A 144,179-nucleotide genomic window follows, 5' to 3' on the forward strand; every position below is an offset into this window, starting at 1 on the left:
CACCTAAGGGCGTGTTTTTTTGCGGATGTGCATATCACTAGGGAAAAAATGGTGTATAATGCGTGATCGACCATGCAAAGCATATCCGATGGTGACAATACTTTGCATGCTCCTCAAAATGGTTGAAACAAACTTTTGTGCAAAGTGGAGTCCCCATTCGATAAGTACTTATTTGAATAACACACCTACGGCCGTGTTTTTATATGGTTGTGCATGACACTAAGGCAAAAACGGTGTTTGATGCTTGATCGACAATGCAAAGCATATCCGATGGGCACAATACTTTGCACACACCTTCAACTAGCTGAAATTGACTTATATGCAAAGTGGCACACCCATCGCATAAGTGCTTGATCGGATAACACACCTAGCAGCGTGTTTTTTTACGGATGTGCATGACACTAGAGCAAAAATAGTATTTAATGCTCGATCGACCATGCAAAGCATACCCGATGGGCACAATCGTACACCTCAACCTAGGTTGTATTGAGATGTTATCAAAGAGGCACACCCATCCGATAAGTACTTGGTCAGATAACATACCTAAGGGCGTGTCTTTTTGCGCATGTGCATACCACCAGGGAAAAAACTGTGTGTAATGCATGATCGACCATGCAAATCATATCCGATGGTGACAATACTTTGCACACACCTCAATGTAGTTGAAAAGGACATGCGTGCAACATGTACTTGTTTGAATAACACACCTAGGACCGTGTTTTTTCATGGTTGTGCATGACACTGAGGCAAAAACGGTGTTTTATGCTTGATCGACAATGCAAAGAATATCCGATGGGCACATTACTTTGCACACACCTTTAACTAGGTGTAATTTAATTACATGCAAAGTGGCACGCCCATCCCATAAGTGCTTGATCGGATAACATACCTAGCAGCGTGTTTTTTTACGGATGTGCATGACACTAGAGCAAAAATAGTATTTAATGCTCGATCGACCATGCAAAGGATATCCGATGGGCACAACACTTTTCGTACACATCAACCTAGGTGGTATTGAAATGTTCTCAATGAGGCATGCCCATCGGATAAGTACTTGGTCAGATAACACACCTAATGGCGTGTTTTTTTGAAGATGTCCATATCACTAGGGAAAAAAATGGTGTATAATGCGTGATCGACCATGCAAAGCATATCCGATGGTGACAATACTTTGCATCCACCTCAGCCTAGTTTAAACGGACTCGCGTGCAAAGTGGAGCCCCCATCCGATAAGTACTTATTTGAATAACACACCTACGGCCGTGTTTTTATATGGTTGTGCATGACACAAAGGCAAAAACGGTGTTTTATGCTTGATCGACAATGCAAAGCATATCTGATGGGCACAATACTTTGCACAAACCTTCAACTAGGTGGAATTGACTTACATGTAAAGTGACATTCCCATCGCATAAGTAGTTGATTGGATAACACACCTAGCAGCGTGTTTTTTTACGGATGTGCATGACACTAAGGCAAAAATGGTATTTAATGCTCGATCGACCATGCAAAGCATATCCGATGGGCACAATACTTTTCATAAAACTCAATCTAGGTGGTATTGAAATGTTCTCAAAGAGGCACAGCCATCCGATAAGTACTTGGTCAGATAACATACCTAAGGGCGTGTTTTTTTGCGGATGTGCATACCACCGGGGAAAAAACGGTGTATAATGTGTGATCGACCATGCAAATCATATTCGATGGTGACAATACTTTTCACACACCTCAACATAGTTGAAACGGACATGCGTGCAAAGCGGAGCCCTTATACGATAAGTACTTGTTTGAATAACACACCTAGGACCGTGTTTTTCCATGGTTGTGCATGACACAAAGGCAAAAACAGTGTTTTATGCTGGATCGACAATGCAAAGCATATCCTATGGGAATAATACTTTGCACACACCTTTAACTAGGTGTAATTGACTTACATGCAAAGTGGCATACCCATCCCATAAGTGCTTGATCAGATAACATACCTAGCAGCGTGTTTTTTTACGGATGTGCATGACACTAGAGCAAAAATAGTATTTAATGCTCGATCGACCATGCAAAGGATATCCAATGGGCACAACACTTTTCGTACACATCAACCTAGGTGGTATTGAAATGTTCTCAATGAGGCACACCCATCCGATAAGTACTTGGTCAGATAACACACCTAATGGCATGTTTTTTTGCAGATGTCCATATCACTAGGGAAAAAATGGTGTATAATGCGTGATCGACCATGCAAAGCATATCCGATGGTGAAAATACTTTGCACCCACCTCAACGTAGTTGAAACGGACTTGCGTGAAAAGTGGAGCCCCCATCCGATAAGTACTTATTTGAATAACACACCTACGGCCGTGTTTTTATATGGTTGTGCATGACACAAAGGCAAAAACGGTGTTTTATGCTTGATCGACAATGCAAAGAATATCCGATGGGCACAATACTTTGCACACACCTTTACCTAGCTGGAATTGACTTACATGCAAAGTGGCACGCCCATCCCATAACTGCTTGATCGGATAATATACCTAGCAGTGTGTTTTTTTACGGATGTGCATGACACTAGAGTAAAAATAGGATTTAATGCTCGATCGACCATGCAAACGATATCCGATGGGTACAACACTTTTTGTACACCTCAACCTAGGTGGTATTGAAATGTTCTCAAATAGGCACACCCATCCGATAAGTACTTGGTCAGATAACACACCTAAGGGCGTGTTTTTTTGCGGATGTCCATATCACTAGGGAAAAAATGGTGTGCAATGCGTGATCAACTATGCAAAGCATATCCGATGGTAAAAATACTTTGTGCACACCTCAACGTAGTTGAAACGGACTTTTGTGCAAATTGGAGCCCCCATCCGATAAGTACTTGTTTAATGAACACACTTAGGACCGTGTTTTTTCACGGTTGTGCATGACACTAGAGTAAAAATAGTATTTAATGCTCGATCGACCATGCAATGGATATTCGATGGGCATAACACTTTTAGTATGCCTCAACCTAGGTGGTAGTGAAATGTTGTCAATGAGGCACACCCATCCGATAAGTACTTGGTCAGATAACACAGCTAATGGCCTGTTTTTTTGTGGATGTCCATATCACTAGGGAAAAAATGGTGTATAATGCATGATTGACCATCGAAAGCATATCCGATGGTGACAATACTTTGCATGCACCTCAACGTAGTTGCAACCATTTTTCCTGCAAAGAGGAGCCCCCATCTGATAAGTACTTATTTGAATACTTATTTGAATAACACACCTACGGCCATGTTTTTTGACGGTTGTACATGACACCAAGGCCAAAAACGGTGTATAATGTGTGATCGACCATGCAAATCATATTCGATGGTGACAATACTTTGCATGCACCTCAACCTAGTTGAAACGGACTTGTGTGCAAAGTGGAGCCCCCATCCGATAAGTACTTGTTTGAATAACACACTTAGGACCGTGTTTTCTCATGGTTGTGCATGACACTAAGCCAAAAACGGTGTTTTAGGCTTGATCGACAATGCAAAGCATATCCGATGGGCACAATACTTTGCACACGCCTTCAACTAGGTGGAATTGACTTACATGCAAAGTGGCACTCCCATCCCATAAGTGCTTGATCGGATAACATACCTAGCAGCGTGTTTTTTTACAGATGTGCATGACACTAGAGCAAAAATAGTATTTAATACTCGATCGATCATGCAAAGGATATCCGATGGGCACAAAACCTTTTGTACACCTCAACCTAAGTGGTATTGAAATGTTCTCAATGAGGCACACCCATCCGATAAGTACTTGGTGAGATAACACACCTAATGGCGTGTTTTTTTGCGGATGTGCATATCACTAGGGAAAAAATTATGTATAATGCGTGATCGACCATGCAAAGCATATCCGATGGTGACAATACTTTGCACGCATCTCAACCTAGTTGAAATGGACTTGCATGCAAACTAGATACCCCATCCAATAAGTACCTGTTTGAATAACACACCTAGCACCGTGTTTTTTCATGGTTGTGCATGACACTAAGGCAAAAACGGTGTTTCATGCTTGATCGAAAATGCAAAGCATATCCGATGGGCACAATACTTTGCACACACCTTCAAGTAGGTGGAATCAACTTACATGCAAAGTGGCATGCCCATCCCATATGTGCTTGATCGGATAACATACCTAGCAACGTGTTTTTTTCCAGATGTGCATGACACTAGAGCAAAAATAGTATTTAATGCTTGATCAACCATGCAAAGGATATCTGATGGGCACAACACTTTTTGTACACCTCAACCTAGGTGGAATTGAAATGTTCTCAAAGAGGCACACCCATCCGATAAGTACTTGGTCAGATAACACACCTAAGGGCATGTTTTCTTGCGGATGTGCATAGCACTGAAGAAAAAATGGTGTATAATGCGTGATCGACCATGCAAAGCATATCTAATGGTGACAATACTTTGCATGCACCTCAACGTAGTTTAAACGGACTTGCATGCAAAGTGGAGCCCCCATCCGATAAGTACTAGTTTGAATAACACACCTAGGGCCGTGTTTTTATATGGTTGTGCATGACACAAAGGCAAAAACGGTGTTTTATGCTTGATCGACAATGCAAAGCATATCTGATGGACACAATACTTTGCACACACCTTCAACTAGGTGGAATTGACTTACATGGAAAGTGGCATTCCCATCGCATAAGTACTTGATCGAATGACACACCTAGCAGCGTGCTTTTTTACGAATGTGCATGACACTAAGGCAGAAATGGTATTTAATGCTCGATCGACCATGCAAAGCATATCCGATGGGCACAATACTTTTCCTACACCTTAACCTAGGTTGTATTAAAATGTTCTCAAAGAGGCACACCCATCCGATAAGTACTTGGTCAGATAACATACCTAAGGGCGTGTTTGTTTGCGGATGAGCATACCACTAGGGAAAAAATGGTGTATAATGCGTGATCGACCATGCCTATCATATCCGATGGTGAAAATGCTATCCTATTGCCTTTATTCAAGGGCGTTTTTATCCTCATCAACAAGCTTATTTACTCAAGGTATGAAGTGCATAATTTGTGCACTAGGTGTTTACTTTGTTGTATCAAAATTGTTTGCCACACACACACACATATACACATACCGAGAATTTTCTAATATTATCGCATCTACATTTCTCCGATGGGAACAAAACTTTGTACACGCCTCAACCTAGGTCTTATTAACTTGCATACAAAGTGGTGCACCCATCCCATAAGTACTTGTTCGGATAACACACCTCCAAATGTATTTTATGACAATTGTGCATAACACTAGGAACAAAATGGTGTATCATGTGAGATCGACTATGCAAAGCATATCCAATGGACACAAGAATTTGCACGTTCCTCAACCTAGGCAGTATTGAGTTGTGTGCAAAGTGGCATCCCCATCCGATAAGTACTTGTTTGAAAAATACACCTACGATCGTGTTTTTTGACCGTTGTACATGACACCAAGGCAAAAAACGGTATTTAATACTCAATCTACCATGTAAAGCATATTCAATGGGCACAATACTTTGCACGTGCCTCAAAAGTGGTGGTATGGTATTCCATGCAAAGTAAAACGCCCATTCAATAAGTACTTTTTAGAATATCACACCTAGGACCCTGTTTTTTATTGGTTGTTGTCCATGACACTAAGGCAAAAACGCTGATTTATGCTTAATCGACAATGCAATGCATATGCGATCATCACACTACTTTGCACACATCTCAACCTAGTTATTATTGACTTACATGCAAAGTGGCATGCCCATCCCATAAGTACTTAGTCGAATAACACATCTAGGACCGCGTTTTTTGACAATTGTGCATGACACTAAGGCCAAAACAGTGTTTAATGCTTGTTCGACAATGCAAAGCATATCTGATGGGCACAATACTTTGCACACACCTTCAACTAGGTGGAATTGACTTGCATGCAAAGTGACGCCCATCCCATAAGTGCTTGATCGGATAACATACCTAGCAATGTGTTTTTTTACGAATGTGCATGACACTGGAGCAAAAATAGTATTTAATGCTCGATCGACCATGCAAAGGATATCCAATGGGTACAACACTTTTCGTACACCTCAACCTAGGTGGTATTGAAATGTTCTCAAAGAGGCACACCCATCCGATAAGTAGTTTGGTCACATAACACTTCTAAGGGCGTGTTTTTTTGCAGATGTCCATATCACTAGGGAAAAAATGGTGTGCAATGCATGATCGACCATGCAAAGCATATCCGATGGTGACAATACTTTGCACGCACCTCAACGTAGTTGAAACGGACTTGTGTGCAAAGTGGAGCCCCCATCCGATAAGTACTTGTTTAATGAACACACTTAGGACCGTGTTTTTTCATGGTTGTGCATGACACTAAGGCAAAAACGGTGTTTTATGCTTGATCGACAATGCAAAGCATATCCCATAGGCACAATAATTTTCACACACCTTCAACTAGGTGGAATTGACTTACATGCAAAGTGGCACTCCCATCCCATAAGTTCTTGATCGGATAACATACCTAGCAGCCTGTTTCTTTACGGATGTGCATGACACTAGAGAAAAAATAGTATTTATTGCTCGATCGATCATGCAAAGGATATCCGATGGGCACAACACTTTTCGTACACCTCAACCTAGGTGCTATTGGAATGTTCTCAAAGAGGCACACCCATCTGATAAGTACATGGTCAGATAACACACCTAAGGGCGTGTTTTTTAATGGATGTGCATATCACTCGGGAAAAAATGGTATATAATGCGTGATCGACCATGCAAAGCATATCCGATGGTGACAATACTTTGCACGCACCTCAATGTAGTTGAAATGGACTTGCGTGCAAAGTGGATCCCCCATCCAATAAGTACCAAGTGTTTGAATAACACACCTAGGACCGTGTTTTTTCATGGTTATGCATGACACTAAGGCAAAAATGGTGTTTTATGCTTGATCGACAATGCAAAGCATATCTGATGGGCACATTACTTTGCACACACCTTCAACTAGGTGGAATCAATTTACATGCAAAGTAACATGCCCATCCCATAAGTTCTTTATCGGATAACATACCTAGCAGCGTGTTTTTTTACGAATGTGCATGAGACTAGAGTAAAAATAGTATTTCATGCTCGATCGACCATGCAAAGGATATCCGATGGGCATAACACTTTTAGTACGCCTCAACCTAGGTGGTATTGAAATTTTTTCAATGAGGCACACCCATCCAATAAGTACTTGGTCAAATAACACAGCTAATGGCGTGTTTTTTTGTGGATGTCCATATCACTAGGGAAAAAATGGTGTATAATGCATGATCGACCATCCAAAGCATATCCGATGGTGACACTACTTTGCACGCACCTCAATGTAGTTGAAACCAATTTGCGTACAAAGTGGAGCCCCCATCTGATAAGTACTTATTTGAATAACACACCTATGGCCGTGTTTTTTGACGGTTGTACATGACACCAAGGCCAAAAACGGTATATAATGTGTGATCCACCATGCAAATCATATCCGATGGTGACAATACTTTGCACGCTCCTCAACCTAGTTGAAACGGACTTGCGTGCAAAGTGGAGCCCCTATCCAATAAGTACTTGTTTGAATAACACACTTAGGACCGTGTTTTCTCATGGTTGTGCATGACACTAAGGCAAAAACGGTGTTTTAGGCTTGATTGACAATGCAAAGCATATCCGATGGGAATAATACTTTGCACACACCTTCAACTAGGTGGAATTGACTTACATGCAAAGTGGCACTCCCATCCCATAAGTGCTTGATCGGATAACATACCTAACAGCGTGTTTTTTTATGGATGTGCATGACACTAGAGCAAAACTAGTATTTAATGCTCAATCGATCATGCAAAGGATATCCAATGGGCACAAGACTTTTTGTACACCTCAACCTAGGTGGTCTTGAAAGGTTCTCAATGAGGCACACCTATCCAATAAGTACTTGGTCAGATAACACACCTAATGGCGTGTTTTTTTGCGGATGTGCATATCACTAGGGGAAAAATGGTGTATAATGCGTGATCGACCATGCAAAGCATATCCGATGGTGACAATACTTTGCACGCATCTCAACCTAGTTGAAATGGACTTGCATGCAAACTGGAGCCCCCATCCGATAAGTGCCTGTTTGAATAACACACCTAGCACCGTGTTTTTTCATGGTTGTGCATGACACTAAGGCAAAAACGGTGTTTCATGCTTGATCGAAAATGCAAAGCATATCCGATGGGCACAATACTTTGCACACACATTCAACTAGGTGGAATCAACTTACATGCAAAGTGGCACGCCCATCCCATAGGTGCTTGATCGGATAACATACCTAGCAACGTGTTTTTTTCCGGATGTGCATGACACTAGAGCAAAAATAGTATTTAATGCTCGATCGACCCTGCAAAGGATATCTGATGGGCACAACACTTTTTGTACACCTCAACCTAGGTGGAATTGAAATGTTCTCAAAGAGGCACACCCATCCGATAAGTACTTGGTCATATAACACACCTAAGGTCATGTTTTTTTGCGGATGTGCATATCACTAGGGAAAAAATGGTGTATAATGCGTGATCGACCATGCAAAGCATATCCGATGGTGACAATACTTTGCATGCACCTCAACGTAGTTGAAACAGACTTGGGTGCAAAGTGGAGCCCCCATCCAATAAGTACTAGTTTGCATAACACACCTAGGGCCGTGTTTTTATATGGTTGTGCATGACACAAAGGCAAAAACGGTGTTTTATGGTTGATCGACAATGCAAAGCATATCCGATGGGCACAATACTTTGCACAAACCTTCAACTAGGTGGAATTGAATTACATGGAAAGTGGCATTCCCATCGCATAAGTACTTGATCGGATAACACCTAGCAGCATGCTTTTTTATGGATGTGCATGACACTAAGGCAGAAATGGTATTTAATGCTCGATCGACCATGCAAAGCATATCCGATGGGCACAACACTTTTCCTACACCTTAACCTAGGTGGTATTGAAATGTTCTCAAAGAGGCATACCCATCCGATAAGTACTTGGTCAGATAACATACCTAAGGGCATGTTTCTTTGCGAATGTGCATACCACTACGGGAAAAACGTTGTATAATGCGTAATCGACCATGCAGAGCATATCCTATGGTGACAATACTTTTCACACACCTCAACGTAGTTGAAACGGACATGCGTGAAAAGTGGAGCCCCCATCCGATAAGTACTTGTTTGAACAACACACCTAGGACCATGTTTTTTCATGGTTGTGCATGACAGTAAGGCAAAAACGGTGTTTTATGCTTGATCGACAATGCAAAGCATATCCGATGGGCACAATACTTTGCACACACCTGAAACTAGGTGGAATTGACTTACATGCAAAGTGGCACGCCCATCCCATAAGTGCTTGATCGGATAACATACCTAGCAGCGTGTTTTTTTACGGGTGTGCATGACACTAGAGCAAAAATAGTATTTAATGCTCGATCGACCATGCAAAGGATATCCGATGGGCACAACACTTTTTTTATGCCTCAACCTAGGTGGTATTGAAATGTTCTCAAAGAGGCACACCCATCTGATAAGTACTTGGTCAGATAACACACCTAAGGGCTTGTTTTTTTGCGGATGTGCATATCACTAGGGAAAAAATGGTGTATAATGCGTGATCGACCATGCAACGCATATCCAATGGTGACAATACTTTGTACGCTCCTCACCATGGTTGAAACAGACTTTCGTGCAAAGTGGAGTCCCCATCCGATAACTACTTATTTGAATAACACACCTACGGCCGTGTTTTTATATGGTTGTGCATGACACTAAGGCAAAAACGGTGTTTGATGCTTGATCGACAATGCAAAGCATATCCGATGGGCACAATACTTTGCACACACCTTAAACTAGCTGAAATTGACTTATATGCAAAGTGGCACGCCCATCGCATAAGTGCTTGATCGGATAACACACCTAGCAGTGTGTTTTTTTACGGATGTGCATGACACTAGAGCAAAAATAGTATTTGATGCTCGATCGACCATGCAAAGCATATCCGATGGGCACAATACTTTTCGTACACCTCAACCTAGGTTGTATTGAGATGTTATCAAAGAGGCACACCCATCCGATAAGTACTTGGTTAGATAACATACCTAAGGGCGTGTCTTTTTGCGCATGTGCATACCACCAGGGAAAAAACGGTGTGTAATGCGTGATCGACCATGCAAATCATATCCGATGGTGAAAATACTTTGCACACACCTCAATGTAGTTGAAACAGACATGCGTGCAAAGTGGAGCCCCCATCGGATAAGTACTTGTTTGAATAACACACCTAGGACCATGTTTTTTCATGGTTGTGCATGACACTGAGGCAAAAACGGTGTTTATGCTTGATCGACAATGCAAAGAATATCCGATGGGCACATAACCTTGCACACACCTTTGACTAGGTGGAATTGACTTACATGCAAAGTGGCACGCCCATCCCATAAGTGCTTGATCGAATAACATACCTAGCAGCATGTTTTTTTACTGATGTGCATGACACTAGAGCAAAAATAGTATTTAATGCTCGATCGACCATGCAAAGGATATCCGATGGGCACAACACTTTTCGTACACATCAACCTAGGTGGTATTGAAATTTTCTCAATGAGTCACACCCATCGGATAAGTACTTGGTCAGATAACACACCTAATGGCGTGTTTTTTTGCGGATGTCCATATCACTAGGGAAAAAAATGGTATATAATGCGTGATCGACCATGCAAAGCATATCCGATGGTGACAATACTTTGCATCCACCTCAGCCTAGTTGAAACGGACTTGCGTGCAAAGTGGAGCCCCCATCTGATAAGTACTTATTTGAATAACACACCTACGGCCGTGTTTTTATATGGTTGTGCATGACACAAAGGCAAAAACGGTGTTTTATGCTTGATCAACAATGCAAAGCATATCCGATAGGCACAATACTTTGCACACACCTTCAACTAGGTGTAATTGACTTACATGCAAAGTGGCACTCCCATCCCATAAGTGCTTGATCCGATAACATACCTAGCAGCGTCTTTTTTTACGGATGTGCATGACACTAGAGAAAAAATAGTATTTATTGCTCGATCGATCATGCAAAGGATATTCGATGGGCACAAAACTTTTCGTATACCTCAACCTAGGTGGTATTGGAATTTTCTCGAAGAGGCACACCCATCTGATAAGTACTTGGTCATATAACACACCTAAGGGCGTGTTTTTTTGTGGATGTGCATATCACTCGAGAAAAAATGATGTATAATGCGTGATCGACCATGCAAAGTATATCTGATGGTGACAATACTTTGCATGCACCTCAACGTAGTTGCAACGGACTTGCGTGCAAAGTGGAGCCCCCATCCAATAAGTACTTGTTTGAATAACACATCTAGGACCGTGTTTTTTCATGGTTATGCATGACACTTAGGCAAAAATGGAGTTTTATGCTTGATCAACAATGCAAGGCATATCTGATGGGCACAATACTTTTCACACACCTTCAACTAGGTGGAATCGATTTACATGCAAAGTAACACGCCCATCCCATAAGTGCTTGATCGGATAACATACCTAGCAGCGTGTTTTTTTACGGATGTGCATGACACTAGAGTAAAAATAGTATTTAATGCTCGATCGACCAAGCAATGGATATTCGATGGGCATAACACTTTTAGTATGCCTCAACCTAGGTGGTAGTGAAATGTTGTCAATGAGGCACACCCATCCGATAAGTACTTGGTCAGATAACACAGCTAATGGCCTGTTTTTTTGTGGATGTCCATATCACTAGGGAAAAAATGGTGTATAATGCATGATTGACCATCGAAAGCATATCCGATGGTGACAATACTTTGCATGCACCTCAACGTAGTTGAAACCATTTTTCCTGCAAAGAGGAGCCCCCATCTGATAAGTACTTATTTGAATAACACACCTACGGCCATGTTTTTTGACGGTTGTACATGACACCAAGGCCAAAAACGGTGTATAATGTGTGATCGACCATGCAAATCATATTCGATGGTGACAATACTTTGCATGCACCTCAACCTAGTTGAAATGGACTTGTGTGCAAAGTGGAGCCCCCATCCGATAAGTACTTGTTTGAATAACACACTTAGGACCGTGTTTTCTCATGGTTGTGCATGACACTAAGCCAAAAACGGTGTTTTAGGCTTGATCGACAATGCAAAGCATATCCGATGGGCACAATACTTTGCACACGCCTTCAACTAGGTGGAATTGACTTACATGCAAAGTGGCACTCCCATCCCATAAGTGCTTGATCGGATAACATACCTAGCAGCGTGTTTTTTTACAGATGTGCATGACACTAGAGCAAAAATAGTATTTAATACTCGATCGATCATGCAAAGGATATCCGATGGGCACAAAACTTTTTGTACACCTCAACCTAAGTGATATTGAAATGTTCTCAATGAGGCACACCCATCCGATAAGTACTTGGTGAGATAACACACCTAATGGCGTGTTTTTTTGCGGATGTGCATATCACTAGGGAAAAAATTGTGTATAATGCGTGATCGACCATGCAAAGCATATCTGATGGTGACAATACTTTGCACGCATCTCAACCTAGTTGAAATGGACTTGCATGCAAACTGGAGCCCCCATCCGATAAGTACCTGTTTGAATAACACACCTAGCACCGTGTTTTTTCATGGTTGTGCATGACACTAACGCAAAAACGGTGTTTCATGCTTGATCGAAAATGCAAAGCATATCCGATGGGCACAATACTTTGCACACACCTTCAAGTAGGTGGAATCAACTTACATGCAAAGTGGCATGCCCATCCCATATGTGCTTGATCGGATAACATACCTAGCAACGTGTTTTTTTCCAGATGTTCATAACACTAGAGCAAAAATAGTATTTAATGCTTGATCAACCATGCAAAGGATATCTGATGGGCACAACACTTTTTGTACACCTCAACCTAGGTGGAATTGAAATGTTCTCAAAGAGGCACACCCATCCGATAAGTACTTGGTCAGATAACACACCTAAGGGCATGTTTTCTTGCGGATGTGCATAGCACTGAAGAAAAAATGGTGTATAATGCGTGATTGACCATGCAAAGCATATCCGATGGTGACAATACTTTGCATGCACCTCAATGTAGTTTAAATGGACTTGCGTGCAAAGTGGAGCCCCCATCCGATAAGTACTAGTTTGAATAACACACCTAGGGCCGTGTTTTTATATGGTTGTGCATGACACAAAGGCAAAAACGGTGTTTTATGCTTGATCGACAATGCAAAGCATATCTGATGGACACAATACTTTGCACACACCTTCAACTAGGTGGAATTGACTTACATGGAAAGTGGCATTCCCATCGCATAAGTACTTGATCGGATGACACACCTAGCAGCGTGCTTTTTTACGAATGTGCATGACACTAAGGCAGAAATGGTATTTAATGCTCGATCGACCATGCAAAGCATATCCGATGGGCACAATACTTTTCCTACACCTTAACCTAGGTTGTATTAAAATGTTCTCAAAGAGGCACACCCATCCGATAAGTACTTGGTCAGATAACATACCTAAGGGCGTGTTTTTTTGCGGATGAGCATACCACTAGGGAAAGAATGGTGTATAATGCGTGATCGACCATGCCTATCATATCCGATGGTGAAAATGCTATCCTATTGCCTTTATTCAAGGGCGTTTTTATCCTCATCAACAAGCTTATTTACTCAAGGTATGAAGTGCATAATTTGTGCACTAGGTGTTTACTTTGTTGTATCAAAATTGTTTGCCACACACACACACATATACACATACCGAGAATTTTCTAATATTATCGCATCTACATTTCTCCGATGGGCACAAAACTTTGTACACGCCTCAACCTAGGTCTTATTGACTTGCATACAAAGTGGTGCACCCATCCCATAAGTACTTGTTCGGATAACACACCTCCAAATGTATTTTATGACAATTGTGCATAACACTAGGAACAAAATGGTGTATCATGTGAGATCGACTATGCAAAGCATATCCAATGGACACAAGAATTTGCACGTTCCTCAACCTAGGCAGTATTGACTTGTGTGCAAAGTGGCATCCCCATCCGATAAGTACTTGTTTGAAAAATACACCTACGATCGTGTTTTTTGACCGTTGTACATGACACCAAGGCAAAAAACGGTATTTAATACTCAATCTACCATGTAAAGCATATTCAATGGGCACAATACTTTGCACGTGCCTCAAAAGTGGTGGTATGGTATTCCATGCAAAGTGGAACGCCCATTCAATAAGTACTTTTTAGAATATCACACCTAGGACCCTGTTTTTTATTGGTTGTTGTCCATGACACTAAGGCAAAAACGCTGATTTATGCTTAATCGACAATGCAATGCATATGTGATCATCACACTACTTTGCACACATCTCAACCTAGTTATTATTGACTTACATGCAAAGTGGCATGCCCATCCCATAAGTACTTAGTCGAATAACACATCTAGGACCGCGTTTTTTGACAATTGTGCATGACACTAAGGCCAAAACAGTGTTTAATGCTTGTTCGACAATGCAAAGCATATCTGATGGGCACAATACTTTGCACACACCTTCAACTAGGTGGAATTGACTTGCATGCAAAGTGACGCCCATCCCATAAGTGCTTGATCGGATAACATACCTAGCAGTGTGTTTTTTTACGAATGTGCATGACACTAGAGCAAAAATAGTATTTAATGCTCGATCGACCATGCAAAGGATATCCGATGGGTACAACACTTTTCGTACACCTCAACCTAGGTGGTATTGAAATGTTCTCAAAGAGGCACACCCATCCGATAAGTAGTTGGTCACATAACACTTCTAAGGGCGTGTTTTTTTGCAGATGTCCATATCACTAGGGAAAAAATGGTGTGCAATGCATGATCGACCATGCAAAGCATATCCGATGGTGACAATACTTTGCACGCACCTCAACGTAGTTGAAACGGACTTGTGTGCAAAGTGGAGCCCCCATCCGATAAGTACTTGTTTAATGAACACACTTAGGACCGTGTTTTTTCATGGTTGTGCATGACACTAAGGCAAAAACGGTGTTTTATGCTTGATCGACAATGCAAAGCATATCCAATAGGCACAATAATTTTCACACACCTTCAACTAGGTGGAATTGACTTACATGCAAAGTGGCACTCCCATCCCATAAGTTCTTGATCGGATAACATACCTAGCAGCATGTTTCTTTACGGATGTGCATGACACTAGAGAAAAAATAGTATTTATTGCTCGATCGATCATGCAAAGGATATCCGATGGGCACAACACTTTTCGTACACCTCAACCTAGGTGGTATTGGAATGTTCTCAAAGAGGCACACCCATCTGATAAGTACATGGTCAGATAACACACCTAAGGGCGTGTTTTTTAATGGATGTGCATATCACTCGGGAAAAAATGGTATATAATGCGTGATCGACCATGCAAAGCATATCCGATGGTGACAATACTTTGCACGCACCTCAATGTAGTTGAAATGGACTTGCGTGCAAAGTGGATCCCCCATCCAATAAGTACCAAGTGTTTGAATAACACACCTAGGATCGTGTTTTTTCATGGTTATGCATGACACTAAGGCAAAAATGGTGTTTTATGCTTGATCGACAATGCAAAGCATATCTGATGGGCACATTACTTTGCACACACCTTCAACTAGGTGGAATCAATTTACATGCAAAGTAACATGCCCATCCCATAAGTTCTTTATCGGATAACATACCTAGCAGCGTGTTTTTTTACGAATGTGCATGAGACTAGAGTAAAAATAGTATTTCATGCTCGATCGACCATGCAAAGGATATCCGATGGGCATAACACTTTTAGTACGCCTCAACCTAGGTGGTATTGAAATTTTTTCAATGAGGCACACCCATCCAATAAGTACTTGGTCAAATAACACAGCTAATGGCGTGTTTTTTTGTGGATGTCCATATCACTAGGGAAAAAATGGTGTATAATGCATGATCGACCATCCAAAGCATATCCGATGGTGACACTACTTTGCACGCACCTCAATGTAGTTGAAACCAATTTGTGTACAAAGTGGAGCCCCCATCTGATAAGTACTTATTTGAATAACACACCTATGGCCATGTTTTTTGAGGGTTGTACATGACACCAAGGCCAAAAACGGTATATAATGTGTGATCCACCATGCAAATCATATCCGATGGTGACAATACTTTGCACGCTCCTCAACCTAGTTGAAACGGACTTGCGTGCAAAGTGGAGCCCCTATCCAATAAGTACTTGTTTGAATAACACACTTAGGACCGTGTTTTCTCATGGTTGTGCATGACACTAAGGCAAAAACGGTGTTTTAGGCTTGATTGACAATGCAAAGCATATCCGATGGGAATAATACTTTGCACACACCTTCAACTAGGTGGAATTGACTTACATGCAAAGTGGCACTCCCATCCCATAAGTGCTTGATCGGATAACATACCTAACAGCGTGTTTTTTTATGGATGTGCATGACACTAGAGCAAAACTAGTATTTAATGCTCGATCAATCATGCAAAGGATATCGAATGGGCACAAGACTTTTTGTACACCTCAACCTAGGTGGTCTTGAAACGTTCTCAATGAGGCACACCTATCCAATAAGTACTTGGTCAGATAACACACCTAATGGCGTGTTTTTTTGCGGATGTGCATATCACTAGGGGAAAAATGGTGTATAATGCGTGATCGACCATGCAAAGCATATCCGATGGTGACAATACTTTGCACGCATCTCAACCTAGTTGAAATGGACTTGCATGCAAACTGGAGCCCCCATCCGATAAGTACCTGTTTGAATAACACACCTAGCACCGTGTTTTTTCATGGTTGTGCATGACACTAAGGCAAAAACGGTGTTTCATGCTTGATCGAAAATGCAAAGCATATCCAATGGGCACAATACTTTGCACACACATTCAACTAGGTGGAATCAACTTACATGCAAAGTGGCACGCCCATCCCATAGGTGCTTGAGCGGATAACATACCTAGCAACGTGTTTTTTTCCGAATCTGCATGACACTAGAGCAAAAATAGTATTTAATGCTCGATCGACCCTGCAAAGGATATCTGATGGGCACAACACTTTTTGTACACCTCAACCTAGGTGGAATTGAAATGTTCTCAAAGAGGCACACCCATCCGATAAGTACTTGGTCAGATAACACACCTAAGGTCATGTTTTTTTGCGGATGTGCATATCACTAGGGAAAAAATGGTGTATAATGCGTGATCGACCACGCAAAGCATATCCGATGGTGACAATACTTTGCATGCACCTCAACGTAGTTGAAACAGACTTGGGTGCAAAGTGGAGCGCCCATCCAATAAGTACTAGTTTGCATAACACACCTAGGGCCGTGTTTTTATATGGTTGTGCATGACGCAAAGGCAAAAACGGTGTTTTATGGTTGATCGACAATGCAAAGCATATCCGATGGGCACAATACTTTGCACAAACCTTCAACTAGGTGGAATTGAATTGCATGGAAAGTGGCATTCCCATCGCATAAGTACTTGATCGGACAACACCTAGCAGCATGCTTTTTTATGGATGTGCATGACACTAAGGCAGAAATGGTATTTAATGCTCGATCGACCATGCAAAGCATATCCGATGGGCACAATACTTTTCCTACACCTTAACCTAGGTGGTATTGAAATGTTCTCAAAGAGGCATACCCATCCGATAAGTACTTGGTCAGATAACATACCTAAGGGCATGTTTCTTTGCGAATGTGCATACCACTACGGGAAAAACGTTGTATAATGCGTAATCGACCATGCAGAGCATATCCTATGGTGACAATACTTTTCACACACCTCAACGTAGTTGAAATGGACATGCGTGAAAAGTGGAGCCCCCATCCGATAAGTACTTGTTTGAACAACACACCTAGGACCATGTTTTTTCATGGTTGTGCATGACAGTAAGGCAAAAACGGTGTTTTATGCTTGATCGACAATGTAAAGCATATCCGATGGGCACAATACTTTGCACACACCTTAAACTAGGTGGAATTGACTTACATGCAAAGTGGCACGCCCATCCCATAAGTGCTTGATCGGATAACATACCTAGCAGCGTGTTTTTTTACGGGTGTGCATGACACTAGAGCAAAAATAGTATTTAATGCTCGATCGACCATGCAAAGGATATCCGATGGGCACAACACTTTTTTTATGCCTCAACCTAGGTGGTATTGAAATGTTCTCAAAGAGGCACACCCATCTGATAAGTACTTGGTCAGATAACACACCTAAGGGCTTGTTTTTTTGCGGATGTGCATATCACTAGGGAAAAAATGGTGTATAATGCGTGATCGACCATGCAACGCATATCCAATGGTGACAATACTTTGTACGCTCCTCACCATCGTTGAAACAGACTTTTGTGCAAAGTGGAGTCCCCATCCGATAACTACTTATTTGAATAACACACCTACGGCCGTGTTTTTATATGGTTGTGCATGACACTAAGGCAAAAACGGTGTTTGATGCTTGATCAACAATGCAAAGCATATCCGATGGGCACAATACTTTGCACACACCTTCAACTAGCTGAAATTGACTTATATGCAAAGTGGCACGCCCATCGCATAAGTGCTTGATCGGATAACACACCTAGCAGCGTGTTTTTTTACGGATGTGCATGACACTAGAGCAAAAATAGTATTTAATGCTCGATCGACCATGCAAAGCATATCCGATGGGCACAATACTTTTCGTACACCTCAACCTAGGTTTTATTGAGATGTTATCAAAGAGGCACACCCATCCGATAAGTACTTGGTTAGATAACATACCTAAGGGCGTGTCTTTTTGCGCATGTGCATACCACCAGGGAAAAAACGGTGTGTAATGCGTGATCAACCATGCAAATCATATCTGATGGTGACAATACTTTGCACACACCTCAATGTAGTTGAAACAGACATGCGTGCAAAGTGGAGCCCCCATCGGATAAGTACTTGTTTGAATAACACACCTAGGACCGTGTTTTTTCATGGTTGTGCATGACACTGAGGCAAAAACGGTGTTTATGCTTGATCGACAATGCAAAGAATATCCGATGGGCACATAACCTTGCACACACCTTTAACTAGGTGGAATTGAATTACATGCAAAGTGGCACGCCCATCCCATAAGTGCTTGATCGAAGAACATACCTAGCAGGATGTTTTTTTACTGATGTGCATGACACTAGAGCAAAAATAGTATTTAATGCTCGATCGACCATGCAAAGGATATCCGATGGGCGCAACACTTTTCGTACACATCAACCTAGGTGGTATTGAAATTTTCTCAATGAGTCACACCCATCGGATAAGTACTTGGTCAGATAACACACCTAATGGCGTGTTTTTTTGCGGATGTCCATATCACTAGGGAAAAAAATGGTATATAATGCGTGATCGACCATGTAAAGCATATCCGATGGTGACAATACTTTGCATCCACCTCAGCCTAGTTGAAACGGACTTGCGTGCAAAGTGGAGCCCCCATCTGATAAGTACTTATTTGAATAACACACCTACGGCCGTGTTTTTATATGGTTGTGCATGACACAAAGGCAAAAACGGTGTTTTATGCTTGGTCAACAATGCAAAGCATATCCGATAGGCACAATACTTTGCACACACCTTCAACTAGGTGTAATTGACTTACATGCAAAGTGGCACTCCCATCCCATAAGTGCTTGATCCGATAACATACCTAGCAGCGTGTTTTTTTACGAATGTGCATGACACTAGAGAAAAAATAGTATTTATTGCTCGATCGATCATGCAAAGGATATTCGATGGGCACAACACTTTTCCTATACCTCAACCTAGGTGGTATTGGAATGTTCTCGAAGAGGCACACCCATCTGATAAGTACTTGGTCATATAACACACCTAAGGGCGTGTTTTTTTGTGGATCTGCATATCACTGGGGAAAAAATGGTGTATAATGCGTGATCGACCATGCAAAGCATATCTGATGGTGACAATACCTTGCATGCACCTCAACGTAGTTGAAACGGACTTGCGTGCAAAGTGGAGCCCCCATCCAAGAAGTACTTGTTTGAATAACACATCTAAGACCGTGTTTTTTCATGGTTATGCATGACACTAAGGCAAAAATGGAGTTTTATGCTTGATCGACAATGCAAAGCATATCTGATGGGCACAATACTTTTCACAAACCTTCAACTAGGTGGAATCAATTTACATGCAAAGTAACATGCCCATCCCATAAGTGCTTGATTGGATAACATACCTAGCAGCGTGTTTTTTTACGGATGTGCATGACACTAGAGTAGGAATAGTATTTAATGCTCGATCGACCATGCAATGGATATTCGATGGGCATCACACTTTTAGTATGCCTCAACCTAGGTGGTAGTGAAATGTTGTCAATGAGGCACACCCATCCGATAAGTACTTGGTCAGATAACATAGCTAATGGCGTGTTTTTTTGTGGATGTCCATATCACTAGGGAAATAATGGTGTATAATGCATGATCGACCATCCAAAGCATATCCGATGGTGACAATACTTTGCACGCACCTCAATGTAGTTGAAACCGATTTGTGTGCAAAGTGGATCCCCCATCTGATAAGTACTTATTTAAATAACACACCTACGGCCGTGTTTTTTGACGGTTGTACATGACACCAAGGCCAAAAACGGTGTATAATGTGTGATCGACCATGCAAATCATATCCGATGGTGACAATACTTTGCATGCACCTCAACCTAGTTGAAACGGACTTGTGTGCAAAGTGGAGCCCCCATCCGATAAGTACTTGTTTGAATAACACACTTAGGACCGTGTTTTCTCATGGTTGTGCATGACACTAAGGCAAAAACGGTGTTTTAGGCTTGATCGACAATGCAAAGCATATCCGATGGGCACAATACTTTGCACACGCCTTCAACTAGGTGGAATTGACTTACATGCAAAGTGGCACTCCCATCCCATAAGTGCTTGATCGGATAACATACCTAGCAGCGTGTTTTTTTATGGATGTGCATGACACTAGAGCAAAAATAGTATTTAATACTCGATCAATCATGCAAAGGATATCCGATGGGCACAAAACTTTTTGTACACCTCAACCTAAGTGGTATTGAAACGTTCTCAATGAGGCACACCCATCCTTGGTGAGATAACACACCTAATGGCGTGTTTTTTTGCGGATGTGCATATCACTAGGGAAAAAATGGTGTATAATGCGTGATCGTCCATGCAAAGCATATCCGATGGTGACAATAATTTACATGCATCTCAACCTAGTTGAAATGGACTTGCATGCAAATTGGAGCCCCCATCCGATAAGTACTTGTTTGAATAACACACCTAGCACCGTGTTTTTTCATGGTTGTGCATGACACTAAGGAAAAAACAATGTTTTATGCTTGATCGAAAATGCAAAGCATATCCGATGGGCACAATACTTTGCACACACCTTCAAGTAGGTGGAATCAACTTACATGCAAAGTGGCATGCCCATCCCATATGTGCTTGATCAGATAACATACCTAGCAACGTGTTTTTTTCCGGATGTGCATGACACTAGAGCAAAAATAGTATTTAATGCTCGATCAACCATGCAAAGGATATCTGATGGGCGCAACACTTTTCGTACACCTCAACCTAGGTGGAATTGAAATGTTCTCAAAGAGGCACACCCATCCGATAAGTACTTGGTCACATAACACACCTAAGGGCATGTTTTCTTACGGATGTGCATAGCACTGAAGAAAAAATGGTGTATAATGCGTGATCGACCATGCAAATCATATCCGATGGTGACAATACTTTGCATGCACCTCAACGTAGTTTAAACGGACTTGCGTGCAAAGTGTAGCCCCCATCCGATAAGTACTAGTTTGAATAACACACCTAGGGCCGTGTTTTTATATGGTTGTGCATGACACAAAGGCAAAAATGATGTTTTATGCTTGATCGACAATGCAAAGCATATCTGATGGGCACAATACTTTGCACACACCTTCAACTAGATGGAATTGACTTACATGGAAAGTGGCATTCCCATCGCATAAGTACTTGATCGGATAACACACCTAGCAGCGTGCTTTTTTACGAATGTGCATGACACTAAGGCAGAAATGGTATTTAATGCTCGATCAACCATGCAAAGCATATCCGATGGGCACAATACTTTTCCTACACCTTAACCTAGGTTGTATTGAAATGTTCTCAAAGAGGCACACCCATCCGATAAGTACTTGGTCAGATAACACACCTAAGGGCGTGTTTTTTTGCGGATGTGCATACCACTAGGGAAAAAATGGTGTATAATGCGTGATCGACCATGCAGATCATATCCGATGGTGAAAATACTTTGCACACACCTCAAAATTGTTGAAACAGACTTGCGTGCAAACTGGAGCCCCCATCCAATCAGTACTTGTTTGAATAACACACCTAGGACCGTGTTTTTTCATGGTTGTGCATGACACTAAGGCAAAAACGGTGTTTTATGCTTGATCGACAATGCAAAGCATATCCGATGGGCACAATAATTTGCACACACCTTCAACTAGGTGGAATTGACTTACATGCAAAGTGGCACGCCCATCCCCTAAGTGCTTGATCGGATAACATACCTAGCAGCATGTTTTTTTATGGATGTGCATGACACGAGTAAAAATAGTATTTAATGCTCGATTGACCATGCAAAGGATATCCGATGGGCACAATACTTTTCGTATGCCTCAACCTAAGTGGTATTGAAATGTTCTCAAAGAGACACACCCATCCGTACTTGGTAGGGAAAAAATGCTACATAATGCGTGATCGACCATGCAAAGCATATCCGATGGTGACAATACTTTGCACGCTCCTCAATGTGGTTGAAATAGACTTGCGTGCAAAGTGGAGTCCCCATCCGATAAGTACTTATTTGAATAACACACCTACGGCCGTGTTTTTATATGGTTGTGCATGACACTAAGGCAAAAAGGGTGTTTTATGCTTGATCGACAATGCAAAGCATATCCGATGGGCACAATACTTAACACACACCTTCAACTAGATGAAATTGACTTACATGCGAAGTGGCATGCCCATCGCATAAGTGCTTGATCGCATAACACACCTAGCAGCGTGTTTTTTTACGAATGTGCATGACACTAGAGCAAAAATAGTATTTAATGCTCGATCGACCATGCAAAGCATATCCGATGGGCACAATACTTTTCATAAACCTCAACCTAGGAGGTATTGAAATGTTCTCAAAGAGGCACACCCATCCGATAAGTACTTGGTCAGATAACATACCTAAGGGCGTGTCTTTTTGCGCATGCACATCATATCCAATGGTGACAATACCTTGCACGCACTTCAACATAGTTGAAACGGACTTCTGTGCAAAGTGTATCCCCCATCCGATAAGTACTAGTTTGAATAACACACCTAGGACCGTGTTTTTATATGGTTGTGCATGACACTAAGGCAAAAACGGTGTTTTATGCTTGATCGACAATGTAAAGCATATCCGATGGGCACACTACTTTGCACACACCTTCAGCTAGGTGGAATTAACTTACATGCAAAGTGGCACCATCGCATAAGTGCTTGATCAGATAACACACCTAGCAGCATGTTTTTTTACGGATGTGCATGACACTAAGGCAAAAATGGTATTTAATGCTCGATCGACCATGCAAAGCATATTCGATGGGCACAATACTTTTCCTATACCTCAACCTAGGTGGTATTGAAATGTTCTCAAAGAGGCAAACCCATCCGATAAGTACTTGGTCAGATAACATACCTAAGGGCATGTTTTTTTCTAGATGTGCATATCACTATGGGAAAAATGTTGTATAATGCGTAATCCACCATGCAGAGCATATCCGATGGTGACAATACCTTGCACGCATCTCAAGCTAGTTGAAATGGACTTGCACGAAAGAAAGGATATCCGATGGGCACAAAACTTTTTGTACACCTCAACCTAAGTGGTATTGAAACGTTCTCAATGAGGCACACCCATCCGATAAGTACTTGGTGAGATAACACACCTAATGGCGTGTTTTTTTGCGGATGTGCATATCACTAGGGAAAAAATGGTGTATAATGCGTGATCGACCATGAAAAGCATATCCGATGGTGACAATACTTTGCACGCATCTCAACCTAGTTGAAATGGACTTGCATGCAAACTGGAGCCCCCATCCGATAAGTACTTGTTTGAATAACACACCTAGCACCGTGTTTTTTCATGGTTGTGCATGACACTAAGGCAAAAACGGTGTTTCATGCTTGATCGAAAATGCAAAGCATATCCGATGGGCACAATACTTTGCACACACCTTCAAGTAGGTGGAATCAACTTACATGCAAAGTGGCATGCCCATCCCATATGTGCTTGATCGGATAACATACCTAGCAACGTGTTTTTTTCCGGATGTGCATGACACTAGAGCAAAAATAGTATTTAATGCTTGATCAACCATGCAAAGGATATCTGATGGGCACAACACTTTTTGTACACCTCAACCTAGGTGGAATTGAAATGTTTTCAAAGAGGCACACCCATCCGATAAGTACTTGGTCAGATAACACACCTAAGGGCAAAGGATATCCGATGGGCGCAACAGTTTTCGTACACATCAACCTAGGTGGTATTGAAATTTTCTCAATGAGGCACACCCATCGGATAAGTACTTGGTCAGATAACACACCTAATGGCATGTTTTTTTGCGGATGTCCATATCACTAGGGAAAAAAATGGTATATAATGCGTGATCGACCATGCAAAGCATATCCGATGGTGACAATACTTTGCATCCACCTCAGCCTAATTGAAACGGACTTGCGTGCAAAGTGGAGCCCCCATCTGATAAGTACTTATTTGAATAACACACCTACGGCCGTGTTTTTATATGGTTGTGCATGACACAAAGGCAAAAACGGTGTTTTATGCTTGATCGACAATGCAAAGCATATCCGATAGGCACAATACTTTGCACACACCTTCAACTAGGTGTAATTGACTTACATGCAAAGTGGCACTCCCATCCCATAAGTGCTTGATCTGATAACATACCCAGCAGCATGTTTTTTTACGGATGTGCATGACACTAGAGAAAAAATAGTATTTGTTGCTCGATCGATCATGCAAAGGATATTCGATGGACACAACACTTTTCGTATACCTCAACCTAGGTGGTATTGGAATGTTCTCGAAGAGGCACACCCATCTGATAAGTACTTGGTCATATAACACACCTAAGGGCGTGTTTTTTTGTGGATGTGCATATCACTAGGGAAAAAATGGTGTATAATACGTGATCAACCATGCAAAGCATATCTGATGGTGACAATACCTTGCATGCACCTCAACGTAGAAGTACTTGTTTGAATAACACATCTAGGACCGTGTTTTTTCATGGTTATGCATGACACTAAGGCAAAAATGGAGTTTTATGCTTGATCGACAATGCAAAGCATATCTGATGGGCACAATACTTTTCACACACCTTCAACTAGGTGGAATCAATTTACATGCTAAGTAACATGCCCATCCCATAAGTGCTTGATCGGATAACATACCTAGCAGCGTGTTTTTTTACGAATGTGCATGACACTAGAGTAAAAATAGTATTTAATGCTCGATCGACCATGCAATGGATATTCGATGGGCATAACACTTTTAGTATGCCTCAACCTAGGTGGCAGTGAAAGGTTGTCAATGAGGCACACCCATCCGATAAGTACTTGGTCAGATAACATAGCTAATGGCGTGTTTTTTTGTGGATGTCCATATCACTAGGGAAATAATGGTGTATAATGCATGATCGACCATCCAAAGCATATCCGATGGTGACAATACTTTGCACGCACCTCAATGTAGTTAAAACCAATTTGTGTGCAAAGTGGATCCCCCATCTGATAAGTACTTATTTGAATAACACACCTACGGCCGTGTTTTTTGACGGTTGTACATGACACCAAGGCCAAAAACGGTGTATAATGTGTGATCGACCATGCAAATCATATCCGATGGTGACAATACTTTGCATGCACCTCAACCTAGTTGAAACGGACTTGTGTGCAAAGTGGAGCCCCCATCCGATAAGTACTTGTTTGAATAACACACTTAGGACCGTGTTTTCTCATGGTTGTGCATGACACTAAGGCAAAAACGGTGTTTTAGGCTTGATCGACAATGCAAAGCATATCCGATGGGCACAATACTTTGCACACGCCTTCAACTAGGTGGAATTGACTTACATGCAAAGTGGCACTCCCATCCCATAAGTGCTTGATCCGATAACATACCTAGCAGCATGTTTTTTTACGGATGTGCATGACACTAGAGCAAAAATAGTATTTAATACTCGATCAATCATGCAAAGGATATCCGATGGGCACAAAACTTTTTGTACACCTAACCCTAAGTGGTATTGAAACGTTCTCAATGAGGCACACCCATCCGATAAGTACTTGGTGAGATAACACACCTAATGGCGTGTTTTTTTGCGGATGTGCATATCACTAGGGAAAAAATGGTGTATAATGCGTGATCGACCATGCAAAGCATATCCGATGGTGACAATACTTTGCACGCATCTCAACCTAGTTGAAATGGACTTGCATGCAAACTGGAGCCCCCATCCGATAAGTACTTGTTTGAATAACACACCTAGCACCGTGTTTTCTCATGGTTGTGCATGACACTAAGGCAAAAATAGTGTTTTATGCTTGATCGAAAATGCAAAGCATATCCGATGGGCACAATACTTTGCACACACCTTCAAGTAGGTGGAATCAACTTACATGCAAAGTGGCATGCCCATCCCATATGTGCTTGATCGGATAACATACCTAGCAACGTGTTTTTTTCCGGATGTGCATGACACTAGAGCAAAAATAGTATTTAATGCTCGATCGACCCTGCAAAGGATATCTGATGGGCACAACACTTTTTGTACACCTCAACCTAGGTGGAATTAAAATGTTCTCAAAGAGGCACACCCATCCGATAAGTACTTGGTCATATAACACACCTAAGGTCATGTTTTTTTGCGGATGTGCATATCACTAGGGAAAAAATGGTGTATAATGCGTGATCGACCATGCAAAGCATATCCGATGGTGACAATACTTTGCATGCACCTCAACGTAGTTTAAGTGGACTTGCGTGCAAAGTGGAGCCCCCATCCGATAAGTACTAGTTTGAATAACACACCTAGGGCCGTGTTTTTATATGGTTGTGCATGACACAAAGGCAAAAACGGTGTTTTATGCTTGATCGACAATGCAAAGCATATCTGATGGGCACAATACTTTGCACACACCTTCAACTAGATGGAATTGACTTACATGGAAAGTGGCATTCCCATCGCATAAGTACTTGATTGGATAACACACCTAGCAGCGTGTTTTTTTACGAATGTGCATGACACTAAGGCAGAAATGGTATTTAATGCTCGATCAACCATGCAAAGCATATCCGATGGGCACAATACTTTTCCTACACCTTAACCTAGGTTGTATTTAAATTTTCTCAAAGAGGCACACCCATCCGATAAGTACTTGGTCAGATAACACACCTAAGGGCGTGTTTTTTTGCGGATGTGCATACCACTAGGGAAAAAATGGTGTATAATGCGTGATCGACCATGCAAATCATATCCGATGGTGAGAATACTTTGCAGACACCTCAAAATTGTTGAAACAGACTTGCGTGTAAATTGGAGCCCCCATCCAATCAGTACTTGTTTGAATAACACACCTAGGACCGTGTTTTTTCATGGTTGTACATGACACTAAGGCAAAAACGGTGTTTTATGCTTGATCGACAATGCAAAGCATATCCGATGGGCACAATAATTTGCACACACCTTCAACTAGGTGGAATTGACTTACATGCAAAGTGGCACGCCCATCCCCTAAGTGCTTGATCGGATAACATACCTAGCAGCATGTTTTTTTACGGATGTGCATGACACTAGAGTAAAAATAGTATTTAATGCTCGATTGACCATCCAAAGGATATCCGATGGGCACAACACTTTTCGTATGCCTCAACCTAAGTGGTATTGAAATGTTCTCAAAGAGGCACACCCATCCGATAAGTACTTGGTAGGGAAAAAATGGTACATAATGCGTGATGGGCATAACACTTTTAGTATGCCTCAACCTAGGTGGTAGTGAAATGTTGTCAATGAGGCACACCCATTTGATAAGTACTTGGTCAGATAACATAGCTAATGGCATGTTTTTTTGTGGATGTCCATATCACTAGGGAAATAATGGTGTATAATGCATGATCGACCATCCAAAGCATATCCGCCGATGGTGACAATACTTTGCACGCTCCTCAATGTGGTTGAAACAGACTTGCGTACAAAGTGGAGTCCCCATCCGATAAGTACTTATTTGAATAACACACCTACGGCCGTGTTTTTATATGGTTGTGCATGACACTAAGGCAAAAAGGGTGTTTTATGCTTGATCGACAATGCAAAGCATATCCGATGGGCACAATACTTAACACACACCTTGAACTAGATGAAATTGACTTCATGCAAAGTGGCATGCCCATCGCATAAGTGCTTGATCGCATAACACACCTAGCAGCGTCTTTTTTTACGAATGTGCATGACACTAGAGCAAAAATAGTATTTAATGCTCGATCGACCATGCAAAGCATATCCGATGGGCACAATACTTTTCGTAAACCTCAACCTAGGAGGTATTGAAATGTTCTCAAAGAGGCACACCCATCCGATAAGTACTTGGTCAGATAACATACCTAAGGGCATGTCTTTTTGCGCATGCACAGCATATCCAATGGTGACAATACCTTGCACGCACCTCAACATAGTTGAAACGGACTTCTGTGCAAAGTGTATCCCCCATCCGATAAGTACTAGTTTGAATAACACACCTAGGACCGTGTTTTTATATGGTTGTGCATGACACTAAGGCAAAAACGGTGTTTTATGCTTGATCGACAATGTAAAGCATATCCGATGGGCACACTACTTTGCACACACCTTCAGCTAGGTGGAATTAACTTACATGCAAAGTGGCACCATCGCATAAGTGCTTGATCGGATAACACACCTAGCAGCATGTTTTTTTACGGATGTGCATGACACTAAGGCAAAAATGGTATCTAATGCTCGATCGACCATGCAAAGCATATTCGATGGGCACAATACTTTTCCTATACCTCAACCTAGGTGGTATTGAAATGTTCTCAAAGAGGCAAACCCATCCGATAAGTACTTGGTCAGAGAACATACCTAAGGGCATGTTTTTTCCTGGATGTGCATATCACTATGGGAAAAATGTTGTATAATGCGTAATCCACCATGCAGAGCATATCTGATGGTGACAATACTTTGCACGCATCTCAAGCTAGTTGAAATGGACTTGCGTGAAAACTGGAGCCCCCATCCGATAAGTACTTGTTTGATTAACACACTTAGGACCGTGTTTTTTCATGATCGTGCATGACACTAAGGCAAAAACGGTGTTTTATGCTTGATCGACAATGCAAAGCATATCCGATGGGCACAATACTTTGCACACACCTTCAACTAGGTGGAATTGACTTACATGCAAAGTGGCACGCCCATTGCATAAGTGCTTGATCGGATAACACACCTAGCAGCGTGTTTTTTAATGGATGTGCTTGACACTAGAGCAAAAATAGTATTTAATGCTCGATCGACCATGCAAAGCATATCCGATGGGTACAATAATTTGTGTACACGTCACCCTAGGTGGTATTGAAATGTTTCAAAGAGGCACACCCATCCGATAAGTACTTGGTCAGATAACATACCTAAGGGCGTGTTTTTTTACGGATGTGCATACCACTACGGAAAAAATGGTATATAATGCGTGATCGACCATGCAAATCATATCCGATGGTGACAATACTTTGCACGCACCTCAACGTAGTTGAAACAAACTTGCGTGCAAATTGGAGTCCCCATCCAATAAGTACTTATTTGAAAAACACAGCTACCGCCGTATTTTTATATGGTTGTGCATGACACTAAGGCAAAAATGGTGTTTTATGCTTGATCGACAATGCAAAGCATATCCGAAGGGCACAATACTTTGCACACACCTTCAACTAGGTGAAATTGACTTACATGCAAAGTGGCACACCCATCGCATAAGTGGTTGATCGGATAACACACCTAGCAGCGTGTTTTTTTACGGATGTGCATGACACGAGCAAAAATAGTATTTAATGCTCGATCGACCATGCAAAGCATATACGATGGGCACAATACTTTTCATAAACCTTAAGCTAGGTGGTATTGAAATTTTCTCAAAGAGGCACACCCATCCGATAAGTACTTGGTCAGATAACATACCTAAGGGCGTGTCTTTTTGCGCATGTGCATACCACCAGGGAAAAAACGGTGTATAATGCGTGATCGACCATGCAAATCATATCCGATGGTGACAATACTTTGCACACACCTCAACGTAGTTGAAACGGACATGCGTGCAAAGTGGAGCCCCCAAAAAATCAACAATGCAAAGCATATCCGATGGGCACAATACTTTGCACACACCTTTAACTAGGTGAAATTGACTTACATGCAAAGTGGCACACCCGTCCCATAACTGCTTGATCGGATAACATACCTAGTAGCGTGTTTTTTTACGGATGTGCATGACACTAGAGCAAAAACAGTATTTAATGCTCGATCGACCATGCAAAGGATATCCGATGGGCACAACACTTTTCGTACACGTCAACCTAGGTGGTATTGAAATGTTCTCAATCAGGCACACCCATCCGATAAGTACTTGGTCAGATAACACACCTAATGGCGTGTTTTTTTGTAGATGTCCATATCACTAGGGAAAAAATGGTGTATAATGCGTGATCGACCATGCAAAGCATATCCGATGGTGACAATACTTTGCACCCACCTCAACATGGTTGAAACAGACTTGTGTGCAGAGTGGAGTCCCCATCTGATAATTACTTATTTGAATAACACACCTACGGCCGTGTTTTTATATGGTTGTGCATGACACAAAGGCAAAAACGGTGTTTTATGCTTGATCGACAATGCAAAGCATATCCGATGGGCATAATACTTTGCACACACCTTCAACTAGGTGGAATTGACTTACATGCAAAGTGGCATTCCCATCGCATAGGTACGGATCGGATAACACACCTAGCAGCGTGTTTTTTTATGGATGTGCATGACACTAAGGCAAAAATGGTATTTAATGCTCGATCGACCATGCAAAGCATATCCGATGGGCACAATACTTTTCCTACACCTTAACCTAGGTGGTATTGAAATGTTCTCAAAGAGGCACACCCATCCGATAAGTACTTGGTCATATAACATACCTAAGGGCATGTTTTTTTGGGGATGTGCATATCACTATGGGAAAAACGTTGTATAATGCATAATCGACCATGTAGAGCATATCCGATGGTAACAATACTTTGCACACATCTCAACCTAGTTGACACGGACTTGTGTGCAAATTGGAGCCCCCATCCGATAAGTACTTTTTTGATTAACACACTTAGGACCGTGTTTTTTCATGGTTGTGCATGACACTAAGGCAAAAACGGTGTTTTATGCTTGATCGACAATGCAAAGCATATCCGATGGGCACAATACTTTGCACGCACCTTCAACTAGGTGGAATTGACTTAAATGCAAAGTGGCATGCCCATCCCATAAGTGCTTGATTGGATAACATACCTAGCAGCGTGTTTTTTTACGAATGTGCATGACACTAGAGCAAAAATAGTATTTAATGCGCGATCAACCATGCAAAGGATATCCGATGCGCACAAAACTTTTTGTATGCCTCAACCTAGGTGGTATTGAAATGTTCTCAAAGAGGTACACCCATCCGATAAGTACTTGGTCAGATAACACACCTAAGGGCATGTTTTTTTGCGGATGTGCATATCACTAGGGAAAAAACGGTGTATAATGCGTGATCGACCATGCAAAGCATATCCGATGGTGAAAATACGTTGCATGCACCTCAATATAGTTGAGAAATACTTGCGTGCAATGTGGATCCCCCATCCAATAAGTACTTATTTGAATAACACAGATACGGCCGTGTTTTTATATGGTTGTGCATGACACTAAGGCAAAAATGGTATTTTATGCTTGATGGACAATGCAAAGCATATCCGATGGGCACAATATTTTGCAAACACCTTTAACTAGATGGAATTGACTTACATGCAAAGTGGCATGCCCATCCCATAAGTGCTTGATCGGATAACATACCTAGCAGCGTGTTTTTTTACGGATGTGCATGACACTAGAGCAAAAATAGTATTTAATGCTCGATCGACCATGCAAAGGATATCTGATGGGCACAACACTTTTTGTACACATCAACTTGACTTACACGCAAAGTGGCATTCCCATCGCATAAGTACAGATCGGATAACACACCTAGCAGCGTGTTTTCTTACGAATGGGCATGACACTAAGGCAAAAATGGTATTTAATGCTTGATCGACCATGCAAAGCATATCCGATGGGCACAATACTTTTCCTACACCTTAACCTAGGTGGTATTGAAATGTTCTCAAAGAGGCACACCCATCCGATAAGTACTTGGTCAGATAACATACCTAAGGGCATGTTTTTTTGCGGATGTGCATATCACTACGGGAAAAACGTTGTATAATGTGTAATCGACCATGTAGAGCATATCTGATGGTAACAATACTTTGAATGCATCTCAACCTAGTTGACACAGACTTGTGTGCAAACTGGAGCCCCCATCCAATAAGTACTTTTTTGATTAACACACTTAGGACCGTGTTTTTTCATGGTTGTGCATGACACTAAGGCAAAAACGGTGTTTTATGCTTGATCGACAATGCAAAGCATATCCGATGGGCACAATACTTTGCACGCACCTTCAACTAGGTGTAATTGACTTAAATGCATAGTGAAATGCCCATCCCATAAGTGCTTGATTGGATAACATACCTAGCAGCGTGTTTTTTTACGAATGTGCATGACACTAGAGCAGAAATAGTATTTAATGCTCGATCAACCATGCAAAGGTTATCCGATGCGCACAACACTTTTCATATGCCTCAACCTAGGTGGTATTGAAATGTTCTCAAAGAGGTACACCCATCCGATAAGTACTTGGTCAGATAACACACCTAAGGGCATGTTTTTTTGCGGATGTGCATATCACTAGGGAAAAAATGGTGTATAATGCGTGATCGACCATGCAAAGCATATCCGATGGTGACAATACTTTGCACGCACCTCAATATAGTTCAAGCATACTTGCGTGCAATGTGGAGCCCCCATCCGATAAGTACTTATTTGAATAACACAGCTACGGCCGTGTTTTTATAGGGTTGTGCATGACACTAAGGCAAAAACGGTGTTTTATGCTTGATTGACAATGAAAGCATATCCGATGGGCACAATACTTTGCACACACCTTCAACTAAGGGGAATTGACTTACATGCAAAGTGGCACGCCCATCCCATAAGTGCTTGATCAGATAACATACCTAGCAGCGTGTTTTTTTACGGATGTGCATGACACTAGAGCAAAAATAGTATTTAATGCTCGATCAACCATGCAAAGGATATCTGATGGGCACAACACTTTTTGTACGCCTCAAACTAGGTGGTGTTGAAATGTTCTCAAAGCGGCACACCCATCTGATAAGTACTTGGTCAGATAACACACCTAAGGGCGTGTTTTTTTGTGGATGTGCATATCACTAGGGAAAAAATGGTGTATAATGCGTGATCGACCATGCAAAGCATATCCGATGGTGACAATACTTTGCACGCACCTCAAGGTAGTTGAAACGGACTTGCTTGCAATGTGGAGCCCCCATCGGATAAGTACTTATTTGAATAACACACCTACGGCCGTGTTTTTATATGGTTGTGCATGACACAAAGGCAAAAACGGTGTTTTATGCTTGATCGACAATGCAAAGCATATCCGATGGGCACAATACTTTGCACACACCTTCAACTAGATGGAATTGACTTACATGCAAAGTGGCACGCCCATGCCATAAGTGCTTGATCGGATAACATACCTAGCAGCGTGTTTTTTTACGGATGTGCATGACACTAGAGCAAAAATAGTATTTAATGCTCGATCGACCATGCAAAGGATATCCAATGGGCACAACGCTTCTTGTACACGTCAACCTAGGTGGTATTGAAATGTTCTCAAAGAGGCACACCCATCCGATAAGTACTTGGTCAGATAACACACCTTAGGGCGTGTTTTTTTACAGATGTGCATATCACTAGGGAAAAAATGGTGTATAATGCATGATCGACCATGCACAGCATATCCGATGGTGACAATACCTTGCACGCACCTCAACATAGTTGAAACGGACTTGTGTGCAAAGTATATCCCCCATCCGGTAAGTGCTAGTTTGAATAACACACCTAGGACCGTGTTTTTATATTTTTGTGCATGACACTAAGGCAAAAACGGTGTTTTATGCTTGATCGACAATGTAAAGCATTTCCGATGGGCACAATACTTTGCACACACCTTCAGCTAGGTGGGATTGACTTACATGTAAAGTGGCACCATCGCATAAGTGCTTGATCAGATAACACACCTACCAGCGTGTTTTTTTACGGATGTGCATGACACTAAGGCAAAAATGGTATTTAATGCTCGATCGACCATGCAAAGCATATTCGATGGGCACACTACTTTTCCTATACCTCAACGTAGGTGGTATTGAAATGTTCTCAAAGAGGCACACCCATCCGATAAGTACTTGGTCAGATAACATACCTAAGGGCATGTTTTTTTGTGGATGTGCATATCACTATGGGAAAAATGTTGTATAATGCATAATCGACCATGCAGAGCATATCCGATGGTGACAATACTTTGCACGCATCTCAAGCTAGTTGAAATGGACTTGCGTGAAATATGGAGCCGCCATCCGATAAGTACTTGTTTGATTAACACACTTAGGACCGTGTTTTTTCATGGTTGTGCAAGACACTAAGGCAAAAACGGTGTTTTATGCTTCATCGACAATGCAAAGCATATCCGATGGGCACAATACTTTGCACACACCTTCAACTAGGTGGAATTGACTTACATGCAAAGTGGCAGGCCCATCGCATAAGTGCTTGATCGGATAACACACCCAGCAGTGTGTTTTTTTACGGATGTGCATGACACTAGAGCAAAAATAGTATTTAATGCTCGATCGACCATGCAAAGCATATCCGATGGTCACAATACTTTTCGTAAACCTCAACTTAGGTGGTATTGAAATGTTCTCAAAGAGGCACACCCATCCGATAAGTACTTGGTCAGATAACATACCTAAGGGCGTGTCTTTTTGCGCATGTGCATACCACAAGGGAAAAAATGGTGTATAATGCATGATCGACCATGCAAATCATATCCGATGGTTATAATTCTTTGCACACACCTCAACGTTGTTGAAACGGACATGCGTGCAAAGTGGAGCCCCCATCAGATAAGTACTTGTTTGAATAGCATACCTAGGACCGTGTTTTTTCATGCTTGTGCATGACATTGAGGCAAAAACGGTGTTTTATGCTTGATCGACAATTCAAAGCATATCCGATGGGCACAATACTTTGCACACACCTTTAAATACGTGGAATTGACTTACATGCAATGTGGCACGCCCATCCCATAAGTGCTTGATCGGATAACATACCTAGTAGCGTGTTTTTTTAGGATGTGCATGACACTAGAGCAAAAATAGTATTTAATGCTCGATCGACCATGCAAAGCATATCCGATGGGAACAACACTTTTCGTACACGTCAACCTAGGTGGTATTGAAATGTTCTCAATGAGGAACACCCATCCGATAAGTACTTGGTCAGATAACACACCTAATGGCATGTTTTTTTGCAGATGTCCATATCACTAGGGAAAAAATGCTGTATAATGCGTGATCGACCATGCAAAGCATATCCGATGGTGAAAATACTTTGCACCCAGCTCAACATAGTTGAAACAGACTTTCGTGCAAAGTGGAGTCCCCATCCGATAAGTACTTATTTGAATAACACACCTACGGCCGTGTTTTTATATGGTTGTGCATGACACAAAGGCAAAAACGGTGTTTTATGCTTGATCGACAATGCAAAGCATATCCGATGGGCACAATACTTTGCACACACCTTCAACTAGGTGGAATTGACATACATGCAAAGTGGCATTCCCATCGCATAGGTACGGATCGGATAACATACCTAGCAGCGTGTTTTTTTACGGATGTGCATGACACTAAGGCAAAAATGGTATTTAATGCTCGATCGACCATGCAAAGCATATCCGATGGTCACAATACTTTTCCTACACCTTAACCTAGGTGGTATTGAAATGTTCTCAAAGAGGCACACCCATCCGATAAGTACTTGGTCAGATAACATACCTAAGGGCATGTTTTTTTGTGGATGTGCATATCACTACGGGAAAAACGTTGTATAATGCGTAATCGACCATGTAGAGCATATCCGATGGTAAAAATACCTTGCACACATCTCAACCTAGTTGACACGGACTTTTGTGCAAACTGGAGCCCGCATCCGATAAGTACTTTTGCATGACACTAAGGCAAAAACGGTGTTTTATGCTTGATCGACAATGCAAAGCATATCCGATGGGCACAATAATTTGCACACACCTTCAACTAAGTGGAATTGACTTACATGCAAAGTGGCACACGCATTGCATAAGTGCTTGATCGGATAACATACCTAGCAGTGTGTTTTTTTACGGATGTGCATGACACTAGAGCAAAAATAGTATTTAATGCTCGATCAAACATGCAAAGGATATCTGATGGGCACAACACTTTTTGTACGCCTCAAAATAGGTGGTGTTGAAATGTTCTCAAAGAGGCACACCCATCTGATAAGTACCTGGTCATATAACACACCTAAGGGCGTGTTTTTTTGTGGATGTGCATATCACTAGGGAAAAAATGGTGTATAATGCGTGATCGACCATGCAAAGCATATCCGATGGTGACAATACTTTGCACGCACCTCAACGTAGTTGAAAAGGACTTGCGTGCAATGTGGAGCCCCCATCGGATAAGTACTTATTTGAATAACACACCTACGGCCGTGTTTTTATATGGTTGTGCATGACACAAAGGCAAAAACGGTGTTTTATGCTTGATCGACAATGCAAAGCATATCCGATGGGCACAATACTTTGCACACACCTTCAACTAGGTGGAATTGACTTACATGCAAAGTGGCACACCCATGCCATAAGTGCTTGATTTGATAACATACCTAGCAGCGTGTTTTTTTATGGATGTGCATGACACTAGAGCAAAAATAGTATTTAATGCTCGATCGACCATGCAAAGGATATCCAATGGGCACAACACTTCTTGTACACATCAACCTAGGTGGTATTGAAATGTTCTCAAAGAGGCACACCCATCCGATAAGTACTTGGTCAGATAACACACCTCAGGGCGTCTTTTTTTGCAGATGTGCATATCACTAGGGAAAAAATGGTGTATAATGCATGATCGACCATGCACAACATATCCGATGGTGACAATAGCTTGCACGCACCTCAACATAGCTGAAACGGACTTGTGTGCAAAGTGTACCCCCCATCCGGTAAGTACTAGTTTGAATAACACACCTAGGACCGTGTTTTTATATTTTTGTGCATGACACTAAGGCAAAAACGGTGTTTTATGCTTGATCGACAATGTAAGCATATCCTATGGGCACAATACTTTGCACACACCTTCATCTAGGTGGAATTGACTTACATGCAAAGTGGCACCATCACATAAGTGCTTGATCGGATAACACACCTAGCAGCGTGTTTTTTTACGGATGTGCATGACACTAAGGCAAAAATGGTATTTAATGCTCGATCGACCATGCAAAGCATATTCGATGGGCACACTACTTTTCCTATACCTCAACCTAGGTGGTATTGAAATGTTCTCAAAGAGGCACACCCATCCGATAAGTACTTGGTCAGATAACATACCTAAGGGCATGTTTTTTTGTGGATGTGCATATCACTATGGGAAAAATGTTGTATAATGCGTAATCGACCATGCAGAGCATATCCGATGGTGACAATACTTTGCACGCATGTCAAGCTAGTTGAAATGGACTTGCGTGAAATATGGAGTCGCCATCCGATAAGTACTTGTTTGATTAACACACTTAGGACCGTGTTTTTTCATGGTTGTGCATGACACTAAGGCAAAAACGGTGTTTTATGCTTGATCGACAATGCAAAGCATATCCGATGGGCACAATACTTTGAACACACCTTCAACTAGGTGGAATTGACTTACATGCAAAGTGGCACGCCCATCGCATAAGTGCTTGATCGGATAACACACCCAGCAGCGTGTTTTTTTACGGATGTGCATGACACGAGCAAAAATGGTATTTAATGCTCGATCGACCATGCAAAGCATATCCGATGGGCACAATACTTTTCGTAAACCTCAACCTAGGTGGTATTGAAATGTTCTCAAAGAGTCACACCCATCCGATAAGTACTTGGTCAGATAACATACCTAAGGGCGTGTCTTTTTGCGCATGTGCATACCACAAGGGAAAAAACGGTGTATAATGCATGATCGACCATGCAAATCATATCCGATGGTTACAATTCTTTGCACACACCTCAACGTTGTTGAAACGGACATGCGTGCAAAGTGGAGCCCCCATCAGATAAGTACTTGTTTGAATAACATACCTAGGACCGTGTTTTTTCATGGTTGTGCATGACACTGAGGCAAAAACGGTGTTTTATGCTTGATCGACAATGCAAAGCATATCCGATGGGCACAATACTTTGCACACACCTTTAACTAGGTGGAATTGACTTACATGCAAAGTGGCACGCCCATCCCATAAGTGCTTGATCGGATAACATACCTAGTAGTGTGTTTTTTTACGGATGTGCATGACACTAGAGCAAAAATAGTATTTAATGCTCGATCGACCATGCAAAGCATATCCGATGGGAACAACACTTTTTGTACACGTCAACCTAGGTGGTATTGAAATGTTCTCAATGAGGAACGCCCATCCGATAAGTACTTGGTCAGATAACACACCTAATGACATGTTTTTTTGCAGATGTCCATATCACTAGGGAAAAAATGGTGTATAATGCGTGATCAACCATGCAAAGCATATCCGATGGTGAAAATACTTTGCACCCACCTCAACATAGTTGAAACAGACTTTCGTACAAAGTGGAGTCCCCATCCGATAAGTACTTATTTGAACAACACACCTACGGCCGTGTTTTTATATGGTTGTGCATGACACAAAGGCAAAAACGGTGTTTTATGCTTGATCGACAATGCAAAGCATATCCGATGGGCACAATACTTTGCACACACCTTCAACTAGGTGGAATTGACTTACATGCAAAGTGGCATTCCCATCGCATAGGTACGGATCGGATAACACACCTAGCAGCGTGTTTTTTTACGGATGTGCATGACACTAAGGCAAAAGTGGTATTTAATGCTCGATCGACCATGCAAAGCATATCCGATGGGCACAATACTTTTCCTACACCTTAACCTAGGTGGTATTGAAATGTTCTCAAAGAGGCACACCCATCCGATAAGTACTTGGTCAGATAACATACCTAAGGGCATGTTTTTTTGCGGATGTGCATATCACTACGGGAAAAACATTGTATAATGCGTAATCGACCATGTAGAGCATATCCGATGTTAACAATACCTTGCACGCATCTCAACCTAGTTGACACGGACTTGTGTGCAAACTGGAGCCCCCATCCGATAAGTACTTTTGCATGACACTAAGGCAAAAAGGGTGTTTTATGCTTGATCGACAATGCAAAGCATATCCAATGGGCACAATACTTTGCACGCACCTTCAACTAGGTGGAATTGACTTAAACGCAAAGTGGCATGCCCATACCATAAGTGCTTGATTGGATAACATACCTAGCAGCGTGTTTTTTTACGAATGTGCTTGACACTAGAGCAAAAATAGTATTTAATGCTCGATCAACCATGCAAAGGATATCCGATGGGCACAACACTTTTCGTATGCCTCAACCTAGGTGGTATTGAAATGTTCTCAAAGAGGTACACCCATCCGATAAGTACTTGGTCAGATAACACACCTAAGGGCATGTTTTTTTGCGGATGTGCATATCACTAGGGAAAAAATGGTGTATAATGTGTGATCGACCATGCAAAGCATATCCGATGGTGACAATACTTTGCACGCAGCTCAACATAGTTGAAACAGACTTGTGTGCAATGTAGAGCCCCCATTTGATAAGTACTTATTGGAATAACACACCTACAGCCGTGTTTTTATATGGTTGTGCATGACACTAAGGCAAAAACTGTGTTTTATGCTTGATCGACAATGCAAAGCATATTCGATGGGCACAATACTTTGCACACACCTTCAACTCAGTGGAATTGACTTACATGCAAAGTGGCATGCCCATCCCATAAGTGCTTGATCAGATAACATACCTAGCATTGTGGTTTTTTATGGATGTGCATGACACGAGCAAAAATAGTCTTTAATGCTCGATCGACCATGCAAAGGATATCCGATGGGCAAAACACTTTTTGTACGCCTCAAATTAGGTGGTATTGAAATGTTCTCAAAGAGGCACACCCATCCGATAAGTACTTGGTCAGATAACACACCTAAGGGCGTGTTTTTTTGCGGATGTGCATATCACTAGGGAAAAAATGGTGTATAATGCGTGATGGACCATGCAACGCATATCCGATGGTGACAATACTTTGCAGCACCTCAACATAGTTGAAACGGACTTGCGTGCAATGTGGAGCCCCCATCCAATAAGTACTTATTGGAATAGTATTGAGTTACATGCAAAGTACTACACCCATCCAATAAGCATTTGGTCGGATAACACACCTAAAAGCGTGTTTTTTAATGGTTGTCAATGACACTGCAGCACAAACGACGTTTAACGCTTGATATACCATGCAAAGCATATCTGATGGGCACAATACTTTGCGTGCACCTCAACCTAGATGTTATTGAGTTGCATGCAAAGTGGCATGTCCGTCAGATAAGTATTTGATTGGACAACACACCTACGACTGTGTTTTTTTACGAATGTGCTTGACACTATGGCAAAAATAGAATTTAATGCTCAATCGACCATGAAATGCATATCTGATGGGCACAATACTTTACCTCCACCTCAACCTAGGTGGTATTAACTTGTTTGCAAAGAGGCACACCCATCCAATAAGTACTTGGTTGGATAACACACCTAAGGGTGTGTTTTTTTACGGATGTGCATATAACTAGGGGGAAAACGGTGTATACTGCGTGATCGACCATGCAAAGCATATCCGATGGTCACAATAATTTGCACACACTTCAACCTACTTGAACTTGCTTGGGTGCAAAGTGGAGCCTCATCTGATAAGTACTTGTTTGAATAACACACCTAGGACCGTGTTTTTTTATGATTGTGCATTACAGTAAGGAAAAAACGGTCTTTAATGCTTGATCAACAATGCAAAGCATATCCGATGGGCACAATACTTTGCACACACCTTAAACTATCTAGTATTGAGTTACATGTAAAGTGGCACAACCATCCCATAAGTACTTGATCGGATAACATACCTAGCATTGTTTTTTTTAATGGATGTCCATGACACTAAGGCAAAAATGGTATTTAATGCTCGATTGACCATGCAAAGCATATTGGATGTGCACAATACTTTTCCTACACCTCAACATAGGTGGTATTAACTTTTTTGCAAAGAGTCACACCCATCCAGTAAGTACTTGGTTGGATAACACACCTAAGGGTGCGTTTTTTTACGGATGTGATATCACTAGGGGAAAAATGGTGTATAATGCGTGATCAACCATGCAAAGCATATCCAATGGACACAATAATTTGCACGCACCTAACCTAGTTGAAATTTACTTGCATGCAAAGTGGAGCCCCCATCTGATAAGTACTTGTTTGGATAACACACCTAAAGACCGTATTAGATAATTCGGGAAAAACCCAATTCCCAGAATGGCAGTTTTGGAATAAATTGTAGCTCCCCTCAATGAAAAAACAGGAGAAATATGTGAAAATAAACTAGATAGCCATTCATGAAGTGTGAAATATCAACTACATTCTCAAATAATAAATAAATATCAGTGTCTAAACTACGTTATCATCAAAAAAATAATAAACTTTGAAACCCATTTGAGTTAGATTCATCTCGTGAGCCATAGTGATGTTCAAAAATGTAAGAAAATAGTATGCAGCGGAAGATAACAACAAAACGCAAGTACACGATGGAAAGCTGGAGAGAATACAAAAATTCTGATATACCAAACTGCTGATACAACTGATGGTTGGCTGTCCACCTGTGCGCTCTACAGACAGAGCTTCGATGGTGATCTAGACAGATGCTGGACGGAGGACTATGAGCGTGAAGAACTGGTGATCTGATGATAGGGGGTGGCCACTTATATAGTGTAAGTGGTTGACGGTCGGCCCTGTAATAGGCAGTCGGCCTAATAGACAGTCGGCCTGGAAGACCAACCGACCCTTCAGAAAACATGCCGTCGGGCAGATGAAGGATCGCGCATAGGTCATACTGTCGGGCCTGGGGCTACCGGCAGCCCCCGGACCCTGCCGCTGGGGGCTTTGCCCCCAGACCCCCACCGGGGGCCTGCGCCCCCCGGACCCCCTGCTATCGGGGGGGCTATCGCCCCCCCGAACCCCCCCTTTGTGCAGACGGGTATCTACTCTTGGCTCCTAAGCCGTCTCATAACCATCTGGTCTACTCTAAGACCCCTTCCAGTGTCTAAACTGGGGATCCCTCCCAATATCTGATACCCATCATGGCTTCTCCTCATATGGGGGCCTTACAACATTGGGTACACAGAATATTGGTGGGTTACATGAGAGGTGGACATTTGAGCTAACTCTAACAAAAAACACCTTCATAATAGCGAGTCTCTGGAATTTCCATTGATATTGAGACTCGCTTTTGTTGTGAGCATTCTCATTTGAAAATCTCCAAAACACCGTTTAAAAAATGTAGAGTGTAATAACCATGAGTATTGCAATGAAAACGCACAGGCTCTTTAACTTAGTAAGATATGTAGTTGATGGAAAATCAAGATATTATGTTGTTGAGGAGAATGTATGCAAGATATGTAGTTGATGGAAAATCAATGGGCAATGACAAGCATTTGATGTAATTTAGGTGCGAATGACAATCATTTATTGTGCACTTTCAATGTTTGGACTGACTAGCATTATTGTAAAACGATAACTTTACATGTCATGTTGATTACTCATTGCAAAGTAAAAAAGTACAATTTAGGATGAAAACATAACAACTTGTTGATACACCATTGAAATCCTTGAAATAAATCATGATTCCAAAGAAACTCTCAACCACTAGCGGAGAATGGCAGTAGGATAATGGCAAAAGTGCCAATGCACATGTGAGTTTAGGATTCCTTGTGCATGTTTTCAGGTCATGGTATGAGATTGGCACCACTACCATTCTCCACTGGTGGCATTCTCCACAGAGATTGGCACAATTCCATATGATCTCTGCACATGGGAGTTTAGGCTTCTCAATGACATTTCTTAGGGCCTAATAAGAGATTGGCACCATTGCCATTCTTCACTTGTACAAATGTTTACCCTACTGTTCTAGGAGGGGTATTCCAGTGATCATAGGAGAGTGGTGTCCACTTCCAATCCACATGTTTGATGATCTCAGAGATTGACACAATTCCATATGATCTCTACACAGCGGAGACAGTGATCACTACATAAAAGAATGCACATGTGAGTTTAGGATTCCTTGTGCACCACTGCCATTCTCCACTGGTGGCATTCTATAATGGCAAAACTGCCAATCCACATGTGAGTTTATGATTCCTTGTGCATGTTTTCAGGTCATGGTATGAGATTGGCACCACTACCATTCTCCACTGTTGGCATTCTCCACAGAGATTAACACAATTCCATATGATCTCTACATAGCGGAGACAGTGAGCACTACATAGAAGAATGCACATGTGAGTTTAGGCTTCTCAATGCCATTTCTTAGGGCCTAATAAGAGATTGGCACCACTACCATTCTCTTGTACAAATGTTTACCCTACTATTCTAGGAGGGGTATTCCAATGATCATAGGAGAGTGGTGTCCGATTCCAATCCACATGTGAGTCTGATGATCTCAGTATCATTATGTAGGTGCCACCATGAGTTTGCCATCACTGCCATTCTCCACTAGTGGTTGTCTAGACAAACTAGACCTATAGATTGACATTCCAAGGCCTAATAAGAGATTGACACAATTCCATATGATCTCTACACAGCGGAGACAGTGATCACTACATAGAAGAATGAGCATGTGAGTTTAGGCTTCTCAATGCCATTTCTTAGGGCCTAATAAGAGATTGGCACCACTGCCATTCTCCACTTGTACAAATGTTCACCCTACTATTCTAGGAGGGGTATTCCAATGATCATAGGAGAGTGGTGTCCGATTCCAATCCACATGTGAGTTTGATGAACTCAGAGATTGACACAATTCCATATGATCTCTACACAGCGGAGACAGTGATCTCTACATAGAAGAATGCACATGTGAGTTTAGGATTCCTTGTGCATGTTTGCAGGTCATGTTATGAGATTGGCACCACTACCATTCTCCACTGGTGGCATTCTCCACAGAGATTGACACAATTCCATATGATCTCTACAGAGCGGAGACAGTGATTACTAGATAGAAGAATGAGCATGTGAGTTTAGGCTTCTCAATGCCATTTCCAATTCCCAATTCGGGAAAAACCCAATTCCCAGAATGGCAGTTTTGGAAGAAATTGTAGCTCCCCTCAATGAAAAAACAGGAGAAATATGTGAAAGTAGACTAGATAGCCATTCATGAAGTGTGAAATATCAACTACATTCTCAAATAATAAATAGAATATCAGTGTCTAAACTACGTTATCATCAACAAAATAATAAATTTTGAAACCCATTTGAGTTAGATTCATCTCGTGAGCCATAGTGATGTTCAAAAACACCTTCATAATAGCGAGTCTCTAGAATTTCCATTGATATTGAGACTCGCTTTTGTTGTGAGCATTCTCATTTGAAAATCTCCAAAACACCGTTTAAAAAATGTAGAGTGTAATTAATAACCATGAGTATTGCAATGAAAATGCACAGGCTCTTTAACTTAGTAAGATATGTAGTTGATGGAAAATCAAGATATGTAGTTGAGGAGAATGTATGCAAGATATGTAGTTGATGGAAAATCAATGGGCAATGACAAGCATTTGATGTAATTTAGGTGGCAATGACAATCATTTATTGTGCACTTTCAATGTTTAGACTGACTAGCATTATTGTAAAACGATAACTTTACATGTCATGTTGATTACTCATTGCAAAGTAAAAAAGTACACTTTAGGATGAAAACATAACAACTTGTTGATACACCATTGAAATCCCTGAAATAAATCATGATTCCAAAGAAACTCTCAATTTCTAGCCCCAAAGAGAATGGCATCGGAAAGAATGGCATGAGAGACACTCCTTCAAAATACATTATGAATGTAGTTATGAACATGTTTGCATATTATTCACACAAAACAATTATGCACCAATTTACATAGTTGGCAAGAAAGTAGTAATTCCCATAAGTAATGATTGTATAAAGAAATACAATGTTGTTATTCAAAACTCATAGTCTGCAAATAGCTCCTCTCTTGCATGTATATCATCTATGGATTCAATACAAATGTGACCATATTCTGCAATATCTATGTTCATCATGGGGTCATACCAAGGTGGAACATCAGGGGAAAATACATAACAAACATTTGGCTTTACATTGGTATTTCTATTGCTGTTAATAAATCCTGCCACATTGCCATATTGAACATCACCAACAATATGCACCACCATATCCTTCATAGGGGCAGTAGGGTCCTCTTGGATAGAGTACTTCTTTAGCCTTGGATGAAATCTACATAATTCCTTCCAGTCTCTGTAGGAGTACTTGTCACCTCCATAATGGAGAATAGTAGTCCCTCTCTTGATGGAGCCATGCACAAACAAGCCCAAGTAATGGTTGACTCATGCACCTCGAAAGCCACATTTTTTATCCAGAACACTTCGTTGATAGGGACAGGTAACTTTGGTGGTCCAAATGGATCTCGTTCTGGTATGTACCTACTCAAGCTTGATTTGAACGTATATCTATCTACATCACAAAAGAAAAATTCAATTAGCTACAACAACAGTTATATATATTGAGATAAAATCAAAAAACACTTTGACATATGTACCTTCATGAAAAATACGCATTCTGTAGTCGGTTTATGTAGCCCTTAGCAATGTATTTCTTGATATAGCGACCTTTGTACCCTAGGTCTATAGCCAATTGAGAAACTTGCATAGCATTCATGCTAGAGAGTTGCGGAGCATTCCTTAAACTTCTTATTTGGGATGCATTGAGTTTAGGCACCTAGCCATCACCACCATGGGTTGCCCTACACCTATATCCCTCTCTCTTAGTTGATCTGCAAGAGGAAGATTTCTTGTTTTATATTCCATTCTTGACCATGCATGATTTTCCTCCCTCCATTCATCAATTACTTTCTGGACAAGGTTGAAATCCTTATGTCCCTCCATAACAGGTAATTGTCCATACCGATTTGTCTCAATCATGCTACGCACATCTTTAGTCTCATCGAGTTGTAGTAAGACGGCATCAACTCTTTCAGTAGAATATTATCATCCTTGTCTTGTACATCAAACGTTGAAGGAAATATGCAATTTGATGGAGGGCTAATGCAAGCCTTGTATGGGGAGTCATCAACAAGGATTGTCCTTCTAGCATCACATCCAAATGCCTTTGAGATTTTTGCTAAGGGTTTGAACATTGCCTCAACACCAACCTTGTCAGGCCTATTCATCCTCGTCTTACTGTAAGTGTAGCATCCTTGCTAAGACCATATAACAAAGAAAGGGAGGCTCTCATTTGCATAATTTTGCAGCTTTCCTACCATATCAAGTATGTTATACTCCATCGCAGTTGACCAGATACCTACATTAAATCTTTGTAGCAAGATTTTAAGAAATTCTATGCACCCAGGACGAACAACCATATAACTATTTTTGCCATGCATAATAGACGGATGTATTGGAGACTTGAATAGGCAGCAACTTAATAACAGGCCATTCAAGTCTAATATGATTGTTAATCGTGGCATATCCAAAGAAATTGTATGTGGATATAGATCATCCAAATTCTCCTTGAAGTTGCTGGCTTCTGACTCATCCAAATTGTCAGGTGCTATGATTTCATACATGTTTGCATCAACAATAAGATTATCTAGTTTTGTCCCCAATGTTGAGATAGTACGTTCATCCATGTTCTCTTCTAAAAGTATAGGATTCGTGATATTCCTTGCAATTTTCTCCATTTTTGGGGTATCCATCACATAATTGATAGTCCCCATTTTGGGTGGTATGTTGTCCTCTACATTTGATGTCTCCACATCCTTCCATGCATCATTGGTCCCTGTGGAAGTTGAGGAATATAGAAATATTTTGATTCTTTAGAGTGTATTCAACAATGTCGAAGCACAAAAGCATATGAAACTAATAAATAACAATAAAGTATGAACATTATCCATCATCGTTCACTGATTCCATTGTATTTTTGGGGAATGGCAAAAGTGCCAATCTCTCTAAAGGTAAATTGAGAATGCAAATAGTGCAACCTTTCTCTTTGAACTCATAGAGAGAATGGCAATAGTGCCATTCTTCTCTTGGGGTGGTGCTAGTGCCATTTTACATATAAGGTTATGGAGAATGCCACTAGTGCCTTTCTCTATACCCTCATTGGGAGGAGAGAATACTACTAGTGCCTCCCCCCATGTCCCAAAAGAAATGTACAATGCATGATCTAAAAGCATAGATATTGTATTACTTTGGTCCAATAGATTTGTAGAAAGCACCCAAATCAAAACTTTGGTAGCATAGTTAATACTATACAATTTTTAATCTCTGTAATGCTTTCAACTAACATAGATTCAAGAAAGGAACATAACAGTATTACCATTTCTACATAACCACAAAGAGAGAATGGCACAGTGCCATTCTCCATATGAGGTCACATAAAATGTTAATAGTACCTCTTACGTATAACCCGACATAGGGAGAATGACACTAGTATCATTCCCCATGTCATTATATCACACAATTTTATCATACCTAATGTTTAATATCTTTAATATAATGAGAGTATGTGCAATCGAGAAAATCCATAAAAGTCATATTATTTTGAAATTGAATACACAAGGCATAAATGAGTAGCTAAAGACCTTGCTCCAAATCTTCCAATGTAATCTTTGGGATAGCTTCAAGATTTGCTTCAGTTAAAGGTCGCAAGTCTCCAATGTGATGCTCACCCTCTTTAATTCCTTCATCGATAGGTGAATCAGCTCTATGTGTCTCAAGAGGCCTCTCAATGCTAGACCAAATCTTAATATGGGGATTATTTGATGCATGTGCCACACACATAGCCTCGACCTCTGTTGCCTATTGGGATGTCTTCGCCAGTGAGATCACTTTTCTTTTGCTTGACAATGCTTGTAATGCCACACATCCATTAGTAAAGACGTCAACAACAACTTCATGTTCCCTACTACAATAGCACCTGATGCACTCCTTGATGATGCCATGCTTCACAACCGCCTCTTTTTCATACTCATCACCCTCATCAGAATAAAGAATATTGTCCTCAATTATTGTGTATGGCCTTGTGTTTTCTAACATGTGCTCAAATCCATCAAACCCATCATGTGAGCTGACAAATGACAAAAAACAGAAGGTCTCAGACAAACCCTTTTGTGCACTATATCCGATTCATGGATAACACCCACAAACCTTCTATGCCAAAATCGAGCCTCTATCATTGCTTCCTTGAGATTTACCATCTCTATCATTGTCATAAATGATAGCAATACATACTGTGACGGAGTGGCAACGGTCTCCATCAAGCCACAGAGCAACTTCTTGAAAGCATCCTTATCCCAACACATGCCTTTGGCAGATCCCTCTGAGGTGTCAAGCACACACAAGCTGATTGGAAGTTGCCCCTTGGAGTGATGTGTTAGAAAGCTCTCCCCCTCCATCTCCATGTTCACTTGAATAATTGTCCAAGGAAAACAAGACTGCGATGTAGACTTGTTACCCTCTATTGAACTAATCACCCAATCAACATAGATTGACGCGGCTTTTGGGAAATCAGGTGTGGACTTGCAGCTTCTCTTTGACCCATGACTCACATGAACCCTTGAAGCTCTGATAAACAATTGAATCAATTTTGAAGTAAGTTGCAAGGGCATCCCATGTTTGATGTTGGGGCGAAGGGTGACGTGAGTTGAACTCCTTGATGAGCGCTTCTTTCAGGGCTCTATCATGCTTAATCTCCATTGCCCGTTGAGACATTTCAATGGAGTCCTTGTCTTTGCTTGACTTGACCAAGACTATTTCTTTAGACTCAATCTCTGCTTGAAGTGCACGTACATCTTCGTCTTCCAATCCTAGCAGACACCTCATATATGTTATTGTGGGATTTCGACCCTCAAGATCACCCTGCTTCACCAATGTCAAAATCCTAATCCATTGTTCGTAGATGTCATCATCGTATGTGACCATGTGTGTGTCCTTGGTAGCAAAGTTTGTGCCCATCAATACGCTTGCAACTCCTACAAAATTCTATATAAAAAAATCAAAATCATCTTAGACATTCTTCTCATCCAAATCATGTAATAGAGATAATAATGACACTAGTGTGATTCTCCCATTACCATGTCAAAAGCATGACTTGGTAACTAGAAGAATGGCACTAGTGCCATTCTCACATCAGGGAATTGACACTACTATCATTTCTTTTACAAAGCCATAAACATTCTTGAAATAAAAAATGCATACAAAACAAAGTTTATTACTCACATCCCAACTTTGTCGATCTTTATGCCCTTTGACAAGGCCTTGGGCTGGTTTCTTTGGTCGTCCGAATGCAATCCACTGTTCCCTTAGGTGTTGTAAGATATTGATATATGGTTGATTTTTCAAAACGGTCTGTGCCTCCATGTTGGCCATTGATGATATCTTACAACTTGCTTCAACTGGTGCATTGACAACAATTCTTGCCTTCCTCCATGTATAGAAACCTTTTCATTGATTGAAGGCTTCTCCATGTGCTTTAGTTATAAATATCCTTGCAGCATAAATCGAATGCTGCCCTGCGAGAATCCAATAATTATACTCCTTTAACTTTTCCACCTTTATCTCTTCCTTGCACATCGGAGTATTTGTGCCTATGTGGTAAGGCATAAGATATGCACATGTTGCAGGAGGTCGTGCATTCATTGCAAAACTCTTGACCAAGTCACTGACATAGCTGAGGGTCAATGTCCTGTACACATATTGGCTTGGTTCTCTAAAGCAATTCATCACTGGGATCAACACCTCAAACTCCAAACCAAATGGGAAGTACTCTACATACTCCATCAAGCCTGTCATACTTGTGTCCTTCCTTTCCAATTTCTTTTGTAGTGCCTTAAAGTCAACATCTGGTTGGATTTTCTTATACAGGATGATAGTTGCTTCAGATGATTTCTCACCATGTCCTGTTATATGTGTCTCACCACTCCTTGTTGCATCACCTCCACTTCCAGTTCCATCAGTGACTATTCCCGTACCTCCCTATTTTCCTCCTAAAGTTGTCTCTTTTTCTTTAGCCTCTAGTTTATCCCCAATGCTTGTTTTTCCATCTGACCTTATTTCCTTCTCACCTATTGTTTCCTCCTCACCGGTCTCTCTAGCCTTCTCTTTCAATGTGTTCTGAGACACTTGAGAGCTTGATCCCTCAACATCACTTTTCTTGGTTCTTTTCGAAACTTTTCTACTCTTTTTTATATCTTGCTTTATCCCTTTTGTTACCAAATCAAAGCTTTCTAATATCTGTTGATTGGTATAATTTTCTGGCTCATTAATCCAACCCCTAGATATCATCGTGTCCTCCCCAGTAGCATTCATCCTCGCATGATCAAAACAAGCAGGATCCAATTGATACACATTGCCTCCCAATGTATGAATTTTGAGACAAGGAACGTTGTCTTTCTCAGTATCCTCCATCTCTTTAACTTGTCCAACATCTTCAAAAGTTATTCCTTGGATGTTCACAAAACAATGCACTTTATGGAGTTTTTGGAGCTCGTTATTGTATATATCCAAAAACCATCCTCTTCCAGAACTAACTCCATCATAAACTGACACCTCTCAAACCTTTCTCTTTCCCTTGCTAGCCATTCTTGCAATGTTTTGTTAACAAAAGAACCAAGGACATAATGAAATGTATAATAGAAAATCATAACTATAGTAGGAAATATTACAACCACAATGCAGCTTCTATTAACAAAATAACCAAGGCGAAGCAACTTATATATGCATTATGAAAAACTACACCAACACAGTAAGAAAATATACACAATATCAAAGTTAAGATGGTTATAATAAAGAATGGTATTCGCGCCATTCTCCAACATAATAGGATGTTAGAAGAGTGTCACAAATGCCATTGAACACATGGATTGTGTGTTTGTTCAGAATGGCACAAGTGCCATCCTCCGTGAGAGTTTGAGCATAATGCCACTGGTGCCATCCTCCATGATGTTAAGGAGAATGGTAGAAGTTTGATTCATCACATGGCACCACTACCATTCTCCACTGGTGGCATTCTACACAGAGATTGACACAATTCCATATAATCTCTACACAGCGGAGATAGTGATCACTACATAGAAGAATGCACATTTGAGTTTAGGATTCCTTATGCATGTTTTCAGTTCACGGTATGAGATTGGCACCACTGCCATTCTCCTCCACAGAGATTGACACGAATCCATATGATCTCTGCACATGTGAGTTTAGGCTTCCAGGGCCTAATAAGAGATTGACACAATTCCATATGATCTCTACACAGCGGAGACAATGATCACTACATAGAAAAATGCACATGTGAGTTTAGGATTCCTTGTGCATGTTTTCAGGTCATCGTATGAGATTGGCACCACTGCCATTCTTCACTGGTGGCACTCTCCACAGAGATTGACACAAATCCATATGATCTCTACACAGCGGAGACAGTGATCACTACATAGAAGAATGCACATGTGAGTTAGGCTTCTCAATGCCATTTCTTAGGGCCTAATAGGAGATTGGCACCACTGCCATTCTCCACTTGTACAAATGTTTACCCTACTATTCTAGGGGGTATTCCAGTAATCATAGGAGAGTGGTGTCCTATTCCATTCCACAGGTGAGTTTGATGATCTCAGTGTCATTATGTAGTTGCAAGCATGAGATTGGCACCACTGCCATTCTCTGCTAAAGGTAATCTAGACAAAGTGAACCTATAGATTGACATTCCACTAATTTTATTGGATGCAGTAGGATAATGGCAAAAGTGCCAATGCACATGTGAGTTTAGGATTCTTTATGCATGTTTTCAGTTCATGGTATGATATTGGCACCACTGCCATTCTCCACAGAGATTAACACAATTCCATATGATCTACACAGCGGAGACAGTGATCACTACATAGAAGAATGCACAGGTGAGTTTATGATTCTCAATGCCATTTCTTAGGGCAAGCATGAGATTGGCATCACTGCCATTCTCCGCTAGTGGTAATCTAGACAAACTGAACCTATAGATTGACATTCCACTAATTTTATTGGCTGCAGTAGGATAATGGCAAAAGTGCCAATGCACATGTGAGTTTAGGATTCCTTGTGCATGTTTTCAGGTCATGGTATGAGATTGGCACCACTGCCATTCTCCACTAGTGGCATTCTCCGTATTATCTCTACACAGGGGCGACAGTGATCACTACATAGAAGAATGCACATTACCACTAGCGGAGAATGGTATTAGGATAATGGCAAAAGTGCCAATGCACATGTGAGTTTAGGATTCCTTGTGCATGTTTTCAGGTCATGGTATGAGATTGGCACCACTGCCATTCTCCATAGAGATTGACACAATTCCATATGATATCTACACAGCACAGACGGTGATCACTATATAGAAGAATGCACATGTAGTGGTAATATAGACAAACTAAACCTATAGATTGACATTCCACTAATTTTATTGGCTGCACATGTGAGTTTAGGTTTCACAGTGCTATTTTCTAAGCCTAATAAGAGATTGGCACCACTACATAGAAGAATGCACATGTGAGTTTAGGCTTCTCAATGCCATTTATTAGGGTCTAATAAGAGATTGGCACCACTGCCATTCTCCACTTGTACAAATGTTTACCCTACTATTCTAGGGGGGGTATTCCATTGATCATAGGAGAGTGTTGTCCGATTCCAATCCACATGTGAGTTTGATGATCTCAGAGATTGACACAGTTCCATATGATCTCTACACAGCAGAGACAGTGATCACTACATAGAAGAATGCACATGTGAGTTTAGGATTCCTTGTGCACCACTGCCATTGTCCACTGGCGGCATTCTATAATGGCAAAAGTGCCAATCCACATGGGATTTTAGGATTCCTTGTGCATGTTTTCAGGTCATGGTATGAGATTGGCACCACTGCCATTCTCCACTGGTGGCATTCCCCACAGAGATCTCACAGAGATTGACACAAATCCATATGATGTGAGTTTAGGCTTCTCAATGCCATTTATTAGGGCCTAATAAGAGATTGGCACCACTGCCATTCTCTACTTGTACAAATGTTTACCCTACTATTCTAGGATGGGTATTCCAGTGATCATAGGAGAGTGGTGTCTGATTCCAATTGTCTGATTCCAATCCAAATGTGAGTTTAGGATTCCATATGATCTCTACACAGTGGAGACAGTGATCACTGCATAGAAGAATGCACAGTAGGATAACGGCAAAAGTGCATGTTTTCACGTCATGGTATGAGATTAGCACCACTGCCATTCTCCACTAGTGGTATTCTCCATAGAGATTGACACAATTCCATATGATCTCTGCACATGTGAGTTTAGGCTTCTCAATGCCATTTCTTAGGGCCTAATAGGAGATTGGCACCACTGCCATTCTCCACTTGTACAAATGTTTACCCTACTATTCTAGGGGGTATTCCAGTGATCATAGGAGAGTGGTGTCCTATTCCATTCCACAGGTGAGTTTGATGATCTCAGTGTCATTATGTAGTTGCAAGCATGAGATTGGCACCACTGCCATTCTCCGCTAAAGGTAATCTAGACAAACTGAACCTATAGATTGACATTCCACTAATTTTATTGGATGCAGTAGGATAATGGCAAAAGTGCCAATGCACATGTGAGTTTAGGATTCCTTGTGCATGTTTTAAGTTCATGGTATGAGATTGACACCACTGCCATTCTCCATAGAGATTAACACAATTCCATATGATCTACACAGCGGAGACAGTGATCACTACATAGAAGAGTGCACATGTGAGTTTATGATTCTCAATGCCATTTCTTAGGGAAAGCATGAGATTGGCATCACTGCCATTCTCCGCTAGTGGTAATCTAGACAAACTGAACCTATAGATTAACATTCGACTAATTTTATTGGCTGCAGTAGGATAATGGCAAAAGTGCCAATGCACATGTGAGTTTAGGATTCCTTGTGCATGTTTTTAGGTCATGGTATGAGATTGGTACCACTGCCATTCTCCACTAGTGGCATTCTCCGTATTATCTCTACACAGGGAGATAGTGATCACTACATAGAAGAATGCACATTACCACTAGCGGAGAATGGTAGTAGGATAATGGCAAAAGTGCCAATGCACATGTGAGTTTAGGATTCCTTGTGCATGTTTTCAGGTCATGGTATGAGATTGGCACCACTGCCATTCTCCATAGAGATTGACTTCTCAATGCCATTTATTAGGGCCTAATAAGAGATTGGCACCACTGCCATTCTCCACTTGTACAAATGTTTACCCTACTATTCTAGGGGGCGTATTCCATTGATCATAGGAGAGTGTTGTCCGATTCCAATCCACTTGTGAGTTTGATGATCTCAGAGATTGACACAGTTCCATATGATCTCTACACAGTGGAGACAGTGATGACTACATAGAAGAATGCACATGTGATTTTAGGATTCCTTGTGCACCACTGCCATTCTCCACTGGTGGCATTCTATAATGGCAAAAGTGCCAATCCACATGTGAGTTTAGGATTCCTTGTGCATGTTTTCAGGTCATGATATGAGATTGGCACCACTGCCATTCTCCACTGGTGGCATTCCCCACAGAGATTGACACAAATCCATATGATCTCTACACAGTGGAGACAGTGATCACTACATAGAAGAATGCACATGTGAGTTTAGGCTTCTCAATGCCATTTATTAGGGCGGCCTAATAAGAGATTGGCACCACTGCCATTCTCTACTTGTACAAATGTTTACCCTACTATTCTAGGAGGGGTATTCCAGTGATCATGGGAGAGTGGTGTCCGATTCCAATCCAAATGTGAGTTTAGGATTCCATATGATCTCTACACAGTGGAGATAGTGATCACTGCATAGAAGAATGCAGAGTAGGATAATGGCAAAAGTGCATGTTTTCAGGTCATGGTATGAGATTGGCACCACCGCCATTCTCCACTGGTGGCATTCTCCAAAAATATTTACACAAATCCATATGATCTCTACACATGTGAGTTTAGGCTTCTCAATGCCATTTATTAGGGCCTAATAAGAGATTGGCACCACTGCCATTCTCCACTTTTACAGATATTTACCCTAGTATTCTAGGAGGGCTATTCCAGTGATCATAGGAGAGTGGTGTCCTATTCCATTCTACATGTGAGTTTGATGATCTCAGAGATTGACACAATCTCCTTTATATGTTTTCAGGTCATGGTATGAGATTGGCACCACTGCCATTCTCCACTGGTGGCATTCTCCACAGAGATTGACACAATTCAATATGATCTCTGCACATGTGAGTTTAGGCTTCTCAATGCCATTTCTTAGGGCCTAATAGGAGATTGGCTCCACTGCCATTCTCCATTTGTACAAATGTTTACCCTACTATTGTAGGGGGTATTCCAGTGATCATAGGAGAGTGGTGTCCTATTCCATTCCACAGGTGAGTTTGATGATCTCAGTGTCATTATGTAGTTGCAAGCATGAGATTGGCACCACTGCCATTCTCCGCTAAAGGTAATCTAGACAAACTAAACCTTTAGATTGACATTCCACTAATTTTATTGGATGAAGTAGGATAATGGCAAAAGTGCCAATGCACATGTGAGTTTAGGATTCCTTGTGCATGTTTTCAGTTCATGGTATGAGATTGGCACCACTGCCATTCTCCACAGAGATTAACACAATTCCATATGATCTACATAGCGGAGACAGTGATCACTACATAGAAGAATGCACATGTGAGTTTATGATTCTCAATGCCATTTATTAGGGCAAGCATGAGATTGGCATCACTGCCATTCTCCGCTAGTGGTAATCTAGACAAACTGAACCTATAGATTGACATTCCACTAATTTTATTGGTTGCAGTAGGATAATGGCATGGGTGCCAATGCACATGTGAGTTTAGGATTCCTTGTGCATGTTTTCAGGTCATGGTATGAGATTGGCACCACTACCATTCTCCACTGGTGGCATTCTCCATATTATCTCTACACAGGGGAGACAGTGATCACTACATAGAAGAATACACATTACCACTAGCGGTGAATGGTAGTAGGATAATGGCAAAAGTGCCAATGCACATGTGAGTTTAGGATTCCTTGTGCATGTTTTCAGGTCATGGTATGAGATTGGCACCACTGCCATTCTCCATAGAGATTGATGATATCTACACAGCAGAGACAGTGATCACTACATAGAAGAATGCACGTGTGAGCTTGATGATCTCTGTGTCATTATGTAGTTGCCAGCATGAGATTGGCATCACTGCCATTGTCCACTAGTGCCACTCTCAAGGACTTCTTATGAGGTCTTTCAATTTATCTCAAGGGATATTGGCACTAGTGCCACTCTCAAGGACTTCTTATGAGTTCTTGGAGAATGGCACTGGTGCCATTCTCCATTTAAAATTAGAATTTCAATCTCTAAATTTGCCATTCAATCATGGAAATCAAATTTGAGATTGAAGTTGAACTTGAAATCAAAATTTGAAAACTAGAATTTTGCTTTTGAAATACAATTTCAAACAGAATAATTTCAATTTGAAATACAAAATTGAAATTAAAAATATCAATATGAATTTGAATTTGAATTTAAATTTGTAGAGAATGGCATATTGGCACTAGTGCCACTCTCAAGGACTTCTTATGAGGTCTTGGAGAATGGCACTGGTGCCATTCTCCATTTAAAATTAGAATTTCAATCTCTAAATTTGCCATTCAATCATGAAAATAAAATTTGAGATTGAAGTTTAACTTGAAATCAAAATTTGAAAACTAGAATTTCGGTTTTGAAATACAATTTCAAACAGAATAATTTCAATTTGAAATACAAATTGAAATTAAAAATATCAATATGAATTTGAATTTGAATTTAAATTTGGAGAGAATGGCATAAGTGCCACTCTATATATCCAAAATTCAAAAGGGAACAATGGCGGGAAGAGCTATATTTCAAAATTTGAATTATTTAGTAGGTTCAAACTATCACTTTTAACTTTCAATCTACATTTCAGACAAATCGGGACCTTTTCTCTCATTTCAATTGAAGGACTTGAAAGAATCGGCTGAACGAGAGAACGAGAGAGAACGAGAACGAGAACGAGAACGAGAGTGAGTAACAAGCATTTTTTCTACCGTCTTCTTCTTCTTCATCGTCTCTTTGCTTAACTGTTCCGAAATCCCACTCTCAGGACGTACAATAGCTTATGTTGAAGAAACTTTCATAGCTACTGTACAATGCATAAGGAATACCATGGTTGAAAAAACTTTCGTAGCTATGCAAACTTATTGGTAATCCCATGCTTAGGACATACAATAGCTTGATAAACGTTGAAGTAAACGCGGGGAAATTGAAGGAAGCCATATGCTCTCTTACAAGCATGACCGAAAACGGGATTTCCCCACATTTACGGCACTTTAATCAATGCCCTTTGTAAGCAGGGGGAAGTAGGCATGGCGAGAGACCTTCTGGAGGACATGCCTCAACAGGATTGTCTACCTTATACCATTCAGTGATAGATGGTTTGCTGAAGGTAAATAGCGACGAAGAAGCTCTCGATGTTCTAAGGAAATAGCGCAAGATGAAGAGCTCGGGCGGGAGGGTACCTTGAAGAGCTCAAGCATAATGGTTGAAGAGCTCAAGCATTGAACTCGATCTCCAAAAGCACATACCGATCGTTCCAATTGATGATATGAGGGCACAGCTCATCGACCGAATCTCATTCCAATTGGTGATATGAGGGCGCAACTTTCTATGGGAAGTTGGCGCAAGAGAAGTAGCAAGCTTTTTGTGGGAAGTTAGGCATGGCGTTGTCACAAAAGCGGCTCACGAAAGCGCAAATCCCCACGAGAGAAGGTCGATCAACATAGGGCAACGAGCGCAATCATGACAGAGAAGGTATTAGGGTATTTCGATCTTTTACCTTTCTAGCCTTTTGCTTTTTGTGGTATACCCATCCAATGAGCACTTTGTTGGATAACACACCTAAAAGCATGTTTTTTAATAGTTGTGCATGACACTAAGGCACAAACTGTGTTTTATGCATGATATGCCATGAAAAGCATATGAGATGGGCATAGTACTTTGCATGCACCTCGACCTCGGTGGAATTGACTTACATGCAAAGTGGCGTGTCCATCCAATAAGTACTTGATTAGATAACACACCTAGTAGTGTGTTTTTTTAAGGATGTGCATGACACTAAGGCAAAAATGGTATTTAATGCTCGATCGACCATGCAAAGCATATATCGATGGACATAATACTTTGCATGTGCCTCAAAAGTAGTGAGTTGCATACAAAGTGGTACTCCAATCCAATAAGCACTTGATCAGATAACACACCTAAAAGCGTGTTTTTTTAGGGTTGTTGTGCATGACACTGAGGCACAAATGGTGTTTAATGCATGATATACCATGAAAAACATATCCTATGGGCACAATAATTTGCATGTGCCTCAAACTAGTATTATTGAGTTGCATGCAAAGTGGCATGTCTATCCGATAAGTACTTGATCGGATAACACACTTAGGAGCAGGTTCTTTTATGGATGTGCTTGACACTAAGGGAAAAACGGTATTCAATGCTCAATCAACCATGCAATGCATATCCAATGGGCACAATATTTTACTTGCACCTCAAGCTAAGTGGTATTGAGTTATTTGCAAAGAGGAACACCCATCCAATAAGTACTTGTTCGAATATCACACCTAAGAGCGTGTTTTTTAACAGATGTGTATAACACTATAGGAAAAACAATGTATTATGCGTGATCGACCATGGAAAGCATATCCAATGGAACAATACTTTGCATGCACCTCAAACTAGTTGAACTTGACTCGCATGCAAAGTGGAGCCCCCATCTGATAAGTACATTTGAATAACACCCCTAAGACCGTGTTTTTTTATGGTTGTGCATCACACTAAGGAGAAAATGGTGTTTTATGCTTGATCGACAATGCAAAGCATATTCAATGGGCACAATCTTTGTGCCCACATTAAACTAGGTGGAATTGACTTACATGCAAAGTGGCATGCCCATCCCATAGGTACTTGTTCAAATAACACATCTAGGATCGTGATTTTTTACGGTTGTGCATCACAGTAAGGAAAAAAACTATGTATCATGCATGATTACCTATGCAAAGCATATCCAATGGGCATGATAATTTCCATATGCCTCAAAATATGTGGTGTTGAGTTTCATGCAGGGGTTGGGAAAAGGAGCAGTGAGGCAGTGGGTAGCAGGGCAACCAGGAAGTAGGAGGGCAGCTAGGTCGCAGGTCCGCAGATGGAGGGGGAGCTCACCTGCTCAGCTCCTCTAATTTTATTGGCTGCAGTAGGATAATGGCAAAAGTGCCAATGCACATGTGAGTTTAGGATTCCTTGTACATGTTTTCAGGTCATGGTATGAGATTGGCACCACTGCCATTCTCCACTGGTGGCATTCTCCACAGAGATTGACACAAATCCATATGATCTCTACACAGCGAAGACAGTGATCACAACATAGAAGAATGCACATGTGAGTTTAGGCTTCTCAATGCAATTTCTTAGGGCTAACAAGAGATTGGCACCACTTCCATTCTCCACTTGTACAAATGTTTACCCTACTATTCTAGGAGGGGTATTCTAGTGATCATAGGAGAGTGGTGTCTGATTCCATTCCACATGTGAGTTTGATGATCTCAGTGTCATTATGTAGTCGCCAGCATCAGATTCGCATCACTACCATTCTCCGCTAGTGGTAATCTAGACAAACTAAACCTATAGATTGACATTCCACTAATTTTATTGGCTGCAATAGGATAATGGCAAAAGTGCAAATGCACATGTGAGTTTAGGATTCCTTGTGCGTATTTTCAGGTCATGGTATGAGATTGGCACCACTACCATTCTCCACTGGTGGCATTCTCCACCGAGATTGACACAATTCCATATGATCTCTACATAGCGGAGACAGTGATCACTACATAGAAGAATGCACATTTGAGTTTAGGATTCCTTGTGCATGCTTTCAGGTCATGGTATGAGATTGGCACCACTGCCATTCTCCTCCACAGAGATTGACACAAATCCATATGATCTCTGCACATGTGAGTTTAGGCTTCTCAATGCCATTGTGCCTAATAAGAGATTGGAACCACTTCCATTCTCCACTTGTACAAATGTTTACCCTACTATTCTAGGAGGGGTTCCAGTGATCATAGCAGAGTGGTGTCATATTCCATTTCACATGTGAGTTTGATGATCTCAGAGATTGACACAATTCCATATGATCTCTACATAGCGGAGACAGTGATCACTGCATAGAAGAATGCACATGTGAGTTTAGGATTTCTTGTGCATGTTTTTAGGTCATGGTATGAGATTGGCACCACTACCATTCTGCACTGGTGGCATTCTACACAGAGATTGACACAATTCCATATGATCTCTACATAGTGGAAACAATGATCACTACATAGAAGAATATACATGTGAGTTTAGGATTCCTTGTGCATGTTTTCAGGTCATGGTATGAGATTGGCACCACTACCATTCTCCACTAGTGGCATTCTCCACAAAGATTGGCACAATTCCATATGATCTCTACACAGCAGAGACAGTGATCACTACATAGAAGAATGTACATGTGAGTTTAGGATTCCTTGTGCATGTTTTCAGGTCATGGTATGAGATTGACACCACTGCTATTCTCCACTGGTGGCATTCTCCACAGAGATGGACACAAATCCATATGATCTCTGCACATGTGAGTTTAGGCTTCTCAATGCCATTTCTTAGGGCCTAATAAGAGATTGGCACCACTACCATTCTCCACGTGTACAAATGTCTACCCTACTATTCTAGGAGGGGTATTCCAGTGATCATAGGTGAGTGGTGTCCTATTCCATTCCACATGTGAGTTTGATGATCTTAGTATCATTATGTAGTTGCCAGCATGAGATTAGCATCACTGCCATTCTCTGCTAGTGGTAATCTAGACAAACTAAACCTAGTTGCCAGCATGAGATTGGCATCACTGCCATTCTCCGCTAGTGGTAATCTAGACAAACTGAATATATAGATTGACAATCCACTAATTTTATTGGCTGCAGTAGGATAATGGCAAAAGTGCCAATGCACATGTGAGTTTAGGATTTCTTGTGCATGGTTTTAGGTCATGGTATGAGATTGGCACCAGTGCCATTCTCCACTGGTGGCATTCTCCACAGCGATTGACACAATTGCATATGATCTCTACACAGCAGAGATAGTGGTCACTACATAGAAGAATGCACATGTGATTTTAGGCTTCTCAATGCCATTTCTTAGGGCCTAATAAGAGATTGGCACCACTGCCATTCTCCACTTGTACAAATGTTTACCCTAATATTCTAGCAGGGTTCTTCCAGTGATCATAGGAGAGTGGTGTCCGATCCCATTCCAAATGTGAGTTTGTTGGTCTCAATGTCATTATATAGTTGCCAGTGTGAGATTGGCATCACTGCCATTCCCCATTAGTGGTAGTCTAGACAAACTGAACCTATAGATTGACATTCCATGGCCTAATAAGAGATTGGCACAATTCCATATGATCTCTACACAGCGAAGACAGTGATCACTACATAGACGAATGCACATGTGAGTTTAGGATTCTCAATGCCATTTCTTAGGGCAAGCAGGAGATTGGCATCACTGCCATTCTCTGCTAGTGGTAATCTAGACAAACTAAACCTATAGATTGACATTCCACTAATTTTATTGGCTACAGTAGAATAATGGCAAAAGTTCCAATGCACATGTGAGTTTAGACTTGTGCATGTTTTCAGGTCATGGTATGAGATTGGCACCACTACCATTCTCCACTGGTTGCATTCTCCACCAATGGTAGTCTAGACAGCATGAGATTGGCATCACTACCATTCTCCGCTAGTGGTAATCTAGACAAAATGAACATATACATTGACATTCCCATAATTTTATTAGCTGTAGTAGGATAATGGCAAAAGTGCCAATGCACATGTGAGTTTAGGATTCCTTGTGCATGTCTTCATGTCATGGTATGAGATTGACACCAGTGCCATTCTCCACTGGTGGCATTCTCCACAGAGATTCACACAAATCCATATGATCTCTACAGAGCGGAGACAGTGATCACTACATAGAAGAATGATTATGTGAGTTTAGGCTTCTCAATGCCATTTCTTTGGGCCTAATAAGAGATTGGCACCACTGCCATTCTCCACTTGTACAAATGTTTACCCTACTATTCTAGGAGGGGTCTTCCAGTGATCATAGGAGAGTGGTGTCCGATCCCATTCCAAATGTGAGTTTGATGATCTCAATGTCATTACATAGTTGCCATCATGAGATTGGCATCACTGCCATTCCCCACTAGTGGTAGTCTAGACAAACTAAACCCATAGATTGACATTCCAGGGCCTAATAGGAGATTGACACAATTCCATATGATCTCTACACAGCGGAGATAGTGATCACTACATAGAAGAATGCACATGTGAGTTTAGGATACTCAATGCCATCTCTTAGGGCAAGCATGAGATTGGTAATCACTGCCTTTCTCTGCTAGTGGTAATCTAGACAAATGAAACCTATAGATTGACATTCCACTAATTTTATTGGCTGCAGTAGGATAATGGCAAAAGTGCTAATGCACATGTGAGTTTAGGATTCCTTGTGCATGTTTTCAAGTCATGGTATGAGATTGGCACTACTGCCATTCTCCACTAGTGGCATTCTCCACAGAGATTGACACAAATCCATATGATCTCTACACAGCGGAGACAGTGATCACTACATAGAAGAATGCACATTACCACTAGCAGAGAATGGCAGTAGGATAATGGAAAAAGCGCCAATGCACATGTGACTTTAGGATTCCTTGTGCATGTTTTTAGGTCATGGTATGAGATTGGCACCACTGCGGTTCTCCATTGGTGACATTCTCCACTAGTGGTAATCTAGACAAACTAAACCTATAGATTGACATTCCACTAATTTTATTGGCTACAGTAGGATAATGGCAAAAGTGCCAATGCACATGTGAGTTTAGGATTCCTTGTGCATGTTTTTAGGTCATGGTATGAGATTGGCACCACTGCCATTCTCCACTGGTGGCATTCTCCATAGAGATTGACACAAATCCATATGATCTCTACACATTAGAGACAATGATCACTACATAGAGGAATGCACATGTGAGTTTAGGCTTCTCAATGCAATTTCTTAGGACTAACAAGACATTGGCACCACTGCCATTCTCCACTAGTGGTAATCCACCAGTGATCATAGGAGAGTGGTGTCCAATTCCATTCCACGTGAGTTTGATAATCTCAATGTCATTATGTAGTTACCAACATCAGATTGGCATCACTGCCATTCTCCACTAGTGGTAATCTAGACAAACTAAACCTATAGATTGACATTCCACTAATTTTATTGACTGCAGTCGGATAATGGCAAAAGTGCAAATGCCCATGTGAGTTTAGGATTCCTTGTGCATGTTTTCAGGTCATGGTATGAGATTGGCACCACTGCCATTCTCCACTGGTGGCATTCTCCATAGAGATTGACACAATTCCATATGATCTCTACACAGCGGAGACAATGATCACTACATAGAAGAATGCACATTTGAGTTTAGGATTCCTTGTGCATGTTTTCAGGTCATGGTATGAGATTGGCACCATTGCCATTCTCCTCCACAGAGATTGACACAAATCCATATGATCTCTGCACATGTGAGTTTAGGTTTCACACCTACATAATGACACTGAGATCCTCAAACTCACATGTGGATTGGAATTGGACACCACTCTCCTATGATCACTGGAATACCCCTCCTAGAATAGTAGGGTAAATGGTAGTGGTGCCAATCTCTTATTAGGCCCTAAGAAATGGCATTGAGAAGCCTAAACTCACATGTGCATTCTTCTATGTAGTGATCACTGTCTCCGCTATGTAGAGATCATATGGAATTGTGTCAATCTCTGTGGAGAATGCCACCAGTGGAGAATGGCAGTGGTGCCAATCTCATACCATGACCTGAAAACATGCACAAGGAATCCTAAACTCACACGTGCATTGGCACTTTTTCCATTATCCTACTGCAGCCAATAAAATTAGTGGAATGTCAATCTATAGGTTTAGTTTGTCTAGATTACCACTAGTGGAGAATGGTAGTGATGCCAATCTCATGCTGGCACCTACATAATGACACTGAGATCATCAAACTCACATGTGGAATGGAATAGGACACCACTCTCCTATGATCACTGGAATACCCCACCTAAAATAGTAGGGTAAACATTTGTACAAGTGGAGAATGGCAGTGGTGCCAATCTCTTATTAGGGCCTAAGAAATGGCATTGAGAAGCCTAAACTCACATGTGTAGAGATCATATGGAATTGTGTCAATCTCTGTGGAGAATGCCACCAGTGGAGAATGGCAGTGGTGCCAATCTCATACCATGACCTGAAAACATGCACAAGGAATCCTAAAATCACATGTGCATTCTTCTATGTAGTGATCACTGTCTCCACTGTGTAGAGATCATATGGAATCCTAAACTCACATTTGGATTGGAATCGGACACCACTCCTATGCTCAGTGGAATACCCCTCCTAGAATAGTAGGGTAAACATTTGTACAAGTGGAGAATGGCAGTGGTGCCAATCTCTTATTAGGCCCTAATAAATGGCATTGAGAAGCCTAAACTAACATGTGCATTCTTCTATGTAGTGATCACTGTCTTCGCTGTGTAGAGATCCTATGGATTTGTGTCAATCTCTGTAGAGAATGCCACCAGTGGAGAATGGCAGTGGTGCCAATCTCATACCATGACCTGAAAACATGCACAAGGAATCCTAAACTCACATGTGGATTGGCAATTTTTCCATTATAGAATGCCACCAATGGAGAATGGCAGTGGTGCACAAGGAATCCTAAACTCACGTGTGCATTCTTCGATGTAGTGATCAGTGTCTCTGCTATGTAGAGATCATTTGGCATCACTGCCATTCTCCACTAGTGGTAGTCTAGAAAAACTAAACCAGAGATTGTTGACACAATTCCATATGATCTCTACACAGCGGAGATAGTGATCACTACATAGAAGAATGCACATGTGAGTTTAGGATTCTCAATGCCATTTCTTAGGGCCAACATGAGTTTGGCATCACTGCCATTCTCTGCTAGTGGTAATCTAGACAAACTAAACCTATAGATTGACATTCCACTAATTTTATTGGCTACAGTAGGATAATGGAAAAAGTGCCAATGCACATGTGAGTTTAGGATTCCTTGTGCATGTTTTCAGGTCAAGGTATGAGATTGGAACCACTGCCATTCTCCACTGGTGGCATTCTTCACAGAGATTGACACAATTCTATATGATCTCTACACAGCGGAGACAGTGATCACTACATAGAAGAATGCACATTACCACTTGCGGAGAATGGCAGTAGGATAATGGCAAAAGTGGCAATGCACATGTGAGTTTAGGATTCCTTGTGCATGTTTTCAGGTCATCACTACATAGAAGAATGCACATGTGAGTTTAGGCTTCTCAATGCCATTTTCTAGGGCCTAATAAGAGATTGGCACCACTGCCATTCTCCACTTGTAAAAATGTTTACCCTACTATTCTAGGAGTGGTATTCCAGTGATCATAGGACAGTGGTGTCCGATTCAAATCCAGATGTGAGTTTGATGATCTCAGTGTCATTATGTAGGTGCCAGCATGAGTTTGGCATCACTGCCATTCTCCACTAGTGGTAGTCTAGACAAACTAAACCTATATATTGACATTCCACTAATTTTATTGGCTGCAGTATGATAATGGCAAAAGTGCCAATGCACATTTGAGTCTAGGATTCCTTGTGCATGTTTTCAGGTCATGGTATGAGATTGGCACCACTGCAATTCTCCAACCACTGGTGGCATTCTCCACAGAGATTGACACAATTCCATATGATCTCTACACAGCGGAGACAATGATCACTACATAGAAGAATGCACATGTGAGTTTAGGCTTCCCAATGCCATTTCTTAGGGCCTAATAAGAGATTGGCACCACTGCCATTCTCCACTTGTATAAATGTTTACCCTACTATTCTAGGAGGGGTATTCCAGTGATCATAGGGGAGTGGTGTCCGATTCAAATCCACATGTGAGTTTGATGATCTCAGTGTCATTATGTAGGTGCCAGCATGAGTTTGGCATCACTTCCATTCTCCACTATTGGTATTCTAGGCAAACTAAACCTATAGATTGACATTCCACTAATTTTATTGACTGCACATGTGAGTTTAGACTTCATAGTTCCATTTTCTAGGGCCTAATAAGAGATTGGCACCAGTGCCATTCTTCGCTTGTACAAATGTTTACCCTAATATTCTAGGAGGGGTCTTCCAAGGATCATAGGAGAATGGTGCCCGATTCCAATTCACATGTGAGTTTGAGGATCTCAGTGTCATTATGTAGTTGCCTGCATGAGATTGGCATCACTTCAATTCTCCACTGGTGGCAGTCTAGATAAACTAAACTTGTAGATTGACATTCCACAAATTTTATTGGCTGCAGTAGTATAATGGCAAAAGTGCCAATGCACATGTGAGTTTAGGATTCCTTGTGCCATTTTTAAGGTCTTGGTATGAGATTGGCACCACTGCCATTCTCCACTAGTGGCATTCTCCACAAAGATTGACACAAATTCATTCTCCAGTGGTGCCAATCTCTTATTAGGCCCTAGAAAATGGCATTGAGAAGCATGCACATGTGAGTTTAGGCTTCTCAATGCCATTTTCTAGGGCCTAATAATAGATTGGCACCCTGCCATTCTCCACTTGTACAAATGTTTGCCCTACTATTCTAGGTGGGGTATTCCAGTGATCATAGGAGAATGGTGTCCGATTCCAATCCACATGTGAGTTTGTTGATCTTAGTGTCATTATGTAGGTGCCTGCATGAGATTGACATCAGTGCCATTCTCCACTAGTGGTAATCTAGACAAACTAAACCTATAGATTGACATTCCACTAATTTTATTGGTTGTAGTAGGATAATGGCAAAAGTGCCAATGCACATGTGAGTTTAAGATTCCTTGTGCATGTTTTAGAGAATGGCACCACTGCCATTCTCCACCAGTGGAACATAGAAGAATGGCATGTGAGTTTAGGCTTCTTAGTGCCATTTTCTAGGGCCCAATAAGAGATTGGCACCACTACCATTCTCCCTTGGTACAGTTGTTTACCCTAATATTATAGGAGGGGTATTCCAGTGATCATAGGAGAATGGTGCCAGGTTCCAATACACATGTGAGTTTTGGGATCTAAGTTCCATTATGTAGATCCCAGTGGAAATATGCATAAACTCAACATGTAGATTGGCATTCCATTGATTTTATTGGTAGTATATCATTGATATTTTTTATTTTGGTACCAAATCTTACACATAAATCTTGACTAGTGTTGCAAGTAGACTTTCAATCTATCTCAAGGGATATTGGCACTAGTGCCACTCTCAAGGACTTCTTATGAGGTCTTGGAGAATGGCACTGGTGCCATTCTCCATTTAAAATTAGAATTTCAATCTCTAAATTTGCCATTCAATCATGAAAATCAAAATTGAGATTGAAGTTTAACTTGAAATCAAAATTTGAAAACTAGAATTTCGGTTTTGAAATACAATTTCAAACATAATAATTTCAATTTGAAATACAAATTGAAATTAAAAATATCAATATGAATTTGAATTTAAATTTAATATTGGAGAGAATGGCATAAGTGCCACTCTATATATCCAAAATTCAAAAGGGAACAATGTCGGGAAGAGCTATATTTCAAAATTTGAATTATTTAGTAGTTTTAAACTATCACTTTTAACTTTCAAATCTACATTTTAGACAAATCAAGACCTTTTCTCTCATTTCAATTGATGCCTTTCCCTCATTCACTTTCTATTCATTCCAAACAAATCATTTCAATCTAGCAAAATTGGAGAGGAGTCTTAGAGTCTCAGAGTTTTACTCACCACAACTCGCACGGAGAGTCTTGAGGCAGGGGCAGAATCGAGGAGGTCGCACGGAGCTTGATGGTCGTTTGAGCATAGGCAAAGCTTACGTTTGTGCATCCACATTTATCCAACCGATGCATGTCAAAAAAGACAAAAGTCTAGAAGGCAACCAATGGCTCGACAGCCTGAACTCCACTGGAGCTGCGAAGTTAATGGAGCTGGAAGGAAACAACACAACTGACGCTCAATCAATTCGATAGCATGAGAAATTTTCCGATTTTTTGCTTTCTTTCTTGCAATTTGGCTTCCTCCTCCACCATCGATGCAACAAGATAACAGGAGGGTTGCGTAGATAGAGATGGAACACTCTTGGAAGCCATCAGAAGATTATCGTTGTTGAAAGAAAGAGAGAAGAGAGATACCCGTGACGAACTCAGACTCAACTCAGACTCGTTGTCGACTACAAACGAAGTGTCACAGAAAGGGAAGGCAACCAGAATATCCAATCTTGCAAGAACGAGGCGGGCTGATTTTCTCTTCTTTAAGGAGGCGTCCACGAATGAAGTGCCAACCACTCCTTGAGTCTCTGCCCAGACTCTGTGAGAGCCTTGAGGAAAAGCTACGCATGAGGAGATTGTGAGGAAAAGCTACGCTTGAGGAATCTACGCACATGAGGAGATCCACATGAGGAGATCCACAGCACGGCATATGAGGCGATCAACATAGGGCAATGAGCGAAATGAAAGAGAAGGTACTAGGGTTTTTCAATTTTTTACCTTCATTAGTTTAACCTTTTGCATTTTGTTAAAAACAAATTTAACAAGTTTAATATATTTAACCTATCCTACCTATGCACTTTTTTTTAATGTAACCTATTAAAATCACTGTCACGAAACTAGGATCTAAGAATCCTCCCTACACCCTTCTCAAGGGATATTAAAATTGGCTTATGATCAGAGAACAAGAGGGACATTAAAGTAGTGGTGTCAGCCAAAATCCTTCTAGAGAAATAAGCTCTATCCAACTGAGCTTTTCTGTGGAAATGACCTATCTGAATTTTGTCTAGGTGAAGACGTTTCCTCTTAGGTATCAATCAAGACATCTTGATCCTTGAGGCTATTCAAGTGGTGAACTCACTCCGCCTTATGACATTACCTATTGTGTTCCATCTATCCCTTCTTCCTTCGACCATATTAAAATCTCCCGAAAGAATAGTATTGTCTCAAGAAGAATCTTACCACTCCAAAGGAGTGCTCTATCTCTTGCGGAGTTAGGCGCGTAGACTAAAAAAATTTGGCACACTAGGTAGGGGTTAATGAATTCTATTCCTACTGCATTGCAATAAAAGCTGGTTAGAACCCCCCTATTTCTTGAACTAGGTGCTTAGCAATGCCCAAAGCTGCACCCCCTCTACCCTCTTTGTGTTCTATATGGACCCACACTCTCTTGTCATCAATCTAGTTAAGTTGCCACCTTATTTTTAGGCCTCCTAATTTGACTTTCTATGAAGAGATAAGAAATCAGGATTGACTGCTCTAGCACACAACCATCTTCTAAAATTTCGTGGTTTTAGGTTGTTTAATGTTCCTTGAATGTATACACTTAGGAATGAAAATTTGTCATGACTATTCTTTTTCCTCTTCTTTTTCCTTTATATGACTATTCCTCTTCTTTTTCCTTTATATGACTATTCCAGGAGGGACATTCCTTAATAAAGTGTCTACCCAACCCACACAGAAAGCAAGAGTTTGGTATATTCTTGTAGAGAATCTTTTGGAGTAGTTCTATGGCATCTCCATCCCACACACAAATAGTGTTTGGTGTATGAAGATATTTAATCTATGAAGCTCCTTTTCTTCCCTTCATCCGCTCCTTTTCTATACATTATCTTAGCATATTGTGTGTCTAGATGTCTAGACCGTGGGTAGTAGTAGTTCATCTACACCAAGTTTGTCTTTTGGATCTATTTCTAATGCTACTAATGTTTTATAATATCTGAATCAATTTTGAATGCAATTTTAAAAGTATAATTAAAAGCATCAAGGGACATTTTGGGGTCACAAAAGGTCCCCCTAAAGCTTTTCTTCCAGCTATTTAATCTATGTCGCTATTTTTCTTCCACCTATTTAATCTATGCCACTCCTTTTCTTCCACCTATGCACTCCTTTTATTTTAACCTACGCTTGCGATCTAATGCTTCCAAAGCCGATATTTTTTGTTAAATGTAGAGAAAAATCGGACGCTTATCAACTAATTCAGTCTGCAACCTAAAAATTTACTTTTATTGGACCTTTACTTCGGAAGCTTCCAAAGCATAACTAAGCTAACATGAAAGAACTCACACAATTGAAGTAATATCGATCAAGTATTTAGCTTATGCTTGTCTTTATTTAACATATTTCTTTTATTTAGCCTATGCATATATCTTGTTTAAGATACTTAACCTATGCATTTCTTTTATTAACATATTTCTTTTATTTAGCCTATGCATATATTTTGTTTAACATACTTAACCTATGAATTTCTTTTATTTAACATAACTAAACTATGCATTTCTTTTATTTAACATATTTTCCCTATGCATTTATTTTATTTCTTTCATTTAACATATCTAACGTATGCATTTCTTTTATTTCTATTTTACATTGTCCACACTCATTTTCTTCCTTTTTTACGTTGTCCTCACGCCTTTTATTTAACCTATTCTCATCTTCCTTTTAAAAAATCCATAGCTTGCGATCTAATGATGAGCATGATTACAATTTTTTTTAACATGGAGAAAAATCACATTCTCATCAACTAATTCAATCTACACCTTAAAATTTTACATTACTTGGACCTTGATCAAGAAAAACATACTCTAACATAAAAATTTGTAACTCAACCAACCTAGCATAACCAAACTAACATGAATAAACTCACATAACGAGCTAGGTTTCATAAAGTAATATTGATCAACTTTACCACATATATGAATAAATGGAAGTAAAATAGTGTATGGTTTCAAATGAATACCACGTTCACACACACACACACACACACACACACACACACATACACAAATTTTAGGGTCTCAAGTTCTGGCATTGCAATGGGAGAATGGCACTACTGCCATCCTCCAATCTCCCCATTTTACAAAGCTAAAATTTTTTAAATTTGCTCCACTTCCATTCTCCCATTGCAATGTCCCAATTCAAAACTTTGGCTTTGCAAAGGGGGAATGGCACTAGTACCATTCTCCCATTATGATTTCCTGATTCAAATCTTGGCTATGCAAAGGGAAAATGGCACTAGTGCCATTCTCCCAGATTCAAAGTTTTGGCCTCACAGAGTCAAAATGGATTCACAGAGTCAAAATGGCACATGTGAGTTTGATGATCTCAGTGTCATTATGTAGGTGCCAGCATGAGATTGGCATCACTGCCATTCTCCGCTAGTGGTAATCTAGACAAACTAAACCTATAGATTGACATTCCACTAATTTTATTGGCTATAGTAGGATAATGGCAAAAGTGAAAATGCACATGTGAGTTTAGGATTCCTTGTGCATGTTTTCAGTTCATGGTATGAGATTGGCACCACTGCCATTCTCCATAGAGATTGACACAAATCCATATGAACTCTATAGAGAGGAGACTGTGATCATAGGAGAGTGGTGTCCGATTCCATTCCACATGTGAGTTTGATGATCTCAGTGTCATTATGTAGTTGCCAGCATGAGATTGGCATCACTGCCATTCTCCGCTAGTAGTAATCTAGAAAAGCTAAACCTATAGATTGACATTCCACTAATTCCAATGGGAGAATGGCACTGGTGCCCTTCTACCTTTGTGAAGCCAAAATTTTGAATTAGGACATTCAATTGGGAGAATGGCACTAGTGCTATTCTCCATTTTCCAATGGGAGAATGGCACTAGTGCCATTCTCCATTTTCCTATTACAAAGCCAAAATTTTAAATTTTAAATCTACACCACTTCCATTCTCCCGTTTCAATGTCTCGATTCAAAACTTTGGCTGTGCCATTCTCCCCATGCAATGTCGTGATTCAAAATTTCTACTTCACAAAGACGGTATGGCACTAGTGCCATTCTCCCATTGCAATGTCACGATTTAGAATCTTGGCTTTGCAAAGGGAAAATGGCACGAGTGCCAATCTCCCAATGCAATGTCTTGATTCAAAGTTTGCCTTCATAAAGGGAGAATGGCACCAATGCCATTCTCCCATTGCAATGTCCTAATATAAAATTTCTGCTTTGCAAAGGGAGCATGGAACCATTGGCATTCTCCCAAAGCATCAGCCTAGTAAAGTGGCCCATCAAGCAGATTACCTTACTTGAAGGAAGCCCATTGCAACAATATGTGCCCATGGACCATGTTGCTAGTATAGATGAGTTGGTCAATGATCAAATGTTGAACAGGGATGATCCAAGATCAAAGAAAAGAAGGTACACTTTCATTAACAGGGTGCCTGAACAAAGAGAGCCTCCAACACAATGTACAAAATGTCACTAGATTCAGTGCAACAGGTTTCTTCCATCGATTGTTGTGGGAGTAGGTGTTGCCAACATGCAGAGCGAGATTTCTTAATGAATCTAAGGAAGAACTTTTGGGGCAGCTCCTTGGAGTCTCGTACAAACTTTATATACGATGTGTTGTCAATGGCTTAGCATTATGACTACACAGGGAGGATATGCTACAACTTCAGGATAAACGGTCGGGATGTTTGTTGTAGAGCATGGTATGAGATGCATGGAATTCCAAGGACATCATTTTATCGATATAGGGAGCAATTGGAGAGTGGTGTGTAGTGATATGTGCATGGCAATTCAAGGATTATGAGGAGGAGCAGGGAGCACATAGGTATGGGAAGGGCTTTCATTCAACACTTTGTGGATAATAGCACAGAGCATATGCCTCACAAGAGTAGAACCATGCAAGATGGTTCTAGAGAGACACAACAAGTGATACCTGAAGTGTATAAGAAGATAGACGACCTACGTGAGGTCAACACTTCACTTAATCAATGTGGTTATCAGAGCCTATCCACATCCACATTTGGTAGGATTTGGAAATCAGACTTAAAAAATGTAGCCCTTGCTAAGATGAGTGAATTCTCTAAATGTAGCTTGTGCAGCCGGATCAAGGCTCAATTGGCAGCCACAAAAAGTCAAGATGAGTGCAATTCGCTGATGGAAGAGAGAAAGATGCATATGATACAGCAACAAAGTTGTAGGAACTTATACTATGCATGGCGTAGGTACTCCGAGATGGATCCAAAAAAGTATGTATGCATAATCCGTGATAAGATGGACTAAAAGAAGACAAAAATTCCAAGACTTCGGGTGAGGTCCAAGGACATTGATTCTGCATGGCAATTACAGGTTTCACTCATTGGAATGATTACCCATGGGCATGGAAACGATCATTATGGACACTTCACCCTCAATGGTTTGTGGCCATCTGATCCCAACTTGACGATTGGATCGCTCTCAATTTGTTTGCGCAACCTCGAGAGGATGGATATGCATGACCTTGGAGACCTTGCTACTAATGGGATTCCTAGAAGCAATCCTCACCTTTTGAATGCTCTATGTTGAAGAAACGCTTTGGACTCCCATTATAGTTCTAAAGGTGCACATGTTTCCACAAGTGGAGCTAGCTTGTCTGAAAATGTAGATGTCACGATCACAAATGCAAATCTAGAAACTGTATCAGAAAGTGACTCGAAGTCTGTCACGGAGGCCATGACAACTTCCATTGCAAGGGCTACAGACACATGTATGAATTTTTTTCCGTCAAATACAAGAGAAAACCCACCCTCTTTAGAGGGGAGTGTTGCTATTGAGCCACCATTCCAAAAGTTGCCAGAGAACTTGCTACTCCAACTAGATAATTGTGGGTGTGAGAACAAAAATAGATACTTGTTTGCATACCTTTCTCTTCTTGTAGCAAGGGGCATTTTCAAGACAGTTCAATTGGGCTTCTTGATGGTAGGGCACACACATGAGGACATTGATGCAATGTTTAGTAGGTTTTCTGAGAGCTTGCGGGTGGGACAAACATTCACTTTCCTGCATCTGATGGATACATTCAAAAAATGTACATCATCTTCATCGGCACCATTTGTTCTTACACAGGTTCCTAACTTGAAGGATTATGTGGATGGCTACCTATGTGATGGGCAAGAAATGCTAGTTGGACATGCAAAGCCATTACAATTTCGATTTTACATGCAAGGTGACATACCAATGATGCAGTACAAGGTGCATCCAAAATCATCGAATTGGATGCCCATTGAAGGGGGAATTGAGCTATGGAAGAAAGTTAGTGAGGGTTGATCATTGTTGCCAACAGGTTGTCCGGATATACTGCCAATGGCTGCATTTGTGAGAGATCACTTGCAAGTAATATTAGGGATAAAGGATTACATTAAGTTTTGGGAGAGATGTGCAAGTGGAAAGAATGCATCCTATGAGTCCTACATTAGGCCAGTGATAGACTATTGGAAAACCATGATCGGTGAGCTCAAACAGGAAAACATCTCAGAGATAGGAGTGTATAGAGAGTTTTGGCCAAGAACACAATCTCCTGATGAGGAGGATGATATAGATGCTTGCATTAATGATTTCCAAGGCTATGAGGAATGGAATGATCACTATTGTGGGCCTCTAAAAGGTAAGCCAAGGGAAGATTTTAGACCAATGGTGGATGTTAAGCAAGGTGACTTCATCTTGGTGAGGCCATCAGATCCTATATACCCCATATGGCTTGGGGTTGCCATATCAAGTGCTGAGATGGATGCTGCTTCTCCTAATTTCAAGAAATTATTAATTCAGTATTAGGCACCATCAGTTAAAAGAAAGGGACTCAGTGATGCAGATGCCTATGTTGATTGCTGGAACAAGTATTGGGTAGAGAATAGGTTGGATCCATAGGTATGGGAGTGTATTGATGCAATTGTCTGGTCATGGACATCAAAATCCATAAATAGACCCAAGAAGATCAAGATTCCACAGAGCATATGTATCAAAGCACAGAAGAGCTTGCTTTGTATCAGAGCATAGAAGATGGTGTCGATTTTCTCCCTCTTAATCTCCCAAACTTCCATTGTAAGGTGTGTTCTCATGTGATGTTTCTCAATTGTTGTTATATTATCAATGGGTATTTGCATATTATTAATATGATAATTTTTAGAAGCTGACCTTCACCAACAACTGCTTTGTTTCTAGTGGAACTCACTATGCATGGTGTTTGTTAACACCACCAACTGGTGTTTATTAACACCTCAAGTAAAATATACATGTTGTCCCTAGACGGTGTTTATTAACACCACCAAATACATGATTTTCAAACTTTGCCACAAATGCTTTGTTCCGGTTTTTATACGCAATGAACTGTTTCACAACCAATGAAGTTTTTCATAATCATTGGAATTCCAAATATTAGCTTATTCAATATTGGTAAAATTCCCACAATCAATGGAAATTTTCCCAAATTTAATGAAGCCTTTCCCAATTTTAATGAAATCCACCCAATTTCGAAATTCCCAAAATGCAACTTTTGTCCCACTTTACCTAATACTGTGTTAAGGGCAACGTCTTGACCAGATTCTGTGACTCAGATTGGGCAAGAGACGTGGATAGTAGGTCAGTGACAGGTTACTGTTTCTCACTTGGATTTGGAGTTGTGTCATGGGTCAACAAGAAGCAACCCACAATTGCTCTTTCTTCTACCGAGGCTAAGTACAAATCAGCATGCTTTGCTGCTTGCGAAGCAGTGTGGTTGAGGAGGATTTTGGGGGACATGGGTGCAGTGCAGAACAAGCCTACGCAGTTATCATGTGACAAACAGAGTTCCATGGCGATTGCAAAGAACCCTGTGTTCCACGCTCGCACAAAACACATTGAGATTCAATATCACTTTGTACGCGAGCTCATGATGGATGGAGAGGTCGACTTGGTGTACTGTCTGACTACAGAGAATGCTGCGGACATCTTCACGAAGGCTGTTGGAAGAAACTTGCTAGAGAGGCATCTTCATCGACTTGGCATTGGACCGAAAAAGTAAGTTCACTTGCGGGTGGACATTGAGGGGGGTGTTAGATATCAATGCTCCACTCTCATGTAACTACATGGGAACCAGCTAACTCTACTTGTAAGCCCCCTGGTTCTATTTTGCACACTGGTTCTATCGTGTGGTCGGTGGCCTATTTTGGGACCGACCCCCAGTCGACCATTGTGGCTATATAAGAGCAAGCCTGTGAAGCCCATTTCATCACTGGCTACAGCAACCCTGATTACTTTGCATCCAGCCTCCGTCCTGTGCTGTTTCCAGCTTGCCATCGAAGCTTCTTTCACAGGAGCGCACGTTTGGGAGGCAGCGCCATCTATTGTATCAGTTCTAGAGAGTAATCAAATTTTTGATTCTCCATACTATCTGTTTTTCTCTCTTGCGTACGAGATCTTGTTATCTGTTGAGCACAGACATTGTATTATTTTCTTACAGACCACACTACAAGGCTACTAGGTATCTTGCTGAAATTTGGTTTTGGCCACCACGGGTCTCTGCCACTGATCATGAAAATTAACTGCTCCTAGGTGCAACGCTCTACTGCTGGCATCAAGAAGGAGGTGCCGCCCTGCTTGTCTTCCCCAAACTCCAGGTTGTTGAAGTCCCCTCCAACAATCCAGGAGTCTACATTCGGAAGACAATGTGACAGCCTCCTCCAAAAGGCCGGGGGATGCGATCTGCACACTAGGTCATACACAGTCGGGATCCCAATCTTGGACTCTCCAGTCTAAATTGCCCGTCCTAGGATAAGCTCACCTTGATCTTAGACCTCTGGAGCGAAAGTCTATGAGACCGAGATGCAAACCCCTCCGCTCAAACACCTCTGGGGTCCACTTCTCCAACCCTATGGAGACAAACTCGAAACTCCAAACAGGGTGTGTCTAAGAGCCCACTACGCTGATCAAACCCTCCTTCCATGGCTACACGATCATAAGTGTTACCCCTAGCAGTAAAGGATAGGAGTTTGGGATCTCTAGGTAGTTCCAGGGTCCCAACCTCTAGGAGTCCTGTGGTAAGGGTGCCTAGGCTGTAGGTGGGGAGCTACTGACCTAGAGGACGAGCCCAATCCATCTAGCTCCCTCCCCGAATGGCCTGATGCTACGATGAGGGAGTAGAAGGGGGTGGCCTGGTGGTAAAGTCTTTAACTGGATTGACTATTCCAGGTTCCGTAGCTTCACCTCTTCCCAAAAAGAAATTGAAATCTGCTAAGAGAAAAAACTTGAATGGAATGGAAGTACCAAATTTATACTCTGAAACGTTGTCATACCCTTGCCTGCTGGTAGGGGTCTCGAAGCAGGGGAGAGGAGGGAAGCTAAGGAACCTACTATGAAGGTGGAGGGGGGGGCCGCAGGGGCAGATAGAGGGAAGGGGGTGGGTGGTGAGAGTGATCATAACAAGAGGGGTGAGGGGGAAGGCGGAGGCAGGGGGAGTGGAGGAGAAAGGGGCAGGCATTTGGGAGGGAAGGGGGAGGGGAATGGGGGGGAATAGGGGCAATTACAGGCTCCCCTGCTGATCAGGCTCGTTGGGGCTTCGGATCTGCTCCTCCTTAACTGATGTCTAGCTAAAGTCTACCATCGTCTCATCAGGAGCTCTCGGGGCTCTCTATTCATGCAAGACTGGATGTGAGTGCTGAGGGAGGTGGATCACCATGTAAGGGATCCTGCTACTATTGCTCCTCCTCAGGTGCCTCGTGGACAACCTTATCTCTCTCTCTCTATCTGGCCCTCTTCCTACGGCATAGTGAGAGCCTGTTTGCTTGGTTTCTTTTTATTTTTAACCTGGGTCCAATCCCCTTCTATGGGGGTTACCCAGGGAGTCTAAGACTCTTGCTGCTCCTGTCTGTGGGGGTGCGGGACTTTGGTCTGCTAGCTCTACCTACTCTATAGGGGTGGGGGGGAGGCACTCGACCATGGCCACGGGGGAAATCTCTAGCTAGGTGACCCATCTGTCTACACTGAATACATTGTCCTAGTGACCCATAAATCTCCACTCGTCGCTGTTGGTGAAGTGTGTCGCCTTTGAGGGTCTCTAGGAGGATCAACTCTAGGAGGGACTCTGGGCTCTCAATCCCTAGTCTGATCCTGGGGACCCCGTTATCTGCTACAACTGAGGTGGCCAACTCTAGCGGGGATGTAAGCATGGTGCCAAATGCCTCACCAATGGAGGGGAGGATGGCTCGATACTTCTTTGGGAGCCCTAAGAAGCGAAACATAACCAAAAAACGAGGAACATGGTGTGTCGTGTCCATGTCCTCCACTATAAAACCATGATACCAAGGAAAGAGGTACACTAAGTTTGGACCAAGGAGGATGGGGCTCTACTCCATGAGTGTCGAGGGAGCTCAGCTAGATGAGGAATATGCCTCTTCCATCGATGGTGACCTCTTGGATGTGGTCGCCCTCTAATTTCAAGCTTGCCTGGATCCACTCTCGCACCTGTCTTCATATAGGCATGAGGCCCACAATTCTTCCCACGAGCGCCTTGTCCTAGAGGGACTGAACTACCTACTGCTGTACCTGTTGCTTGTCAACTGGGGAAAGAACCTTGACGGTTATGGGATTCGAGGGTCTGGCATAGTGGATAGAGCAAGGGTCACCACCAAGATTTTCTTTTGCCTTAACAAGCACAAATGCTCCCACTGCAGGGAGGAAGAAGAAAAAGGAAGAGGTAGGCTGAGGAAGAAGGATGTCTGAGGGGGAGGCGAAGGCGAGGCGAACAGGTAGAGGAGAGAGGTGGAGAGGGCAGATGGGAAGGTAAAATGACAAAAGGGAAGGAGAGAAAGAGGGAGAAGAGAAGGAGAGAAGGAGGGAGTGAAGGAGCAGAGAGGAGGGCGGGGAAGAGAGCCCATGGGGGAGGGAGGAGGGGCAAAGAAGAGGGCGAAAGAGGATGAGGAGGCAGAGGGGGAAGATGACAGAGGGGATGAGAAGGCGAGGGGCTATGCTGGCGGAGGAAGAGTAGGGCGGAGTGTGGGGGCAAAGGAGCAGCGGGGCGATGGAAGGGGATATGAGGCAGAAGGGCAGCGAAGGGGGCAACGAAAGGGTGGAAGGGGTTGGGAAAAGGAGCAGTGAGGTAGTGTAGCAGGGCAACCAGGAAGTAGGAGGGCAGCCAGGCCGCAGGTCCACAAATGGAGGGGGAGCTCACCTGCTTAGCTCCTCAACCAATCAGCCCTCGGCACTTTTCCATAGTGTCATCTAAACATAGTATCTTCACCGTGCCACCCAATTGCTCAACTTCTACATTGCATTATAAAGCAATGGGATACTTAAAGCAACGGATGAAATATTACAGTGCCTTTTTAACACGACAGGGAAATAGTAGCGGGTCAGATATAAGAGTGACTAAATACCACGATGGGTTGGAAACTACTGCTTTAGCACTAAGGCTATGCATTGACTTTTCATTTGACACTGGTTAGTTCATTTAATGAGAAGTGGTTGGCAATATGTGAACTGTCAGTGGCAGGTGGTGTCAAAATTTAATGCAACAAGTCACTGCATTATAAAGTAGTGACGACTGAGGATCTGCCTACGTTTGGAGTTTCTATTTATAATTTGTGGGGTGTGGAATGCCATACTACCTAATCTACCAACTCATAGAAAAGAACAATAAAAAAGCACAAATTTTAAGGTGCCAAATTCCAATGAGAGATTTTTCAAAATGTGCTTGTTTACTCCTCTCAAACCACTTTGAAATTCACACTAGATTCATTTCTTACAGTTTTTTATTAGACTTGACCTAAAAATATTTCTTAGCAATCACCTACCACTAGACTTGATGTCACACTACTATGCGAGCTACTATGATTGAATGACAAAAACCACACTAAACAAGATCTATTCACTAAAAGCTACTTTCTAAACTGAAAAAATAGCCATCTTGATTTTCTCTCCCAAACCACTTCCTACACACAAACTTCAACACTACTAGCCTAAGCTAGAAATGTTGAGCAATGGGTATTTTCATACAAGAAAACAAAGCACAATGTAAAAGCATACCTAGCTAATTCTCGGCAATGGAATCGAAAATGTGTAGTCCTAGATGTGACACATGTGCCATGGGGAAGCTTTCCAATATGCCAAAGGCATTCCCTCAACTCCCATGGTGAGGAGCAATGCAAGGCTGGTTGTCCATTTTTATCACATAAGAAGCTTTTGGATTGTTGCAATGTGACTCCACGTGAGGATAAGCAGAGGGAATAAGCGAGAAGAGAGGGGGAAGCAGAAGGAAAGAGGGGAGGGATGAAGGGAAAAAGGGGGAGAGGAAATGACAATAAAAAAGGCACTATGATAGCGAACAAAGAATACTCAAGGCAACTGAGGGATGAGAACTTGTATTCCCAAATGTGTGCATACAACAATGAAGACCAAAGTCAAAGCTTTGCATTTCTATAGATTCTAGCTTTTGAAGGGAGTGCCAACCCTATTCTTTCTTTCGTCTCTCTCTCTCTCTCTCTCTCTCGCTTTTTATAAGGCACTTGGGTAGGACTTGGGCCCATACATCTCCAAGGAAGATTTCTACTATCTTCCTTTCATCCTCTCCCTATCCTCTATGCTACCTTGCAAAATATATCAATGTTAATTGTAGCGGTTAAAATGTCATTGTTAACCATAGCAGTTAACAGCAGTCTATGGAGGTCCTCAAGAAATAGTGAGAAAATACTCCAAATGGGTTTCTATAATTGATTCAACTAGGGTTGATCAAATGTACACATTTGTTCTATCTGTATTTTCTTATTTGTGATGCTTTCCAATGCAATAAATAAATAACATTGAAGCAATTGCATATTTTTCAAATGGCATTTTGGTATGTGGTCCAAATAAACCTTTAAAGAAACATGCCTTTCAAGACATAGGGAATTACTAGGGAATTTTTAATAGTTTTTATTTAAAAAAAAATTTTATATCCATTTACATCAATTTAAAATATTAGAACAACCTACTTTTATCCTCAAAATGTGATACTTAGTTGACCAAGAATATACTATATAATATCATGATCCTTTTGGATGGTATACCATATACAAGTAAATATATTATATACCATATATAATATCATGGTCCTTTTGGATGAAAATCCTTGATCAACCAATCACCAAGGGACAAAACACATTGATTGAATGCTTCTTTTAAACCTTTTTTATTTTAAAATTCGATTAAATTATTCCACATTTCCATTTTAAATCAAAAATTCTCAATTCCTTGAAATTCCTTGGGAATTAAGGATAACATGCTAGATGTGATATCACCCAACCTGCAAGCAATTGCTTCTTCCTGATTCCCATTGATCACCCACTCACATGATCACCAACTCAATGTACAAATGTACACTAGCACCAAAAGATGAGAAACATTTTTGTCGAAGGGCCTCTTTGATGGTAGCTTTGAGGAATCGAGTTGGATTTGGAGTCTAATGAGACTTTCTTGTAGATGAGGACAAACAAAGCAAACATTAAAGGATTGCTAAGATGCTTCATCACAAAAACAATCAATTTGAGCTTCATTATGTATTAGATTAAACTTTTCGGTCTTTTTATGAATAATAGAATTTACTCATGACACTTTTGCATGTTTTACACCTAGATTCAGTGGTCCTTGGGAATTTTAAAATATTTTTTAATTCTAACTTGTATTTATGCTATTATGGTGAGTCTAACATTTGATCCTCATTATGTAGTATTAGATTCAAATTTTTGAACTTTTATGAATAATATCATTTACTCATGACACTTTTGCATGTTTTACACCTACATTGGGTCTTGCTTGGGGATTTTAAAATTATTTTTTATTCTAACTTCTATTTTTGCTATTATTATGGTGAGTCTAAACAATTCCTCCCTAATGTCTGTAACTAACATTGCCTACATTCATATAGCCCCTTCAACATATGAGAGGATAGAATGATGAAAACAATGTTTCACTCAATAGGAATGGATAAACTACTAACTCAATACTCACAATATAAGGTATAGGATGAAAACTCACAAAGTACCCTACTATGCCTCGATTGGGTCTAAAGTTTGCACAAATATAGGGACCGGGAAGATTTCATCCATATTTGTTAAAGCCACTCAGATCTTTAGTGCTGCCTCTAGCTCCCTTTGCAGCTCTGGTAAAAGACCTTCCTCCTTTACACTAGTACGCTAGATCCCCCAAGATGGCTAAGCGACCTGGAGGTCAAACACGTACCTCGTGGGCAGATCATTCGCTACCTAGGGGCACTGCTGGGCCTCGATATGACCATGAGGCAAAGATTTGATTGGTTCCTTGACAAGCTGAAGGTAAAGCTCAGAAGGTGGAGCAGGATGGTCCTTGTATGGAATGGGCATTTGCATCGGTTTGACACTTTTGGAAAACCCAGTGGCTTGAAGTTGAGTGGCTTTTTTAAGGGTTCCTCTGGGTGGAGAGAAATGGAAGAAGAAGGATGCATCACATTCCCTAGGATCCATTGAAGCTCCAGAAGCTCAGTGGAGGTTTGCGCAACATTTCACTGATGGGTAAGTGGCTCCCCCACCTTGTCATTGGCACAGCCCCCTAGATGACAATAGCCAAATTCTTCATGAAAAGATGCACTAGCAAAGGGGCTGGGAATTTGCCTAAATTGTCATGGTTTGACAGAGTTTTTTCAGAGTATCCCATTAGGATTGCTGGCTCACAAGTTGTCGTCGGTTTAGTGTTGGCTTGGAAAGAATGCCTTGCTAGGTGCGTCTGGAAGGGCAAGATAGGTAAATTGCGAGGTGATGCTAGTCTCCATGAATCGATTTGGTGGACTGGAGCACTAGACAGAACCGGTGAACCGTTTGCTTGCACAACCTGCATAGAGCCAAGAGCCTCTACAAGAAAGGCATTAGAGCCTGGATTGACATCTGGGACCTACTGACATCTTACAATAATTTTATGGATGACTATCATGTGTGAGTACCTTCTTGGGTTTGAATTTGATTTGACGTTTAAAAGCATTGTAACTATATCAACCATTGCAAAATTATTATTGTAGAAATAATTTACTAACATTGATTTATTTTGGCAATTAAAAGTTCTTGGTTCACGTTCAAAAGAGATTAAGATTTTGTATTAGTAGACTTATAACTATGTTCTGGTTGTTAGTTAACCTTTTAGATTCAAAAGACATATCAATATATCATGGCTTACATTTTTCTTTGAGGAAGGAAGAAGAGGGTATGGGTGCTTTTTTGCATTGCCTCGTAGATTTTAAATAATAATAACTAAAGGGATTAAATACATTTACCAAAAGAAAGCTCAACAAGGGGCTTCCAAGTCTTAGTAGTGCAAACATCTTGCAGGCAATGCTCTAGGATGAACTTAGAATCGACAATAACCCATGATATGAGCTCCTCACTAGTGCCAATTCTAGGTTAGTGCCGATTTTGGGATGAACTTAGGATTGGCGGCTGAGAAGACAAGCTCCCAAGTGGTGCTAACATTGTGGAGGGAGTATTCTGAATAATGAGTCAAGTGCATCCAAGGTGGGATGCAAGGGGCATTTTAATGACAAAGGAAATATGTTTAGGCAGGTAGCATTGTGACATAAAAAAGAAATCTTCCCTCTCATGAAGCCACGTGTCATGACTAAAATTCCATTTTTAAAGATAAGTATTGATTGATTATAATTATAATAATAATAATGATAATGATGACAAGAAACTGCCTCCAAATCAAAACGGTGGCATCCCTCCTTTTGGCATCCCTCTTGGCCTGCTAGTTTGCTTTTCCATCTCTTCATGCCTTTTCTACCTCTGCTTCTTTTGCTTGCCAACCTCAATAACTATGGAGGTGGCCCGTGGATGTGAACCAGTGAATTGATTGCTCGTCCTGTGCTCACTTCCTTTCAGTTCTCATCTCATTGCTTCCATGCTACTAGATCTTGCTATTCTGGTGTACATTGGCGTCCTACTTCACCATCGCCACAGCAGCAGTTGTTGCTCCCACTTCAGTTTTCTCCATCGTCATCGCCTGGTAAGTCTTTGAAGCCCTTTGCATTCGCCTTTGATTTGTGAATTGAATGGTCCCTTTCCCTCTGATTTGCGTAACTTCCCCTCTGATTTGTGAATTGATTTCCCTCCCTCACCCCCTCCTCCAATCAATCCCACCCTCCACTGCCTCTCTTTTCTCCACTCGCTTTCTCCCTCCGATCAGGAAAAGGAGAAAAGAAGTCATAAGCAGCAATATCAAGGCATTCTAATCGATCCCATCTTCCACTGCTTCTCCGATGCAATCAATGCTCCTTTCCATCCCTCACCCCCTCCTTCTAATCGATCCCATCCTCCACTGCTTCTCTGATGCAATCAGCAATGGCTACTAGTCTTTTCTCTGCTTTGGGTTTGAATCGATCCTTTCCTTATGAGGGTAAAGGGTCTTGAAGGGGCTAATGGGTCGACAGAACCGAACACCAACGATTGTAATTGTGTGGTCCATGCTACTGGCGTCTATTTTTTCTTTGCTCTGGTTTCGAATCGATCCTTTCCTAATGAGGGTAAAGCATCCAGATACGGTACTATGTGGCTTCAACTGCTAACTAGGTGATGCGATTGTTTGAAAGCTTGCTTCCAACTATGTTGTGCGTAAAATTGAGGCTATCGAACGATTGGATCAGCTCCAGGTACATTGAAAATCTTAGAAGCTTCTAGGCTCTTCATTTAAATACTACATTAGTTGCGCTTGCTTTCAAGAGTCAGAATGAAGATTGGAGGTATCTCTTTAGATAAGGAAGCAGTCATTGTTTGGTAGAGCGTTGCTCAGGGGATCTTTTCTCCGTTTAATGATAGAACTCATTGAGGCAAGATGGAAATTAGGGGTGTAAAGCTCAAAACTAACTGATTTTTGTTGAGAGAGTGCAAGTCTGAGAATTGGTATATCATCTACTTGTATGGAGAGACTAACTGTTTCTTTTTGGAGGATTGTGTTGCGCTCACAGTACACTACTGATTCAGATATGTGATTCATATTCTAACAATCACCTGCTTCATTTCATTTCATCAAAAGTAGTTGTCTCCAATTTTCTTGTGCTTTCTCCCTCCGATCAGAAAAAGGAGAAAAGAAGTCATAAGCAGCAATATCAAGGCATTCTAATCGATCCCATCTTCCACTGCTTCTTCGATGCAATCAATGTTCCTTTCCATCCCTCACCCCCTCCCTCTAATTGATCCCATCCTCCACTGCTTCTCCGATGCAATCAGCAATGGCTAGTAGTCTTTTCTCTGCTTTGGGTTTGAATCGATCCTTTCCTTATGAGGGTAAAGGGTCTTGAAGGGGCTAATGGGTCGGCAGAACCAGACACCAACAGTTGTAATTGTGTGGTCCGTGCTACTGGCGTCTATTTTTTCTTTGCTCTAGTTTCGAATCGATCCTTTCTTGATGAGGGTAAAGCATCCAGATACGATACTATGTGGCTTCAACTGCTGACTAGATGATGCGATTGTTTGAAAGCTTTCTTCCAACTATGTTGTGCATAAAACTGAGGCTATCGAACGATTGGATCAGCTCCAGGTACATTGAAAATCTTAGAAGCTTCTAGGTTCTTCATTTAATACTACATTAGTTGTGCTTGCTTTCAAGAGTCAGAATGAAGATTGGAGGTATCTCTTTAGATAAGGAAGCAGTCATTGTTTGGTAGAGTGTGGCTCAGGGGATCTTTTCTCTGTTTAATGATGGAATTCATTGAGGCGAGATGGAAATTGGGGGTGTAATGCTCAAAACTAAATGATTTTTGTTGAGAGAGCGCAAGTCTGAGAATTGGTATATCATCTACTTGTATGGAGAGACTAACTGTTTCTTTTTGGAGGATTGTGTTGTGCTCACAGTACACTACTGATTCAGATATGTGATTCATATTCTAACAATCACCTGCTTCATTTCATTTCATCAAAAGTAGTTGTCTCCAATTTTCTTGTGACGTAACTTCCCCTCCAGAGCCTCTTGCATCTTCACAGTCTTTGGTGTTTGTATCTCTGCAGTCTTCGGTGTTCCAGCCCGTAGCGGTGGTTACTTAGCCATTTGCCCTAGAGGTTGTTACAGTCACTCTTCAGGGAGAGAATTGAGTCAAAAGATGGAAATGAAGACGAAGATAGAGATAGAGATGGCAGAGACATACGCTTGTTATGAAGACATGGTCTCCTATAGGATCAAAGCTAGCCACTACACAACAAGAGTGAAAGAGCTTCAATCCTAGGAGGCTCAAGTTATAACATAACCACAAGATTCCATGTAGAATCTCAGTCGTGGTCTTCTTTCTTCACAGGCGATAACTACAGACAGGAAATCCTCGTCTCATGTTGCAATATCAATAGGTCCTAGTTGCAGCATTACCACAGGATGGGCTTCTCTCCCCACTAGTAGGCCATTCAAATAATATTTCCCCAGTCACATCTCAAGTGGACTTACTGTGAGGAATACTCAAGTAAGTAGCTCAAGTTCTTGTGTCTTGTCACTGTCCTGATAGCCTTGCCACTCTATTTCAATTTTTATACCTTATAGGAGCATCTTGCAGGTTCACCCGTGAATTTGTTCATTATGCCAAAGACCCTGATTGCCTCATTTGGTCAGAGGTCTTATAAATTATGCTATCTAGCTCCTTTTTATTAGCTGCTTTGTTTTTTGTCACTGTGCTCCTTGAACTTTCATACAGCAGGGCACCTTATTTTGGGAGCTGGTTGTCTCATTCTAGGATGATTTTGGAGCTGGTTTCCAGATATTTTTGCTGGTTTTGCAATCCATGACCTGTACAGCCCTTTTGGTTAGTTACATTTAAAGTAAAGATCACTGAGTCAGTAGTTTAGTTTTTTTATTGATATGAGTTGTTGCTCCGGTTATGAACTGGCCACCCTCAGTAAACATTAAAATTTATTGTGGAAGCTGATTTTGTCATTGATTGACTGTTCTGGACTTGGTCGGCTCAGTTTTACCTTTGCTGGTTGTGTTTGGTATGAATGGCTGTATGGAAATAGAGCAGCAGATTCAAGGTTGCACAAGTGCTAGAACAAGGGCAGATGGAGCTTGGGTTGGTAGGCAATGAAAAAGGACAAGGATTGGGCCCTCAAATTGGACCTAGAAGATGTCAAAGTTATGGCAAGAGAGCCAAGGCTTGTGGTAGTTTGCGACATGGCTAGGCAAGGCTTCCAAAGCCCAAAGAAGATAGACAACTAGGTGGCTCAGCAAGCTTACTTGGATCAGCAGCCTATTTCCCATACTAGTAAGTCAGTCCATATGGAGGGGTCAAGGCATTCAGACCGACACTTCGACACCCGAGATCTGGAAAAAACTCAGTAATAAAGCTGTGAAAAACCCTAGTACAAAATACTGAAAGAGGGAAGGGAAGGGGTAGGGAAGGGGCCATGGAGAGCAGCTGGTCGGCTCCCCTTCTTGCTGACCGACTAGGGAGAGCCTGAGGCTATTTCTTCTTGGTGTTTCGTTCATCTTGTGGAGCAATAGATCACTCCATTCCAGGGCCAGGCAGAGGAGCAAAGCCAACCCAGTTTGGCACCTAAGGAGTAGGGTAGTGGAGCAATTCGTCCACTTTGTACTCCCTTCCACTTGGTTGTTGAGCTATGTGTTTCGAGCTCTCGAGCAGCCCATTGTTTTTGAGATTACCCCCCAGGTGTAGTGGGGCTCTCTCCAGAGATCACTTGCGATTCTCATGTGCCTTTCTCGCCTTTCTCTCCTTCTCAGTGTGGTGTGTGTGTGAGGTGTGTTCTCTCTCTCTCCCTCCCTCTCTCTCTCTCTCTCTCTCTTCCGTTCATTTCCGCACATGGTCTCAAAGCCATAGTTAGCTTGAGACCTGAGGGGTGGAGGGAGTGTCGAGCCAACACACAGAGGAGGATAAGGGTGCGTGTCTTTGAGGAGCAACGTGTGCAAGGAGTGGACTGTTTGGGTGACCAGCAAATGGTGACTTTGAAGGGTGTTTTCAGACCAGAGAGGAGGTGTCCCTGAGGGATGAAATCGAGGTGTGAAGGTACATTGGGATGTCAGCCCCTTCATCCTCATCTTCAACCTTCAACCCTCAGTTCCTTCCATCCCCATCCAGCCTTCTCTTTTAGTTCATCGTCCTCTTCACTCCCACATGGCAACTTTGTCTAGGATGGCAGAAAACAAGACTAGAATTCCAGTGTTGCCCACGTTCCTGGTTGACCGGCAGTTGGATGGGCCCAAGTACGGCATTTGGCGGGTGATGATGGAATCTATGTTATAGTCATATGACATGGCATATTTCGTCTTGATATGTGTTGCCCGGCCAGATCCCCTGGTAGAGGACCTTGGTGTCCTAGCTCGAAAGGAGGCTGAGACTCTGTCCCAGCTGTGGGGTGATGTTAATGCTAGGATAAGATCATTTATAATTCTTAATTGTACTCCTCATGTGATTAATGAAATGAAGCACATGACGGTGGCCAAAAGTATATGGGAGCATTTGGCATCCATGTATAATTGAATCTCTCCCATAGAGAGGGTTTCACTAGAGGTCCATATGAGGTTGTTGGATCCCAAGAAGTCTTCATCGATGCGGGACCACATCAACAAGTTACGGGAACTTCAACAGGAGATCCTCCAGGCGGGGAAGCATATTTCATCAAAGGACATGGCCATTACTCTTCTAGCCCAGTTATCCTCTCAGTACGGGGCTTTCTATTCATCCCTTATCACTAGTGGTAGGTTGAATGAGTTAACCTGGTAGAAACTAGTCCCCATGGTGCTTGACCAAGAGGAGTGCTTCGACGATCGTACCTACGATAGTCAGCCAAAGGCTTTGACATCTGATAAAAGGGTAGAAAGCAGTTGACAGCTACGGAACGAGAAGCTCTCAAGGCATCCCGTACATGTAACCGATGTTGCTAGAAAGGTCATTATTGGCGTCAGTGTCCCCAAAGGAACGCAGAGGGGTCCTGTAACCAGGTGGCCAATAGTGTGACTGCTATGACCATGTACACTCCAGCCTTTTAATAGCACAAGGAAAGTGGTGCCCGTAGGCTCTCTAGATCGAGATGGAGGATTGCTTGCTTGTCTATGGCAGGTGGACCTGCCGATCAAGTGCACTGAGCAGGGAGTCATTTATCAAGGCAGTCTATCAGACAAGACCTGGAGACATGAGGATTTGTTCCCATTGACTTAGATGGCTGTTTGTTACCAGTTGATATTTTGGTTGGACGTGATGACCTAGAAGATCCAAAGGGGGTCTCCTAGTGGTCTGCTGCAGTGATTGTCTGACGCTGGTGGAGATCCGGATGGGGCAGTAGATTGCCAGTGCAGGAACCCAGACATAGTTGATTGATCCTTGTGAACTGTTATCAGCTCGTTGTCATTGGAGCACAGAAGTTCATCAATTTGGTGATAGTGTACCAGTTTGGACTTGAGAGCGGGCTTCAGAGGGGGCTATCTAGCTCTACAATATAGGTGCTCATGCAAGGAAGTAGACCTTGCACCGGAGGCAGTATCAGTTGGATTATTGTTCCAATGTCCTCTTTTGGTGTTCGCTTGCTTTTGCAGTCCCAGGTTCAATGTAGCGGATTTGTAAATACCAAACGGAGAGCAAAACTAGCAAACTAACAAACAGGAAATATGATGGAGGGAGAGACACTTTGACACCCTAGATCTGGAAATAACTCTGTAATAATGCTGATTAAACCCTTAGTACAAGACACTGAAAGAGTGTAGGGGAGGGGCCTATAAATAGGGCCCCAACTAGGCAGCAGTCAGCTGCTTCAATGTCCCCATGTCAGCCTCAAAACACGTGTGAACTGTCCATGCTTTGAACACCTGCAAGAAGCAATCATCACTAGTCTCTTGATGACCTGCAAACAGCAATCAACTGCTTCAATATCCCCATGCCAGCTTGAAAGAGCACTCTCTGCCAGTCCCTCGATGACCTCCAAACAACCCCTTTGTGCTATGGTCGCTTGCCCTCGTGGATCTGTGAATGGCAAACTGAGAGCAAAAACAGCAAATACACAAATAGAAATGTGTGTGGAGGGTGAGACACTTCAACACCCGAGATCTGGAAAAAACTCAATAATGAAGCTGAGAAAAACCCTAGTACAAGATACTGAAAGAGGGCAGCGAAGGGGCCTAGCCCTATTGCTGAGTAGACGGTGGTGCTGCAATTTTAGATGTTCTAAACAATTTGGAAAGCTTGGCGCATGTTAAGTTTTCCAAATTGTGGGAAGATTACCATTTCAAATTCTGCCTCCAGACCTCGATCACAAAGGGTTCTCATGCAACATTTGGCAACGTAGTAGCTCTTCACAAACGTCATCCTTCTGCAAACTAACCTGCCATTAAAGCTATTCAAAAAGAGGTGTCCTCTTTTCTAGATCTATAAAGGGGGCACACATTTTCCAAATCTACATAGGGGGCATGCATTAGTAATGTTCTTCCACTTGGCCAGCTTGCTTCTTGTAGGGAGCCAATGAAGAAGCACTTTCCAGCTCATAAAATTGAGTTTGGCATACTGAATCCTCCATTTGGATGGTGATCCAGAGTCTTGCAAACTCTGTTAAACCTTCAAATTTCACTTGGAGCATTGCAAGTACTCTTGTAAACATTTTGTAGAATCGATATTTCCCATTGAGAAGTATCCAACATTTCAGCCCACTGATTCATTTTAACCATGCAATTGGTTGGGCAGCTGTCGCCAATCACCTACATCACGGTTTGTAAAATAAATGTCTCTGGCTTTCAAGTTGAGTTTAATTGTGACCTGCTCATTAGTGAGCTAGTACATTTGTTTCTCATTCTAAATGTCTTTCTAAACTACTTGGTTGTAAGGATTCCTTGCTCTTCTGGATCGACACAAGCCAGAAGCTGCCCTTCCAAGTCAAGGGTGCTGGACCACCAGATGCTTTTCAAGAAAGCAGCATCACCTCAAACATAAGTGCAGCTAGTCCAGTCCAAAGGGGAGCTGAGCTCCTTTCATGCTTGTTGTTGCAATATTCTCTGTTGACATGAACGAGCCTCAAAACTTGAGGGGAAAGTGTGGAAAAACTTTATGATGCCAAGGAAGGCCACTCCACTTTCCAAAGCCATGTCTTGGGTGTTCTTCAATAATCCACTTGAGCATCTCACACCAATCCATTTGCATAGCAAAGACTGAGCTGTCTTTTAACTCCCTGCTATGACATATGCCTGTTGAGTACTGGAGCTTGCACTTGATCTTCTTGAGTATCCATCCAAATGTCTTAGCCCTCTATACATACTTGCATATGGAGTGAGTTCGCATTTGAAAATTTCTTTGTAAGATCTTGTGACATTTATTATGTTGTGTAGGAGTTGGCTGTAGCAAGAAACTCATTTCCATAACATGGTATCAAAGCTAAGCTATTGACAAGCTTTGGTGCCTTGGAGATCAACAACAAAAGGCCTTCTTTAAACTGAATGGTGGTGACCTAGCCAAGTAGGAAGGATATTCCACATTAGGGTGTGTTGTGTTAATAGGCACTGCTGAAATAGGTTGAAGACTTTAGTTTACATACAGCCATTTGTGTTGAACCATACCATAGGCACATCCTATCTCGGCTGTGGTCCCAACAACTCCATGCTGTTGTCTTGTCCAAACCTGCCACGTCAACAGACTGAATCCATATGGTTCTTCTCAGGCTGCTCTCCCAGGCCTAACAATGCTGAGACATCTCCAAAAACTGGCACGTGTTGGTTTAGTGATTACACATCATCATAAGGTGCCTATGGTATGGATGGCTGTATCGAAATAGAGCAGCAGATTCAAGGTTGCACAAGTGTAGGCAAGAATCATTGAGCTAGACAATATCACATTTAACTTGTATGCCAGTATGGAAACTCTGGAACAGGGTTGGGAGATTCATGCAACTATGACTAGCAATAGATAGGAGTCACATGGATGTGTCCTACACATGGCTTTCATAAATGCACTTGTCAAGATGGGACCTATGATTATAGCTTTTGCTCATAATTCACATGACAAATGCGCTTTGAATGTTTTCCATCAGAGGAAGCTTGAAGGCTTCAAGCTGAATGAAATCACCTTTGTCTATGCTCTTGAAGTGTGTGCCAGTCCATCAGAGGAAGCTTGAGGGCTTCAAGCTGAATGAAATCACCTTTGTCTATGCTCTTGAAGCGTGTGCCAGTTTGGCTACTTATTAACAGAGGTGTAGGCAAATCATGCTGCTATATTAGATCATGGATGTCTCCAACACATGGCTTTGGAAACTGCACTTGTCAAGATGGATGTGATGTGTGTTAGCATGTGCAAGACAAGGAGATTGTTTACCATAATCCCTTATGACAATGGTCTCCTGGATTGCCATAATTGTGGCTTTTGACCACAATGGGCATTGCTTGGAGGCATTGGATACTTCCATCAAAGGGCAGCAAGCTTATCAAGGTTACAGCAAGCACTGCCTTACAGTTGGCTGTCCACAGGGAGCAATCTAGAGGTGAGATTGCAGGAGGTTACAGCAAGCACTGCCTTATAGTTGGTTGTCCATAGGGAGTAGTCTAGAGGTGAGATTGCAGGCAGCATTAGGCCTACCATCTTGTGCCTTGGACTTAGGATATTACAACAGGAGAAGCACACAAGGTGGAGCTTGGGCCTGAGCAGATTTTGCAGCAAGGGAAGCTTTGTCTATGTTCTTGAAGCGTGTGCCAGTTTGGCTGCTTAACAGAGGTGTAGGCAAATCATGCTGCTATATTAGATCATGGATGTCTCCAACACATGGCTTTGGAAATTGCACTTGTAAAGATGGATGGAATGTGCTTGTTGCCTTCTGTCCTGGAATAGACAGCCCTACTTTGCTACCTTTGTAGCTCCCAAGATACCTTCGGTGCTGCAGTCTACTTGCAGACTTCTAACATGAGCCTGACAACTTTGCATTGATATCTTTCACCGCTCCAAGGTACTCCTATAAAGTTGCAGTTATTTGCTAGTGATCTTTTGTGCAGTTCTTGGTTCCCACATGGCCAGCTAGCATGCTGCCCATGTTGCATCCCTACCAATGCTGTCAGTTTTCCCCCCATGCATGGCCACGTTGCATTCTAACCCTCTGTTGGACACCTAACCCATACTCTTCCATATGTTGCCAACAATAAAAGTATGGATTTCTTGACCTTTCTGTAAGGCTACTATGCTAGCACTAAGAACATAGACAAAGGTTACCTTGTATGGCTTCACACCTTTAGCTTGCTTTTGACCGAATAGTTGTAGGGCTTCCTTGCTGTTCTGAGCAGATGTTAAAATTATGGTATTCCATGAGACCACATTTTACACAAGCATCACTGCAACATAGATCTTGAATCATCTAGACTCCCACATTTGCCATACATATATTGACAAGGGCTGTCCCCACAACATTAGATTTCAATTTACAGCCAATAAAACTAGCATGTAAGTGCCCCAATCTTCCAAGGCTTTTTCTTTGGTGCACACATCCAAAATGCAAATGAAAATGACCTTGTTATGGTCAATGCTTTCACCTGCATTTGACCAAATAGTTGTAAAGCCTCCTCGTTGTGCACTTCCTGGAGACAAGCTGTGATCATGGTGGCATTCCATGAGATCACCGCATCCTGTAGTGCAATCTTTGCAAAAAAAACCATTGAATCGTGTGTAGACACACTGTGTAGACACACTGTAATCATGGCATTCCAAGAGGTTGCATTCCGAAGTGGCATCTATGCAAACACATCGCTTGAATCATCCATGCTGCTACACTTAACATACATATTGACAAGATTTGTCACCACCACCACATCTGACTACCATCTGTTGCCAGCAATAAGAGCATATATCTCTAGACCTTTCTCTAAGGCTGCTACAATAGCACATGCATCTAATACACAAGTAAAAACTTGTTTTTCTAGACTTGTATTTGAATTTCTTCAAACAATTGTAAAGCCTCTTTGCCAAATTCATTCTAGGCTTACGTAGCAATCATAATACTCCAGGAGTATCTTGTTGAAAACAACTTGTGCATACTCCAAGCTTTCACATTTTCCATACATTTCAATAAGAAGGTTACTCAGAAATCTGTTATCCAGATATCCATGCTACTGATGCACACACGAACTAAACAAGGATTTCCTCATTCAAGCTTTTAGGATAGCAATCATAATTCCTTGCAAACCCAATCTGATGGTGCCCATCTAATATATGTATATGACAAGGGTTTCTAGTTTGTAGCTCCTTAAGCGTCTTCTTTGAAACCTTGGATCACTCACAATTCCTCCGTACTTGCCAAAATCTGATTTCGTATCTCTCACCCAATGGATCTCATCATACAAGCTTTCAAGAAGACAGAAGCCATCATTCCTCACAAGCTCACTCTTATCGGTTCCTGTCTAACTTAGGTGTGAGAAAGCCCTCCCTCATTCCTAGCTCCTCTTCTACAAGCTTGAAACCATACACAGTCAACATACTATATAGCTCGTTGCACATATACCTAGAACAAGAACCACCCAAGATGTTGATATGGTGTGTTAGCCATTTTAAAACTAATACCTAAATGAAAATTACTATATACTAAATACAAAGTTCTATATTCCAAACTCAAATTGCTACATGCTATAAAAAATACTGTGTGCAAAATACAAAATCATACATTCCTAAAAGCATTAGGAAAAAAGGGAGCTCATTTTGGGGCCTTTTAGAAGAGAGAGAAAATAGGCTCTCAATCAATCAGGAGTGGACCAACGTAACGTTGAAAATTCAACAAAAGAAGATGAAAATAAGAAAAAGAAATAGTACTATATGTTCGTAGAAGCATGTCACATTAATGAGGTGATCTAATTTGAATCTTTAAAAAATTTATTTTCTGTGCAGAATTTGGTGATTCTGACACCGCAGACGCGTCCGGAACGGCCCAAAACTCTAAGAACGGCGTTGGAAACATTGGAATCGGACATTCGGAGGCTCGGAAACAGCCAAAAAAGGTCGAAAAACGCGATTTGTAGAAAAACGTGATTTTCTGCACAGAAAAGTGTTGCTCTTATATGAACATTGAATGTAAAGCATGTGAAAGAATATATTTATTCCTTTTCATACTGACATTTCTCATGCAAGTATCCATATTTTCTTGCTTTTGTAGAGAGAGAAAAGAGAAAATAGTGAATTTCTTACAGGGTCCCAAAATGAGCTCCCTTTTTTCCTAATGCAAAGTACCATGTGCAAAATGCAAAGTGCTATGTTCTATATCCCAAACTCAAATTGTTCATGCTATATGCAAAATACTAAGTGTAAAATACAAAATGATATGAACCCAAGGAAAGGCACGTTCCTTGGTCTTATAATTTTTGGAGAGGAAATGTGCCAACTCTCTCCCCACACGAATGTATGGTTAAGTTTATTTGTTTATGTGTTGGATACAAAGCGTTATGTGCTAAATGCAAAAATACTAGTTAGTTAATTCTATGTAGTATATGCAAAATACTATGTACAAAATACAGAATCATACATTTCTAAAAACAAAGTATCATGTGCAAAATGCGAAATGCTATGTTTTATATCCCAAACTCAAATTGCAACATGCTATATGCAAAATACTATGTGCAAAATGCAAAATGATATAAATCCAAGGAAGGGCACATTCCTTGGTCTTATAATTTTTGGAGAGGAAATGTGTCGATTCTGCTCCCACACGAATGTGTGGTTAAGTTTATTTGTTTATGTGTTGGATATAAATCGCTATATGCTAAATGCAAAAATGCTAGTTGATCAATGCTAAGTGCTAATTCTTAATGCAAAATGCTATGTAAAAAATTCAGAGTGCTATATCTTAAATTCAAATTACTATCGTATGCATAAAAAGTGATAAATGAAAATGCTATGTCCTAAATTTAAATAGCTACAAAAAAACTGCAAAAAAAAAATGTTAATGCAAAATGCAAAATGATATGAACCTAAAGAAGGGCACGCTCCTTGGTCTTATAATTTTTGGAGAGGAAATGTGCCGACTCTCCTCCCACACAAATGTGTGGTTAAGTTTATTTGTTTATGTGTTGGATACAAAGCATTATATGCTAAATGCAAAAATGCTAGTTGCTCAATGATTAAGTGCTAATTCTTAACTATAGTTAAGTCATACTCTCGAATGACTCTTAATTCACAGCATATATTACTCAATTCTTTTCATTTTCAAAGCATTACGACTTTTTTTTAATACACATAAAATAATTAATGTATGAACTATTATTAATTCATACTTTTAAAAACTTTATGTTTTTAGTGACATATAACTCCATTTATAAAAACACAAAAAAAAATAATTTTAAGTATACTAGATAAATTTTCATGTATTTTTAGTCTTATGATAATATTGTAGTGTATTTTAAATATTTCTACTATTATAGTGCTCTTCTTGATATCATAATTAATACTTCTCAAATCTCAATTTTACATAAATCTAAGTTATAAATTCACGATAAAAATTAAGACAAAATGGAAAATATTATTAAAAAATTTCTAAAAAATAGCACTAAATTCATTTATATATATTCTAGCTCAATATAGCTATCTGCCCGGGATCTAGTTTCTTTAGGGTAAGTCCTAAAGTGAGGAATTGGTAAATTGGTAGGAGGGTATTGGTGGAGGCGTTGTAGAGGAGCCAATTGATGAAATTACCGGCATGGACGCTGATCATGACGAGGTCGCCTCGTGCACTGCAAGATATGTCGCGCATGCCTCTTCGCCTTCCAACTTTGAATTCGCCCTCCTTTATAAAGCATTTGCCATTCCTTCATCGCCACACACAATTTGTAGATTTGTATGCTTCGATTCAGCAACCCTCGTTTCGGCTTCATCAATGCAACCGACATCAGATCTCCATCCATCTCCGTCGTACTCATAGTTGCATCAGCTTTCCCCAGCTCTCCCGGTAATTTTATCTTGCTCCACCCTTCGTCGTACACCAATACCACCCTCTCCTGCCTCCTCGATATCGTCATGTACGCGGCCACCACGGTACCTCTTGCTTTGTCGGTTCCCACGGTATCCTGTGCTCCACCCCCCATGATCCCGTCGAGAAGTCGAACTTGTGTATCAGGATCTCGTCATGGCCATTTACATTAGGGTCTATCATTAAAATTGCACAGCCTGATGGCCTTCTCTCCATGCATAGTCCCACGTACTCTTTGTCGTTTTGGTTTTACCACCCCAGGTTTTGGAATCTGACAGTGGACCTGCGTGAATGTTTTCCAGATGCATATGAACTGGGATTGCCAAGATCCCCAACAAACCAGGCTACCGTAGCTGCAAATCGGCTCGATATACGTCGGTCCGTCATCTGCATTTAGGGGACGAGCGGGGGTCTCAGGACACGACTGCCGAAGTGGTAGCTTATGCCATGTCCAAAGGTTGGGATCGAAGGCCGCGGCTACCACAATCTTAGAATCGTGACGCCCGGCAATCTCCTTGCGACCACAGCACAAAACCGTGGCAAATCACGTCTAATAGTCTTTAAGGCTTGGATGCTATTCTTCCACTCTTTGCAAACAGAGCTAAAGCGGATTACGTCTTTGATGTAATCCGCTTTAGCTCTGTCTTTGCAAACAGAGCTAAAGCGGATTACGTCTTAGAATCGTGACGCCCGGCAATCTCCTTGCGACCACAGCACAAAACCGTGGCAAATCACGTCTAATAGTCTTTAAGGCTTGGATGCTATTCTTCCACTCTTTGCAAACAGAGCTAAAGCGGATTACGTCTTGAAAAGCAGGTCTTGAGGGAAGTCGTTCCATGTGTCAGGGTCCAGTAACTTCGGTTTCTCTTCTTCTTGCTTCTGCGGCTCGTCCCATTGTTGTCGCCGCTGCTCCTCGACTTGCTCTTGACGTTGTTCGCGCTCTTGCTCCTCGACTTGCTCTTGTTGTTCGCGCTTTTGCTGCTGGGTCCTCACCTCTGGTGGTTGTTGCTTCTGCTGTGCACGGTTTCTTCGTCTTACCTGTTGCAGCTGCCGCTCCTCCTCCAGTTGTTCTTGCTCCCGCTCCGTGCGGTTTCTTGCGGCTGCTGCGCGTCATTATGATCAGGGGGAAAACTCTTTTGTTGCGAAATGAAATGTAGATTTCAATGCGAGCAGCTTCACATGCCTAATGCGAGCAATCAGCCGAATTTTTGTAGCCATCACTTGTCCCCGAGGTCGCGCGAGCAACTGGTCCTCAACCTACGTGAGGTGGCGGAGAGACGCGTCCCTTTTGTAGGTAATCCTCCATGCATAGGAATTCATAAACGAATTTGTGACCAATACCTATATAGAAAGTTGCTCAAGATTCCTAGATACCAGGAAAGATTTTCGTCTCTTTATCTGAGTTGTATTCCTTCTAAGAAATGTCACTTTTTACATGGAGAAGAATCTTATGGTTTCTTGTTTTCTATATAGAAAATGAGGACTTTAGGTAGTAAATTAAGCATGTTTCTTATGTAGGGATTGTAACTTCGTGAGAGGAAATGAGTTGTTTCTCTAGTAAATAAGCAAGAACATACATAACAAAACATTTTGTATATATAAGAAAACTGAAATCAAGCAGCTTATATATTTAGTAATCTTTATAGATATATATTATAGGATATAATCATGTTCATTATAGTTGTAAGGCAATATTTTTTTATTCTCTATTATTAAGAATCAACCATTCTACGACGGACCATTCTACGAGCCCAATGAATATCATGATCCCACGTATAGTGCAACTCAATGAGAAAGTCGCCAAGGTCTTCGAGGGAGCAACCCAAGAACCGACCCCTAAAAGCAAGGTAGTTACACAAGAACCTTTCTCCAAGCCCATGCAAACACCATCGAAAGCACCTTACTTAGGGCAGAACCTACAATGTTGCATGAACCTACTCCTCCTATCAAATCAAAGGCTGCGGTATCACAAGAACTTGTCCCCACTTTGAGTACAGCCACACAAGAACTCGCACGCCTTATTTCGAGAGAGGTCTTGCATCAAAGTGAATGCCGTAGTACCGATTCAGTACATCTAAGATCCAAGATGTTGCAGAAACACAGCACATGCTCTACTTGGCTGATGACGAGGTATGTTGTTGTTTGGCATTCAAATCCATTGCATTCCACATAAACGGCCCTTCCTAAGATGCACGATCATCAAGTCTAGGTCTAGGTGAGTATGTATGGTAGGCATATCACGCACATGCACCAATAGCTCACAAGTCCTTGGTAATCACGGTCATCGTTTGGTGAATACCACCGATATATTTGTGTATTTTTATATTTTTTGCATTCTTGCACGCTAGCCTCACGAGTCTTCCAAGTCCATCTACCTCGTTTCCTCTCTTGGGTAGCAGCCTCAGCATCACTAGCACCCTAAAAAACTTGACATTTGTCAACCGATCCCTCGTCCCGTTACTTCCTCGTTGTCATACTACTAACCCGTGCCATATAGTCATCCGTTCGACTTGTTGCCATATTGCTAACCCTACATCTGGTGCCATACAATCATTCCGTCAAATCATCGCCATCCTTTCATTCTGTTGGATCATTGCCATAGAGTCATCCCACCGGATCGTCGCCTTACTTCCATCCCTCCGGATCGTCGCCATACTACTAGCCCTGTCGACTAGTGTCATATAGTCATCCCTCTAACTCGTCGCCATAACACAACCCACCGGATCATCACCATAATGCTATCCCCCTAGTCGGTGGGATACTAAAAACTATATAACGACCCCTTATTCCCCCAGTAATTCCTTGCCTTATAAAAAAACTCTAGACTCAGTCAATTTTCTACCAGAGTTTCTCAACTCCCTTCCCCCCTCCATACTGCCCATCAGCCACCATTTGAATGTCCTCTTCCTCTTCCTCCTCCATAGACCCACTCAAATGCACCTATTCTCCTTCTTCCTAATGGATGGTTCATTGTTTGCTTGAATGTAGCCATTTTTGGTGAGGTTCATGGAATTTTATGTATATAGGTATCTTGCATGACCCATAACTTATGCATTGCTCAACGAAATTCGACAAACTTTGTCTTCAAGTTGTAGTTCATGTTCTAAGCTTGAACATGAGAGAAAAAAATCATGGAATAAGGATTTGGAATGAGACTGTTAAAGCATTACAAGTGCAATGTTGCCTGTGAAACATGACTTCTCAAGATCCTATAGAAATTTATTCAAAAACATTAATTTTTTGTTCTATATATACATGCAACCAAGTAATAATTCAAAAGTACACTACGTGAGATTCTCCTCATCCCAAGGACACACCTAAATGAGAATATTAGACATGGGTTAACGGGCTTTCAATATTGTGCAAAAGTGATGCATACACATTTGAGGGCATGCTCCATAACTTTTTTTTTTTTTGTTGAAAACCAAAACAGACTAATAATTTAGAATCCAAACTAGTGGGACTACTACATGGTGGTCTTAAAACATTGATAGTTGTTAGTATTGGTATTTAGATTCACCCTAAAGTGGAAGAAGTTGAAAAAGTATAATTTGTAGATCTACAAAGATACTTTTAATAAATCCAACACTATTTACAATTTTGAATTGTTTCTTCTTCCATGCACTTGGTTGCTATATGGCTCATAAGGATGCCAAAGGTCATTGCATTTCATAATATAAAGCATCAAACTCGATAGCATGCCCTTTGGCCTATTTGTGTTTTGAAGCATTTTAGGCCACATTGCACTTGTTTGGGATATCCAATTCTGCTGACATGTATCGCTTGAGGGGGAAAACCGACGGCTTAAAATTTCACTACTCCCGTGAATTTTGACTTTTCATACCTCCCGCTTATAAAATCTTGGAAGTTTAAGTACTTGCAACCTGCACCCGCGCCCTACAAACGCCCTGCAATCGGCATGCACCTCAACGTGACCTTGCACAAACTTTGGTTTGCCATCGTCTTCTTTTGGGTGAGTTGTCTTCTATTCTTTGCTTACCGCACTAGCTAGCTTCTCTAGGTCTATTCTAGACTGACCGTGCCATGGCATCTATGGCAACATGCAACTCGCCATGGCTTGCAAGAGAAGCAGACATAGGCTATGAGATAGGAAAGTTTAAAAGCAAGGTCAAGGCACAAGGAGGGCACAAGGAACAAATTGTGGGTTGAGGAAAGTGCTGGAACGATATTGAAATGGTAGTGGAAGACAATTTTGCAACATATGCGAAGAGAGAAACAATGAGAAAGAATACTCCTTCTAGAGTAGCAGAAAGAAGAGGTTGCAGATGCACACATTCGATCATTGCCATCAGAGAAAAGAACACGAGTTGTGGTGTCATGATTGCTGAGTGCATTTGAGACAACAACATCAGGCCATTCAGGTGATTACCAGTCTTGAGTCTTCACAAGCTTTAGCTTGCACCCTAAGTTCGCAAAGTAACAACCAAGAGGCGATGTTCTCTAACCTAAGAAATGGCCTACAAAAAGTGAAAGGGGTGCACAACTTAGATCAACTAGCTACAGAGAGGGCGACATTAGCTATGTTGGTGTCCCTTGAAACAAAGGAGAAACGGCTTGGGTGCACAATGTCGAAGATGTTGCCAATCAAAAGGACCAATGTGGCTCCAGTAATTGAACATAGACCAAAAGAAATGCACGATCATCTCGATCCGAGAAGTCTGTGGACTTCAACAGAACACAAGAAAAGGAGAGACAGCCTAAGTGTGGAAGTCATTGCCACACTGATGACATTTTGGTACAAAAATACGAGAGTTTCTCTAAATAAAAGGGACATCTGTAAAAAGCGAATGGGACGCAAGGTGTTTTAGGAGCACATCATACACATGCTAGATACATCGCAGGTCAGTGATGCCTAAACTAGCTCGGTAGTTGTTTGTGATTGAGATTCGGGATAGATTACTTGTTTCAATTCTTAAACCAAACTTGGACTAATTGTGATTGTCCTAAACCATCTCGATGGTTGGAACATCATGCAACCTGAGGCTAGTTTAGCTCAATTGCTAGTTATTTGATTGTCCTAAACTAGCGTGGTTGAATAGGCATTAGTTTTAGTCCACCCTAGTGGCATGGTTGAGCTCAAATTAACAACAATATATTTCGCAATAGAATATAAATATATTGTCATTTTACCATACCGGCTTGGTGGTTGGAACATCATGCAACCGTGGCTACTTCAACTCATTCATCGGCTATGTGATTGTCTTGAACCAGCAATATGGTTGAATAGACTCCAGGCATTTCAATTAGGCAGAGGAGCTTTGAGAATGGTAAGCCCTCGTACGTCAGGAAACTCAAAGACAGGAATGTTTTTTGTTGCAAAACACATAGACTTTGACTTGGCCTGATAAGCTATGAATTCTTGACATCTGTATGTGTTGGAACATTGCTCCATGGGGATTGATGCCCATACCTCCTCGGTGAATGCGTACTCTATAGACCCCTAGATCCTCATCATGTGTTACAAGGGAAAGCAGGTTTTGTAGCTCAAGGTCTCTATGGGAGCCAATGGTTTGTCCAAGGGATACCGTAAGTGGCACCGCATTGAATGCATTCATGGCACATGCAAGTATTGTAGCCTGAAGCTAAAGAAGAAGACATTTCATGTCTATCCAAATGAAGTGATGGAAGACAACCATGTCGCTCTAAAATGGAGGAGATTTGAAAATTTCAATGTTGAAGGATCCGATAAGAGCACTCAGCTAAGGGAGCTTATAGGTCACATGGTTCAATCCATCCCAAAATCTGTGCTTCATAATTTCACTACCAACACTAGCAGGATAAGCAGTTCAGGATGTGCCTTGCCAATTTTCCCCATGCAGACACTATTGTCTATGTCATAGATTTTTCTAAAAATTATTCATTTCAAGAACAAAATGAGATACACAGTGCTCACTGGTACAAGCACATAACAATTCTTACGCATATCGCATACAGTCATTTGCTTGGTTCTTCTATGCTTGATGACTCACAGGAGTCCAGGTCAATGCCATGCACATACCATTTTTGCATTTCAAATGATAGGGAACATGACCCCTTATATGTGCAGCATACTTTTGTGCTACATTGGGAATGGATGAAAAAGAAAAATCCCCTTGCATAAAATATAAAACAACATTGTGTGTGGTCAGATGGTGCTGCCTCTTAATTGAAATTAGCCCGTGGATTCTACTTTGTCTCAAGGTTCAAATCATTAAGGAAGCTATGTTAAAACACCAATTAACATGCCCTCAAGAAAAAATCAATGATGCCCATGATGCTGTAACATGGCTTACAACTAACCTCTCCACAGGTGTATATTCAACATACAATAAACAACGCCTTAGAGTGTTCCATGTAGTGAAAGTGGATGAAGTGCAAAAGAGAAACTGGAACAATTGCAAGAAAATTAAAGGAGTTTGTGGTCTGCATAGCATATGGAGATTTTCAAACAACGAACTCATTAAAACAAGAAAACTTTATTGTTTCTGCGGTGCGTGCATCATAGGGGATCATGACGACTGTAAGAACATTGCAACTGTGAAGACATGGAGAGAGTTCAAGTTTTCCCTCTACCTTCAAATGGAGTGAAAAACAATGGAGAGACAAATGACTCACCACAGTTTGGGGAAACGTTCGATGACCTCACTAACTATCTGGAAGAGGCTGGAGATAACTTTGCAGTTGTTGCTACCTCTGGGGAGAACGAGGAAGATGACCCATATTTTTCTTATAGTGCACAAAACCTAAGCATAAGGTTGAGGAAGCATTTAAGGAAAATTAGGGAGCAACCTATGGGAAGGGGGATGTAGTAGTCGGAGCTTTTTGGTACAAAAAAACATCCAAGAGAGGCCGCAATTAAGAATTGCTATCTTGTACCAAACTGGTGAAGTTTTTAAGAGCATCCAAATTGGGCTTTTGAAGAGAGAGACAGGAGCTCCCATATGCCATGATTTTAAGATCAGGGGAGAAGAGGCTCTTGCACTATGTTGCATAGGGGGAGGAAAGATTGTGTGAGGATCTCTCGAACTATGTAGAGTCCATTACAAGAGGGGAGAGTAAAAAATTATGGAATAAGGATTTGGAACGAGACTGTCAAAGCATTACAAGTGCTATGTTGCATGTGAAGCATGCATCTTGAAGACTATAGGATATAGAAATTTATTCAAAAACATCAAAATTTTGTTCACATACATGCAACCAAGTAATCATTCTAAAGTACACTATGTGAGCTTCTCCTCAACCCAAGGACACACCTGAATGAGGTCATTACACATGGGTTAATGGGCCTCCAATGTTGTGCATAACTTTTGAGGTCACGCTCCATAACTTTTTTTGATTTATTGAAAACCAAAACGGATTGAAATTTTGGAATCAAAATTGTTGGGATTAGTGCATGGTGGTCTTAAAACATTGATAGTTGTTGGTATTGGTATCTAGATTCACCCTAAAATGGAAGAAGTTGGAAAAGTGTAATTTGTGCATGTGCAAAGATATTTTAATAAATCCAACACTATTTACAATTTTGAATTGTTTCTTTTTCCATCCAATTTCTTGCTATATGGCTCATAAGCATGCCAAAGGTCATTTCATTTAATAATACACAACATCAAACCTGATAGTGTGTGTTTTGGCCTATTTGTGTTTTGAAGCATTTTAGGCCACATTGCACTTGTTTGGGATATCCAAGTCTGCTGATGTGTATTGTCAAAGGGGGGAAAATCGACGGCTAAAATTTTGCCACTCTCGCTATTTTCAAACTTTCACACCTCCCTCCGATCAAATCTTGGAAGATTAAGTACCTGCAACCTACCCTCACCCTGCAAATGCCCTGCAATCTACACGCTGACCTTGCGCAGACTTTGGTTTGCCATTGTCTTCTTTTGGGTAAGTTGTCTTCTATTCTTTGCTTGCCTCACCAGCTAGCTTCTCTGGGTATATTCTGGACTGATTGTGGCCATGGCAGCAACGGCAACATGCTGCTCGCCATGGCTTGTAAGAGAAGCAGACAGAGGCTACGAGACAGGAAAGATGAAAAGCCAGGTCAAGGCACAAGGAACAGATTGCGGGTCAAGGAAAGCATTGGTAGAGTATTGAATAGGCAACGGAAGACACTTTTGCAACATCTGCAAAGGGAGAAACAACAAGAAGAAAGAAGAATCCTTTTAGAGCAGTAGCAAGAAGTGGTTGCAGATGCACGCATTCGATCATTGCCATTGGAGCGTAGAACACAAGCTGTGGTGTCATGATTGATGGGAGCATTTGAGGAAGCTAGTCTCGAGTCTTCACAAGATTTAGCCTACACCCTAACGGTCATAGAGTAACAACCCTACCAACACCTCAGGAGATGAATGCCCAAGAGGCAATGCTCTCTAACCTAAGAAATGGCCTACGGAAATAGAAAGGGATCATGGCTTAGATCAACTAGCTGCCAAGAGGGTGACATTAGCTATGTTGGTGTCTCCTGAAACAAAGGAGAAATAGCTTGGGTGCACAATGTCGAAGATGTTATCAATCAGAAGTACCAACGTGGCTCCAGTGAGCAGAAGCAATGCACGATCATCCCCATCCGAGAAGTGTGTGGGCTTCAACAGAACGCAAGAAAAGGAGAGAGAGCCTAAGTGCGGAAGTCATTGCTATAGTGACAATGTTTTGGCATGAAAATATGAGAGTTTCTCCAAATAGAAAGGACATCTATAAGAAGCAGACAGGATGCAAGATATTTGAGGAGCACATCACATGCTAGATACAATGCAGGTCGGTGGTGCCTACACCAGCACGGTGGTTGTTTGTGATTGAGCTTTGTGATAGTTTACTTGTTTCATTTCTTAAATGAGGCTTGGACTAAATATAATTGTCCTAAATCAGCCTGGTGGTTGGAACATCATGCACCCATAGGCTGGTTCAGCTCAATCACCAGTTATATGATAGTCCTGAACTAGCGTGGTTGAACAAACATTAGTTGTTGTCTAGCCTGGTGGCATGGTTGAGCAAAAATTAATAGCAATACATTTTGCAATATATTGTTATTTTACTAAACCAGTCTGATGGTTGGAACATCATGCAACCGTGGTTGCTTCAGCTCAATCACTAGTTATGTGATTGTCCTGAACTAGCGTGGTTGAACAGACATTAGTTATTGACTAGCGCGGTGGTTGAAATTATTGTGTTTCTTAGTACTTAAATTCGTTAAATTTAATTTCTTGCTATTCAGGTCATATATCATTGTTAAATTGTGGAATTTAGAAATGAAAAGCAATATATTATTATTTTCTAATGGTGAAATTCAGAAATGAAAAGCAATATACTTGCTATTGTCCAATATGTGAAGTTGAGACCGTCAGGCTAAACCATCCTGGTGGTTGAAATTGTGACAGTGTCCTAAACCATCTCGGTTGTTGAAATTGTGACTGTCCTAAACGTGTCCTAAACCAGCCCGGTGGTTGACTATCCTAAACGTGTCCTAAACCAGCTCGGTGATTGAAATTGTGACTATCCTAAACCAACGCGGTGGTTGAAATTTGTTTTGCTTCATTAAATACTTTAATTATACTATATTTTGTATTCTTTTAGTAGTAGCAAAAAGGGGGCTCATTGTTCTATTGTTCCCACATGTTGGGTCAGTAGACTGAGTTGTATCTCAAGTTTGTGGATTAGAATCTGGACATTTCAATTGGGTAGAGGAGCCTTGAGCATTGTAAGCCCTGGTACATCAGGAAACTCAAAGACATGAATGTTTGTTGTTGCAAAACACACATAGACTTTGACCTGGCCTAGCAAGCTTTGAGATTTGGTCGTGTTGGAGTATTGCTCCATGGGGATCGATGCCCATGCCTCCCCAATGAATGCGCAGTCTGTAGGCCACGTGGATCCTCATCATATGTTGCAAGGGAGGGCAAGTTTTGTAGCCTTAGGTCTCTATTATTGCAGCCAATGGTTTGTCCAAAGGGAGACCATGAGTGGCACAAGATTGAATGAATTCATGGCACATGCAAGCATTGCAGTTTGAAGCCGAAGAAGAAGATATTCAATGTCTATCCAAATGAAATGAGGGAAGAAAACCACGTTGCTCTAAAATGGATGAGATTTGATAATGTTAATGTTGAAGGATTCGATAAAAAGAGATGGCTGCTGTCATATAAGAGCACCTAGCCAAGGGGGCTTGTAGGTTACGTGGTTCAATCCATATTAAAATATGTGCTTCACAATTTCACGGCCACCTGGTAGGATAAGTAGTTCAAGACATGCCTTGCCAATTTTCCGTATGACACTATTGTATCTGTCATAGATTTGTAGAAAATTAGTCTTTTCAACAACAAGATGAGATACAAAGTGCTCACTGGTACAACAAGATAACAATTATTGTGCATATCAGGTACAGTCATTTGCTTGATTATTCCATGCCTGATGCCAATCTGCTTGCTGACTCACAGGAGTCCAGGTCAGTGCAATGCACTTACCATTTCTACATTTCAGATGATAGGGAACATGACACCCTATTTGTGCAGCATGGTTTTATACTACATTGGGAATGGCGTATGGACACCATATTTTATTATACTATTGCCACACATATAGACACACATACATATTAATGCCTTTTTCCTTAGACAAATTTATCCATAATAGTTCCCCCCCCCCCAGGCAGGGAATGCACAGCATTTCCATGCCTGGGTCCATCACGCACAAAGAAAGGCTTGAGGTAATGCTTGTTGATCACCTTCTTGCCATATGGTTCATGTAGCTCCTGAACTTGTACAGACCCATTGCTACGTTCTTTGATGACTTTGTATGGACCGGTCCATAGTGGCAGAAACTTCTTATCTGTTTGATGGCCTAATCTATTATCAAAGCATAGCACAACATCCCCCTTAGCAAAGCATCTTTCCCATCCCTTGTGAATCTTAGGATCCAAGCGGGCCTTTTGTCGATTCTTTTGGATCTCTATTTGGTGTAGTGCAAGGCGTCGGGTTTCATCTAGCTTCTCAAGTTGCACCAATCTGGCCTCTACATGTTCATCTTCTGTCATCCTCTGTTCTCGTGCCAACCTCAAGGCTGGAATCTCTATCTCTAGTGGTAAAACTACCTCAATTCCATACACCAACTCAAAAGGAGTGTGACCTGTAGACGTTTTATGAGTGATGTTATAAGCCCACACGGCTTCAGTGACCTTCTGATCCCACTGGCTCCTGTTTCTTGTGGCCATTTTTCCCATGGTTTTATAAAGGAGGCCATTGGTCTGCCCTGTTTGACCCATGGATGCTGGATAATAGATGCTAGAAGTGTGATGATCAATACCCATGCGATCCATGAGTAACTCCACTGCCTCATTTAATAATGGACTCCCATGGTCAGAGACAATTTCCATGGGTGTCCCAAACCTTGTGCAGATACGTTCAAATATGAAATTTGAAACTGCCTTACCATTTGCAGCGGGGAGGGCGATAGCTTCAGCCCACTTAGTGACATACTGAGTGGCTACCAAAAGATACTTCTTTTTGCAGGCGGTCATGGGCAAGGGCTCGACAAAATCTATTCCCCACTTCTGAAATGGATGGATGGACACCACTGGGTGATGGTGCCCAGGACGCAAATCCTTCCTACCAAAGAATTGGCATGATTCACAGGTTTTGCAATACAAAGTGACACCCTTGAACAAGGTCGGCCAATAGTATCCAGCATGTAAAATCTTCTTAGCTATATAGTCACTGGCATAGTGGCCTCCACAAAATCCATCATGATAATGCTTCAATACCTTAGGTACTTCATCTGCATCAATGGCCCGTCTTAGTACCCCATCCATGCCTTGACGGTACAACATCCCATCAAGGAGGGTGTAGCGCCTACTATCTCTGCGGATCTTCTTTCTCTCATAATCCTTGCGAGATTGACTCCAACCCCTAGGGGTGGAAGCTACCTCAGGCAATCTTGAAGCTCTCTCTTTCCATTGTTTGATGTCGAGGGAAATAGGAAATGGTCGAAATGGAAGCATCAGTGCAACGAGCAAAAACTAGGGGAAGAGAAGTAGGATGATGCTGGATATCAGAAACGTTCTTGTTTATGCTACGCTTATGATCCTTGTGAGATGGGACGTGAAATGATGCATTTTTGTTTGGGGATTGAAGTTTGGCAAGAGCCCAAACAGATCTTCATTTCACAGCTGAAGTATGCTGGAGAGATACTGAAGGCATTTGGCATGGCTGAGTGCAAGACAGTTGGTACCCCTATGGAGGTTGACGCGAAGCTCTCAAACGAGGATTCATCACCACTGGTGGACGAAGCGAAGTACAGAAGGCTTGTGGGCAGCTTGATCTGCTTGTGCAACACACGGTCGGGCATCAGCTTTGTGACTAGTGTACTAAGCCGGTTTTCCAATAAGCCCCAGGAGAACCATTGGAGGGCAGGGATGCGGGTGCTAAAATACATCAAAGGCACACTTGATTATGGCATCACCTATACCAAGGGCAACGTCTTGACCAGATTCTGTGACTTGGATTGGGCAGGAGACGTGGACAACAGGAGATCAGTGATAGGGTACTGTTTCTCACTTGGATTTGGAGTTGTGTCATGAAGAAGCAACCCACAGTTGCTCTTTCTTTAACTGAGGCCGAGTACAAATCTGCATGCTTTGCTTCTTGCAAGGCAATGTGGTTGAGGAGGATTTTGGGGGACATGGGTGCAGTGCAGAACAAGCCTACGCAGTTATCAGTGACAATCAGAGTTGCATGGCGATTGCAAAGAAACTGATGTTCCACGCTCGCACAATGATTCTCCATACTATCTTGTTTTCTCTCTTGCGTACGAGATCCTGTTATCTGTTGAGCACAGACGTATTATTTTCTTACAGAGAGGAAGAGAAAGAGGAGAGAGACAGACACAAGAGTTGTGTTGAGAGGAAGAGAAAGAGGAGAGAGACCGACACAAGAGTTGGTCCCAAGAAAGTGATTCTATTCATAGATCATATGCATATATATAGTTGAGGACTAGGCTGAGTTAGGGCAAGCTATATATAGCTCTAACACCCCCACTCAAACTAGGCCCTCTAGCTACGGATGAAAAAACCCTTGGGGAGTACAAGGGAAAAACCCGAGCCACTATATATATCTATGTGAAAATATATATACAAGGATGGCCATATGCCAATTTGAATGATACAGTGTAATGCTGGATGATGATACAGTGCAAATTGCATGTGGATAGTACAAGGGCATTAGACAAGCACTTGTCCATAATACCTAGAAATCTCAACTTGTTTGACATAGTGATGATGCATAATCAAGGCTTGAGATCTTCAAGTTCGATGTTTGAGCTCTTCATCTGAATAATGCTGTCTCCAAGTTCAATCTGGTCAAACCTCCTCAAACCTTTATAATCATGTCTTCATGTTTTGCACAATTCATCCACATAAAATGACTGATTTCATGCAGCGTATATGAACACAACAAATATTCAAGTGTTCGTTTCTATTGTACCAAGGATGAATGTATGAGGAAATTGCTTCGGTCACTCCAAAGAGGAGGGGCGATTTGACCACAAAGCCAGGTCTAAAATGTCTCTTGGGTAGTGTAAGAAAGCCATAGCGACACAATAGGAAGGCCCATAAAGTTCTTGCAAATCAAGAACCAATAATCCAAAAACACAACGAGCATTCTGGCATCCTAAAGTATCGGATTTGATATGTCCATAAAGCCAGGGCTGAAATGTCGCTTCGTAATCTAAGAAAGCCATAGCAACACAATAGAAAGGACCATAATGATTCTGAAAATCAAGAACCAATAATCTAGAAACACAACGAGCATTCAGACATCTGAAAGTACTAAACAATTGAGCATCCCAGAAGTACCAAACAACTGGGCAGCTGGAAGTATCGAACAGCTGAAAATACGAGCCCATAATGATCCTGCAAATCAAGAACCAATAATCTAGAAACATACCATGTTGAGAGGAAGAGAAAGAGATGAAAGACGGACACAAGATTTGTGTTGAGAGGAAGAGAAAGAGGAGAGAGACTGACACAAGAGTTGCTCCTAAGAAAGTGATTCTATTCATAGATCATATGCATATATATAGTTGAGGACTAGGCTGAGTTAGGGCAAGCTATATGTAGCTCTAACAACACATATAGGAAACTACCTCCATGTTGGTAGATCCCATATCCACAATCATCTCCATGATTATCTCAATTAGTCACCTCCTATGATCACTCATACATCACACCAACCTGACATACCTAAGTACCAAGTCACTAGAACCTTCTAGCACACCTACACTCACACACTCCTTACATAGGACTCCAAGCCCATAGGCACACACACACATACATTAATTTTGTCCTTCATTCCCCCCCACAAATTGATGACCTCATCCCTCAGCAGTAGTACATGGGATGGTCCATGATGGCCCCTACCAATATCTCACTCCTCTCTTGGCAGTAGTATCTGGGATGCACCAAGTCATGGCCCCAACCTATGACTCACTCCTAGGACTCTTGGTTTACAACTGGGAGATTGACAATGACTATGTATGGGAATCCCCATGAGTCCAACAAGGAAAAATCTCAAGAGACTAACAATCATTTAAAGATGGACTATCCATGGCAGAGAATCATTATTGACTCAAACACACAACATAAAACTAGAAAGCATGGCCTTGAATGCCCTCTTGGATGAAAGTCTCCTCATTGATAAAGGTCTTTGTAGAATCTTGGTCTGGTTCTTTCTTCTTGGACTTCATAGTTTCCAAGAGCACAAACATATCAGTGTTGATGTAACTCTTTTGCTCTTGTCCTTCATGGCATCTTCTTCAATGTTGATATTTTCATCAATGTACATCTTGACATTTGCCAATTGAGTTGGCATGGAATTTAAATATAGAGTAAATATCCCTTTTTCAATAGTAGCACCAAGAGTATCAGTGAAAGCATGTTGCACTTCAAAAGTGCAAAACATTTGTCCATCATTTCATAGGTATTCCAAAAGAGCACATACTTTGAAAAAATAACATTGTCACAATCCTTTGCATCAATATGATCATCTTTGGCTTGCTTGAAGTTCATCACATGATACTCATAAATAAGCATCATTGCATTCATACTTTGAAGGAAAAAAGCCACTACATCTTGAGTGAGTTCCAAGTGTAGCATCAAAATCCATAATGCATATATATCACTTTGCATGTTCATGAGAGGGTCTTACCCAATATGTAGGGCAATGTCTGGTCTCTTATAGAGATTAGTCAAAGTGAATGCACAGTAACAACAGCAAAAGCCCCAATTGTTTGGTTGACTAGTTAAGTTAACAAGTCAAAACTATCAAAATAGCAACCAGAGATAGCAGCAACTTGGAGGGCTGAATTTGCATAGCTAGAAGATATAATGAAGGGGCTTTTTATGCCAAAATAAATCTTAAATACCATAGAGTATCCAACCCAAAGGATAGCTGAAAAAATGTGCCAAGTGGTCTGTGAGAACTGCTTCAAAGTTGATTGGTTTTTTTTTAATTTCTCCCTCGTCTCTGGACCAAATGCACTCAAAATTGAACATCATCTAGCTCATAAAGTCACCCAACTATACCTAGGAGGACTGGTTGAAATTTTACTTCTATAGGTCGCATGACAAGTATGGGTTTTACCATTTGGGATTTACAAAAACAATTCAATAAAACCAGCATGATGGTTGTTTGGGATATAAGAAGCAGTCTCAATACAAATTCCATTTTGTAGGACAAGTGGACATATTTTTTTTCCTGCAATGAGACTAAATACATTTTCTTAGTACTATCTCAGTCATCCTCGTCCACCGCTCCAGGACACCCCAAGATGTGCTCATACATGTCTAAATCCAATTTGAAGACACTCTTGCCCTTCTTTCAATGTGGCACAGGTTGTATCTGAAACCTAATAGCTCTTACTAGATGAGAGTACACACATGTTTGTGGACTCTTATGTAGCAGTTCCTAATTGCGGCCTCTCTTGTATGTTTTTTTGTACCAAAAAGCTCTGCCTACTGTAAGAAAATAATACGACGTCTGTGCTCAATAGATAACAGGATCTCGTACACGAGAGAAAACAAGATAGTATGGAGAATCAAAAATTTGATTACTGTAGAATTGATACAATAGATGGCGCTACATCCCACCCATGCGCTCTTGTGAAAGAAGCTTCGATGGCATGCTGGAAACAATAGAAGACAGAGGTTGAATGCTAAGGAATCAAGGTTGCTGTAGCCAGTGATGAAATGGGCTTCACGGGCTTGCTCTTATATAGCCACCAGTCATAGTCGGTTAGGCTCAACCGACCCAGTCCACCCAAAATAGTCGACTGGGGATTGGTCTCGAAATAGGCCACCGACCATACGATCGAACCGGTGCACAAAATAGAGCAATTGACCTACGGTCGCCGTTCGTCCCACAGCCATCCGGGATCATCTGAGGCTCCAAATGCAGGCCTCGCAACCCGAGAGTGGGCTGCCCCGAGAAATGCTCCGTCTACCCTTAGTGCGGTCAGTCAAGGGATGCCTTCCCGCACTTGCATGTAGCCTAGTTGGTGGTGTGCCACTCTATCTGAAGTTGTCCAGCCATCAGGCCACACATGGCCCCCATCTGGTGTCCAAACCAGGACCTACCGGATAACCGAGCTACTCAAGTGCCTTCTCCTCATATGGGGCCCTTACAAGTACAGTTAGCTGGTTCCTGCGTAGTTACACAAGAGTGGAGCATTGATATCTAACACCCCCCCTCCATGTCCACCCACAAGTGAACTTACTTTTTTGGCCGAATGCCAAGTCGATGAAGATGCCTCTCCAGCAAGTCTCTTCCAAGAGCCTTCATGAAGATGTCCGCAGCATTCTCTGTAGTCAGACAGTACACCAAGTCAACCTCTCCATCCATGATCAGCTCGTGTACAAAGTGATATTGAATCTCAATGTGTTTTGTGCGAGCGTGGAACACCGGGTTCTTTGCAATCGCCATGCAACTCTGATTGTCACATGATAGCTGTGTAGGCTTGTTCTGCACGGCACCCATGTCCCCTAAAATCCTCCTCAACCACACTGCCTCGCAAGAAGCAAAGCATGCAGATTTGTACTCGGCCTCGGTAGAAGAAAGAGCAACTATGGGTTGCTTCTTGCTGACCCATGACACAACTCTAGATCCAAGTGAGAAACAGTACCCTGTCACTGATCTCCTATTGTCCACGTCTCCTGCCCAATCCGAGTCACAGAATCTGGTCAAGATGTTGCCCTTGGTATAGGTGATGCCATACTCAAGTGTGCCTTTGATGTATTTCAACACTCGCATCCTTGCCCTTTAATGGTTCTCCCGGGGCTTATTGGAAAACCTGCTTAGTATACCAGTCGCAAAGCTGATGTCCGATCGTGTGTTGCACAGGTAGATCAAGCTACCCACAAGCCTTCTGTACTTTGCTTCGTCCACCAGTGGTGATGAATCCTCGTTTGAGAGCTTCGCGTCAACCTCCATAGGGGTACCAACTGTTTTGCACTCAGTCATGCCAAATGCTTTTAGTATCTCTCTAGCATATTTCAACTGTGAAATGAAGATCTGTTTCAGGTCCTGCCAAACTTCAATCCCCAAACAGAAATGCATAAGTCCGGGGTCTGTCATTTCAAACTCTCTTCTGAGCAAATGCTTCGTCTGCGAGATCTTCTCTTCATGGTTCCCTGTTATGACAAGGTCATCCACATAAAGGACCACGATCATACACTTGCCTCCTTCTCTAAAGATATACAAATTTGCATCAGATGGGCTCCTCCTGAACCCATTTTGCAGAAAGTAGGCATCAATTCACTGGTACCACGCTCGTGGGGCCTGTTTCAGCCCGTAAAGTGCCTTCTTTAGTTTGCAAACTTTACCTTCTGAACCAGGGATCTCAAAACCTAGTGGTTGTTCCACGTATACCTCCTCCTTGAGATCTCCATTTAGAAAGGCGGATTTCACATCCATCTGAAACACGAGCCAACTTCCCTAGGCAGCTAAAGCCAAAACACTACGAATTGTGGTTAGTCGAGCTGTGGGAGCAAAAGTATCTTGATAATCAAAACCATGTACCTGTGCAAATCCTTTTGCCATGAGCCGAGCCTTGTACTTATCCAACGTGCCGTCGGACTTGTACTTGATCTTGTACACCCACTTGGTTCCGATTACCTTGTGCTTTGGTGGTCGATCCACAAGGTCCCAAGTGTTGTTCTTCATTATGGAGCCATACTCTGACTACATAGCCTCCATCCACCTATCATCGCCTTGTGCCTCTTCAAGACACTTGGGTTCATCAGCACGGATCACTTCTGTCATCAAAGCATAGTTGACCAAGTGTTCCTACGCCCTTCTTTGCTCCTCTAATCTCTTGGACCGGTGGTGTTCGGATGGTTCGTCCTCAATTACTGGAGGTTCTCTGCCGTCCAAAAGTTGCTTTACCCACTTCGGGAATGGCTATTGCCGTTGTGGTTCTGTAGGCTCTTCTTCATCTTCTTTGTCTTGAATCCTCCCAAGCACCGTTGGGGGAGTTTGGTCTACTGTTGGTGGGATATCCTGGTCCTGGTTGTCTGGGAAGGAAGCATCCTCCTCCAATTGATGTGGTTGTTCTGAGAAGACCACATCGCGACTCACAATTACCTTCTTGGTAATAGGGTTATAGAGATGTTAACCCTTTGCCTCTTCACTGTAGCCCAAGAAAATACACTTCTGGCTCTTCAGTTCCCATTTGGTCCTGGTAGCATCAGGGACATGCACAAAAAGGTCACATCCAAAAACTCTGAAATGTGCAGCTGAAGGTTTCTTACTAGAAAAGACTTGCAGTGGAGTCATCCCATTCACAGCCTTCGTGCAGCTATGATTGAGGATGTAAACTGCAGTGTTACATGCTTTAGCCCAGAAAGTCTTTGGCAAATCTTTCCCTTTCATCATACTCCGGCCCATTTCGTAGATGACGCACATCTTGCGTTCTACTACTCCATTTTGCTGTGATGTATGTGGCGGGGGTTTCTGCCTCTTGATTCCGTGACTTTTGCAGTAACTTTTGAATTCAGTCGATGTGAACTCTCCACCTCTGTCTGCTGATCTCAGCTTCTTCACCTTCCTCCCCGATTCTTTCTCGACCATTACATGCCATTCCTTGAACCTACTGAAAACCTCGTCTTTCGTCTTCAAGAAGTATATCCATATCCTTCTACTGTAGTCATCGATCAGCATCATGAAGTAGAAGGAACCACCCAAAGCTTCCATCTCCATCTTTCCGCAGAGGTCCGTGTGAACGAGCTCTAGAGGAGCCTTTGCTCTGCTAGCTTATTAGGAAAGGGCTACCGATGCTACTTGCCCATCATGCAAGCTTCACATACATCGGGCAGATCTGAAATTTATGGTAGGTCTACAATCATTCCACTTTTATGCATCTCCTTTAAAGAACTAAGGTTTAGATGACCAAACCTCTCATGGCACAGCTTAGTGTTCTTCACATCTGCTTGAGCACTGAAAGCTGAGAGTTTGTAAATGTTGTTGCACCTTGTACCTTTACCAAGAACCTTTCCTTGAAGATCCAGGATCTGTGCACCATTCTTATCGAATTGAACTTTGAGGTCCTGATCTGTGATCGCAGAAATGGACAACAAGTTCCTCTTGATATCTGGCACATAAAGAACATCGGACAATTGTTTTACAACTCCATCTGACTTGAGAGCAATCGTACCTTTTCCTTTTGCTGGACATTTTGCATCATTGCCAACTGCTACCATGATGTCATTCCCTACTGGCTGTAGAGAGGTATACCAATCCTTCCGACTGGTCATGTGGCACGATGCACCACTCTCAATGATCCAAGGTTCATCTGCAAGTACATGAACTGCCTTCGTGCAAATCTCCTCAATTGCGACGAACAGCTCTATGGGTACTGCTTGCGTGCTGTTGCTGGACTCTTTCTTCACTCTGTTCTTCTAATCTGCAATCTTCTTGCAGCACTCATTCTGCTTGTGCCCTGCATTGTTGCAATAGAAGCACTTGATGTTCTTCTTTCTCTTTTTATCATCAGAAGAAGATGGGTTACCAGAGTCCTTACCCTTACCTTTCTTTGATCCGGTCCAGAAAGCCAAATCTTCTCCAGTCCTCATCTTTTGACGCATCTCCTCCTCCAGAAGCATCGTGCTAAAATCCTCAAAGTTGAGGGGCGGATTTTTGTTTTGCATATTCAGTGCCATAACAAGACCGTCGTACTTTGGTGGGAGAATCCATATGCACCTTCGTGCTAGATTCTCACTGGTGATGGTGATGCCAATCGCAGTCATCTGATCGCGTAGATTCTTCACCCTGGTGATGAACTTCTCTGCCGCTTTAGACTCAGACAACTTTTCATTTGCGAGTTGAGTCTCCAGATTCTGAATCGGCGCTTGATCGACAATGCAAAGCATATCCGATGGGCACAATACTTTGCACGCACCTTCAACTAGGTGGAATTAACTTGCATGCAAAGTGGCACGCCCATCCCATAAGTGCTTGATCAAATAACATACCTAGCAGTGTGTTTTTTTCGGATGTGCATGACGTTAGAGTAAAAATAGTATTTAATGCTCGATCGACCATGGAAAAGATATCCGATGGGCACAACACTTTTTCTACACCTCAACCTAGGTGGTATTGAAATGTTCTAAAAGAGGCACACCCATCCGATAAGTACTTGGTCAGATAACACACCTAAGGGCGTGTTTTTTTGCGGATGTGCACATGACTAGGGGAAAAACGGTGTATAATGCGTGATCGGCCATGCAAAGCATATTTGATGGTGACAATAATTTTCACGCACCTAAATCTAGTTGAAAAGGACTTGAATACAAAGTGGAGCCCCCATCCGATAAGTACTTGTTTGATTAACACACCTAGGACCGTGTTTTTTCATGGTTGTGCATGACACTAAGGCAAAAACGGTGTTTTATGCTAGATCGACAATGCAAAGCATATCCGATGGGCACAATACTTTGCAAAAACCTTGAAATAGGTGGAATTGACTTACATGCAAAGTGGCAAGCCCATCCCATAAGTGCTTGATCAAATAACATACCTAGCAGCGTGTTTTTTTACGGATGTGCATGACACTAGAGCAAAAATAGTATTTAATGCTTGATCAACCATGCAAAGGATATCCAATGGGCACAACACTTTTCCTACGCCTCAACCTAGGTGGTATTGAAATGTTCTCAAAGAGGCACATCCATCCGATAAGTACTCAAGTGGTCCGATAACACCCCTAAGGGCATGTTTTTTTCGGATGTGCATATCACTAGGGGAAAAATGATGTATAATACGTGATCGGCCATGCAAAGCATATCCGATGGTCACAATAATTTGCACGAACCTCAATCTAGTTGAGAGATACTTGCGTCCAAAGTGGAGCCCCCATCTGATAAGTACTTGTTTGAATAACACACCTAGGACCGTGTTTTTTTATGGTTGTGCATTACACTAAGGAAAAAACGGTGTTTTATGCTTGATCCACAATGCAAAGCATATCCGATGGGCACAATACTTTGCAGACACCTTCAAATAGGTGGAATTGAATTACATGCAAAGTGGCATTCCCATCGCATAAGTACTTGATCAGATAACACACCTAGCAGCGTGTTTTTTTACGGATGTGCATGACACTAAGGCAAAAATGGTATTTAATGCTCGATCGACCCTGCAAAGCATATCCAATGCACACAATACTTTTTCTACGCCTTAACCTAGGTGGTATTAAATGTTCTCAAAGAGGCACACCCATCCGATAAGTACTTGGTCAGATAACATACCTAAGGGCGTGTTTTTTTGCTGATGTGCATATCACTACCGGAAAAACGTTGTATAATGTGTAATCGACCATGCAGAGGAAATTTGATGGTGACAATACTTTGCACGCATCTCAACCTAGTTGAAACGGACTTGCGTGCAAAGTGGAGCCCCATCTGATAAGTACTTCTTTGATTTACACACCTAGGACCGTGTTTTTTCATGGTTGTGCATGACACTAAGGCAAAAACGGTGTTTTATGCTTGATCGAAAATGCAAAGCATATCCGATGGGCACAATACTTTGCACACACCTTCAACTAGGTGGAATTGACTTACATGCAAAGTGGCACTCCCATCCCATAAGTGCTTGATCGGATAACATACCTAATAGCGTGTTTTTTTACGGATGTGCATGACACTAGAGCAAAAATAGTATTTAATGCTCGATCGACCATGCAAAGGATATCCAATGGGCACAACACTTTTCCTATGCCTCAAACTAGGTGGTATTGAAATGTTCTCAAAGAGGCACACCCATCCGATAAGTACTTGAGAAGATAACACACCTAAGGGCGTGTTTTTTTGTGGATGTGCATATCACTAGGGAAAAAACGGTGTATAATGTGTGATCGACCATGCAAAGCATATTCTATGGTGACAATACTTTGCACGCACCTCAACGTAGTTGAAACGGACTTGCGTGTAAATTTGAGCCCCCATCCGATAAGTACTTGTTTGAATAATACACCTAGGGCCGTGTTTTTATATGGTTGTGCATGACACTAAGGCAAAAACGGTGTTTTATGCTTGATCGACAATTTAAAGCATATCCGATGGGCACAATACTTTGCACACACCTTCAACTAGGTGGAATTGAGTTACATGCAAAGTGGCATTCCCATCTCATAAGTACTTGATCGGATAACACACTTAGCAGCGTGTTTTTTTACGGATGTGCATGACACTAAGGCAAAAATGGTATTTAATGCTCGATCGACCATGCAAAGCATATCCGATGGGCACAATACTTTTCCTTGGCCTTAACTTAGGTGGTCTTGAAATATTCTCAAAGAGGCACACCCATCCGATAAGTACTTGGTCAGATAACATACCTAAGGGTGTGTTTTTTTGCGGATGTGCATATCACTAGGGGAAAAACGTTGTATAATGCGTAATCGACCAGGTAGAGCATATCCGATGGTGACAATACTTTGCACACATCTCAACCTAGTTGAAAATAAATTGTGTGCAAACTGGAGCCCCCATCCGATAAGTACTTGTTTGATTAACACACCTAGGACCGTGTTTTTTCATCGTTGTGCATGACACTAAGCCAAAAACGGTGTTTTATGCTCGATTGACAATGCAAAGCATATCCGATGGGCACAATACTTTGCAAAAACCTTCAACTAGGTGGAATTGACTTACATGAAAAGTGGCATGCACATCCCATAAGTGCTTGATCAGATAACACACCTAGCAGCGTGTTTTTTTACGGATGTGCATGACTCTAGAGCAAAAATAGTATTTAATGCTCGATCGACCATGCAAAGGATATCCAATGGGCACAACACTTTTCCTATACCTCAACCTAGGTGGTATTGAAATGTTCTCAAAGAGGCACACCCATCCGATAAGTACTTGGTCAAATAACACACCTAAGGGCGTGTTTTTTTTACGGATGTGCATATCACTAGGGGAAAAACCCCAGGGGACTCACAAGAGGAAACTTATAATATCACGTGAGTGTACAATAGGGGGGTTTTTTTTAATGAGGCATAAGCTTATACATTAGGGGTGGGGGGCCTTTTATTTTTTCCCAATATTGAATTTAAGTTAGGGGGATCATGCCATATTTAAGAGGGGGGACATAGTATAGGCTATCTTGGATAACTGGTCCAAACAAGTTTGGTTTTGTGTATGGTTTTAAATAGTCATAGGGAAAGTAATCTAAATTTTCTTATTGTGTGATCTAAATGCTTGAGAAAGAACGTAGATTTAAGGAAAGGGGGGACATAATAGAATTTTGGTGGTATCTTATAATCTTAAATAGGGGTGTTTTATCATCCTACATGGATCTTAAATAGGGGGTTTTCTTGAAGTTCATGCACGCAGGTGACGTCCCCCTTTCATGAAGAGTGAATCCCCCGGGGGAAAAACGGTGTACAATGCGTGATCGGCCATGCAAAGCGTATCCGATGGTGAAAATACTTTGTACGCACCTCAACCTAGTTGAAATGGACTTGAGTGCAAAGTGGATCCCCCATCCGATAAGTACTTGTTTGAATAACACACCTAGGACCGTGTTTTTATATGTTTGTGCATGACACTAAGGAAAAAACGGTGTTTTATGCTTGATCCACAATGCAAAGCATATCTGATGGGCACAATACTTTGCACACACCTTCAACTAGGTGGAATCGACTTACATGCAAAGTGGCATTCCCATCGCATAAGTACTTGATCGGATAACACACCTAGCAGAGTGTTTTTTAACGGATGTGCATGACACATGCAAAACTGGTATTTAATGCTCGATCGACCATGCAAAGCATATCCGATGGTGACAGTACTTTGCATGCATCTCAACCTAGTTGAAACGGACTTGCGTGCAAAGTGGAGCCCCCATCCAATAAGTACTTGTTTGAATAACACACCTAGGACCGTGTTCTTTTATGATTGTGCATGACACTGAGGCAAAAACGGTGTTTTATGCTTGTTTTATGCGTATTTATCCTCATCAACAAGCTTATTTCAGCTTTTATTTTGACACAGTACTCAAGGTATGAAGTGTATAATTTGTGTAGTAGGTGTTTACTTTGTTGTATCAAAATTGTTTGCCACACACACACACATATACACATACCGAGAATTTTATAATATTATCGCATCTACATTTCTCCGATGGGCACAAAACTTTGTACACGCCTCAACCTAGGGGGTATTGACTTGCATACAAAGTGGTGCACCCATCCCATAAGTACTTGTTCGGATAACACACCTCCAAATGTATTTTATGACGATTGAGCATAACACTAGGAACAAAATGGTGTATAATGTGTGATCGACTATGCAAAGCATATCCAATGGACACAAGACTTTGCACATTCCTCAACCTAGGCAGTATTGACTTGTGTGCAAAGTGGCATCCCCATTCGATAAGTACTTGTTTGAAAAATACCCCTAGGATCGTGTTTTTTGACGGTTGTAAATGACACTAAGGCAAAAACGGTATTTAATACTCAATCTACCATGTAAAGCATATCCGATGGGCACAATACTTTGCATGTGCCTCAAAAGCGATGGTATGGTGTTCCATGCAAAGTCGAACGCCCATTCAATAAGTACTTGGTATGATAATACACCTAAGAGTGTGTTCTTTGATGGATGTGCATAACACTAGGGGGAAAATGGTATATAATGTGTGATCCCCCATGCAAAGCATAACCAATAGACACAATACTATGCACGCACATCAACCCATGACACTAAGGCAAAAACGCTGTTTTATGCTTAATCAACAATGCAACGCATATTCGATCGTCACAATACTTTGCACACATCTCAACCTAGGTATTATTGACTAACATGCAAAGTGGCGTGCCCATCCCATAAGTACTTAGTTGAATAACACATCTAGGACCGCGTTTTTTGACGGTTGTGCATGACACTAAGGCCAAAACAGTGTTTAATGCTTGTTCGACAATGCAAAGCATATCCGATGGGCAAAATACTTTGCATGATTCTCAACAATTGTGGTATTGCATTGCATGCAAAGTGGTACACCCATCTGATAAGCAGTTGGTCGGATAACACACCTAAAAGCGTGTTTTTTTATGGTTGTGCATGACATTGAGGGCACAAACAGAGTTTAATACATGATATACCATGCAAAGTAGATCTGATGGGCACAATACTTTGCACCCACCTCAACCTAGGTGTTATTGAGTTGCATGAAAAGTGGCATGTCGGTTAGATAAGTACTTGATCCGATAACACACCTAGGACCGTGTTTTTTTCCAAATGTGCTTGACACTAAGGCAAAAACGGTGTTTTATGCTTGATCGACAATGCAACGCATATCCGATGGGCACAATACTTTGCACACACCTTCAAATAGGTGGAATTGACTTACATGCAAAGTGGCACGCCCATCCCATAAGTGCTTGATCGGATAACATACCTAGCAGCGTGTTTTTTTACAGATGTGCATGACACTATAGCAAAAATAGTATTTAATGCTCAATCAACCATGCAAAGGATTTCCGATGGGCACATCACTTTTCCTACACCACAACCTAGGTGGTATTGAAATGTTCTCAAAGAGGCACACCCATCCGATAAGTACTTGGTCAGATAACACACCTAAGGGCATGCTTTTTTACAGATGTGCATATCACTAGCGAAAAAACGGTGTATAATGCGTGATCGACCATGCAAAGCATATCCGATGGTGACAATACTTTGCACGCACCTCAACATAGTTGAAACGGACTTGCGTGCAAAGTGGAGCCCCCATTCGATAAGTACTTGTTTGATTAACACACCTAGGACCATGTTTTTTCATGGTTGTGCATGACACTAAGGCAGAAACGGTGTTTTATGCTTGATCGACAATGCAAAGCATATCCGATGGGCACAATACTTTGCACACACCTTCAACTAGGTGGAATTGACTTACATGCAAAGTGGCATTCCCATCGCATAAGTACTTGATCGGATAACACACCTAGCAGTGTGTTTTTTTACGGATGTGCATGACACTAAGGGAAAAATGGTATTTAATGCTCGATCGACCATGCAAAGCACCTTCAACTAGGTGTAATTGACTTACATGCAAAGTGGCATGCCCATCCCATAAGTACTTGATCGGATAACATACCTAGCATCATGTTTTTTTACGGATGTGCATGACACTAGAGCAAAAATAGTATTTAATGCTCGATTGACCATGCAAAGGATAACTTGGCGTGTGCATCTGATGAGTACTTGATCGGATAACTTCTCCCACCAATAAATTAAGTACTAGTTAGAAATTATAATAAATGAGTAGATTATTAAAAAGAGACTAATATTTATGTAATTGTTGCTACTGCAGCTTGCTTGCAAAGGACTCTCACAAAGGAGATGGCTATAGATTTTGTTCCAGGGATGGATGTGGTTTTATTAGCAAAAGAGAAGTAGTTGCATTTGCTACAATCCATGATAGTGATCCCAATTCAGTTTGCCACTTTCGAAGACTTGGCGAAGATAAGGTGGCAGTTACTGTATCAAAGATTCTTAGCGCACATGTTGAGCTAAAGTATAAATGTGGAGATATGGAAACACTTGGAGATGTTATGCCCTACAGTACATCCAACAAATCATTCATAGCATGGGACAAAGATGAGACTTATGCAACAGACATTATCAAGAATACACAGTGCACCACCTTGGATTTTACTATAGGGGACATTTTACAAATGAGATCTTTTGCAAATAAGACTGTAGCAGAGGGTGAAGTATTGGGATTTGAACAAGTGGAGAAATGGTCATTTGCAGAGATAAGGATTCTAAAAGTCACTGATGATGGTATGGTTGATAACATAACATCCTTATTTGATCCCTACTATGAGGTAGGCAAGAATATGAGATGGAGCATGCAATTTTTAAACATGAGAAAGAGGCACATGGTTTTCAATGATAAAGACAAGGTATACTACAATATCAAAGGACCTAAAAAGCATGCCCATGTGCCAGGCTCTATCACTTCAAATGTGGATGATTTCAATGTACTCAATTATAGAAGTGACATCTTATCTGGAGTGGATGAGTTCATTGGTTCCGAGAAACAAAATGATTTTAGAAGCGAAGCCTTATCTAGGGTGGATGAATTCTTGCACAGTGAGAAGGGCAAAGGTTTCAATAGCGATGTCTTGTCAAGTGTGGATGAGTTCATGCATATTAACAAACCTAGTGTCAATCAAGCTTGTGGATTTGTGAAAGCCATGCAAGATGTCCCAATGAGTGATGTTCTCTCAGGAGTGGAAGAGTTTCAAGGTTCTCAATACTCTCGTAGAATATTGAATTCATTGAATGGTCCTAAGAGTATGTTAAAAATGAGGATGAGATCAACAGAGGATTATTCAATATTTAACTTTGATTGTGATATGGCCAAGGATGCAACGACCAATCATGGATGCTTGGTCACAAACAAATGTGAGGAGAAGAAGTGCATAAATACAGATAACAACGTGCACGAGGAACGAAAACGGTCATACATATGCATGAAGAGAAAGCGAATCCAGGCAGATCCACAAAAGCAACCAAAGAGGAAGAGAGTAATGAAGGAGGAGAACATGTTAAATGCATTGGGATATCTATGTTGCAAGCAAAGATGTATGTGCTTCATTGATCTTGCAGACATCAGGGAATGTAGAGGACACGTGTGGCAAAGAAGAGGAAGTGAAAGAAATGAATACCTTCTCACTAGTCTCTCTTGCTTTCTTCAGAATGGCAATAAAAGGCTAAGTTCAAGACAAAAGGTAAAACCTCTCGTAAATGGAAAAAAGATTTGTAATAAGGCATATCGCAATATTACTGGATTATCCCATGGTACATATTGGGATTTAGTCACCAAGGCAAAGGGCGGCAACAAATTTAGCATTCACGGTAATAGAGGAAGGTCCAAATCAAGAATCTCAACTGTCAGGGCAGCAACAATTTGGCAAGACTTCATACATGAAAATGCTTTACCTCAACCCCATATATCTACCAAAGTCCCTAACGGTGACGCGATCACTGAAATGCACCTTCCAATGGGCTTGACAAAGCTCGAAGTATTTGACTCTATTGCAGAAAAGCAAAGGCAAAGAGGGGATGCCGTAGCTTCTTCTCATACTTTGTATACTCTTTGGAAGAAGAACTTTGGATATGTTAAAATCCCAAGGAGGCAAAAAATGTCAAAGTGCAATGTCTATGATGATTTAAAGCGAGCGATTGAGAGTGCAACATGTCCAAATCAAAGGGAATTATACAAAAAAAACCAAAAATCTCATCATGACCTTATTCGACATTCCAGACAAAAATATGCATTTTGGAAGGAGCAAGCTATTTCGCATCCCAATGACTACATGTGCCTTATTGTAGATGGCATGGATCAGAATACAACATTGCCTCGTTTTGTTGCCACTCCACCTAAATTACAAGGAAAGCACTTTCTAAAGACACATCTATGTGGAGTGTTAGTGCACGGAATTAAGTTTTTTGCAGATATATGGATTGATTCCTTGCATCTACATGATAGCAATCAAGTTGTAACATCTATTATGAAGGCAATTCACAATGTACATGCAGAAAAAGGTCGCCTACCACTGACTTTGAGAATACAAGCTGATCATTGCTGGCAAGAAAATAAGAATGTACTCATGTTTGCATTCTGCTCCATGCTAGTTGCTCATCGAATCTTCAATGAGGTCGAATGTGGATTTTTGTATGTTGGGCATACACATGAGGATATCAATCAGGTTTTTAGCACAGTCTCAAGGGAGCTTAAATGCAAGGATGTGGAGACAATAGATGACTTGGTAAGAAGATGTGGTAGGCAAGTTGGTGGTCGTAAGGAAAGTTTAGTATGTGAGAGGCTCGAAAGAATGTATGATTGGAAGAGCCACTTGCTTGTGCACATAGTTGATGAGGTGGCTATAGCAGGTACCGTTCATAGTTGATGGATGTTTTTTCTCGAGTGGTTTATGAAAACTTTAAAGGGATTTGTAAGACAAAGAGCAAGACCCGGAAGCAAGCATGGCAGAGGGATGGCTTGTGCAAGAGTCATTAGTATATATCATAGAGTTTCTTGCATCCACGGATCCTGATATGCCGCAAGCTTGGCACAACAAGGATGATGATTGCATCGTTGGCGAGGTTCCCGAAGGAAAAGGGATTGAAAGAAAGATGAGCGAAGAGCAAATGGAGAAATTAAATAAGTTTTGTATCCTCAATAGCCCTGAGATGCAGAAGTGGATTGAGAGATATGAAGTGGCCAAAGCAGAAAGAATAAATGCAAGGACAAGATTCAGAGTAATGTACAGGCGATCACAACCATATCCACGAGATCTGGCTCTTCTCCCTACTCACATGTCACTTGATTGGCTACAACTGGCTCTACGTAAAGCCAAACGTGATGGAGAGACAATAAACGAGCGCGAGCGAGAGTTATCATCTGGATGTATGATGCATGTAAGTTTCTTACCTCTTGACGTAATTAAGTAATTATTTGTGGCAATCTATGCTATAAAATAGATGCATCTTCATTGTTTTAATGATGCTCTTTTATAGTACAAAAAGTACAGTGCATTATGGTCATATGGACAACATTTTCACGTGGAATGCATCGATTCAAAGAGAGTCACGTATGATTGTGGAGTCATGGCTAACTTCACACTTGGATTATTGTGGAACCATATGCGACATCTATGAAATTGATTTCAGACGATTTACTATTTTCATTCTTGATGTAAAATGGTTTAGAACTACTTACAACGGTCCCCATGCGACAGTGAGAAAAGATAGTAGCGGTCTCTTTGCAATAGACTCCACCAAACATTGGACCGATGAAAGTGATACTTTTGTTCTTCCCGAGCACTGTGAGCAGGTGCATACGAATGATTTAATTAGTCGAAGCTTTCGTTTTTAAAGTCCATTGATACATGTACTTGAGCATAATTTCATATATATAATTGACAACATTTGGCACCCATCTTCAATATAGGTGGTTTTTCATCTAGATCGTTTTGATCCAAGATGGTGGTACATGATCCAAGTTGCACCACGAAGTAAGCAAATTTTTGAAGATCGAGATGTGGATATGGAGATGCCACTACCAATGCCGGATCCAATTGATGAATCTAGCGAAGAAGATGTAGATCACCATATGAGCCAAGAGGAAGATGCGCATAATGACATCACACAGGAGGATGGAGATCACGATATTGACGAAGAAGACAACAATCATCAAGATCAATCACCACACTTAAGCTTTATTGAAGAAGATGATCAAATACTTTTAGGTGAACGTACGATGCTAGAGTACAATGATGATATAGGAGATCAACTCGGTATAGAGTTGGAGATAGACTTGCTTGGCGCCTTAGACTTGGCTCAAGATGAAAGAGTTGATGTAAATGCTCTTATTTGATTTTTCTCATCTCAAACTTGGACATGAATATATGAGCTTCAAAGGCTTGATGTACATGCTCTCATTTTTTTATTCTCTATGAGCTCAAACATGTATGAAAATTTAAAAAAATTTATCATTGGAAAAAACTAACTTTTAAGGCCTATTAAAAAAAAAAAACCTCTCTGTAAAAATGTCGCTATAATATTTTGTATCAGTGTCGCTATATAGCGACTTTTAGCAACAGTCGCTATATAGCGACGATTTAGGAAACCCGCTTTTCATACCGACGATTAACGCTAAGCGGGCACTAAACGTCGGTATGTAAACATCGCAATAGGATCCGTGTGTAGTAGTGCTTGCTTCCCTTCCTCTACTTTCACTTTCCCAAGCCATTTTTCTAAAGTTTCTCTCCTCCTTTCCTTTCCCTTTTTTTTCTAAAGAAAGAAACAATACATGAAAAACAATCATGAATTTCAAAGAGAAGAGTATAAAATCTCAACCTATCATTTTTCATGCTTTCTCCTTGTTTGTAGGCTTCTCTTTGTGTCCTCAATCCATACCCTTTGGAATGTTGCTTCTCCAAACTCCTTTCACTAATTAGTTTCTTAAAATGGTATGTTTCCTCTCTTTCTAGGACAATAAACATGAAACATCTTTTCTTCAGAGCGGGATCCACCATCCGGTGCCAACACACGTTATTTCCAAGTAAGAACGTGCTTCCTTGCTTTTTCGATTTTTCTTTTTGTGAATGCATTGGCCTGCAGCTAGCACTGTATGCACTAGTTGCAGTTATGGGCATAGGAACTCTCCTCTCTTATCTCTCTTTTTCCCATCTCTTTTTCTCTTTTTCTCTCCTCTTTTCTCTTGCTCCTCTCTCTTTCTCTCCTTTTCTCCTCTCTTTTCCCTCCCTATTTTTCCCTCTCTTTTTCCCTCTCTTAGTTTCTCTCTTTTCCCCTCTCTTAGTTCCTCTCTTTTCTCCGCCCTCTTATTTCCCCTCTTCACTTATTTCATCTCTTTCTCTCCTTTTCTCCTCTCTTTTCCCTCCCTCTTTCCCCCTCTTTTTTCTCACTTTCTCCCCTCTCTTTTCCTCTTCCATCCTCTCTTTTTCTTCACTCCTCTCTTGTAAAGTTTCCCCTTTCTCTTATTTTCACATCCTCTTTCTCTCTCTTTCTGTCTTATTTCCTCTCTTTTCTATTTTATTTCCTCTCTTTCTCTCCTTTTCTCCTCTCTTTTCTCTCTTTTCCTCTTCCATTCTCTCTTTCCCCCTCCCTCTTTCCCCCTCATTTCCCCTCTCTTTTCTCTCTTTTCCCCTCTTTTCCCCTCCCTCTTATTTCCTCTCTTCGCTTATTTCCTCTCTTTGTCTCCTTTTATCCTCTATTTTCCCTTCTCTTTTCCCTCTTTCTCCCCTCCCATTTCCTTTTCCATCCTCTCTTTTCCTTCACTCCTCTCTTTCCCCTCTCTCTCTTTTTCACATCCTCTTTCTCCCCTCTCTTTCTCTCTTATTTTCTCTATTTTCTCTATTATTTCCTTTCTTTCTCTCCTTTTATCCTGTCTTTTCTCTCTTTGTCCTTCTCTTCTATTCTTTCCACTCTTTTGCCCCTCTCTTTCTCTTGTTTTTACTTGTCTTTTCCCTCTCTCTTTTCCCCTCTCTTTTCCCTCTTTCTCCCCTCTCTTTTCCTCTTCCATCCTCTCTTTTCCTTCACTCCTATCTTTCCCCTTTCTCTTACTTGCACATCCTCTTTCTCGCCTCTCTCTTTGTCTCTTATTTCCTCTCTTTCTCTCCTTTTCTCCTCTCTTTTCTCTCTTTTCCCCTCTCTACTATTCCCTCCCTCTTTTCCCCTCTCTTTTTTTCCCTCTTCTCTTACTTCCTCTCTTCTTGTCTTTTCTCTTATTTCCTCTCTTCTCCTCTCTTTTTTGATTTCCTCTCTTCTTCCCTCTTTTATCCTCTCTTTCCCTCTCTTCTCTTATTTCCTCTCTTTTTCCCTTCCTCTTATTTCCTCTCTTTCTCTCCTTTTCTCATCTCTTTTCCTTTATCTTTTCGCTCTTTCTCCCCTCTCTTTTCCTATTCCATCCTCTCTTTTCCTTCACTCCTCAACATAGTTGAAACGGACTTGCGTGCAAAGTGGAGCCCCCATTCGATAAGTACTTATTTGATTAACACACTTAGGACTGTGTTTTTTCATTGTTGTGCATGACACTAAGGCAGAAACGGTGTTTTATGCTTGATCGACAATGCAAAGCATATCCGATGGGCACAATACTTTGCACACACCTTCAACTAGGTGGAATTGACTTACATGCAAAGTGGCAGAATTGACTTACATGCAAAGTGGCATTCCCATCGCATAAGTACTTGATCGGATAACACACCTAGCAGTGTGTTTTTTTACGGATGTGCATGACACTAAGGGAAAAATGGTATTTAATGCTCGATCGACCATGCAAAGCACCTTCAACTAGGTGGAATTAACTTACATGCAAAGTGGCATGCCCATCCCATAAGTACTTGATCGGATAACATACCTAGCATCATGTTTTTTTACGGATGTGCATGACACTAGAGCAAAAATAGTATTTAATGCTCGATTGACCATGCAAAGGATAACTTGGCGTGTGCATCTGATGAGTACTTGATCGGATAACTTCTCCCACCAATAAATTAAGTACTAGTTAAAAATTATAATAAATGAGTAGATTATTAAAAAGAGACTAATATTTATGTAATTGTTGCTACTGCAGCTTGCTTGCAAAGGACTCTCACAAAGGAGATGGCTATAGATTTTGTTCCAGGGATGGATGTGGTTTTATGTAGCAAAAGAGAAGTAGTTGCATTTGCTACAATCCATGATAGTGATCCCAATTCAGTTTGCCACTTTCGAAGACTTGGCGAAGATAAGGTGGCAGTTACTGTATCAAAGATTCTTAGCGCACATGTTGAGCTAAAGTATAAATGTGGAGATATGGAAACACTTGGAGATGTTTTGCGCTACAATACATCCAACAAATCATTCATAGCATGGGACAAAGATGAGACTTATGCAACAGACATTATCAAGAATACAAAGTGCACCACCTTGGATTTTACTATAGGGGACATTTTACAAATGAGATCATTTGCAAATAAGACTGTAGCAGAAGGTGAAGTATTGGGATTTGAACAAGTGGAGAAATGGTCATTTGCAAAGATAAGGATTCTAAAAGTCACTGATGATGGTATGGTTGATAACATAACATCCTTATTTGATCCCTACTATGAGGTAGGCAAGAATATGAGATGGAGCATGCAATTTTTAAACATGAGAAAGAGGCACGTGGTTTTCAATGATAAAGACAAGGTATACTAAAATATCAGACCTAAAAAGCATGCCCATGTGCCAGGCTCTATCACTTCAAATGTGGATGATTTCAATGTACTCAATTATAGAAGTGACATCTTATTTGGAGTGGATGAGTTCATTGGTTCCGAGAAACAAAATGATTTTAGAAGCGAAGCCTTATCTGGGGTGGATGAATTCTTGCACAGTGAGAAGGGCAAAGGTTTCAATAGCGATGTCTTGTCAAGTGTGGATGAGTTCATGCATATTAACAAACCTAGTGTCAATCAAGCTTGTGGATTTGTGAAAGCCATGCAAGATGTCCCAATGAGTGATGTTCTCTCAGGAGTGGAAGAGTTTCAAGGTTCTCAATACTCTCGTAGAATATTGAATTCATTGAATGGTCCTAAGAGTATGTTAAAAATGAGGATGAGATCAACAGAGGATTATTCAATATTTAACTTTGATTGTGATATGGCCAAGGATGCAACGACCAATCATGGATGCTTGGTTACAAACAAATGTGAGGAGAAGAAGTGCATAAATACAGATAACAACGTGCAGGAGGAACGAAAACGGTCATACATATGCATGAAGAGAAAGCGAATCCAGGCAGATCCACAAAAGCAACCAAAGAGGAAGAGAGTAATGAAGGAGGAGAACATGTTAAATGCATTGGGATATCTATGTTGCAAGCAAAGATGTATGTGCTTCATTGATCTTGCAGACATCAGGGAATGTAGAGGACACGTGTGGCAAAGAAGAGGAAGTGAAAGAAATGAATACCTTCTCACTAGTCTCTCTTGCTTTCTTCAAAATGGCAATAAAAGGCTAAGTTCAAGACAAAAGGTAAAACCTCTCGTAAATGGAAAAAAGATTTGCAATAAGGCATATCGCAATATTACTGGATTATCCCATGGTACATATTGGGATTTAATCACCAAGGCAAAGGGCGGCAACAAATTTAGCATTCACGGTAATAGAGGAAGGTCCAAATCAAGAATCTCAACTATCAGGGCAGCAACAATTTTGCAAGACTTCATACATGAAAATGCTTTACCTCAACCCCATATATCTACCAAACTCCCTAACGGTGACGCGATCACTGAAATGCACCTTCCAATGGGCTTGACAAAGCTCGAAGTATTTGACTCTATTGCAGAAAAGCAAAGGCAAAGAGGGGATGCCGTAGCTTCTTCTCATACTTTGTATACTCTTTGGAAGAAGAACTTTGGATATGTTAAAATCCCAAGGAGGCAAAAAATGTCAAAGTGCAATGTCTATGATGATTTAAAGCGAGCGATTGAGAGTGCAACATGTCCAAATCAAAGGGAATTATACAAAAAAAACCAAAAATCTCATCATGACCTTATTCGACATTCCAGACAAAAATATGCATTTTGGAAGGAGCAAGCTATTTCGCATCCCAATGACTACATGTGCCTTATTGTAGATGGCATGGATCAGAATACAACAACATTGCCTCGTTTTGTTGCCACTCCACCTAAATTACAAGGAAAGCACTTTCTAAAGACACATCTATGTGGAGTGTTAGTGCATGGAATTAAGTTCTTTGCAGATATATGGATTGATTCCTTGCATCTACATGATAGCAATCAAGTTGTAACATCTATTATGAAGGCAATTCGCAATGTACATGCAGAAAAAGGTCGCCTACCACCGACTTTGAGAATACAAGCTGATCATTGCTGGCAAGAAAATAAGAATGTACTCATGTTTGCATTCTGCTCCATGCTAGTTGCTCATCAAATCTTCAATGAGGTCGAATGTGGATTTTTGTATGTTGGGCATACACATGAGGATATCGATCAGGTTTTTAGCACAGTCTCAAGGGAGCTTAAATGCAAGGATGTGGAGACAATAGATGACTTGGTAAGAAGATGTGGTAGGCAAGTTGGTGGTCGTAAGGAAAGTTTAGTATGTGAGAGGCTCGAAAGAATGTATGATTGGAAGAGCCACTTGCTTGTGCACATAGTTGATGAGGTGGCTATAGCAGGTACCGTTCATAGTCGATGGATGTTTTTTCTCGAGCGGTTTATGAAAACTTTAAAGGGGTTTGTAAGACAAAGAGCAAGACCGGAAGCAAGCATGGCAGAGGGATGGCTTGTGCAAGAGTCATTAGTATATATCATAGAGTTTCTTGCATCCACGGATCTTGATATGCCGCAAGCTTGGCACAACAAGGATGATGATTGCATCGTTGGCGAGGTTCCCGAAGGAAAAGGGATTGAAAGAAAGATGAGCGAGGAGCAAATGGAGAAATTCAATAAGTTTTGTATCCTCAATAGCCCTGAGATGCAGAAGTGGATTGAGAGATATGAAGTGGCCAAAGCAAAAAGAATAAATGCAAGGACGAGATTCAGAGTAATGTACAGGCGATCACAACCATATCCACGAGATCTGGATCTTCTCCCTACTCACATGTCACTTGATTGGCTATAACTAGCTCTACGTAAAGCCAAATGTGATGGAGAGATAATAAACGAGCACGAGCGAGAGTTATCATCTGGATGTATGGTGCATGTAAGTTTCTTACCTCTTGACGTAATTAAGTAATTATTTGTGGCAATATATGCTATAAAATAGATGCATCTTCATTGTTTTAATGATGCTCTTTTACAATACAAAAAGTACAGTGCATTATGGTCATATGGACAACATTTTCACGTGGAATGCATCGATTCAATGTGGAGTCATGGCTAACTTCACACTTGGATTATTGTGGAACCATATGCGACATCTATGAAATTGATTTCAGACGATTTACTATTTTCATTCTTGATGTAAAATGGTTTAGAACTACTTACAACGGTCCCCATGCGACAGTGAGAAAAGATAGTAGCGGTCTCTTTGCAATAGACTCCACCAAACATTGGACCGATGAAAGTGATACTTTTGTTCTTCCCGAGCACTGTGAGCAGGTGCATACGAATGATTTAATTAGTCGAAGCTTTCATTTTTAAAGTCCATTGATACATGTACTTGAGCATAATTTCATATATATAATTGACGACATTTGGCACCCATCTTCAATATAGGTGGCTTTTCATCTAGATCGTTCTGATCCAAGATGATGGTACATGATCCAAGTTGCACCACGAAGTAAGCAAATTCTTGAAGATCGAGATGTGTATATGGAGATGCCACTACCAATGCCGGATCCAATTGATGAATCTAGCGAAGAAGATGTAGATCACCATATGAGCCAAGAGGAAGATGCGCATAATGACATCACATGGGAGGAGGATGGAGATCACGATATTGACGAAGAAGACAACAATCATCAAGATCAATCACCACACTTAAGCTTTATTGAAGAAGATGATCAAATACTTATAGGTGAACGTACGATGCTAGAGTACAATGATGATATAGGAGATCAACTCGGTATAGAGCTGGAGATAGACTTGCTTGGCGCCTTAGACTTGGCTCAAGATGAAAGAGTTGATGTAAATGCTCTTATTTGATTTTTCTCATCTCAAACTTGGACATGAATATATGAGCTTCAAAGGCTTGATGTACATGCTCTCATTTTTTTATTCTCTATGAGCTCAAACATGTATGAAAATTTAAAAAAATTTATCATTGGAAAAAACTAACTTTTAAGGCCTATTAAAAAAAAAAAACCTCTCTGTAAAAATGTCGCTATAATATTTTGTATCAGTGTCGCTATATGACAAAATATGAAGAGGGGAGAGGAGAAGAGTGGAGATGAGGAGAGAGGGCACAGCTAGAGAGCACACCACAAATGACTAACTGTACACTAGAATTAGTTGAAAAAATAGAATATATACAAACCCTTTTAGGGTTAGGGTTAGGGGATCTAACCCTTTCCTTTATAGCACTCTATAAGGTTAGTGCTATGCACATATGATCACGTGATGGTGTTATGCACACATGATCACATGATGTTGAGCGTGAACTCTCAACACCTTCCCTCAAGATCAACATCATGAAGTAGGCCTTCCCTCAAGATGAAGAGGGGAGAGGAGAAGAGTGGAGATGAGGAGAGAGGGCACAGCTAGAGAGCACACCACAAATGACTAACTGTACACTAGAATTAGTTGAAAAAATAGAATATATACAAACCCTTTTAGGGTTAGGGTTAGGGGATCTAACCCTTTCCTTTATAGCACTCTATAAGGTTAGTGCTATGCACATATGATCACGTGATGGTGCTATGCACACATGATCACATGATGTTGAGCGTGAACTCTCAACACCTTCCCTCAAGATCAACATCATGAAGTAGGCCTTCCCTCAAGATGATGATTCTGGGGAATCGAAGAAGGACTGAGCATTACATTCCATCACACCCCTTTAATGGGAATGTCCTTCCTCTGCATCAAACCAAGAGCTAGTCGGTGTTTCTCGAATAGCTCTTTACCGAGTGGTTTGGTAAAGATGTCTGCAACATTTTCTTTGCTATCACAATGCTGCAGTGTGATGTCACCAAGTAACACTCTTTCTCTGATGAAGTGCTCTCTGACATCAATGTGCTTTGTTCTGGAGTGATGTACTGGATTTTTGGCCAATGCTTGAGCCGATTGATTATCACAGTATATTGTTGTTGGCTTTGACTCATCAAAGTAATCTGTTTCTGACAATAGTCTTCTGAGCCATATAGCCTCACATGCACCTGTAGTGAGTGCCCTATATTCTGCTTCAGTCGAAGACAAAGAAACAGTTGGCTGTTTGTTTGACAACCATGATATAGCACCTTGACCAAGGAAAAATGCATATCCCTGTGTCGATCTCCTGGTCTCATGATCTCTAGCATAGTCACTATCACAGTATCCATGCAACCGTGGATGACTTCCTCTGTATTCTATCCCAAATTGTCTTGTACCTCTGATGTATCTCAAGACTCTTTTGGCTGCATTCCAGTGAGACTGTTTTGGATTTGCCATAAACTGTGCTAGTGAGCTTACTGCATAACAAATATCTGGCTGTGTGATTGTCAGATATATAAGAGATCCAATGAGTTGCCTGTAGTATCTGTCATTGACTGTAGGCTTTTCTGAATCTTTAGTAAGTTTCAAACTTTGTTCCATGGGAGTGGCTGCAATCTTGCAATCTGCCATATGAAACTTCTTCAGGAGACTGTCAACATACTTGAGCTGACTCATGAATGTGCTATCTGAATCTCTCCAGAACTCAATTCCAAGACAATAGTGCATAAGTCCAAGATCTTTCATGTCGAACTCTGTAGATAAGTCTTGTTTTAGTTTTCTGATGAAGCTATCCTTGCTTCCTGTCACAATCAGATCATCTACGTACAAAAGTGCAATAGTAATATCTTCCCCTTGAACTTTGTAGTAGAGAGTATGATCTGCATTGGACTTCATGTATCCCAGATTAGCAAAATACTTGTCAATTCTGCTGTACCAACTTCTGGGTGCTTGCTTTAAAGCCATAGAGACTTTTCTTGAGATGGCAAACCTTGTTCTCCTGTCCTGGTTCAACATAATCGGCTGGTTGTTGCATGTAGACTTCCTCGTCTAGATAACCATTGAGAAATGCATTCTTGACATCGAGCTGATACACATTCCATTTACTGAGTGTCGCTAGTGATATCAAGAACCGTATGGAATCCATCTTAGCTACTGGAGCATAAGTCTCATCATAATCTTGGCCATATTGTTGTGCAAATCCTTTTGCAACTAATCTGGCTTTGTATCTCTGAATACTGCCATCTGGATTGTACTTCACTTTGTATACCCATTTGTTGGCTATGGCCTTCTTTCCTGGTGGAAGGTCGCATAATTCCCAAGTGTTATTTTTATACAAAGCATCCATTTCTTCATTCATAGCAGTTTGCCATTTTGGCTTGTCGACTGCGTCTTCGAAGTACACTGGCTCTTCTGTAGCCATGATGGTAGTCATAAGAGCATAGTTGGTGGTTTCCACTTGAATTGCTTTGCCTTTCTGAGCATATGTCAATCTTGCTGGTGATCTGCTTTCCCTAGTAGACCGTCTGAGCTGCTGTGGCGCTGATTGGGGTGTTGCTGGCAATTCTTGCTCTTCTTCATCAACCTGGTCTGTAGGTGACTGTGAAGTCGATGCTTCTATCTCCTGTGTAGGTGAGGTTTTCCATTCTGATTCCTCATCGAAGATTACATCTCTGGAGATAATGACTTTGCGGTTGATGGGATCATACAATTTGTATGCTTTGCTTTCTTCACTGTAGCCAACCATGATGCATTTGCGTGACTTTGCATCCAATTTCTTGCAATGATCATCATGTATGTGGGCATATGCTATGCAACCAAATATGCGGAGATGCCCAATGCGTGGCTTGTGTCCAGTGAATGCTTCATAAGGAGTCATACCTTGTATCGGTTCAGTAGGAAGCCGATTAAGCAAGTAGTTAGCTGTAGCTATTGCTTTTGCCCAATACTGATTCAGAAGATGCTTTTCACTGAGCATTGCTCTAGCACTGTCTGCTAAAGTCCCATTCTTCCTTTCAGCTATTGCATTTTGTTGAGGAGTATCTGCACATGTGAATTGTCTTCGAATACCATGATTTTTGTAAAAATTGATGAAGGCTGAAGACATGTATTCACCTCCTCTGTCTGATCTCATGACCTTGATCTTTCTGCCTGTTTGGTTTTCTACCATGGCTTTGAATTCTTGAAATCTGGTAAACACTTCAGATTTCTCTTTCAGAAAGTAGACCCAACAATATCTGCTGTAGTCGTCGATGAAGGTCAAGTAATAAAGTGAACCATTGATGCTACGGGTCTGGGCATAACCCCATACATCTGTATGAATTAAATCAAGAATACCTCGTGCACGAGAGGTACTTCTGACAAAGTTGGTTCGCTTTTGTTTGCCGAAGCAGCATGCTTCACAAACTTTTCCAAGAAATTGTAGCTTCGGAATCCCAATTGCCATATTTTGATTCCTGAGATCCAACAAGTACTTGAAGTTGACATGACCATATCTCTTGTGCCATTTTGCAGATAGTGGCATCTGTTGCATTTGAGCTGACATGGCATGCTTATCTGGTACTGTAGCTAGCATCCTGTACAAGCGTCCTTCCTTGACACCTTTTGCTACTAGCTGACCTCTTTTGGATTTGTCTCTGATAGTGCATTCATCACCGTCGAAGATGACTTTGTAGTTGTGTTCCGTCATTTGACCTACTGACAAAAGGTTCTTGCTGAGCTTCGGAACATAGAGCACATCTTTGACTAATCCTTTTGTACCAGTGAAATTGTTCATAGGGATAACACCTGTCCCTTGAACCGGATTCGGTGTATTGTCTGCTGTGTAGATGACATTCTTTTGACCTTCTAATGGCTTCATTTCTGTGAACCATTCGTCATATGAGATGATGCACCGCTGTCGATGTACCAAGGATCCTGTTCCACTTGGTCGACTTGATAGCTGAAATCCTCTTGGGGATTGAAATCAGTGTCTGGGTGCATTGTATCAGTCTGATGCAATTCCTCATTTGCAAGAAACATATTGCCATGTTCATTTGCAAAATGACTATGACTAAAAGTCCACCACGATGATTTCCTCTTCCTCGGGAATTCCCTCGATTACTGCTGGATTGACCGCCTTGGTCATACTGCTTCTTGCGGCAATCTCTTTCATAGTGTCCAAACTTGTGACAATAGTTGCATTGAATGTTTGACACATTGGTGGATGCATTCCCTCGTCCTTGGAATCTTCCTCGGTTGGAATGATTTCCTCTTTGCTGATTTTGATGTTGCTGAGGATGCTGCTGATGTTGATGCTGATTCTGACTTTGATTTTGTTGATGATGACCACTTTTCTGATATGATTTACCTCTGTTTCTACCTTTGCCTCTGCTTCTGTCTGAAGCTGTGAATGCCTGATCATTAGAATGACCTTTACGTGCTTGAATGGCCTGAGTCCTGAGTTCTTCACCAAGTAGAACTGACTGAAGTTCTTCCAGTGTTGGAATTTGCCGTTGTGGATGGCAATACTCTGGACTAGATTCTCATATCCTTCTCCTAGTCCATTCAGGATTACTTGAACCATTTCTGCAGGATTCATAGTCTCTCCTGCTGCTGCAAGTTGATTGTTGTAGTCTTTGATGCGGAGTACATAAGCATGACCGGTTTCACTGCTGTTGCGGAAACTCTGGTTGATCTGGTTTCTCAGGGTGAGAATCCTGGATGTGTTCTTGGACTCGTAGAGAGCTGCGAACATATCCCATGCTTCTTTTGATGTCTTGACTGTGTTGAGCTGTCCTAGCATGACATCTTGCACATTCTGCTTGATCAGGTGATAGGCATACTTGTCTTTCTTATCCCATTCTGCTTGAGCTCGGGCAATGGCAGGATCTGCTACTGGTGCAGAAACTGTTTGTGTAGATGTAGATCCCGATGGAGATCCCGTTGCTGGTGCTGTGACAACAGATGGAGTAGAGCTACTGGTGGCTGGATCGGCCAATGGTCTAGGTATAGATCCATCAACATACTCCCATTTGTCCTGAAGCACAAGAATGGTCTCCATTCGGTATTTCCATGTACCGTAATTGGAGTTGTCTAACTTAGCAGATGCCTCCAGGTTGAGGTTGCTAGTCGACATGGTGCAAACAATGTACTCAAAAGTGTCTTGAAAAACTCTGTATGAATCAACTGCAAATACACTGAAGATGCCAAGTGAAATCTCTGTACCGTCGATGAAGATAGAACTACAGTAAATAAGATCTGACCTGCGTTACAAGGCTTGTGGCAATGATGCCGGGAATAGCCAAGAGGCTTTACAAGGCTGAAAAATGATGTGCACGATGCCGTGAGATAGCCAAATAGGCTTTACAATGGTGGCATGTGTGTGTGAAATCAAGTGCTATCTGCCCACTGAATCAATCTGCAATGCCTCTGAACTCTGAAGTCTGCTCACTGAACTGATGAACGTAAGATTTCAGGTAATGTAATGATGTGAAATCGAATGTGAGCGTATGGACTGACTCCGAGTAGGTACTAGTTGGGAATTTCGGGCATGGCTTAGATTGGAAACTTGGGGAATTCAAAGCGTCCCCTCTATGGCGATCTAGTCTACTCTGATCTAGATCTAAACCAACCGTCGATCGATGAAAGAGCAGCAAATAATTCCTTTTCCTTTGTTCTTTTTAAGTGTTGGGTCAGATGCATCGATGTAGAGGCAAATGTGCGTGAAGGAAGTGGTTTTGTCGGCGAGGCTTAAATGTGAGTGTAACTTGCGCCAAAATGTGCACGTGATGTAACGAGCGCGTAGAGCACGAAAAGAGCGATTTTCCTTTTTGGAGCACCCTCAAATTCTTCCTGGATCAAGAGATATGACTTGATCTAGGTGGAGGGGCAAAAGGAGTGCAAATGGTGCTCAATGATGATGTGTCACTGTGAGTCACATGCAGTGATGATGTGGCACTGTGCTTAGCAAGAGGTGTGCCAGTGAAGCTCTGTGCTGAGGTGGCAGGAGTGTGCACATGCAGTGTGTGCACAGTGTGCCTGGCAAGGGACTGTGCTTGCAGGGGTCAGTGCTGACTAGACTGCTGAGGTGGCGGTGCTCAGGTGGCACTGATGACGTGGCTTGATGACGTGGCACTAATGACGTGGCACAAGTGATGTGGCATTGATGATGTGGCACTGATGACGTGGCCTGATGACGTGGCAGTGCTGACATGGCACTGTGGATAAGGGTGCCACGTGGCTGATCCTAGACCACACCTGTGTGTGTGGTGACCCTGGGTGGATAAGGTTGGTGATAAGGCCACGTGTCTCTTTCTGGGAAGCCGGAATCTACTAGGATTCTGACGGAATCTTCGGGATTCCGTCGTCTTCTTCGTCGATGACAAGGAATTGGAGAGGCTTGGAAACGATGCCTTGGAGCCCGTTGGCAGAGGAGTGCTATCACAGAGACTGTTGTTGCTCGTAGTCGCTTGTCGTTGATGGAGCTTAGGAGCCGCTGGTGCCGCGTTGAGAGAGCTACCGTATTTAGAGGGGAGGACTTTCCTAGCCTGCTGGCCGCGGTCCCGTCGATGGCAGAGCGTCGTTCGGGTCCTCAGGCTGAACCTGCACAAACCATGCGGCCTCAAGGGAATCTCTACAAGCATGAGGTGGGATCTCTGGATCGTAACGGTGGATCATGTTCCGTGGCTGGTCGGGTCTCGGCTATGGAGCTTGGAGGCGGATGCATACTATCGTAGAGGCTCACGAGGTAGTAGATCTGTTTGGTGGCACTGCTCTTAGTGGAGCCTTAGCTCTAAGATATAGAGCATGATGTGAAAACTGCAGGGTCGGCTCTCGGTCGGCTGGTAAGCCTTGAAGTCAAAGCGGGTTAAAGGTCACGGCGGGCAGCAACAGCAGCCAAGCACTCGTGTTGGAGAAGGAGTTGGTTGAAGAGAGCCACTGTTGGGCTACAACCGCTTGAGCTAAGAGTTTGGAGACGAGGGCACTGTAGTAGAAGATGGCATCACGGCCGTTGCAGGCTTTGTAGAAGGCTATGGCTTTCGCCTTAGTTGGAGCTATGGATGGCGGCCGTGGAGAGCTCTTGAGGTCGTTGAATAGGACGTTGGAGGCTAGGTCATTTTGGAAGAAGCCGTCGTGTGTTGCAGTAGTTTGCAAGAGAAGCTTTGCTTGTTGGAGAAGCTATGCCATAGAAGAACGTGAACTTCTCACAAAGAACCACATAACTCCGAGAACAAACTTACACAGACCTTACAAACTCTTGAAATGTCTCTCTTTCATACAACCTCACAACGGAAGAGATGTATCTCAGATCTCTCTTTCTCTCGATGAACTAAGAATTCCTTCAATAGAATGAACAGAAATCTCTCAATCGAATGGACGGAAATTCCTCTCAAATGGACAGAAATTTCTCTATTACTCAATGGATTTTTTCTCTCACGGAAAAGAAAACTCCATCTCTCAATCTCTCAAACTATCACACTCTCTCATACTCTCGCATACGGATCGCAATGCCTCAGTGGAAGGCAAGGGAGCTCTGATACCATGACAAAATATGAAGAGGGGAGAGGAGAAGAGTGGAGATGAGGAGAGAGGGCACAGCTAGAGAGCACACCACAAATGACTAACTGTACACTAGAATTAGTTGAAAAAATAGAATATATACAAACCCTTTTAGGGTTAGGGTTAGGGGATCTAACCCTTTCCTTTATAGCACTCTATAAGGTTAGTGCTATGCACATATGATCACGTGATGGTGCTATGCACACATGATCACATGATGTTGAGCGTGAACTCTCAACACTATATAGCGACTTTTAGCAACAGTCGCTATATAGCGACGATTTAGGAAACCCTCAGGAAACCCGCTTTTCATACCGACGATTAACGCTAAGCGGGCACTAAATGTCAGTATGTAAACATCGCAATAGGATCCGTGTGTAGTAGTGCTTGTTTCCCTTCCTCTACTTTCACTTTCCCAAGCCATTTTTCTAAATTTTCCCTCCTCCTTTCCTTTCCCTTTTTTTTCTAAAGAAAGAAACAATACATGAAAAACAATCATGAATTTCAAAGAGAAGAGTATAAAATCTCAACCTATCATTTTTCATGCTTTCTCCTTGTTTGTAGGCTTCTCTTTGTGTCCTCAATCCATACCCTTTGGAATGTCGCTTCTCCAAACTCCTTTCACTAATTAGTTTCTTAAAATGGTATGTTTCCTCTCTTTCTAGGACAATAAACATGAAACATCTTTTCTTCAGAGCGGGATCCCCATCCGGTGCCAACACACGTTATTTCCAGGTAAGAACGTGCTTCCTTGCTTTTTCGATTTTTCTTTTTGTGAATGCATTGGCCTGCAGCTAGCACTGTATGCACTAGTTGCAGTTATGGGCATAGGAACTCTCCTCTCTTATCTCTCTTTTTCCCATCTCTTTTTCTCTTTTTCTCTCCTCTTTTCTCTTGCTCCTCTCTCTTTTTCTCCTTTTCTCCTCTCTTTTCCCTCCCTATTTTTCCCTCTCTTTTTCCCTCTCTTAGTTTCTCTCTTTTCCCCTCTCTTAGTTCCTCTCTTTTCTCCGCCC

Source organism: Dipteris shenzhenensis, chromosome 6, assembly GCF_047967505.1.
Source record: "Dipteris shenzhenensis isolate YYH24624 ecotype China chromosome 6, Dip_SZ_1.0, whole genome shotgun sequence".
NCBI lineage: Eukaryota > Viridiplantae > Streptophyta > Polypodiopsida > Gleicheniales > Dipteridaceae > Dipteris > Dipteris shenzhenensis.